Source organism: Sturnus vulgaris, chromosome 16, assembly GCF_052056855.1.
Source record: "Sturnus vulgaris isolate bStuVul1 chromosome 16, bStuVul1.hap1, whole genome shotgun sequence".
NCBI lineage: Eukaryota > Metazoa > Chordata > Aves > Passeriformes > Sturnidae > Sturnus > Sturnus vulgaris.
In genome coordinates this window covers 3,201,134-3,342,921 of record NC_142258.1, presented here as the reverse complement: position 1 = coordinate 3,342,921, position 141,788 = coordinate 3,201,134, and the positions used below count along the sequence as shown (strand labels likewise).

Here is a 141,788-nt window from a genome sequence, read left to right as displayed (position 1 = left end):
TGCACCTGCATGAAGTGATTGTACAGCATCCAGTGAGGTGGCCAGGAGCCGAGGATGGGAAATCCAGGCCAACAAGAAGCTGCTCCATGGGTTCACACCGACTTGTCCCTTCCATGCTGTGACAGTCACCACCACAAATTGGGAGGTTCCTCAGCCACTCTGCTTTTAAACAAGGTAATTTCATCCAAGTGCCGCATGGGGACATCTCTGATGACCTCTGTCAAGTCCTCGTGAAGCAGAGGGAAAATGACGACGTTTAATGCAGGGCGTTCTGCCTGGAAACTAAATCAGACACAGGTTATTAGCCAAGGAAAAATACCAATTCTCCAGTGCAAGGGAAGGGGATGGCCTGGGTATCGATCATGCAGGATGGGGGCAAGGAAGGGTTGCTCAGAGGAGGCAGGAGGGGCAGCTGGAACTCCCACTCTTCCCTCTCTGTGTCAGCAGGGAGTTCAGGCTGAGTTTGCACCCCTTTGCAGTGAGTCTGCTAAGCTGGCACAAGCCCAAATTGCACCTAAAATCGGGAGGGAGGAAGAAGTTTAAAAAAAAAATTAATAAAAAATAAATCAAGACACGTAGGTATTCTTAGAGGATCTTAGAGATGCCAAGAGCTCTGCCCAAGCTGGGCAAGGTGCTCAGCGATAACAATTTAAACCACCTGCAAACCAGAGGCAAGTTGCAGAGCCATTAGGAAAATCAGGCCAGAGCAATGTCAGGCATTCCCTCGGGGCTGAGCCTGGGATTATCACTTCAGGCTGGGTTGTTCTGCATGCAGAGTCTACACTCTGCAATTAGAGCATAGGCAAGTTTAGAAAGCTCAGATGTGCGGATAAGCATTTAAGTGTGCTCACACTCACACACTGCAGCCTTCTTTTTAATCCAGGCTGTAGAGCAAAGGAAGAGATTTGCAAAAGTTAAAGCCATTAAACAATGTAGAAAGAACCGTACAGAAAAAGCCCAAGTGCCCAGCAGCAAGTACTTTACATGACAGCAACCTGTGAGGAAGAGAAATGGTATTACTCAGTGCAGTGTAACAAGAGTTCACTCTTTTAAAGCTGGGGGGGAGGAGGGGTAAAACTGTAGCATAAGTACCCTTAAGAGCTGCACCTTAAGATGAAAAAGATTTGTGACTCTCAGTCCTGTGCCACCAAGATGTTTCCTCTGAAGGGTGTGACAAGGACCTGTTCATTATCACTCACAAGGAGGCAGAGTCACACCGGCAGCACCAGTCTCTGGAGGCTGAACCAAGCTGTGCTGGGTCCAAAGAGAAGCTCTCAGCTCAACAAACTTAGACAGGTGTGTCTGGAAGGTTTCCAGCTCATCTCTAGCTCTGAAATGGCCAGATTTCTGTCAAACAGTGAGGAAAGGCTGGAGATCCAGCTGCTGGAAACAGACACGAAAATCCCAGGTAGCCATACAGCCAGCTGAAGGAAACAACACGAGAGACTGGCATTTCCTGGGAGACAGAAAGGACATTCCCATCCACAAACCATTTGGAGTAGAGCTGCCAAAAACACAGCAGAGAAACTTCCATTCCCAGGCTAGCTGCTCAGCGTTGGTGGGTTGAATTAATTTGCCTGAACCAAAGTAGCTGCAGGAATAAGAATTTCCAGCAACAGAACTACCTGGGGCAATTTTATATCTCTCTGCATCACAGACCTGCCCTTCATGCCTCATGCCTAAGGGCTGGCAGAAAAGGACACGGCTCCCCCAGCAGATCTGGGGACTTGTGTCAGAGATGTGCAGCTTCTTACTTCCACAGCACTGCTCTCGAGAAATCAACCAGCAAATAACTGCTGATCTGGGAGGCAGCTGGTAAAGTCTGCAGTGAAATCACATAAAATACAGCCAAATGTATCTTTGATAGTCCCTGCTCTGCCTCAGCTCTTCGTGTTTCTTATCCAACACCACAGTCCTGCAGAGAAAATCATGTTAATAGACCAAGTTTACTCAAGTTCAGCAAAGGAAGAAACTGCTATCTCCCAAGGGAAAGAAACTGCTTCCTTCTTTGTATATAGACTCTCCCAAATTGGACCTGAGTGCTGCCTTCTTACCAAGTACAAAATTGTAGTTTATAAGCAGCCTTTACATGTAGCTATAAAAACAAGAACCCAGACAAGTTTACATGATGAACTGCCACCGAGACAAGTGAAAAACCCCAAAGCAGTAAGTGTCCCTCCTAAAGAGGCTGGGCTTATACCAGGGGTTTGTACTTGTCTTAAAATAAGAGGAAAAAAAAGAAAGCTTTGTGATTTTCTCCCCCCCCCCTTCAACAGGAAACTGTATGTTACTGCAAACCTTGTAAATTCCATACCCCAGCAAGTTGACGCCGGAGAATTCTTTCCATGTACAATTTGCGTGATTTAAGGAAAAAAAAAAAATCAAATGCACATGGTTCACTATTATTCTCAGTTAAATGTGCGTGCAAAGCCTCTCCTTTAACTGCCTGTTAAAAAACACCCTGATTTTAACGAGCAGCTGTCATAATGTTAAACTGGGATTAGCAGTTCCCAAAAGCAGCCTCCCTCTGCAATCCATGCTCCTTTAGTCCTTCCCCGGAAGGCAATTCCTTTCTTCATACACCTGTCCAGGTGGGCTAGATTAAGTGAGAGGCACTTAGAGCACTACTTTGAAAGGCCCCAGGCACGGGGAGGAGATAACAAGAAGGGGAAGAGAGTGAGTTAATGAGTTGCAGAACAGCTCCTGTAATCTTCTTGAGGGTTCTTTCCTCATTCCACACCTGGATGGACTTCAAACTCCATCCACCTCTGCAAACGCATGGCTTGTAAAATTAAAACCCGAAGGACAGAGAAGGATGTTGACCTGAGGAGACAAAAGAGCTGCAGTTTCAGACATGAAGCCCTGCTTTTTTTAGGTTTTTTTTTTTTCCAAGGGAAAAAAGCCAAGGATATGCTTGCCTGCTCTCCCCTACAAAACCTCCAGACTAAACTCATCATGATTAATTAAATGAAAGCAAGTTTTCTAGGCAACTGACTAGCAGTCCCTTCAAAATAGATCCTTTAATCAGAAACAACTACTGGGATAACAAAGAAAACACCTCCCTCCTCTCACCACATATATTTTCCAGCATAACCAACACCAAACCAACAACCACCCAGCAGCAATTTCCACAAGGAGGTTTCTGAAGTGTCCTCATGTGGATGTGGACACAGAGCAGACCTGGCTTCAGCAGCCGGTTGGAATCATCCACAGAGCTGGGAAAGAAATGGTGAAGCACACCTCGTGTCACAAATTCCTGCTGGCATCAGCAGAGGTACAGCATCTCTCTACTCTTAGATCTCGATCTGGTTGTAAGTGGATGAAAGGGTTAATGATGCTTTGCTATTTGTCTCCAGAATTCTCCCAGAGCAGGTGTGGACTGGACTCAGTAAGGTTATTTTCAAGTGAACAGCTTGGTAAATAGCCTAACACTACGTTCTCAATTACTTCCAACCACTGTGGCAGGATCCAATATGTAGGTCAGGGACAAAGTCAAAAAGAAAGAGAAAAAGTCTAAAGCAAGGCTGCACTTTGATCAGATTTCCTCGATTTTAGCAAGACAAAAGAGTCCCTCCCTGGAATGCAGTTATCTCCTGGCAAACATTGACATGCCTCTCCAGGGAGGACAGTGAGTCCCCAGGAGATTCCACCTGCTGATAGATCCAAAGGGTAGCCCAAAGCCATGGGGAATCTCACCAGCCAGCCTGGAAAAATGGATTATACCCCCCTGCAACCCTGGAAGGTGACAGCTCTCTGCATTAGCTGCTGCTCAAACCTTCTTTACTTGTAACGAAAGGATAAGGCAGTATTTGGGGCTGAAGAATGTTCTTGCCCTTGAGATTTCCACAGAAACCCAAGGAAAGTCCTAAGCCAAATCAGACATTTCAGCACATCCCACTTCCCAGAGGCTGGCAAGCAAGGCCCAGGGCTCTCAATGTGGGATAATTAAACACTGCCAACAAAAGCAGCACAAAGCAGATGAAGTGAGGAAATGCAGTGTATCACGAATGGACCAAGGGCAGATCTCTGACCTCCACAAACCAAGCTGAGCTTATGGACAAAGAAGCTCTAGAGAAGGAGAGGAAGGAAGGAAATGAGGAGAAGTTTGATTTGGGGGAACAGAGCACCGTGGAGACAGAGCAGATGTGGACTCTGGTTGGCACAACTCTAATGCAAACCAGTCTCTGCTGCAGTCACACACCTTCTCCCCTCTCTGTTTTGACCTTCCCCACAGGCTGATGAGCTGGTTTTGGAGAGGCAAAAGTTTCTCAAGAGCAGAGGTTTCAAACCAACTCACTTTCTGCCCTGTATGCAGCTCTCTCACCTACATGCACAAAGCCCTGTTAATCCTCTGCAAGGCGCAGCCTGTTTTTACTGGAAGACTTGCTCACACCTCGAAGTTCAAGTGTGGCATCTGTCCTGAAAGCTTCAGCCAGCATACCTGAGCCAGCCTGGAAACTCCCTTCCTGAAGCATGGCACGGTGGAATGGAGGAGGTGCCAGGACAAGCTGGAGCAGCTGGCAGCAGCATGACCCAACATACACACACACTTTTCTCATCTTCTCAGGGAATGCCAGGCAAACACTTAAGATTTGTTCCACTGGCCATGCCCTGACCTCAGTACCAGGGAGCTGCAAATCTTTCCTTGCTTACAGTGACTGCCAAAGAAGCTTCTGCAGAGCATCTTCCAAAGAAGATTTGGCCTCACCAAAGAAACTGTAGGTGGGATTCTCCCAGGCCCCTTCCCCTGGGAGCAGGGAGAACCTTTGCCTCCCACTCATCCCCCAGAAACCTCTCATTGGAGTGCAAACCCTCCCCACACTGACTCCAAAGCAGGTCCATTCTCTAATGCCATTCTCCCTTCCAGCCCTGCCAGAGTGCCAGTGCTAAGCAGACTTTATTTCCAAACCTCAGAAATGGACTTGAAAAGTTTCCAAGGAAAGGCATTCAGATTCCTCTGGTTGCTCTTAACTCCACACAATGAGATATTTTTGCTATAAAGTGTTTTCCTTCAGGGGTATCTTCCATCCCTTCATGTCTACGTAGACAAACCAACATTCTCCCAAAGCTGCTGATTTTTCCACACTATGTCACTGCAGTCTCCAACCTGAGACCAAGGGGTGTAGATGGGACTCTGGAAATCACTCACACACATCACTGCCAACTCTCCCATTATCCTCAACGCAGCTTCTTCCTTTGCCACTGTGCTGAGCCACAGGGAATGAGCAATAACACATCAGACTCATCCCGAGCCGAGGCAAATTACATCTCTCTGCTGTGGTTTCCCTGTAAGGCATGAATGGCACTCTGCTACTTCTCCTGTGAACTGAGGCTTGTATCAAACACGCCTGCAGACTGAGGTTCCTACGTTATTTTGCCAGCTGAACTCTGCATCACTCAAATGTGACCGGACAATTAGAGGGGGAGGGAATAAGAACCCAAAGAGCGATGCCAGAGCGCCCAGGACACGTCCTAGGGGAGTGCTCTGCCAGAGCAAGCTGAAAGTTATTTCCTAATCTCTTCCACAAATTAAAAAGCTACTGCAATAACTGCTCAATTAGATTTATTTTACTATGGAAATGCTTTAAAGCTGCAGTTAATGCTTCCGTTCAGCCTTTTACACCCTCATGAAGAGAAAGCACGACAGTGCTATTCCAATATTATTTCTCAGCCAAGAGAGAGAGGACAATCCTTGAAAGTTATTTCATGCACAAACCAATCTGCCCGCTGAGGAAGGTTTCAGAACTGAATTCCTTTCAAAACACACGAGCTGGCAGTTAAAACGAGGCATTTGGGTCAGCCACAGGAATGCATTTAAAGAAGGGGTTTTGTGAGTACCCCCAAAAGAAGATAAATTAATATGGCAAACTGGGGATGGTCCACAAGCCCTGCTGGCTTGTAAAGTATTTAAACCCACCAATAAACAATATTCCTGGTAAAAGCAAAGGTGTCTGTGCCACACCTCGTGCATTCAACCTTTGCCAAGCCCGCCAAGGAATCCTTGGGCAACGCAAACCGACAAGGATGCAGTTTGTTATTCAGTGTGTGACAGAATGATTCAGGGGTTTCCAAGAGCAGGAAACGAAACAGACAATGAAAGCTTGAGCAGGATGCTAATGACTCACTACACCAGCCTGGTGATATATTAAGTCCTCTGCAATCCCACTTGTGCAGGGCTGGAGCCCTCACACACTGGGGCTGGCAGGGTGGGACCAGCAGCTCTGGGACCAGAAAAGCCAACAGTGTACAGACAGGGAATTCTTCAAGGTCAGAAGGAAGAGAACGTGCTGAAGGGATGCAAAACCAGCTTGAAAATCTTGAAAAAGCCCGAGGTGTTCACAGCAGCTTTTTGCAGTGTCAGTAGGACTGCAGCAGTTGGGTGGGCAGCACTGCAGGACCCGGCTGAATTCAAAGATGATCTCACAATCACTTACTGCCCCTAGAGCCCCTTCCAACCCCTCTAAGAGTAAAAGGGATCCCCAAGAGGGATTTTCTGAGGCTGAGACCACAATGAGAATCCAGGCAAGCAGAATTTTGCAGGGATATCTAGGGCAAGGGGGAATACTTAGCCCTGAGGTGAGCAAAAATTCATCTGTGATAACTCAGTCCTGTGCTAAACGCCAGGAGAGGGACCGGCTCACTCAGCACTTTCCAGTACTCAATTTCAGCCCTGTGCTCCCACCTGGAAGCCCTGTTTCTGCAGCTGAATCCCAGGAGGCTGCTTCATCCCTTCAGCAAGATCACAGCTCTCACAGCCACACAGGGCCACTGGAATCAGCAGTTTAAAAAAAAGGGAAGATCCAGCCAAGAGTTTCACATTAAAAAAGGACAAAAACAAGTAAGGGGAAATTTAGGTAATACTACAGAAGACTGAACAAGAAGATGTAACTTAGGCTGAAAGCTCTTCCTAGAAAGTGGCAGGAATCTTATCAGGAAAGTCACTTCAAACCAAGCAGTGCTCATACCTGACACAGGCACAAGGCAGGGTAAGTTTGTGTTTCTCTTCCTCTGAGTTTGAATCCCCAGAAGAGTGAGATTGTCCTAAATGAAAAAAAAAAAATTCTCTGCACTTTCCAGCACTGGTTAGCCCAAGAGTGACCTGAGTCACAGAATCACAGAATTGTTTAGGGTGGAAAAGCCCCCTAAGACCAAAGCCAAGCATTCCCCAGCACTACCATGGTCACCATTGAACCATGTCCCCAGGTGCCACATCCTCACAGCTTTTAAATCCCTCCAGGGACGGAGACTCCACCACTGCCCTGGGCAGCTTCTGCCAGTGCTTGAGCACCCTTTTGGTGAAGAAATTGTTCCTAATATCCAACCTAAACCTTACCTGGCACACCTTGAGGTCATTTCCTCTTGTCCTGTCCCTTGTTCCCTGAAGCAGAGCCTGACATCCCCCTGGCTGCACCCTCCTGTCAGGGAGTTATGGAAAAACAGAAGGGTCCCCTTGAGCCTCCTTTTCTCCAGGCTGAGCACCTTCAACTCCCTCAACTTCTCCCCGTGGACTTGTGCTCCAGACCCTTCCCCAGCTCTGTTCTCTTCTCCTGACACACTCCAGCCCCTCAATACCTTTCCTGAAGTGGTGGGCCCAGAACTGAACCCAGGACTCAAGGTGTGGCCTCACCAGTGCTGAGTTGCTCAGGTGCTTTCCAAAGCCATTTGCTGGAGAGAGGTACCAGTGTGGCTGGGGAACAGGGGCAGAGAGCTCAGAAGAGAACTGCCACGTCCCCACTCCAACCCCACAGCTCTGGGGGGATGCTGCTCCACAACCCCACACTGACCCAGCCCTCTGCACCATCTCCCAGCAGCTCTCAGACTCTAGGAATTTACAACAGCACTTTTGGGAGACGTGAACAGCTGAGCCCAGCTGCCCATCCAGCACCCCAAAACACTCCAGCTGCACCATGGTTATTTCCCTTATATTCCATTTCTATAAATCACAGCTCATCTCTATGCCTTGACACTTTCCCTCTTCTTGATGAAGAATCCCTAATGATGCTGTGTTCTCAGAGGTCTTTTGTTTTGCTTTGGGGTTTTAAAAATTTGTTTGTTTGTTTTTATTTTACTGTAGCTTTCTTGATCTTTTTCCAAGGTGTTTTTCCAAGGACTTCTCACTGGCTTGTATTGTCTGGTGTTGTAGAGTCCTTGAAACCACTAGAATGATAGGAGCTATCTAAACACTTCAGCTAAAACCGACAAAATTCTAAAGGCACACAGTGGAAAATAAAAATCTGTCCTTGAAGCCAAGGGGATATTTGTCAAAGCATTTCCCATCCCCTCTTCCAGCCTGTTTTCTGATGGCAAGGAAAGCACCAGGAAAGCAACTTCTCCTGCACATTTTTGAAGTGCCCTCTAACCACACCATGTAGCTGTGTAAGGCTGAAGTCATCCAAATTCCTTGCCCGCAGGATTTTTGGGGCAGAGACATACCAGCATATAAATACGATTCTTTAGCATGCAGCCCTCGGTAAACGGTGGGACCTTCCATGGGTCACAGCTCCATCTACTGACTCTTCCACAAAATAACACTGTGCAAAAGATGGGGAAAGCTCCTGGAAGGCTCGTCCCCTTGGATCAGCCTTTGGACACACGGGTCTGTGCAGGAATTTAGAAACAATCCCAGCACAGCAGCTCAGCCCTAAATGGCAAAGCAAATTTACCTTCTCTGCAAAGAAGCGTTGGCACAGCAGCAGGTCTGGGCTCGTGCCTGAACCTCCAACCACAAGGGCCTCAAATTGTGGTGTTTTAGTGTTTGTGGAATTAATGCTGCAGCGGTTTGAACAGAAGAGTTATTTAAACAGGGACAACATGTGCTTGGAGCTGAGCACTCCAGCAAAGTGGGGTCCAAGCATAAAATGGAAAACATTGTGTTCATTGGATCTGCTGCTATCTGAAGTGTGGCAGCAGCTGAGCACCATGTGATGGGGAAAAAAATATCAATTTACACAGAAACTGAGACTAGACCAACGTCACATGTGAAACCTGAGGAAGATCAGGGAAGTGGATATGGATCACTCAAGCCACATCTCCCACCCTAACCACTACGCCCTTCTTATGTGCAGAGAATCTCCCTGAACCATAAAGGAGCTCCCCCCTCCCATTCACACTGAAGGAAAAAGAATAAAGAAAAACACTGCAATGATTTATCTGCCCAGAGGGAAACAATCTTTACAGTCTTTTCTACAGCTCAGAGGAGACCTTGCCCTTGCAAGCCTCCTGTTTGCTGATGAGGCTCCAGATGAGCCCTGTTCTGCTTATTTTGTTTCATTGCAAAAGAGCCAGAACTGAATCAGAGGTTTTAATGACTCAAATACACGAACTAGTTTGTCCCAAATAGCAGCAAACTTCAACCAGAAACTGCTCACCAGAAAGCTGGACACCACAGGATCTGTTTCAAAGCTGTCACAAGACTAAGAGACACGAGAACAACCTCTCTCCAGGCCAGTGGAACAGAAATACATAATACTAACCTCCTTTTACAGTAAAAAGGGAAAGTTTGAGAAGCAGTTCAGGCTTTAAGCCATTGCTGTGATGCAGCAGATTTCATTCCCAAGCTCCTATCACCACACCCTGTATATTCACCATCTCCCAGTACAATTCCACAGCTGAAACCAGTCTGTTCTCCCCAAATAGGTTCTGGCCTCTTCTGTTACCCAAACTCTCCTGTGCACCCACACTCGTAAAAAGGACTGCCTTGCACTATATTGCATTTTCAAGTCCTCTCAGCTCTACCTTCTGCAGCAAACTCCTGATACATGCCCAGCCCTGGGTCCTTCCCATTCCCACTCACGTTTCTTCTCTTTTTGGAGGCACTGGGAGAATGTGAATCACTTTGGCTCCATCTTGCTGTTCAAAACTATCTCTCTCAGCCTAAACAACACCATCATCACAGCCCTAAAACAGGAACTCTGACCCTCAGTGGGGCCTGAGGAATATGGATCAATTGCCCCAGCTCAAGGAAGGGAGCAAACAAAGGTTCAAGGTCCAGCCTCTCACCTCCTCCTTCCCACCCACTCCCCATGTTTCACATGCAGCATCCACACACATTCCAAACAAATAGAAAAAAATAAGAATAAATCACCTCATTTCATTCTGGCAACAAGGATAGCTAACTTCCAACTTGCTGCCTGGTGAAAAACTTGGATTAAAGAGACACCAGCTGCACACTCTTAGAGGAAGCCATGCTGTGTGAACTGCAGCCTTACCCACAGGTTTAAGCTCACACACGGATTTCACTGCACATCTCTCTGCCTTGGAGAAGCAGACAAAATGCAGTCAAGAGCAAGTCAATTCCTGACCCCATCCCAAGGCACATTTGTGCAAGGATGAGAATGGAATCGCTGGAGAAGTCACGTGGTTAAAGACTCGCTGATGGCTCGTGGAAGACTCCAGGCTTTGCTTACACATCATTTTCTGTATTTTGTTTCTTCTATTTTATTACTAGAGACAGTTGCATGAGAACATGATCTTTGTTGCTTAAGAGAGCATCTGCTCCCACTGCTTATCCTCCTCCTGAAGTCATAATCTTATGTGACATCAAAATCGTTTCCAGAGCCACCAATTATAATGTCACAGAGGATTATGACTTCAGGTGTATAATTTGCAGTGGGAGCAGATGCTCTCTTCAGCAAAAAAACCCACAAAACCCAACCTTCAAAAACCCCTGTTTTCATACATGTGTCTCTATCAATAAAATACAAAGCAAGAAAATAAGTTTGACAGCCAGAACTGTAGCTAAATATAAAAATAGTTTTTAACATTTCCACAAGGCATCAGCTGCTCTTTGGAAAGTTCTCAGGGTTTAGGTTATAAAGAGGTAGAGAATGTAGTGAGAATCAGTCCACGACAGAGAAAGAGGGAGAAAAGACTGCAGAATGATGTATTTCTGCTCAGTAAGTGGACATTAAAATTTTGGGCAGCGCTGCAACGACACCTCAGAAGGGAGGGAAAATAAAAAACAGGAACTGGTTCTTTCTTTCTGGTTCTTTCTAAGGATCCCCAAAGCACAACTGAAATCAACCCAGTAATGTTTTTACAGATACGAAGCCCTGTGTAAAAACTCAGAGAATCCTTGTTGCATCACAAGGTATTTACTCAGATATTTCCAACAATCCCTATCCCAGAAGGACACAGAGGCTTTCAGAGGCAGCAACAATCTCAGGAGCAGTTTGGTAGGGAGCTAATATAGTCACAGCCTTCCCTGGATTTGATCCACGGAAACAAGCCAAGTGTAATAAGTTAGTTTGAAGCTGGAGGAAGGCTGGGGGGGAGGAGCACCCTTTAGGATACACTAATAACGCCGTGTGATTTGAAATTTTTATTAGAGCTTAACAGGGCACAGCAACAGTAGGTGACAAAGAAAACAGACTGAAGGCGGGGAAATAGCCTCATAGAAAAAAAAGATAATAATGGAAAGTCTGCTGCATGGGAAATATTTTGTAAGATGACTGCCATTATTAGAAGATTTCCAAATGCCAAGCGTAATTAAAAGCTCTCTTTTCAAATGCAGTTCACGGCTCACACACAAACGTTTCCCACCACGTGAGCCTCAGAACGCTGCAAGGGGCCAAGCAAAATGCCTTTAAGAACTGCCAAACGTGCAAAGGCAGTTTGTACCAATTCTCCCCCCTCACGAGCCCACCGAAGAAAAAAACCCTTCACAACAACCCTTTAAAGGCTTTGAATTGCACTGCCAGGGGATTATCAGTAAGTGACATTTACAAGTGATTAGAGGACAGAGAATTATCTTAGTCACTTGTGGGAAAGGAGGAAAGCTTCAAGGTCAAATCTCTCAGTACTTAAAATGTCGGCAGATGTTTTGTTTACACAAAAAGTGTCGTTTGATTTATGATGGAGCTTTGCATCCAGAACTTCAACTCGGCCAGCGGAACTGAAGAGAACACGGGTGGGAATGGAATCAAATATTCATAAAATACCTTCAAGTATTTCACTGATTCACTCTTATTAAAGTAAGAGGCTGGCTGATGTGCCAAACAGTTACATATTACCTATTAGCTCCTTGGAACAAGAGCTCCAAGCCATATAAACCTTGGCAAGCCAGCGGATGGAGATAAATCTCCACCAGCTCCAGAAATCCCACATCCACCCCTTTCCGCACTCACCTCCGGACAATGGACTGCTGGAGATTTTTGCAAACGGTAAGAGATTCTCCCATAAACATGTGGCACATGATGACCTCAAGGCAGCTGGCCATGAATGACATCACTGCGTCAGACTGCAGAGTCCCGCTCCGGGAGACGATGCAAAGGCGCTGGAGAGAGGAGCAGTGACTCAGTGCCTGGAAGAACTGGGCGCCCGCACAGAAGTACGGCTGTTCCAGCCTGCAGGAATCAACAAAAACAACTCAATGGGCGATTCACGCCTGGGATGCTCTCAGACAAGAGGGAAAGACACAGCACATTCATGAGCGGCTGGCAAATGGATCGAGCAGTGCCTCTGAGCCTGAAGGACAAGGGTACAAATAGGCAGAAAGGGCCTAAACTGCAGAATTCTGGCGCCCACAGGGAGTAACCCTGGTTTTGCAAGTTTCCCACAAAGTATGGTGGTAAAACGAGCCTTGGGTCTAAGCAGCAGATCCACTCTGGTCTTAAAAGCACAGCCTGGCTTCTTCTGTATCACCAAGCAGGTGGTGTGGATTTAGGGACCTTCTGCTCCAGTGTACAAACACTGCCCAAACCGGTCATATCTTCAGCTTACTGCCTGGGGAGAAGCAGGCATGAAAAATACACAGTGCACACAGGCTGATGCAGAACTGGGGCCAGCACAGTGACCACGACCAGCCCTGGCAAAGGATCAGAGCTACTGCTCTCCCACAGGAAGAACAACCATCATCAACCCAACCTTTACCTTAAACATCTGGCTCAGGGAAGGGAGACAGGATCCTCTATCACAGTGATCCAGGAGGGAAATGAAATGACACAGTGAAGCCATACCTGGCCAACAAGGGGTCTGTGGTTTAACCAGCAGTATAAATGGGTGATTCCCTCACAGAAACCAGCCTGCAGGGAGCTGAACCTGCTTGAGGCCCGTGCCACCAGGAGAGTTCATCTGCTTAGTGCAGATTTACTACCAGGCTTCAGAGCACTTTGGAATTTCAGTCATTGGGTCAGGAAAGCCAGGAGCTCCAAGAAGGTTAATCCATTAGGTGATAACAAGATGTCGGGCCCAACTTGATCTGGGTAATCTCTGCATAGGCTTTGTAGTATGCAGGGGTATCTCAGCAACTTAATCCTGTTAATTGATAAATTCTGTTTCAGCCTCAGCCTGTGACTGCTGTTGAGTGGCATTGCCTGAAGAGATCCTGAGAGTATATCTGCACTTTGGGTAATAAGTTAAAATTCATATTAAGAGAATGGGAAGCCTTTTCGATTCTTCAACATCATAATTGGGGCACTGTAAATTTAGGACAAAAAGCACGGAATCTCCAGGATCGAGGTTTCCAGGTGAATCTCCGGGACACACCAGGCACACCTGCAATGCAGCCCTGCACTCGCTAGATGGCAATGTTGCTTTGGAATAGCCCCTTAAACTAACGTTCCTCAGCCTGGAAAACTGGGAAGGGAAAAAAGGGTGGAAACAGCAGGGAATTAGTCAAATCCAAAGGAAACTACTTTATCAGGAGGAAGTGCTAATTTCTAAAACCAGTTTAAGCCAATATAAAACTTTAGGCTTTACTCAGAGAGGAAGAGTGACAGCTTCCACCCAAATGTAATATAAGGGGACAGCCTTGTTGCAGCCTTTATTCCAGGCTCTGCTCCCATCTCTGTCACTCTTGGCCTCCATTTCAAAGCCACAGGAAGCTACAGGGCCTAGGATGAGCAAAGCAACACTGCACACCCAAACCTCCTTCCCCAGCCCTCAGTTCCTCCATGGCTATTTACTCTCCTCAAGGTTAAAGACACATCCACATAACCCAAGACCTTGAGCAACCGAATTCCCAACAGCTGCCACCCCCTGGATGAGAGACCAGCACACTCCTCCCCCGTTATAAATGAGAAGTGGTGGGAAATGAAAACCCTCCTGAGGTGTTTTAGCCCCACTGGCTCCCCTCACTATTGCAGTGGATCAAGGACATGCACACAAGCACCAGTCTCAAGTGATGAGCAGTAATTTCAGCCACAGTAACAGAACTGTGACCTTGCTGTCTCAACTGCACTTTGGAGCTTTGTGAACAAAGGGGGACAATGGGACTCACAGGTTCTGCAGTTTCACTGGAAGAGGCTAATTTTGAAAAAAAAAAAAAGAAGAAAAAACTCATCTCTCTAAAATGGTAACATTTGTGTTCATATGGATTAGTGCAAGGAAACCATCAGTTTCCTTTCATAAGCACATTGTGGCTACCATGAAGCTCCTTTGTGCTCTCTTTAAGATCAGACCCTTGGTAGGATCCTTTAAATCCTACCAGGAGGAACACCAACGGGACAAACTCTAAATCTGGAATGTTTCCAGTACATTTCAAATAAAAGAAATAAAAAAATAAAGAGGAGAGATTTTCATACAAACCCAAGGCAGACAAATATCTCACAGGAAAACTCAAAGAAAACTCTACATTATCTAGACAGTGTAGGAGTCTCTTCCTTCCTGGAAATTTAAGAGGTGTGCATGTACACAAAGCCAAAAAGTCAGCAAAGGCATGTAGTATTTAACCAGCTCTGACCAGCTGCTAGCTCCCAAATAAGCAGCATGCACTCTTCCTTATCTAAAAGGAAGGCAGTCACAGCACTTTTTGCTCCTAAAACACTGGTTAAAGGGCATATCCTGAGTCCTCAAGGACAACATGCAATGCCTTCCTATTCTCCATAAGTCAGGAAGGAAAATATCCAGTTTTCAAGACATTGCAGCTACTCTGGACTGGAATACTTTTAATAGCAGCCACAATAAACCACACATCACATATCTGGAGATTCACAAACAAAATGGAAGATGTTCAAGGGCAGCCCCTCACCTGAGATCTCTCAAACACCTGCAGTGTTTCAGCATGTCCATGAGAGCAGACATATAGACCACCTTGCCCATCATGCCCAGGTTGGCCAAGGAAAGAGTCCGCAGGTGCTGGCACTGCAGCCCGATGTTGACAAGCCCAGAGCCCGTGAGAATATTTGGCAGCTGTGCTAAGGTGAGGCTCTGCAGGTAAGTCAATTGGCTAATGGCAGCCACCTCTGAATCCCCCACGCTCTGTGCCCGGACACAGGGAGGCAACGAGTTCCGAATTGCTGGCTCGTTGCGGGGCATGGCAGAGGAGAAACTGGACCCAATTATCTCCAAGGTTTCCAAAAATCGGAGGCTTCCCATCAGAGCCCAAAACACTGAGGACTCGATCTTCTGATTTGCCTGGTCCCCTAAGTTCCTTGGATATGTCGGTATCCCAATCCGAACTTTCTTTCCAAATGTTTGGGGCACCAAATTAGGTGTGGTGGGAGGCTTCTCCACGCTTGCAGCAACATCTGTGATGGAGCAAACTGGTAGTGCCAATGAGAGCAGGTGCTTTAGCCTGGACAGGAGCTGGCACAGGTGGTTCCCTATGCTTTCAGAGCTGTGATGGTGAGCTGCAGAGAGGTTCAGGTGTCTCAGGTTGCAGCAAGACACGACCAGGCTTTCCAAAATGCTGCTGTCAATGTCATCTTCAGCTTTCCGAAACAAGGACTCTGGGGCCAGGCAGTGAACGCAGCCACTGAGATTCAAACTGGTCAGGCTTTTAAGATCCTTCCCACCATTAATGACCCTCTGGATCAGGTGCCCACCAGATAAGGTGCATCGGCTAAAGCTGAAGTAGAAAGGGTTGTTGAACTTCAAGTGTTGCAGGAGCCCAGAGCCATTAATCCAGGCTTTGGGCAGTTGTAAAGCATCCAGACGTACATTTCGGGCCATGGAGTCCAGGAGGTTTTTGGTGGCTCCCGTCTCTGCAAAGCTGCCGGGGGCAGAGATGAGGAAGGCGTGGAGGTTCTCTGGTGTCCGATCACTCAGCACTGCCAAGTACAGCCTCACCACCTCCTGATTGACATAGCCAGGAGCCAGCCTGGCGTAGAAGATGCGGAGGTTCTGGTAATGGGGCACGTTGCTCTCACCCACCATCAGCTGCCCAGACAGCATAAACCCCTCCCGCGAGCGATCGAGGATCTCAAAGTAAAGCAGCAGTTTCTCAAGGCTGGTGCAGCACGGGACGACGCCGTAGGAGGGCGTGTAAAGGGTTTGCTTCAGCTCCGACACACGGCTGAGGGTGGCTTTGCACTCACTGCTCAGCTGGCTGGCATCAAAGCCTGGGTTCACGTCGATGGCCAGGGAGCGCAGGTGCTGCAGCGTGGACAGCATCTTGGAGAGCCGCAGAGAGGTGACGTGGCACCCCGACAGGTTCAGCTTCACCAGGTTCTTGCACCGTGTTACGTGGTCGATGGTGGAGCTGGGCAGCCAGTAGCAGCCAGCCATGTTCAGCTGGTAAATCTCCTTTCCAATGTCCCTCATCAGCTGCTTCACTTTGTCTTTGTTTACCTGCACCCAAACAAAACCACATTCAGTGAGAGATACAGCAATGGTGGGCACTGACTCCGTTTTCCAGCTGGAGATGGGGATAACAGTGGTTGGTACTTGGATTATGTGGGGAATTATCACACTGCTGGCAGCTCAGTCTGCCATATTTTGGACTCTAAAGATTACACTTCCTTTTGCTTCTGCAGTTCTGTTCAGCAGCGAGAGTGGAAGTGAAAATCACCTCCATTTCCTACCAGCAAAGCTATTTCGGCAGAACTGACTATGCGCTGAAACTCAAATTGAAAGAATGTTTCCATTCTTCTTCATTCTGTTTCCTCTTTTGGAAATAAGCATAGTTGCCTGCTCTGGCTGATACAGTTCTCATTGAATATATCACCCTTCCTTCCCAAGCTTTATTTTTGTTAGAACACGCACACAATTTCTGGCTTTGACGACTGCATGCCTGACAGCAACATGCACAAGATTTTTTTGCACAACACCACGGAAAACATATTTTGAGAAAATGGTAACTTTACACAATCACAGTTACAAATGGAAGGTCATGTTTACTTTCATTTTAGCTTCCAGAAACATGGAGAAATTAAGTTTTCACTGACAGTATTTTATATAACTAAGGGAGCACAGAGCTGTTCTAACAAAGCATTCTGGAAAATAACTGCTTTTATAAAACAGCTTATTGTGTATTTGATTTCAGGAGTTCAGGAGCAGTCTATTTCTGCATATACACATTGGAAAGCTCTACTTCTTTGTAGGCATTGTTTTTCAGAAGCCAGATTTGTCTTCATAGCTAACAGAAGAAGCAAGCTACTCTCCCCACCTTATAGTCCTTCTGAAGCAGAACTGTATGTGTTAGACTCTTGTCAAGGCAAAGTGTTGCGAGTTTCCTGCAGGTTCTTCTGACATTCAGGACCAAGTCTGTGCAAGGGACGTAGCTGAGGATGTGCAGAAGGATCTCATCTGAGAATTCCATCAAGTTGACTCCATTGCTTTCCTCCTCACTCTCCTCACTTACGACCTCCTGGTGGGGAAAAAAAAAGAGGAAAAAGAAAAGGAGAATACAGAGGTACTTCCACTTAGTCTTTCACTGTTGGCTAACATTTCCATTCATTCTACTTACTTCGCAACTGGAAAAGTGACTGTCCATGATCCTTTCCTAAATATATCACAGCAATCTCCTTCTACATCCTTCTTCCAAGCACCACCCGTTTCAATAACCTTAAGAGTTACATAACCATGCATATATATACATACATATACGGCTATATCTATCTGTTTACACATACAGGCACACACCAACACTGCAGCCCAACATCACCCACAGCTCTTGTGCAACTTTCACACCTTAACGGCGAAACCACAGCCCAAACCGGCACTAACGCCACGGCAGCTCCTGAGGGCCAGCGGGGCTGCTCGGCCTCACGGCCCCCGTGAGCGCCCCGGACACACCCGGCGAGGGCGATTCCAGCGCCCTGGCCTTGCTACCGAGCGCCCTCCCTGCCCCCCGAGCCCGGCTCCCCCCAGCCCCACAGCAGCCCCGGTTACCGGCGCCCCGAGGGGCCGGTGCGGAGGAGAAGGGGAGGGCGAGCTGAGCCCCATAAGCCCCGGCTCACCTCTCCGCAGCGGAACATGGCGGCGGCCGCGCGGTCCCGCCGCAGCCGCCACCGCCCCGCCGGGCCCCGCTCGCAGCGGCCGCGTCCCGGGCTCGCTCCCGCCGGCCCGGCCGCCCCACGGCTCTTCCGGCGCGGCCATGACCCGGTTCCGCGGCAGTGCCCGCCCCGCGCCGCCATCTTGAGCGCGGCGCGGCCCCGGCGCGACGCCATCTTGAGGGCGGCGCCGCCATGGTGGGAGTGGCGGGTCCGTGGAGTCAGACGACACCGGGATCGTCCCCGTTGGAAAAGAGCCCTGAGCTCATCGAGTCTAATCTTTGACCGGACATCACCGTGTCAACCAGAATAGAGCACTGAGTGCCATGTCCAGGCTTTCCTTAAGCACCTCCAGGGACACTGACTCCACCACCAGCCCGGGCATTCCCTTCCAATACCTGACAACCCTTTCTGAGAAGAAATGCTTCCCGATGTCCAACCTGACCCTCCCCTGGCACAGCTTAACACCATCACCTCTCATCCTGCTCGTTTCTCCCTGGGAGCACAGCCTGGACCCCCATCTCACAGTCAGGGAGTTGTGGAGAACAAGAAGGTCCCTCCTCATCCTCCTTTTCTCCAGCTGAGCCCCCACAGCTTCCTCAGCTGCTCCTGGTGCTCCAGACCCTTCCTCAGCCCCATTCCCTTCTCTGGACACGCTCCAGTGCCTCAACGGCCTTCTTGGATTGAGGGACTGTGGTTACTGCGCTGCAAAGAGAGAGAAAGGACAGCAGCACACACGGAGCTCTTTGGGGGAAAAAGGCCAACTTTATTGTACAGACAGCCCGTATTTAAAGTGTGTTACGTGCAGCTAGGACAGGACAGTAGTTCATTGGACAATTGGGAAAAACATCCTTGGGATAGCACCTCAGGATGTATCCCACGGGAAAGACACTAATCTTTATTATGAATTTCACTCTGTGTTTCACCATGTTGTCACGCTGGGAGACTTCTTCCCTAACTGAAGCTGTAGTCAGCTTGTCAGCCTGGGAATGGAGCTGAGAGTCAGGAGAAATCCAGGCCTGAAAAGAATTTCCAAGTTGTAATTCCCTAGCTCTCTAAATGTGTGTGTCCACAAGGGACCTGAAACTGGACACAGCACTCGAGGTGTGTGTGGCCTCTCCAGTCGTGAGTACAGGGACAGAGCCACCGCCCTGGTCCTGCTGGTCACACTATAGAATACGAGAATGGTTTGGGTTGGAACTGTCAGGAAAATTAATTCACAAACACCAGAGATTTATGTCCAAAAAGAAGATAGAGGAGTCCTTTTACTTTATTCAAATAAAGGGAGAGGCCATGAGGCATTCCCCTCAGATCTCTCAGATTTTTGGAGGACACAGCCTCCTTTTATCCCAATTTCCCAGCCGCATTTCCCTCTCTGTTTCCCCCTTGGCTGAGGTACTTGAGAAGTACAGACTTCCCAGAACCCCTGATACCTAAGGTTCCCCTCTAATGTATAACGCTCCCTTTTAATTTTTAATTCTTACAGAATTCATGATTTTTCCTCATTGCTTCTTTCATCTTTCCATATCCAATTTCATTCATCAGCAAACCTACAGTTTGTTTGTAAAGGCAAATATCTTTTATCCATTCATCAATCAGTGGAATCCTTCCCATTGTTTCTTTTATCTCTCAGTGCTAGTCTTATCTACCAGCAGACCCACAGCTTGTTTTTAAAGACAAATCCATCATTCCTCTCAGAACTTATATGATCATCTCATTCCAACCCCCTGGCACAGGCAGGGCCACTTTCCACGTTCACAGGTTGCTCCAAGCCCTGTCCAACATGACCTTGGACACTTCCAGGGATGGGAATGCTCAGGGCAACCAGTGCCAGGGCCTCCCCACCCTCACAGGGAATGATTTCTTCCCAATATCACCATCCTACCCTTCACTGATGTGCTGAGGGCCATGCAGAATCAACCAGAGCTGCTGTGACAGCTGCTGTGACCACAGCCATCACGCACAGCCGTGTCCAAGGGGAGCAGCTGGCTCCAGCAGTGCAGCTCCACATAGTTCCTATCCCAAATCTCAAGTACAGACAGGACCAGAGCGCTGGAATTTCCAGTTACGTGTATGCTTCAGGAATTTTGTTCATAGAAAATGTGTTTTAAAGATGACCCATAAAGGAAGATTAGTAAGTTGCTATTTTCTTCCTGCTTGATTGTTGCCATTTAAGGCCATGAATTATATTAAGGGTAAATTGGGGGTTTCACTTAGAAATAGCAAGTGCCTCAAGTCTTGATTATGCATTTTGCTTCTAGGCTTGTGAGAGAGCTCTAGAGTCAAAGAGGAAAACCATTTTTAGCTCTTAGATGAGGGAGAACCTCTGTAGAGGATCTGTACCTGCTTTGTTTGTCATGTGTTTCACTTAAATAAAAGGTAATCACAAATTAAATCCGGAGGCTTTTCAGTCAGGACCGACTCGTTTGACATCTGGGAAAAATACCAACCTACCATATTTGCAGTCACCAGGGAAAGCAGAGACCAGGGTGGAGGAGACCTGCATTTCCAATGCAAATTATAAATAAAACCATCAGTGAGTCCCAAAGGCAGAAGGAAAGCCCTGCCCAGAGAGCCAGGGCGGCTGGAGCAGCCGGCATTTAGAGTAGCCATGGGTTCCCTGCAGCCCTGGGGCGTACAGGGACCAGAGAGCAGCTGACAGCCCCGAATAAGTACTGGGAACAGAGAGTGGTGTAAGGGGTTCCTGAGGAGAAATGAGGCTTTGTAAGAGGAGCTGCATTTGGTCTTGTGATCCACCAACTAAACAAGTAGTGTGTTGGTGCAGATCAGACATGGAGGTTGAATGTGAGGCTGAAGCAGACAGTAAAGGAGGGAGGAATTGAACATTACACTGAACTCTGGCATGTCTTTTCACGGCCCTGGGAGGTGGCCAGACAGCGATAGGGGAAACCCTCCTTGCTGTGCCTGACTTCAGGAATGCTTTTCATGTGGGTAGACTTTGGTCATCTTACAACCAATGCACATTTTCCTAGCCCAAACAAGGCAGGCACATATCATGCTGTCCCAGCCCAGACGGGCAAACAAACTAATACCACTGTCAAGATATTTTGCTCTGTATAAAAGAAAATATCTTAATGTTCAAGGCCAGTCTGCCCTGGGGATTTTATGTTTTTTCCTCTGGGAAGTCTTGCCTCAATTCTCTCCTCTGATTCTTCTTAAGACTGATACAGACCGAACACCTTTTTGTCAGCTTGACTAAAGCCCAGCTGGGCTGCAGCAGCCACAGCACTTGTTATGCTTGGGTGGATTGCTTGCTCCACTGCTGGAAGTGATTCTCAATCCCTGATATGGTTTAATACTGTAAGGCCTGCTAAAGTGGATTACAGGTGGGTATAATGCAAGTCAGGGCAGGCTCCAGGTCAGCAGTCCTGCAAAGAATGACTTCAGAGACCAAGACTGCCCCTGCCCCAAGGGCAGCCAATCCCATCCCTGAACAGGTACCTTGGAATGGCCATTTTCTAAAGCTGATGCTTTGTATCCTCCAAGGGTACTTCTGCAAGGAGGCCAGCTTAATTTGAATGCTGTGAGATTCCCTGGGATTTTTGCACACAGCCAGCTGGCACCTCTCCTGGAGAAGCACATGCTCACTAACGAGAGAACAGGACCCTCCCATCCAGGGACCGTTTCTGGTCAACTGTCCCTGACACAGCTGAGAGACAATGAGGCCCTTCAGGGCTAAATCCTGAGAGCTGCAACCATCTCCTTTGCCAAGGACATCACTAATTCCCGGCGGTGGCTTGATTCCATAAGCTGCTCAGGGAGGTGACTTTCCAGGTCATCAACTAATAGCAGGTGAAGCGCCAGAGACTGTCTCCAGCAGGAGAGAAAGTTGGGAACTCTAAGGGAACAAATGGCGTAAAACAGGTTTGCTCAGCTCCCTTGAGCTGAGCCATCTCTCCCGAGGCAGCTACAGGGAGGTAGGAAAGAGCTGAGTGACTTGGGAGGATCTAGAGCTGAGTCCTGCTGTGTCTGCAGCCTGAGGAATCCTGGAACATCACCCTGGCTGAGCCAGACAGGGGGACACGCTCAGCCTGGTCTGTGGGTCGATATATTAAAGCTTCTGGTCTCCCTATAACACCTGGCTATTTGTGTGCTGGAGAAGAGGAGGAAATAGCCAGAGCACTGATTATTCCCTACACAACTTCTCCTCTGAGTCCAACAAGACCAGAACATGGCTCCTCTACTGCCTTCCCTGACAGGTCTCTCAGCATTTCCCCACTCTGTGAAACAGTGAGGAGTGAATTGAGCCCTCTGAAACTCCAGGCAGAGAAACTGTGATTTAAAAATCCCATCTCTTCCAGCACTTGACATTCCTGAGAGGAAACCTCTCTGGGCTCCCCCATGCTTCGTGCTTGCTGGAGTTAGGAGCAGTGAGTAATGCTTGCAGTTGTCCCTGCCCGGCACCACATTCTTTTCTCCAGCATGTAATGGCCCAGAGGAGGGATAAATGGAGCCTGCAGAGTGGCTGTGCACGCTATGGCCTCACGCTGGAGAGGCATCAAGAAGGGCTGTGGAAGGCTCACCCTCATTTTGCTAAGGGCAAAAACAGCAAATGAAATGGGAAGAAAGGAGAAAAAGCCCCTGCAAAGTGTTAACAGCATACCTCAGTTGGCTCTGGAGCATGAAAATCATCCTGACTGCCCTGTGTCCAGCAGCTCTACACCAGTCTCCCTGTGCTCACACCTCTGCCTACCTGAGCTGCTCTCAGCCCTCAGCATTTTGCTGCTCACTGGTTTCTCACCATCACCAGTTTCTTCTGTTCTTTGTGTCTCAGCACATTTTCCCCCAGCAATCAGTGACCATTTCAGAAAAGTCTGAAGAAAGGCACCCCATTTCCCTATTGCTGTCATCTCTCCTTGGCTGCTGGCCTTTTTCCTACCCCACTCCCACCATCTCCCTCTCCAGGAGCTGCCATTGCTTCCTCCTCACCCCGTTTCCCCAAGACCTCAGGTTATAAACCCAGATTAGGCCTTGCTCCAACCTGTTTCACCTCCTCTCTTGCAAAGTGGTGCTTCCAGTACTCATCAGCTCAGCCCAGAGTCTGCACCTCCAGCCCTGCCAGGATCTCACTGCACCCAGGAGGGAGCCTGGGGAGATGAAGGGCAGAAACCGGCAGGTCCACCCTGAGTACAGTACCATGCCAGAGCAGGAGCAGGCCAGGAAGAGGATTAAAGAGGAACTAGAGCCTGTTCCCTGCCTTTCATCTGCTTCGAGCATGACACAATCACAGCCATTAGCTCTTCAAAGGCAGGCAAGACTGGCAGAGCCTTGGGAAGCTTCCCTCCTGAAAACGCTCCCAAGGTCTGGTCTCCCTGGGCTGGCAACAGTGTTACCTGGCTCAGCTTTTCCTGGTTCCTGACCCAGTAGCCTCAATCCTCTATTTCCTTTCCACAGATGCGACTCCAGCTCTGGGGAACTTGTGGACATTGCTGTAGCCCAGTATCTCAGCTTTGTGAGGGTCACCCCTGTTCTTCTCCACAAAACCAGGAAAGTTGGTCTAACAAGGGTGAAGCTTCACAGGTTTGGAAGCTCAAAGGATGGGTACAGAGTCAGTAAACCCAAAACCGTCCTGGCAAAGGCTGGGCTGGAGGCAGGTACCTACACTGGAGCTGTGTCACCCTGCCAAAGCTTCCTCCTTGCACCTTTTTCCCAGCCCCACCCATGTAGCACTCCAGGTAGCCCTGCTCTCTGAAGTCAATTTTTTCCACTTCACAGGAGCTTCTCTTGCTTTCACCCGAAAGCTGCTCCACCCAGCCAGCACACTGCCAGGGCATGAATCTCCCTACCTGAACCCTGGCCTCCCTCCTAAGGCAAACTGGGAGCAGGACAGGCAAGCTCTGAGACCTAGAACAGGGAGGAGGGACACTGCCCCATGCAGAGCTGCAGACTAGTCAAAGGAGCCTTGGTGGAGGGAAAAAGCAGCTGCTGTGGCTTGGTTTTAGCATCAGTCCAGCATGAGACATGAAACTGAGGGAGACAGAGCAACATTTGGGAAGGGGCAGCTGAATTCCCCCCATTAAACCCAGCTCCTGTAGTACACACTGGCAGTATCTGGAGAACTCCAGCCCAAGGGAAGCTCGCAGACCCACAGGTTTGGCAGGCTCAGTTCTACCCCTCCCCGTATCACCCAGAGCCATCTGCCTTGTGCCCTGCAGCACCAGCATCCCCCCAGCCTGATAGCAGAGCTGTGCAGCCTGGCAGGTCGAGATCAGAGCAAGGAGCAACTGTCAAAAAAGGGCATGAAAAGGAAGAAAATGAACAACCAACACCAGTCAAGCCTCTATGGTGTGCACTTTTATTTCAACTGGTCTTAAGTCAGTGTACAGGTAGCCCCTCCCTCCCCCACATACTGGCACCACTTCTCCTAGACCCTGCGGGGGACTGTAAAGCCTTCATTCACATCTATTCACTGGGGAACACAGGCTGCTTGCTTGACAAATCGAAGAGAAAAAGGATCAAGTGTGTTTTGTTTTTAAGGCGGAAAGATACAAAAAGACACTTGTCGGGTTACATAATTTACAGACAAGCAATTATAACCTAACACCAGCTGTAACTGGTGGACTCCCTCCGAGCTGGGCTTTGCCTTCACAGAGGCGAGTAACTTCCTGTAACAATGCCTTATAATATTTGGAATGACTATTAAAAAAACCAAAAAAATGTACAATCAAAGTCCTCAGATGCATTGTAGAACTTTGGGGGCATTCGCTCCGACATGTTTCATTTTAAGACTGCTGCTGACACCTTCACCGTTCCAGTTTTTTAATCCTGAGTCAAGCGCCAAAAAAAAAACAAATAAAGCCATGCCAATCTCGTCTTGTTTTATGCGCATTTATGGGTTTCGTTTCATCACAAGGGTGTGGGTGTTGGTAACAGTCCGGTTTAGAAGCATTTGCGGTGGACAATGGAGGGTCCGGATTCATCGTACTCCTGCTTGCTGATCCACATCTGCTGGAAGGTGGACAGGGAGGCCAGGATGGAGCCTCCGATCCAGACAGAGTATTTGCGCTCAGGTGGGGCAATGATCTGCAGGGAAGAGGAGGAACCAGTCAGACACAGCATCACGCTATGCTCACACAGCCCACGCATGGCCCTGCAAGATGGAGCTCCTAATTCCCTTATCTAACCTTGGCCAAGATACCATGAAGTCCAAACAGGATCAAGACACAACCCCACACACACACCTCCCTCCTCTGCAGCCAGTCTTTACTCTAATCCCATTATTCATGCAGTTGGGTGGGTGCCATCCTGTCCAGCCCAAGGCCATTAAGGCTGTACCAGACAGACATGGTTTCTATCTTTTTGCAGCAGGACTCCAGCATACCACTCTCCACACATGCTGTGTATTTCAGTGCAACAGGGGTGCCGAGATGTTCCCCTAACTCCATCTTACCTTGATTTTCATTGTGCTGGGTGCCAGGGCTGTGATCTCCTTCTGCATCCTGTCAGCAATGCCAGGGTACATTGTGGTACCACCAGACAGCACTGTGTTGGCATACAGGTCCTTACGGATATCCACATCACACTTCATGATGGAGTTGAAGGTAGTTTCATGGATACCACAGGACTCCATACCTGCGAAGAAGCAGAAGTTTCAAGTCAACAAGGGCTCAGAGTCAAGGGAGCCTAAGAACATACTACAGGCAACCAAGAGACCAGCAGTCCTTTCAGCAGGAAGGCACTACAGAGCCTTGGCTGGGACAGACTCAACACCTCTGCCTATACTGACCCAACTCCCTCAAACAGCTTTAAGCTGGGTAGGAAGTGAGGTTGGCTGGTGGGCAGCACAACCCCTGCTACAGACCAGCAGTAAAATATGGTACCTCACTGCCATGGTCTCCAGGTCACCCTCCACAGAAGGAACATTAAGAGACAACAGAGTGAAAAGTTGGACTTACCCAGGAAAGATGGCTGGAACAGGGCCTCGGGGCACCTGAACCTCTCATTGCCAATGGTGATGACCTGGCCATCAGGGAGTTCGTAGCTCTTCTCCAGGGAAGAGCTAGAGGCAGCTGTGGCCATCTCCTGCTCGAAATCCAGGGCGACATAGCACAGCTTCTCCTTGATGTCACGCACGATTTCCCTCTCAGCTGTGGTGGTGAAGCTGTAGCCTCTCTCTGTCAGGATCTTCATGAGGTAGTCCGTCAGGTCACGGCCAGCCAGATCCAGACGGAGGATGGCATGGGGGAGGGCATAGCCTTCGTAGATGGGCACAGTGTGGGTAACACCATCACCAGAGTCCATCACGATACCAGTGGTACGACCAGAGGCATACAGGGACAGCACAGCCTGGATGGCTACATACATGGCTGGGGTGTTGAAGGTCTCAAACATGATCTAAGGAGAGAAAAAGGAGGGGTTGAGTCAACAGCAAAATACAGGGCTCTTGCTACACGTCTATACCAAGTCCATGCAAGTGGTCTTACTTCTGCCCCTAGGTAATATGCATCTCTAAACTCCCCCTCAAAGTCCATGCTTATCTCACCTGGTCTCCACCCATGCCTGCCAGGTCAGAGCCTGAGCAGGGACACCACTGCTACAGACCCATCCTCATATCACAGCAAGGAAGAAAACAAATGCCAAGTAAACTACAGTACAGTCACTCAAGGGTTGTAAATGGATTAGCGTGCCTAGTTAGAAACAGCGGTTAGACAAGTTGCTAGTTCAGTCTCAGAGAAAGCCAGCTTAAAAGAGCAAACAAAACCTGTCAAGGTCCAGCAAAGAGGAGACTCAGGTCAGGAAAGGAAAACCCTGTAAAGATGGCAAAAAGGGAGAATAGTGGTGAAGAAAGAGAGAGGACAACATGGAAGAGAGCTGGCCTGCAGCAATTATCTACTGTAGTTCCAAGCTGCAGAGTTCTACACACCTGTGTCATCTTCTCTCTGTTGGCTTTGGGGTTCAGGGGAGCCTCTGTGAGCAGCACAGGGTGCTCCTCAGGGGCTACTCTCAGCTCGTTGTAGAAAGTGTGATGCCAGATCTTCTCCATGTCATCCCAGTTGGTGACAATACCGTGTTCAATGGGGTACTTCAGGGTCAGGATACCTCTTTTGCTCTGGGCTTCATCACCAACATAGCTGTCTTTCTGACCCATACCAACCATCACACCCTGCAGAACAAAGACCATGTGGTAAGTACAGTTGAAAAGTGGGTAACTCCCTTTTCCCAAAGCTAAATCTGCAGTTATTGTCCCTCTGCTGTCACATCTCTATCAGGAAAGACATCCAGTCAGCTGCTCCAACACACGCTGCACAAATGCTCTGCAGGAGGCTGCATTCCCCACCAGCTGTGCTGCAGCACAGAGGCCTCTAAGGGTACAAAGCCAAATAAAAGGGCTTCGTGCCTCTAGGGGAACCACTTCCACCTAAAACTCTTTTGTTAGACAACAAGCACAACCGGCCACCTACCTGATGTCTGGGGCGACCCACGATGGATGGGAAGACAGCACGGGGGGCATCATCCCCGGCAAAACCGGCCTTGCACATACCGGAACCATTGTCAACAACGAGCGCGGCAATATCGTCATCCATGGCTGGCTGCGGGAGGAGAGGAGAGAAGGAGCCATGAGCATCCCCGCTCACACGTCCCGCGGCGGCAGGCGGCAAGGGAAGGCGATGGCGGGAAGCGCAGGCGATGCCGCCAAGGCCTTCCCCACCCATTTCCTTCCTGCCGGCGCCGCTCCGCTTCGCCCGGCGCCCGCTAGAGGGGGCGACACCTCCCAGATTTCGGCACTGCGCGGATTTGGGACAAAGGAAGTCCCTGCGCCCTCTCGCATTATTACCATAAAAGGCAATGGATGGAGCGCGCCGCGCCTCGCCCGCCACCGGCTGCCGGGGGGACGGCGGCGGCCACTCCCCGGAGCGGGCGGGCGTGGCGGCCACACCCCAGCGCCCCGCCGTGTGCCGGCCAGCGGGGCTCGACGCCTCCGCACGGCCCCGCCGGACACGCCCGGTGCCCCACCTTGAGCCGGCCGGCGGGGCTCGACACCTCCGCACGGCCCCGCCGGACACGCCCGGTGCTCTCCTCAGAGCCCCGCCATGTGCCGCTCAGCGGGGCTGGATGTGCCCACCCAGCCTAAGGGGTCACGCCCGGTGCCCGCCGTGTGCAAGGCACAGCCGGCAGCATCCGAACCCTCTGCACAGCCCCTAAAGCCTCAGTCGGCTCTACAAAGAACCGCAGCAAGACAAGCGCTGGCCACCACGCCCAGCCCACTAGTCAAGCGTGACCGGGGCTCTGCCCCATCGACCGACGGCACCACGGGCGGGATTAGAGCCAGCGTCTTATGCAATTGCCGCCCGCCCAGGCTCAGCGCCGGCGGCTCTGGCCGCGCCGGTGTAATCCGGTGGCGGGGGGGTGGCGGCAGCTGCCGCACATGTGCCGCCCCGCACAGGCAGCTTGGGAAGTGTAGTCGGAGCCGGAGCGGGCAACCCGCCTGCACCTGCGCTCCGGGCACACGGGGAGCCCTCCCTGCGCCCCGCAACCCCGCATTGTTCCGATCCAAAGCCTCGCCCCGTGTACGGGGTGCCGCCCCCTCCCCACAAACAACAGCCACCGGGACTATTCGTATGTGCAGGGAGGGGGGGGCCGCGCCCCTCCTCAAGGGGGACAACGCCCCCGGGCCCCGACCCCAGCACGGGCGGCTCCGCGGAGCAGACAAAGCCCCGCGCCCCCCATTCACGCCGCCGCTCCCGGGACACAGCAGCCGAGCCGCCCGCTCCCCCCGTCCCCACCAGCAATCCTCTTACAGGGCGGATTAGCCCCACGGGTGGCAGCAGCGCGACCCCCCCTTTGCAAGCATCACCCCCAAAACCGGCCCTAAACCGCGGGCTGCGTCTCTATCCCTTAAAGCGCGGCAGCGCGCTACGGGGCCGCCACCCCGCCAGTGCACAAAGGGCGCGCCGCGTCCCAACAACCCCGGTCACACCGATATTTGTTACAACACCGGCTTATTACTATTCTCATTAACACCATTACTATGCTATCCCCCGTTGATCGCGGTGCCGCTCTCACCTTTGGGGAGTTGGCGCGGTCGGAGCCGGGGCAGGCGCGAGGCGGCGGCGGGAGCGGGGCGCGCGCGCGGTGAGGGCAGGCAGAGCTCGCGGCGGCTCCCGCCCGCCGCCCGCGCGCGCTTTATATCGGGCCGCCGCCGCCGCCGCCTCGCCATAAAAGGAAACTTTCGGAGTGCGCCGCTCCGATTGGCTACGTCTGGACACGCCCCCCAGGCCTCGCCCCGCCCCGCCGCCCCGACAAGGGGGAAGATATTGAGGTGGGGGGGGAACCGTGTGGGGCTGGGGCGGGGGCGCGGCCCCCGGTGTCACTGGGCTGCTGTGGGGACGGGGTTCTGCCTCCTGCCCGCCGCACTCCGGTGCCTCTGTGCAGCCACCCCTCACCCCCTCCCCATGTCAACCCTTACACAAAGCCCCGCGGGTGGGGGTCCCGGCCCGTTCGCCCCCTGTCTCTGTGGGGGCCGGGAGGATGCAGCGCTCCTGAGGGAAGGGGGTACGCGGGGGCAGCGCCGTGCGGGATCCCGGGGGTGCTGCTCGCCCTGCCCGCGGCGCTGCCCGGCGTGGGGCACGTGGAGCGCCCGTCACCTGCACCCCTGGGCCGGGCGGGCACCGGTGACCCCGGCCGGGAGCGGGGCGAGCGGGACGCGGGGCCAAGTTCAGTGCTGATGTCAGCAAGCGGCCGCGACAGGCTCCTGCCAGTCTCCACCAGGCCCTCGGCCCTTGGACCCGCCCGGGCAACCGGGAACGCCGCCGGCGCCACCGGGCACTATTAAAGACCGTGTGCCCACGGTGGCTGCGAGACATGGGAGAAGGGAACGCTCCCCTGGCTCTGGCTCAGGCATCGAGTCATGCAGGGGACCCTGATTCCCGCTCTCCATCCTGCCCCGTGCTGGCAGGGGACAACACGGGAGCAGTGGTTTGGTCAGATTAGAACAATATTTGTTTCTGTCCTCTGATCCAAACCTTGCTGGAGTAGGAGACGTGGCTGCTTCAGCCCAGGCTGCCTTTCTGCAATTCCTTTCTTGCCATGACCATCCCACCCTGGTCGGGAATAAAGGCGAGGGCAGCGGCCGCAGAGCAGCAGGCAGCAGCAACCAGAGGGCTTTTCGTCTCCAGAGTGTTGTGCGAACACGGACTGATTAATCGAGTTAATTAAGCAGTCCTGTAAGTAAAGTAGCAGCAGCCACTCGCAATCTGTTGCCGGCTGGAAGCACACAGACTTTAGCGTGGGGACCTTGGATGTGTAATCTCAACCGTTTGAAAACAGTAGTGACAGGTGAAAAAAAAAATTCTCTGGAAAAACAAAAAGGCTCAAAATGCGTGTTCTCCATGGGATATCTCTTGTCCATCATCATAGAGACAGGAGTCAGGCCTGCAGTCAAGGTCTTGCAGGCCACACCAGCAAGCTCTTTGTCATCAGGGAGCTGCAGAAATCATGGTGAGCTCGAGGATGGGGCTCCCTCCTCAAACTGCCTGTGTGGGTCTTGCTGAAGAGGACCCAGGCTTTAATTCCCCCCCACTTCATTACTCCTGCTGTGGGGTGAACAAAGGAGAAGAGCAGCAGAAGGAACCTGCAAAAGCTTATTGATGGAGATTTACAATTTCCTGGGGGGGATGGGAGGCAATGGGACACCAGGCATGGATGGGAATACAAGAGAAACCCTTTTCCTTTGGATGGCACCCCCTTCCCTATCAGTGCCCTATCCTGGTGAAGGTGCCCCAAGATTCAGCACCATGGCTGCACCCAGGAGAAGGTAGTACAGAGGGAGAGGAGACCTGTGGACTCTTCTGGGCCACCCCAGGGCCATGCCTTATCCCACAGGGCAGAGATGGCCGTGGTGATGGATGTGTCCTGCCAGGCCACTTTGGAATTATGCCATCCCCTCCTCACTGCAGATGGCCACAGTAATAAAGAAGAGATAGCCCAGAAGAGTCCCCACAGGAAGCCCTCAGTGGAAGGAGTCCCAGCCTAGGGCTCCTGCAGGGCCATGCTGGAGCAGAGCTCCCTTTGCCTGGTCATTCCTCTGTCACCTTGATGTGGATCGTGCAAGATCTCTCTATCGCAACCTCCCTCGCAGTAAAATGGGAGTCATTGCTGTTAATTACCTGCCTCACGGGGAATTAATTAATGTTTGCATTCCACTCTGAAAAGGCCGATTATTAATTAGAAGATTATACGTCAAATAAGGGGAGCCACAAGGCATGGGTAGAGCTGATGGCCCTCGCAGCTGGGAAGTGTGGTCCACGAATGTGCTGATAAAGCAGGAAAAAGTCCAACAGTACCACCGGGGTGATGGGTTTGGGATGGGGAACATCAGGTCAAGGCCAGGTGGAGAGGCCACCAGGGCTCATGGGGGTCTTGGGTAGATCGATGGGGCATTCATGAGAGGGGTGGGATGCTGTGCTGTGCTTCAGTGAGCAGGTTGGGTGGAGCCAGGCTGGGGAGCCACGATGTGAGACAGCGCATTAGGCAGGGAGGGAACTGCCAGGCAATTACTCTTGATTATTGGACTGAATCAGAAGGCAATCAATCTGCCAGCATCCGGAGGGCAGCAGTGCCGGCCTCGCGTCTCCTGGCTTTAGGGGCAGTGAGGTCTGGCCTTGGTGGGACAGCAGGATGTGGCCTCCAGCACATGGCTGGGTGCCACCGCTTCCTCCCAGGCTGAAGACACCTTGAGAGCAAAGCCACCAGCCAGTCACCATGGTCACCACTGTGTGATGGGCCAGGCCAACTCCCTGGCCGTGGCTGGGGCTCTCTTCCCATCTCTTCTGGGATGTTGCAAGAGCTGAGAGGAAAGAAAGGGGAACCAAGCAAAAAGTTTCCCAGCTGTCGTGTTACCTTTGGGTAGACATCACAAGCTCCCAAATTCCCATGTTTTGCTTCATCTCTCCCTGCTTGTCCTTGGTGCTTGGCTCACACCGACTCTGGACAAAACTATCTGAGGGAGGATCCTCCTGCCCTTCACCAGCTGATATGGCTGGGCTTGAATCGCTGCACTTGTGGGACAACATGTGAGCTCTGCTTTCCCCTCCCTTCTCCCAGCCCTTCCCCTAGAGCAGAAGCCCTTTGCCCATGCAAGGATGGCATCTGCCACACTTTTGGGGAGAGGAGGGTCAAGGGGGGGGAAATATTCCTGGGAGTATTTGGAGTTCAAGCTTTGGCTTGGATTTCTGCACATCCCCTTCAGTGCCAGCTCTTCCATCTCTCACCCTGTCATGTGCTCAGGCCTCCCTTCTCTCCCTCCTGCTGTTGTGACAATGAGAAGAGAGGTAGAAACTTCTAAAACCACCACAGTGTCTTTGAATCACCCTCACACAAAAATCATGGAGGTTTTTTGAAGCACTGCCTTTCCCTTCCCACTCCCCAAGGGGAAGAAGGAAAGGTGCTGACCACATCCCCTGTTTCACAGGCACAGGGACCATCTCAGCACCTTCCTCTTTCAATTTTCTCCTTGCAGCATCAGCTGTAACGGGAATTTGCAGGAGGTAAAATCTAAGCAGGAACCCCAGGCCCTTCACTCCCTTTGGAGATGTTCGGGGGCCTCACTGCAGCCCCCACCTCTCCCTTTATGGGAATATATTCAGCATTAAACCTGAAGCAAAACAGCCCCTGACATTTTCCTGGCTCGCCGCGTTGCATCCCTGATGCCAGCTCATCCCTGACAAGCTGCAGACTCGACTCTCCCCATTTAAGCATCATTCTCCATTCTCATACTCCCCTCCCCGAGGTTTCTGCTCCTTTGTATTGATCTTTGAGCTCTCTCTGATCTATCAGTCCTTTTGCAGAGAAGACAGCTTTTCCCTTCACAGACCTCCATGCACAAGGGTGTTCTTCCCTGATCTGCTGCAACCGCCTGGATGGGCTAACAGCATCTCTCCCATTCACAAGGAATGAAAATCATTACATTGTATCGTGCTGGAAAACTGTAAATTCACCATTTTCCATTTCCAAGGCACAGATAAACAACCTGTGCCACATTTTGCCAAGGCTGTTTTAAAGGGCCCAGCCCTGCCCAGGTAGCCAAGGTGGTGGCAGGGCACACGTACCTGGTTTACAGCCTGCTGACCCTGGTAAGTGGACTTTGCTGGAGGGGTTGAAGATTTTTCTCCACCTATTCCTCCAGCCCTGCCTGTCCTTGCTGCTTCCAGCCTTGTCTCTCCATGCCCCTGTGCCTTTCATTGCATATCCCTGAGCTGATCCCTGTGCCAGCATTTCCAGATCCTGATGCTGGCCCTGAGGTCCCCCAGCTCACACAGGCAGCAGGAAGCCAAAGCTTCATTCCCAGCCTTGTAGGCAGCCAGGTGAGCCAGTGCCCAGGCTGGCACCCTCTGTCCAGCTCCATCCTGGTGTCCCACAGCCCTGCCACCCTCTCACCCACCCTGGGCTGCACTGGCCTGGCCAGAGCAGAGAAAAGCCCTCCCTTCCCCCACGGCTTAAACGTGCTGCCAGGGCTGTTTTGGTTGACCTTGATAGCAACAGCCTGTGAGGCCCAAGCGTGGAATTGTTTTCAGCCCAAGGTCATTCCACAGCACAGCACGATTACACCGGCACAGCCAGACCCTGAGGCGATGCCGGCCGAGCTCCCATCCCCAGCCCTGCACCCTGGGCATCTCTGGAGTCCACTTCTTCCACAGCAACGGGACAGGTGTAAGCTAAATCCTATGCTGGAACTTCCCTGCAGGGACAGAGAGTGGTGGAGCAGCCCTCCCCTCCAGCCAGGCTTGGCATCAGTTTCAGGGGATATTTCCTCTAGCTAAAAACAGAAGGGGAAGAGAAAAAGCTGATTCTCCCTGGGTTTTTTCTGCATGTCTCAGCCCTCTGGCCCTGCTCTCACCACCCCCATCGCAACCCAAATGCCACTGAATGACCCCTCAGCTGTGATGCACCTCCAAGGGCGTCTTTCCCTCAAGGATGCTCCCTGGGGTTTGGTCACCTGTCCTGGCAAAAGGCTCCCACAGGTGTTACATGGCACTGTGCCGAGCCATACGGTGCATTTTCAACTGCTTCTTAATTACTTTGAGAATTGATTTTTCTTGGTCTCTGATGATAAAGGCAGGGAAGCAGCTGGATGGAGTTTTCTGCTCCTACCGTACCTAGGAAATGAAACAGATCCTGGGCTACCAAAGCATGCCGGGAAATTCACTTTGATCTTTGCTGGGCTAATGGCACTTTCCATCTAGGGGCTTCAAGCCTTTGACAGAGGTGACCTCTCCTACCTTGGGGAGAGTGGGAATAATGCTGCCTTTGTTTTCTGTGTGAGAAGCAGAGGCAGGGAGAGCAGAGATGGCCATTGCCCTCCCTCAGGGTGACTCTCCCACCCGTGCCAGGTGATGTAAAGCACTTGTGACTCTGCAGATAATTCTGGTTTGGGGCATAAACCCCTTTTACCTCCAGCAGCAAGTCACAGGAGTCTGACCACTGTGCTGGTGCTGCTGTGGGTGCACCCAAAGGTGGGGATCCCCACCCCTCCAATGACCCGACACCTGCACAAGCTCCTGTCCCTGCAGGCACAGGGATGCTCAGGGAATGAATGGGCGAGGCAGGGTTTGCCCATTCCTAGAAGGAGGGATGCAGAGGAAGCCAGGAACTGCTCTGGGCCCCGTCCCAGCCCCATCCCTGCCCGGGCTGGCCCCCGGCTCTGTTTGCACAGCCGGTGCCGAGCCGTGACGCAAGCGGCTCTCCCCAGGCGGGGACAGTGACGGAGGAGTGGGACCTGCTCTAGTCAATGCCCCATCCACTCCTTCAAGTTTAAATAAACCTTCAGGGGTGAATCAGCACTTACACAGCACTCAGCCCTTTCACAGAGCCACCAGAATTGAAATTCAGTGACTGTCCCTCTCCCCCCATCTTGGAGAGCAGGTGCATGGGAGGAGAGCCAGGTGGTTTCTGTCTGGTGCCCAGCTTGTTTGGAGTAACAGTGGGGTGATGCCACTCACGATGGGCTGGCAGTGGGGAAGGAGGGAGCACAGGCTTTCTGCAGGGTGGTGCTGCTCCCAAATAGCCCCTCTGGTCCAGCTCACATCAATATCTGCAGCAAACCTGGGAACAAGCCAGCAAGTTTGCAAATATATCATCCCTCTGATACCATCCTGAGTCCACTCACACTCAGACTGGGCACGGGAGGAAAGCACCACCACAAAGCCCATTTCTTTTCCCTCCCAGCTCATTGTCCCCAAAGTTTCTCCCTCACTCAGACCATATTTCCATATGTGCTTTGTTTGGCTCATTTCACACATTCCTGCTGGCAGGTGATAAGATCTCAGGAGAAAGGCAAACCAAAGCCCTGGGTGCCAGGCACTGGCTGTCACTCCCCTGGCTGCCCTGCTCCCTCCTCACCTGCTCTGATCTGGGACTAACAAGATCAGATCCATCTTTATTCCACCACAGGTGGGCTGTGGAGTGAAGGTCTGGAAATAGAAATTATGGTGGGACTCAGGTGGCTGAGTGAGTTGTCAGGTTTCCTCCTGCTCTTGAGGAGGACTGCAGGGACTCTCTGGTCTCTGTGCCACCCCGGGGTGCCCACTCTGCTGTCCCATGTGGGTGATGCGTGCCTGGGTAGGCACTGAGCCCCTCTGGAGCTGCAGAGGCGTCATCAGCTCTGAGAATATTTGAAAAATGCACTGGAGTGCCTTTAGAACCTCGAGTACCTGCAGGTGGCACTTACTGGAGCAATGGCACAGCCCTCGGGACTCCCTGGTCCAGGTGTCCCCAAGACACCCTTTGCTGGCATGAGCAGGGTGGGGTATGAACAAACCTGTCCCTCCTCCAGCATTTAATAATAAATGAGGTTGAGTCTTCCACATTCCTGCTCTCTTCCCTTCCCCGTGCCGGAGCCAGAGCAGTGTGGAGTTGCAGAGGTGGCTTCCAGATCTCCTCCACTGCTGGAGCACAGAACAGCAGAGGAAGCCAAATGGGTACAGAGGCCACCAGGGCCCTGGTCCCGTCACAGAAGGACACAGAGTGGCCACTGTCTTTACAGTTTGGTTTCTCAGCCCAAAGAAGAGGCAAGTCAGCATGCAGAAAAAACATGGACTGATTTTCCTATGGGGCTTTGCAGGAACCCTTTTGGTTCCCAGATCACCGCCCAAGGCTGTGAGAGGGCTGCACAGCACATCTCATTCTCTGGGAACCCTTGTTTTGCAAGAACTTGGGGCAGATGGGGACAAGCAAGAGGAAGAAAAAAAGTGGTGGCAGTGGTGACAGGAATGAGGAAGCCCAGAGTATGGGGCAGCTCTAGCCCCAGCACAGCCTGGGCTCAGTCCTGGCAACAGCCTGGCAGGGCAAAGGGTGTCCCAGCTCCACCCTGGCACTGCTCAGCTTGGGTCCCTCACTCAGAGCTGGATCAATGGGACCAGAGCCTTCTGCTTGGAACCTGCTGCCTCCGGGACCACGAGAGGTTTTGTTCTGCCCATTCAAGACCAGGCACATCACTCCACAGATGAGCCCAGACCCCCTCCCTTGGCTCTTTCCTCTGCCGTGGAGATCAGTGAAAGAAGACATGGACAAAGGGATGGTGAGATGTGAGGGTTCTCCCTCCTCCCCCAGAGGACCCACATCTCTGTGGCGACACATTTTAATTAACACTGAATGGCCGAGGGACCGTCCCAGGCAGCTCTGAGCACAGCCCAGCCTGGGGAAATCAGCCTTAAATGGCAAAACCTGGCCCTGTCTGCGGTAACCAGCTGGAGCAAGAAACAGCAGAAACCGGAAACCAGAGAGCAGCTGAGGCCCCCTGCCCCCCTCCATCACTTTGCAAACTTAAATTCACCAGGAATATACCTTAGAAATGATCTTCTCCCTCCTCTGCCCTGTACAAGTGCTGGGGGTGCCCTCCTGTGGGATGGGTGCCCTGGATCATCCTGCATTCCTGCTCTTGGGGCAGGCACAGGAAGAGAAAAGGTCTCTGTATTTCCCCTCCCTTGTGCATCAGCTCAAGGAACAATGAGGGACAGGAGCCCCCTCCCCAGCCTCCCGTTGTTACTTTTGTGTGTTGACTCCCAGCAGATTCCAGGGCATAAATTGCTTCCAAGAGAACTCTCCGTGCTCAGCAGTAAAAACGTTTCTGAGCTCCCCCAGTCTCCATGTACTGGGATAAAGGGAGCTTGGATGCTCACTCATCAGGGGGATTTTGAGGTGCCTCTCAGGCCCAGCTGCTGTAAAGGAAAGCCTCAGATCTGTTGGCAGCCTGATGTTCTTTTTTGGGTTGTGGACAAGGAGAGTCTCACAGTGCAGGATGAGCCCACCAGTAGCATCAATTTCTTCCCATAAATCACCAGTCCCACTTAAGGAACTCTGCACCGGTGCCTGGTGTAATGGGAGCTCCCAATACTTGCTTTGGCTGTGTTGTTGGCCAACCCATATTTTTGGGATGAATTTATTCTTTTCACTTGGCCCAATCACATCCTGATAGGAAGCAGGCAGTGGCCTGCCAGCAACCTGCTCCTGGCTAATGCTGGGGTGAAGCACAAGGTCCTTCACCCATGGATTCCCATCTCTGGGATGGGACAGAGCTTGGAAAGCTGTGCCATCCCAACGCTGAGATTTGCTGTGTTACCTTTTCCCAGCACGTTTCTCCATGAGCACTCTGCCAGCAGACTCATTAGCTGTGACATCTCATTAAAGCAACCATCCTTGGGGGAATTGGCTCACACACAGGAGCTTTGGGATTGGTGTGGCCTTTTTCCTCCCCACCTTCAGACAGGAGAGAGGACAGAGCAGCAGGAGAAGCCCCATCCTTTGGGATACACACAGCAACTCCCCTTGCTGTGAGGGAAAACTGCAAAGGGAAAGTCAGAAGGAGGAGTCTGCACACATCAAAAAGGAATCAGCTCAGCAAAGTCACGACTATTTAAAAACCCCACAGACAGTCCCAGCTCCCATTGAGCCTGAGGAGGAGGTGGCTTTCTCCTGTGCCAGGACCGGTTTCCCAGCTCACCGGCCCAGTGGGAATGAAGCTTTGCCTGCCAGCCCCGCTCTGTCACAAGGTCCCCACCCTGGCTGGCCAGGGGACAAGGGAGTTGCAGCACCTACAGCCCCTTGACTGGGAGAAGCATGGAAATGGCCTGGAAACTGGCTCTGGGTGGATTTAATCCCATCTGATTTCCCCTTCTGTGAGCTTTTTCCAAGTCTTCTGACATTGTTTCCACTCTTAAATAAATATGTTTCCAGCCTGGGGTAAGCTCTTCTTCATCAAACAGGGAAGGACCAGCTTCATCTCCCTCTGCTTCAAAAGTCCTGAGCCTTACAGCAAATACAACACAACCATCCTTGGGTGGAGATGTAAATCCCACAATTCAAAGACCAGTTTTAAACAACAAAATGAGGCTGTGGGACACCAACAGAGCTGTTAATTCCTGCAGCCATCCAGGATGATTGTCACCATTAAAGGTCATGCTACCACCACCACTTGGCATCACTTCCGAGCTGCTTCTCACTGCTCAGTCTTCCATAAAAAACACATAAAATCAGGGTCCAGGGATGAAAACACCACAGTCTGCATGGAAAGAGTTTCCTTACCTCTATCCCACTTCTCTGCCACTGACAGTCCAGCCCAAGATTTCTGCCATTGGTCACTGTGGCCACGGAGGACAAGTGGTCCCTTCCTCCACACCTTGCCCCATTGTGCCTCCTGTAACTTTTCTCCATCCAGATAAAGAGAAGTAGAGATTTCCTACAGCCCAAGTACTACAGATGCCCAGTATTTTCTAGGGCAGTGGAGGCTTTCCCCAGCCCATCCCAGCTGGCTCTGCAGCTCAGGTCTCCCAGCCCACCTTCACCCTACCTTATTTATAATATTTCACACCTGAGAGGGCTGAGCATGTGCAGCTGAGTGAGGAGAAGAAAAACAAAGATGAAAAAGGGCTTTAAACCCCTTCAGCCTAATTTTTTCAAGACTCAGAGAAGCTCAACCCCTCTCAGCATGAGCCCTTGGTCCTAGCAGGATGTCATTGTCCCTCCAATGCAGACAGCAGAACCAAGCCACAAAAAAAAAAAAAGAAAAAAAAAAGACTCCAAGCCCCTACTCCATGGTTTTATTTTTCTGCCAGCAGCTGCCAGGAGGAGTCATGCTGCTCAAGGAGGTCGGAGGGTATTTTTTCCCCATGGATTGCCTTGACCCAGGGTTACATGAGCCCTGCCCTCCAGCCAAACCCAGCTGCCAGCAGCCGCAGCCGGGCCGGGTGCCCGCGGGGCTGTGGGGACCTTCCCCTGTCACTGCGTTCCCACAGTCCCAGCCTTCGAAGGTTTCACCTTCTCCCAGGCAGAGCAGTGCTAATGACAAGTGAAGGATGGTGCCACACCTGCACAGAACCATTTTTGGAAGGACACCTGGGGAAGAAATGTTTCCCATGTTGCTGCTCTGTAATTAGCATTAATTACCAGGGCTTGTGAAACCTCTTCCCCATTTACTCCGGGCAGCATCTGACGGAAACTGTGGGAATCCCACATGGCTGAGTCAGCCAGGAGCTGGGGAGGGGTCGATGAGCCCCCACAGGGTGCAGGGATGAGTCCCCAGGGTCCTTCCTTCGGCCCCCGAACCCATGGGGACAGAATTTTGGCCAGGGGGATGCAGGCCTGGTTAAAACACCAGAAAACAGCTGATATTCATTTCATCTCACCCTTCCCCACAAGACGCCACTGTCCTTCCTCTGCTGGGGGACAACCTGGGACATCCCAGGGCTCAGGGGGGCCTTCATGTACTGCCCTTTAAAGCATGGCAGAGTGGGAGATCCCCAGCAGCACATTTCCTCGGGTGTTTGCCTCTTCCTCAGCTCATTGCTGTCAGCAACACCCCAATGTGTTATTACAGACCGGGGGAAAATCCACCCCAAAAACCTAACCCCAAGCAGCCACTTTGTCACCACCCAATGGCTGAGTACTGCTGCCTGAGTCATTTCTTATTTATTTATTTATTTTTTAATAATATTAATGATTAGAATGAGTCAGGACGTTTTGTCATCTGGAGTGGCTTTGGAGTCATCTCACCCTGCCCCAGTGACTCCTCAGTGGCCTGGGGCAGGGGACACATCCAGCCTTCCCCCCCAGTGTGGGGTGCTATAGCCTCACCCCCAAACTGGCAGATTATAGCTTAAAAAAAAAAAAAAAAAAAAAAAAAAAAAAAAGATAAAACAAGAGGAAAAAAGCCCTCCCCACTTGCAGAACCTGTTTTCTCCCCATCTGCTTGCAGCAGCTCAGGGTGCTCCAGCATCCTGGGGGGACGGGTGACCCCATCCACCACCCTGGGTGGGGGTCCCAGTGGCACTGGGCATCACGATGGGGATCTCATCCATCTCAGCTTTCCACACAGCATCGTTGCTGTGACCTCCAGGGGTGGTCACAGCTCCCAGCACCACGTGGGACCCCTGTCCCTCCCCAGGGACCCGGGCGTCCCCTCAGCCTCCCATTTGACCTAACCTCCTGTCCATAAATGGAGAGGTTTGAGAGCTGTCCCCGGGGTGGAGGAGGAGGAGAAAAAAGGAGAATAATGCTAAGAATGCAGGACACAGCTGAGGAGCCCAGTCCCAGCCCCTCGACACGGGCTGGGGGCTATGGGACAGCCAGCCCGGCCAAAGCCCGGTCCTGTCCCTGCAAGCCACCCCACTACAGTCGCTGGAAAGGTGCTATTTTTGCTTCTCTTTCTCTGCTTTTCTCACCATCTGGGGACTTTCCGAGGCTGGGCTGCCCCGTTTCCATCTTAGCACCATGGAGCAGCTCTGGGGTGCAGAGCTGTGCCCCCACACCCGCGGAGTGTCCCTTTGCAGCAATGTGTCCCCTGGATTGCTGTCACCATGCATGTCCCTGTGCAGATGATGCCTCCACCCCGGCAGCAGTGTCCCCTTCCAGGGAGGTGTCCCCCTGCAGAGACACAGCCCCTTTGACCCTCTCTCTTCACCCCATCACCTGTGGGAAAGCTGCACTGGGATGGATGTGGGATGCAGGGTGGCCTCAGAGGCGGGTGGCACGGAGGGTGCCAGCAGCCACGCGCCCCAGCTGGCACCGCGGGCCAAGCCTCCGCTCGGGGCCAGAGTCCAGCGCCTTAAAATAGAAAGTGAAACATTCGGGTGCCCCGTCCGGATGGGCGAGGGGGGCCCATCCCCGCCTCTACCAGCGGAGCGCCGCCCCAATATCTCACCGACCCACCCTGCTCGCCAGCCACCCTTTCCCCAACCAGGCAGTGCCCATCCCCAAGGTCAGGGTGGATCCCTTTGGGTTCTCTCGGAGAATTGCTCCAGCGGCTCGCTCAAATCCTCCATAAAAGGAAAAACAGCCAGCAGGTAGCACTGCCAAACTTAGTCATCCCCAGTCCGGCAGCGCTCGCAGCTCCGTCAGCAGCAATTTCCTCTCCGCGCTCCCCTCTGCGCGGGGGGGGACAGGGAGGAGCGGCTCTGCCTCGGCCAAAGCCGTGCCCAAAGCTCCGGGCTTGGCCGGGGGTGCTGCCGGACACGCTGCGCTGGGGAGATGTTGCCACGCTCGCAATCGAGATCCAGGGGGGAAATGCACACCCTCGGGAAAACAAAATTTGGCGCCTGGTGCAGTGGTAGTGCTGTTGGTCAGGCGGCAAAATCTCACTTTTTGAAAGAGTTTGTTCCTGAGCACAGATGTGTGGATGTATCTGGCAGCACCTTGAAGCACCTGGAATTTGGTGGGCAAAGCCTGTTTGCTGCCCGTGGGACAGGTATCACAGAGCCCAGCACTGATACGAGAGACCTCCAGCCCCTCCAGAACGCAGGGACTGGATGCTGGTCCCATCCTGGTGGCAGGATGGCTCCAAGGGTGACCCCCGAGCTGGCCCAGAGCAGGACATGGGGTATCCCTGAGTCCCACCTTCTCCAGCCCCGGTCTGCCTCGATTTCCCCGCGGAGGAAGCAGGGCTGACTGCCTGCTCTGCCCTCGGGTACTTTATTGAGCCTGAGAGGAGTGACCAGGGCCCAGCACAGCTCCTCATCCCTGCAGGATTGCCCACAGCATGGCACAGTCACCCGGGATTGCGTCACAGGCAGCAAACGTCCTGGGGTGTGAGGAAGTGACATCTTCTCCTATCGCCCCAGGAGACAGCCTGGGTGTTGGTCCAGGTGACTGTGTCACCTACACATCCCTGCCACTTCACCATGGAGACACAGCATCTCTACAAGGTTTGAAGCCTTCTCCCGACCGAGTAAGGCAATCAGACTGGTGGCATCCCCACTGCACGAAGGGGTAAACACCTCAAAACCTCTCGGGCAGGCTGTGCTCAGCTGGCACCAGCTGTCACAGGGTTTTGTCACTGGGTTTTGCAGACAGGCTGGCTGCCCCGTAAATGATTCACCCCAGCAATAAAAGATTGGAAAGGATCTGTTGACGTCTCACAGCACCAAAGGCGCATGAGGGGCTGAGGGGTGTGCAGCGTCCCTGGGGCTGAAGGGAGAGAGAGGTCTGTGTGGGGGCCAGGTGCTCTCCAAGTGACAAAAAATGGTTGAGATGCTGAGAGTGTCATGTGGGGTCTCTCATCCCTGTGCTGGGTACCACGATGTGGATCAGGCTGTGATGGAGTGACTGGTTACACCAGCGCTTTGTCAGCTCAGTACAAGGTGAACCAGCCTGAGAGTGCACAAGCTGGAGTCTGCTGTGAGCAGCACCGAGCCTGTGGCTTCACCAGCAGGGATCTGGTGCCCCCAGTTCCCCGTGCTGTGACACCCCCTCCCACCCTGAGCTCAAATCCTGCAGCACCCTCTGCCAGACAGAGCTCTGCTTCGCCTTCCCAAGCCATGCCCAAAAGGAAGCGACCTGCCCGCGGGCAGCACCCCAGGAAGGGATCAGCCACGCTCGGGTGAGGCCGGAGCAGGCGCAGATCCCCACCCTCGCTCCCTCAGCGCTTTGTTCGTCTCCACGGTGTCCGTCCTTGCCGGGATCGCCGGGAGCCGCCCGCCGGTGCCGCTGCAGCGCGCGGCCGCGCGGCTGGGTGGTGCTGTTGGGATGCGCACTGCGCGCGGCGCGCCGGGAGCGCGCACCGGGACCGGGAGCGCCAGGAGCGCGCACAACGAGGTGAACGGAGCACACGGGATCGCGCACGCCGGGACGCAACAAGGGCAGCAAGGGTTCGTGCACGCTGCACACAGGATGGCGAACACCGAGATGAGTGTTGCACGTGGAGTCGTGTATGCCAAGATTCGCAGAGCGCGTGGGATCGCGAATGCCAAGATGCACCTTGCACATGGGATCATGCACACTGGGATGGACTCTGCACGTGGGATCCATCATGCACACCAAAGTGGACCCTGCACACAGGATCCTGCACACCAAGATGGACTCTGCACATGGGATTGTGCACACCGATGCGTGTGCTGCACACAGGATCCTGCACACTGCCCGTGAGAACACGCACATCGAGGTGCACATTCATGCATGTGGGGTCACCGTGCCAAGATGCACACGCTGCACATGGGATCGTGCTTGTGGCACACAGAGCCATGCACGGTGAGGTGCACAGGCTGCGTGTGGGGCCACAGGTGAGCCACGCACTGGGATCACACACACTGCATGCAGGATCCGTGCTGGATGTGGGATCACGTGTGCTGAGATGCATGTTTCACATGTGATCACACACGTGAGGCCACACACACACCGAGGGTGCAGACTGCACACAGGCACTCCAGGGTGATCCCAACACACGTGGAATCACAGCCCAACACACACACACTGTGCATGGGATTGCACACACCGGCACGCCTGGTGCACAGGGGATTGCAGGCATGTGGGGTTGCACACACATCGTGCACATTGCAGTGCACACAACCTGCACACGGACTGCTCCTGCCAACACACACAAGGAGCCACAGGCTGCAGTGGATTGTACACTGACCCCCAGTGCCAAATGTGCTCCCCACCAAAGGCCTTCCCTCATGCTGCAGGGCCACACCCCTGTCACCTGCAGGGACCCTCAGGGTGGCTCTGCACCGTGCCTGCCCCAGGATGCCCAGACAGTCTCCTGCCCACTTTCGGTGTACACACCCAGGTCTAGGGGCTCCACAGAACTCCAACATCAATCACCCATCACCAGGGTGTTCACCCTCCATTTCCAGCTGGGAATGGCTGTGCTTTACTCCATTTGGGGGATGGCAGGGGGGCTACCAGCACCTTCACTGCAGGGAGGACTGGAGAGCCCCCCAACCCCGGACCAGCTGCTCACAGCCCTGGGCCTCCCCTGCAGCCGCCGGCTGGATGCCCAGAGCAGGGCCCCTGTGCCGAGGTTTTGGGTTTCAGGGCAGCCCCCCTGCCTGCATTCCTGCCTTCCCAGGGGCCTCTCACAGCCAGCCTGGCCAGAGCCCCCCAGCCCTGATCCCTCCTTGTGGCCATTTGCCCACGGACAAAGCCAGCCTGTCAGCAGTGGGGAGGGAAAGGAGATGTGGGACAGTGGGAATGGGGAGTCAAAAGCTCACCCAAATCTCACTGCCACTGCTTTCACACCAGCAGTCCCCAGGTTTCCTGAGCTGGAGGTCAGATCCAGCCTCTCCTTGCAGAGGACACAGAGAATCTTGGAATTCATGCCCAATGGAATTACTGTCAACTCATCAAGGGGCTTCAGATTTTGGGACTTCCCCCCACCTCAGCCACCTCTCCTTGCAGATGCCACAGGAAGAACATCTTCAACTTTTAGCCCAGATGTGGTTTCCCACAGACCAGATGGCAAGCACAGCTGGACTCCCACTGCCTCAGTTTCTCTGTGTGCAGAAGTCCCTCCAGCCTCCTACAAGGATGTACAGGAGGCCCAGACACTGAAGGGAGATGGGCATGGGTGAACATAAGGGATAAATGCAGGGCTGTGAGGACTCCTGGTCTGGGACAACACTCCCTTCCCTCCTGCCTTACAGCAGGTGAGTTTGTGTCGCTGGGACAAGCAGGGCTGGGGGCTGCAGATCCCCCCATCCAAGGGGTTCTGCTGCTGGGAGAGTCTGCAATTCCATGACAAAATGCAATGGGGAGCAGGATATGAAGTCATCTGGGGGCTCAGATCAATTCCTTTCACCACTTCCCACATTTCTCAGCCTGGGGGTTCAGTTAGAGTCCCATTCCCTTCTGCATTCAAAAAAACCAAAGGGACTACAGTGCCACTGGACCAGTACCCGCAGGAATCAAGGAGGGCCAGGTGGGAGGTGCAGGGCTAATCCCCAAAGGCCCCGTTCCTAATCCTGACTAATGGACTCTTTTCACCACTGACAATGGAGTTATCCATCTGGAAGGGGATCTCTGGGCCCAGGAAGGCACAGCTGGTGGGGCCAGGGAGGTTTGGTCCCTCCCTCCAGCCTTAAAACGCTGCTTCCAGCCCCTTTCCTGGCCAAAATCCCACCTCCTCCCTGCAGGTAAAGGTGCAGCTCTGCTGCCCTGCATCCCATCCCACCCCACCCTGCCGCAATACTGCCACCAAGGAGTCAAACAACCCCCCCACCCCCTCTCCGAGTCACAGGCTGTAAAAGCTCTCCTATCCATCTCAGCCCTTTATAGGGATCCCCCGGGGTATCCCAGCTGGCTCCTATTACTGCTCCTATTACCAATCCCTCATCCTTGAAGAGATGGCCCCTCTGCTCTGGGGGTCTCAGGGGGGAATCCCCTGGTCCTGCTGGGGCTTGTCCTCGGTTTCTCTCTTTCTTCAGGCTGAGTTTCCCCAGACCCCCTGGCCCCACCAGGGGGGATTCGTGCACCTGTGGGTGCAGCCCCTGAGGGGGTCTTGGCATCAGTCCCCTGCAGTTCTGCCATGTCCATGTCCCCCCTGAGTGCTGTGAGAAGCTGGGGAGGTGGCAAACACAAAAACACGAGCTGTCACCTCCTCCTCACCCGCCATCCACAGTGGCTTCATCAGTCCTGTCCCCATTCCTGACATCCCTCCTGCTGTGCTCTGACTCATTTCCAAGGCTTTCCATCCCTCTTATGTTCTCTTTGGGATGTGCTGTGCTCCATCTCAAGGTGAGGATGGAACAACTGTGTGGTGGTGGGTCCTGCCAAAGGTGGGGATTACCATCCAAGATATGCCCAGACCAGCTTTTTTGGGATGCTGCACATCCAGAGAGCAGCTGTGCCTTGGGAATTCAGGCAGCAAATGCCTGAACCTTCCCTGGCATCCCTTCCTCTGCCCACCAAATCCTTCAGCAGCCCTGGATGAGGCCCTGAGCAGAGGCAGAATCAGACACAGGGCATGGACTGCAGTGGGAAATGTGGATCCGGGCATGACCGAGTGAGGAAATCAGAGCAGAAAGGAGCTGCTGTGGCTCTCTGAGTCACCTGCTCCGCCAGGCGCTGCCGAGCCTGGCCCGGGTTATTTTGGAGCTGCGTGGGAGACGCTGAAACACACTTTCCTCTTCCTGCAAACCCCTCTGTGCTGACTCTGCGCTGCAGCACGGAATTAAAAGTGGGCACAGGCAACAGGGCTGGCACCGGAATCTTCCTCTGGGCCTCCTGCTTGGGGTCTCAGGGCTACAAAAGCCCCCAGGGCTCTCCCTTGCTCTGCTTGCAAACTGGGCAAATTTTGTTTTTTCCTGTTTCCCCCCTCCTTTTTTTTTTTTTTTTTTTTTTTTTTTTTTTTTTTTTTTAAGGCTAGAAAGCATCCCCTCGTAATCGATTATTTTGTCCCACAGAATGCCCTGTGTCTCTCTGCTCCTGGGCACTTACATAGGATTACAAGAGCCTCGTGTCCCAGCGGAGCCCCCGGGGACCAGGCAGGGCACTGGGTCCAGGACAAAGAGCATCGTCCCCACCACAGAGGTTAATCACTGCTACACAAAAGGTCTTTTAAGCTGTCCTAATAAAATTCCTTCTCCTGCTGGATGAACCAGCCTCCATCCCACCTCCACAAGGTCCTTGGGGGAGACAGAGGAAGGAGCAGGTTTTCGCTTTAGCTTCTGATGATGTAAAAACCACACCACACACAAGAAAATGAGCTGGGACGGGAAGAGAGAGGTGAATTCCCAGTGCAGAGTGTCCATGTGCACTCATCCACTTCCTTCCTTCATTTGCTGGTGTCCGACTTCCAAACTGCCTGAAACAAGGCGCTTCAAGCATTTCCATCCCTTTTTGCTCTCTGGATGCAAATAAATTAAGCTAAGGGGATAAATCCAGCTAAAAGAGCCGAGCAAGCCACATGACCAGTGCCATGACTGATCCTGATGTCCAGGAAACAGAGGAACACGGCTGAGCCCCCATCATACTCCACCACTGTCCCTGGCTTCCTGAGCAAACCCCCTTGGGGCAGCATCCCAGAGGAAAACATCCCCTGAGCACGATCTGCCTCTCTGAGCCCCTCTCTGAGGGCTGCTCTTTGTTTCCCTGGTGCTGCTGCTTTTTTTTTTAAACACAGCCTAATACAATTTTAATGAGGCCGGGGCGCCTGCCAACTGTCGGGAGGGCCATCAGAGAACCTCTGCTGAGCTGGCTGGTGGCATATGGCAATGAGGCCAGGGCAGCCAGGCACCCTGGGGTGTCCCCATGGCCCCCAGCAGCAGCAAGGGACAATCAGGGACCTGGGGAAATGCAGCATCCAGCCAGGATTTTGTCTGCACCTGGGATTTGTTCCCAGCCTGGTCCAGTGGTCTCTGATCTCAGGGTGGTTTTGGCAGAGCCTTTTATCCCCCTGGAGGACCCGATGGCTGCACAAGGTCACCTCATCCTGCACAAGAGCTCCCATTGTCACCAACTCTGTCCCACGTGGGGCAGGGGTGGCTGGAGAGATGGTGACCACCAGCACTGCATCCCCAACCTCTGCTGAGCCCCTCCGTGGGCTGAGTGGGCATCTGCATTGTGGGGGGGCTTCCCAGGCCAGCCTTGGCCATCTCACTGCCACTGCCACCACCCAGTGGGACATCAGCACCCCCAGCATGGGCCTGTGTGTGCCATGGACACTGATCAGTGCCTGGGTGTCCCAGGGAAAGCACGTGGGTGTCCACTGTGCTGGGGTGAAAACCAACGAGCAGCCCCCTCACAGGGAGCCCCCAAATCTGCTCCATCAAAGAAGAACAAGGAGGACTCAGGCCAGGCTGGGATCCTTGAATCCAGAGGACAGATGTGCTCCAAAGGAGGGAGCAGGTGACAGCTTTGGACACCCTGTGACACAGCTGTGCCTGAGGGTCTGTGTGCTCTGGAGGGCAGGATGGGGCTGGACACGCAGCCCAAAGCATCCCTGGGGCTGGAGCTGCTGCCTCCACACTGCCCCTTTGCCCAGGGACATCCCCCTCTGCCCTGGCACGTCTCCACTGCCCCCCACATCGGGGACACAGGGCTGAGCAACCCATTGCACCTCAGACTCTTCACCAGACACTGCTGGACACTGCATTTGCTGTCCCTGTCCCCTCTGAGCCCCATGCACCACACCCTTCCTGCAGTGTCCGGCTCTGCCTTCCCAGTATCACAAGCTGGAATGAAAATCCCGGGATTGCTCGCAAATTTTGTAGCTGGACTGCTACAAAAAGTGTCCAGGCAAGCATGGAAATCCCAGGGTGTTTCTGTGCCTGAGGCAGGCAAGACAGCGGTCACTCCATGGCCAGGGCTCCTTTTCTCCCGGCTTTTCTCTTTTGGAGCCGGGATCTCTTTGAAGTCCCAGCGTGAGTGTCACAGCCCCTCCAAGGGGACGTGGCGGCACTCCCTCACTCCGGAGAGCCCTTGTGATGGATGCCGTGTGCCAGGATTGGGTGTCCTGCAGGAGCGGCGGTGGGAGGGCTGGGGGATGACCTCAGAAGCGTTTAGTCACGGTGGCTTGCAAAGATGACGGGAAATGCAATGTACAGAGGGAAACCCAGCGCCTTCCGTACCGCTCCAGCGCACCGGCACGCACGGATGCACTCGGGAGATGAGCTGCGGCTGCTGCCCCCCAAGTCAGGGGCGCACTGGGCACCCTTTGCCACCACAGTGACATGTGGGAAGGTTTCAGACTGTCTTTAGGGCTCTCCCATCCCCCAGGAGCAGAGGGTGCAGGCAGGGTGGGTGCAGGCAGGATGGGTGCCTGCTCTGGAGGAACAGGATCTGTTGAGCCAGGCAGTGCCACCCATTCACACAGTGCCACCATCCACCAGTGTCACAGTGTCACCCATCCATGCCACAGTGCTGAGCAGTGGGGAGAAAACAGGGTGGGTTTTTCTTTCTCTGCATAATTGCTTTTTTTTTTTTGAGGAGAAAAGCTGTTTCTTTCCTGGCCTCATCACCATCTGCCCGTGGCGGCCGGGGAAGGCAGAGCCCAGCAGCTGTGGGTCCGGGCAGCTGCTCAGCCTCATGGCCAGGTCTTAATGCAGGGGGGCTTTGCGCCAGAGCAGCAAAAAGGATTTGCTGGACAAACATGGATCTGCCTCACTGGAGCCTGGGGGATACCTGTTTCCAGCCCAGACAAGAGGCTGTGGGGGTGGCTCTGGTTGGCAATGGTCTGTCTGGACTTGCAGGGCTGGGCAGCAAGGATGAGCACAGAGCAGGTGTGGCCAAGACTTCCAGGAAAACAAACCCCATCCCAACCTGGCAGCTTTGCCCTGGAGCTGTTGTACCAGTGACCCCTGGGCAAGGGGTGGAGCAGTGGCTCTAACCAGTACAGCCAGTGCAGAACCAGTGCACCCTGAAGGGCCTCGGGAGGTGAGGTAGGATGCCATCCTGCCCGGGTTGGATGAGCCTGGGGGAGTTCTTTGTGCCAGCCCTGAGCTCACACTGTTGTGCTCACACACCCATGCCCACACTTAGCTCTTCACTTGTCCTGCTTCATCTGGGACAGGGAGTTGAGCTCCCTGATCCAGCTGAAAACCACCCCATCTGTCCTTCCCATCATCCTTCTTCCTCCCGTTTTCTGGTTCTGCACATCCCTCCAGCCAGCTTTCCCCATAAGTGCAGGGCTGTGCCTGAGCCAGCTCCAAATCGACCCCTGGAGCTGTGCTTCTACTTACTGGTTTGTGTCCCTGTTATAGACACAAGAAATGTCCCTGTCCCCAAGGTGCAGTGGGCAGCACCCTTGGGCAACACAGACAACCCTCTCCAGGATGAATTCTTCCCAAATCCAGGTCAGCCCTGCTATAAGTGCCACCACTGTATGCACAGCAACACTGCCCACCCACCCCCTGAGAAATAGCCCAAAAATGCTACCCTGTGCAGGGGTGCCACTGTTTTTCTTCTGGATTTGCTGTGGGAATTCAGTTCCCCAGGACCAGGGTGCTCCAGCCCCACTGGTGCCTGGTACAGGGCGCTGGGATGGCTCAGAGATGGCAGGAGGCCACAGCATCCGTCACCCTGCTCCTCATCTGCCCCACAGCTTTGTGGGACAGCTCAGCAGGGACGGAGGGGTGCGGAGGGGGTCTCACAATGTCCTGGAGTGGGATGGGGATGTGCAATCAAAGAGATTCTTGCAGTGCAGGAGAGAGACTTGCAGTTCAAATTGGTGTTGTGCAGTGCAAGGGATGGTCTCATACTGGGGAGGGTCCTGCAATGCTTAGGGGGTCTTGCAATGTGTAGGACCCTGCAATTCAAGGAGGGGTCTTGTTTTACAGTGGGGAGGTCTTACTATGTGTGTTTGGGAGTCCTTCAATTCAAGGGGCCCCTTCCTGGAGGGGTCTTTCCATGCTGAACTAGTGCTGGAGGAGGAAATCCTGCAATTCATGGATGCTCCTGAAATGCAGAGAAAGGTCTTGGGATCTTCCAGTTTATGGGAAGGTCTTACGTTGCAAGGGGGCTCTTGCTGTGCCTGGGAGTGGTCTTGCCATGAAGTGAAGCTTGCATTGTGTGGGGCTCCTGAAATGCAGGGAGGGGTCTTGCCATGCAGTGGGGTCTCTCAGGGAGGGTATCCCACAATTCAAGGAGGCTCCTGAAATGCATGGAAAGATCCCGTTATACACTGGAGGGGGGGTCTTACAACGTGGGAGGATCCCGCAATTCACAGGGGCTTTGTCATGTAGGGAAGGGTCCGTGCATGCGGGGGAGTCCCGCAGGAAGGAGGCGGGGATGATGCCCTGAGACTCGGGGGGGTCCTGCCCTGCCGAGGGCCCCGCGGGGGTGCGGGGGGCGGGCGGGGGTCGCGGCGGGGCCCGTCCCCGGCGGGCGGGGGGTGCGGGGGGTGCGGGGGGCGGTGCCGCGGTCCCTGCGCTATAAAGGCGGCGGCGGCGGGGCGGGCGCGGCGGCGGCGCTCGGTGTCGTTCGCTCGGTGTCGTTCGCTCGGTGTCGGTCGGCGGCGGGGCAGGATGACGGCAAACGGGACGGCGGAGCCGGTGCAGATCCAGTTCGGGCTGATCAATTGCAGCAACCGGTACCTGACGGCGGAGGCGTTCGGGTTCAAGGTGAACGCCTCTGCGGCCAGCATGAAGAAGAAGCAGATCTGGACGCTGGAGCAGGACGGGGAGGACTCCAGCGCCGTCCTGCTCAAGAGCCACCTGGGCCGGTACCTGGCGGCCGACAAGGACGGGCGGGTGAGCTGCGACAGCGAGGAGCCGGGCCCCGACTGCCGGTTCCTGGTGCTGGCCCACGGCGACGGGCGGTGGTCGCTGCAGTCCGAGCCCCACCGCCGCTTCTTCGGCGGCACCGAGGACCGCCTCTCCTGCTTCGCCCCCGCCGTCTCTGCCGCCGAGAAATGGAGCGTTCACCTGGCCATGCACCCCCAGGCCAACCTCTACAGCCTGGCCCGCAAGCGCTACGCGCACCTGGGGCCCCGCCGCGACGAGCTGGCCGTGGACCGCGACGTGCCGTGGGGCGTGGATGCGCTCATCACCCTCCTGTTCGTGGACCAGCGGTACAGCCTGCAGAGCTGCGACCACCGCCTGCTCCGCAGCGACGGCCGCCTGGTCCCCGCCGCCGAGCCCGGCACCGCCTTCACGCTGGAATTCCGCTGCGGAAAGGTGGCCTTTCGCGACGGGGAGGGCCGCTACCTGGCCCCCTCGGGGCCCAGCGGCACCCTCAAGGCGGGCAAGAGCGCCAAGGTGGGCAAGGACGAGCTGTTCGCGCTGGAGCAGAGCTGCCCGCAGGTCGTGCTGCGAGCTGGCAACGATAGGAATGTCTCCACCCGGCAAGGTACGAGGGGATGGGGGCTGCGGGTGGGGGGAACGGGAGACCTCGGCAGCCCCAGAGTCGCAGGGCTGTAGCCGCCTCGGGGTATCCTGCATCCCTCGGGTATCAGTTTCCCTCGGGAATCGCCTGCCCCGAGCAGCCGCCTGGATCCCTCCGGCATCGGCGTCCATCGGGCATCGCCCGCCCCGAGCAATCCTTGCATCCCTCCGGCATCACTTCCACTCCATCACCTCAGAATCGCCACCTCGGCGTGGCCCCCCCGCAGCACTGCCCCCAGCCCCCAACATCCGCTGCCTTCCTGCAGCAGCCACCCACAGGGTGCCCCCCTGCATCCCTCTGCCATCGCCTCCCCTGCTCAAACCCCTTCTCACACCCCTCCTCTGAAACCACCATCTCCCCCGGGCACCCCCTGCACCCCTCAGCATGGCTGCCCGCGGTCCCTCCCCCAAACCCCCATCACGATCCCCCCGCATCCCTCCCACATCCCTTCCCCTTCCCCCCTCCCGCATCCCTTCAGCATCGCCTGCCTGGGGGCCCCCATCCCTCCCGCACCCCCATCCCCGCTCCATCGCCTCTGCAGGGCGCCCGGGGGGGCAGGGATGGCGAGGGGCCTGCCTTGGGGTGCAGGGATGGACAGGGAGGGGGGCTGGGAGGGGGTGGATGGAGTCTTCCGTCGCCGTGAAGGAGGCAGGGCTGTACCCCTCGCCTTCCTTCCTTTGGAGCTCATTGTTCGCCCAACAAAGCCTCCACCAATCTCCCCCTCGCCCGAACACGGCTGAGCCATTTGCCCAGCGCAGCTGGGAGGCTGCGGCTCCCCCCGGGGGGCTCTGGTTCCCCCCAGGGGGCTGAAGTTCCCGTGGGTGGGGGGCTGGGAGGCAGCGTTACATAAAGGGCTTTGCCGAAACTCCCGCATCCTGCGCCCACCCGCACAAAGGCAGCCGTCCCTCGCAACCCGCTGCACCGTCCCTGTCCCCTCCGCTCGCCAGAGGGGCCGCGGTGCCACCCGCGGTGCCACCCCCTCGGGGATCCGGTCACATTCAGAGCTCCCCGGACACGTGGAGCCCGCGAGTGCCCACCGAGCATCCCAGCCCCGCAGCCAGGGCTCCCAGCTGGATGCCGGGGGCTCCCTGCTCTGCAGTGCTGGGGATCCCTGCTCTGCTACGCCCGGGGGTCCCCGGTGTGGCCCGGGGGTCCCCGGTGTGGTCCGGGGGTGCCCCGGGGCTCATCGCCGGCGCGCCAGGTCAGGCCGGCGCACGCCGGGTGTGGGATGGGTGCGAGCATGTAGCAAAGCCTGGAGGAACAGTGGGGAATTTTTTTGTGTGTATATGTTGTATTTCAAGGTTGCTGCTTAGCCTCGATCCGTGCCTGGGCAGCTCCGAGCGGGAAGCTCCGTGCTGTTCTCCTGTCCGAGGGCAAATCCCGCAAAGAAGCCCATTAAAAAATAAATAAATAAATCTGCCAAGATGGGCAGTGGGGATGGTTTTCCCAGGCATGGGGATTTGGGGAAGAGGAGGAGAGGATGGCGGTGGCGGGAGGATGGCGGGAGGCTGTCGCAGCGCCGTGGGGGAAGGGCTGCTGCAGCCCTTTGTCACCAGAGATGGGGAAACCAGATGTGGGGAGAGATGTGAGGGACGGAGCAGTGGCGGTGGGGGACCCGTGGTGGCGGGAGACCCCATGGAGCGGGTGGGAATGCTGCTGGCTGACCCTCCGGCTTTGTCTAATTCGGAAAGGATGGGGGAGCAGGAAGGGGGGGAACAAATCTCCCCAGCAACAGAGGGCTCTGGGCTGTGCCCGGCCCCTTTCCAAGCAAAATACAGCGGGAAGGGCCGCGCTGGGGCTGCACATCCTCGCTCGAGTCCGTTTTGGCTGGAGAAGCCGTTTCCACCCGGTTTATCCTTCCCGATGGCAGTGGAAGGCTGGGAGCCGCCGCTTTCTGGGGCTCATCCTCCTCCCATTGTGAAAGCGCCGTGTCCCAGCGTTACCAAGAAGGCAGCAGAAAGAGCCGTCGGAGGAAGCGGCTCCAGACAGCCTTTCCCCCGCCGAGCTGATAAGCGCCGTGCTGCTGGCAGATGCTCCCATGGCCCCTGGGGATGGGGGATCTGGGATGCGGGCAGGGGGCGGCTGCAGCTCGGCATAGCCTCGTGGGAAAAGGCAGCTTGGTCCTGTGTGGAGTCAAGGAGGGAGCAGGGATGTCAGTGGCTGTGCCCCCTCTGCCCCATGGGAGGAGCAGGGATGGGTCCATGGGGTTCTTCTGTGGTTCCCTTGGCTGGGACCGAGCTTTGGAACAGTGTTGTCCCACCAGTGCCAAGTCAGCTCCTGGCTTGGCGTCTCCTCCCTGTCCCGGGGATGGCCGGTGCCAGCAGCCCCTGCACACCGGGGACCACGACACAAACACCCCCGGGCCAGCAAGGGATGGGTTCCAGCCCTTCCCCTGCTCCGGCACAGGGGCTGGGGCTATCCCTGGCACCTCTCCCCTGCCCCAGCAGGACAGGATTCCCGCGTTCCCCGAGAGTTCCCATCTCCCGTTTGCACCTCAAAGCGAGCGGAGCCGGGCGCTGCCAGCGGCGAGCAGCCTCCTCCCCGCTCAATGGCTCCTTTCTAGCCCGGCTGCGGCAACAAAGAGCCCTTTGTGGGCGCGGGGGTCCCGGGGGCAGAGCTCTGGCGTCCTCCCCGCTGGTCCCCTGCCAGCCCCCCGCCCGGCCGAGGTGTGCCCCTGCCCCCCACCCGCCTGGGGGAGAGGGTGGGCTGGCTCGGGAGGGAGGAATTCCAGGAAATGGGATCTGGGGAGGAGGGCGAGCGAGCGCAGCGGTGAAGGGAGCGCGCCTGGACGTGCCGTGTTGGCAGTGGGGAGCTGTGCCTTGGGGCCAGGACCCCTCCCGGCATGGGCTGAGCCGGATTTCAAACCCCCAGCTCATCTCGGTGCCACGGCAAAGGCAGGAAAATGCGGCTCCAGGGCAGGGGGCACGAAGGCTTGGATGTAGATTTTCGTCTGGAGATGCCAAGTGGCCTGTTGACACTCGGGGGATACCACAAAGCCACAGGAAATCCACAGGGAAGGAGGGGTGGGTTTTTCAGGAAATTCATGTTTCACCCCTGCCCGTGACCCCTTTGCAGAGCTGCACCCTCAGCAGAGAAGCTGCTGGCTCCTCGTGCTCCAGGCTGTTGGATTTACACAAAAGCCAGTTTGGATTTCTGCAGGGGTGCAGTGTAAGCCCAGCTGAAGGGCAGGGAGGGGGCAGGAGGAGTCTCTGAGCACGTGTGGGTGCAGCACTGGGTGGAGGTGCCAGAGCCCACAGGGAGCCCAGACCCGACCTGTGCTGGCAGCACTGGGAGCAGCATCCCAGTCCCATCCTGAAATCCTGCCCTGCTGCCCTGGGGGCTCTGCTGGGCGCTGCCTGCTCTCCTTCCGTGGGGCAATCCAGGCAATCCGGGCTCGGCTGTTTCCAGCTGGAACCGTGCGGTTTTTGAAAGGAGAGTTGGAAGGTGGGAAAGGTGCTCCTTCCTCTCCATGGAGCTCATCCTGCTGGCTCTCACCAGCATCCCAGGACGGCTCATGGGAGAGATTCTGTGTGAGCTGAGCATAGAAGGGAAACTTTTCTACATATCCTGAATGCCCTCACTGGGTCTGCAATCCCCCATGTGTGGAGGTCAACAGAGCTACAACAAACTCTGCTCCTTCAGAGGGAGAAGCCCGGCTCTGGGGGAGGTACAGGAAGGCGTGTGCCTGCTCTGGGATGGCCACAGCCCTCCTGGTACATCCACAGCCATGGCTGGAGAGCAGCGAGGGCTCCAGCATCACTCCTGCAAACCCACCAGCCTGGAAACCTTGGCAGCCAAGGACTTGGGGAGCCTTTCCAGCTCTCTGAGCACCTCAAGCCCAGGGACTCGGCACTAAGAAACCCTGGGGTGACAACCTCAGCATTGTCCCCAAGATCCCTGTGGCAGAGTTGGAGGATATCTCATGCCAGGAATTTTGGGGCGTGCAGGCGTAACTCCACCTCCCCCCACAAAAAGAGCCGCTGTTTTCTCGGCCCCCTCCCCCTCCAGCTGTAATTAGCAGCTTCGTCAAGGTCAGGATGAGCAGTGCCCGCTCCAGACTGTGAATTTACCAAGAGCGTTAATTAATCCGTGATTGCAGTGGGAGCGGTCGGGCCGGGCGCTGCGGCTCCACAGCAGGGGATGGCTGTGGGGACAGCCTGTCCTCCCCCGCGGGGACACGGGGACATCTCCGAGGGACCCACCATGTCCTGCAGCCCGTGCTTCCTGCAGTTTCCCCCATCCCGCCCGGCTGCAGCCCCCACTCTCCCGCTCCAGCGCAGTTCCAGCCCTTTGAAGGCTCCTCCTGCCCCAGCCGGGGCCGCATTCCTTTGTGCTGAGTCGCTGTAACCCAACCCCAGGCTGCTTTTGGGGAGGGGGCGTGGGAGACCCTCCTGCTGCCGGGTCCTTCCAGGCAGAGGGGAAAGCCAAAGCTCCGTGCAGGGAGAGTGTGGAAAATGGGCTGGCAGGGAGGTGTGTGCCCTGTGCTCCATGCCAGGGGGCTCTGGGGAGAGGGAGCAGTGTTTGGAGGCTCCTGGCACTCCCTGTCCTGTCTCCAGCCCGTCCTGTGACACACAGCATCCCCCTGGCTCTGCCCAGCCTGGTCCCTGCAGGTCACTGAGTTCTTCCCAGAAAAGTCAGTGAAGGGAAGCACCAACCCCACTCCTCCCCCACAAACCACAGGGACCCACAAGTTTGGGGAGCCCAGGGGTGCTGCCAGCCTTGAGGGATGGGCTGTGTCCCCCAGGGTCACCTCCCCACAGCCCAGCCTCTCCGTGAGCCCCTGCAGAGCCCCTCTCTCTCCGTTTTACAGTCCTGGATTGGGGCTGGAGCTGCCTGGCGCCGGGATGCAAAATCAAAACCAAATGTTCCCACAACCACCAGCTCAGCCTCTGGCAGTGCTGGGAGGCGGTGACTGAGAGCCGAGGACGTGGCCAGTGGGGCTGGGCTGGTGGCCATCAGCACCCAGTGCCCCCTGTGCTGCCCAAATACCCTGGGGAGAGGAGCACCAGGGTGGCTGCGTGTCCATCAGGAGAGTCATGGGATCCCAGAATGGTTGGGTTGGGAGGGGTCATGGGCAGGGACACCTTCCACCAGACTGGGCTGTTCAAAGCCCCATCCAACCTCACCCTGAACACTTCCAGGGATGGGAGCTGCAGGAGCTGCTGGAGGGTGCCTGGTGAGAGGGGGGATGCTGTGAACAGGTGGAAGCCACAGGCCAGTGGGGATGTGGGGGATAAGATTATGGTCAACAAAATGAAACCTTCAAAACCTGATCCCTTTGGGAGCAAAGCCTGATCCCTTTGGGAAAGGTGGGTGATGGATATGCAAAGCAGAGGCTGCTCCTGTGTGTTGGGATGGGGCCTGACTGGAGACAGGGCTGGGTGATGTGGAGCTGCAGGACAGCTGGGTGCAGCTGCTGGGACGTCCTGGTGGCTTCCCAGAGCAGCAGGGCCACCAAGACTGCAGTCCCTGAAGCCCTTCCAGTGACTGTGTACAGCACTGCTTGAAATCCCAGCAGCCCAGAAACTGGGATACATCGTGGGGGTGTGAGGGGCTGAACATGTGGCCAGCCCCCACCTCCCTCAGCTGCTCCTCATCAGATTTGTGCTCCAGACCCTTCCCCAGCTCTGTTTCCCTTCTCTGGACACGCTCCAGCATCTCCATGTCTTTACTTTATTGGAAGGAGCAGACCTAGACAGAATGTGGACTTGGAGCCTTTGCACCCCTGCAGCAGGGAGGGATGCAGGTGTGTTTGGCTCTGGAGAGTTCATCCAGTCCCACTAAACTCCCATTTCACTGAGCTCAGTATTGGGGCTGAGCTCTGCACCTCAGCTCCCTCCCCAAAACCCAGCACAGAGCTCGGCCATTGCCTTTGGCTACAGCTCGTGGCTTGCATCCCCAAAGTGTTTTTAGGCTGAAATCCACCAAGCTGGAGAGCTCTGGAGCAGTTTTGGCCCTGCTAGCCCTGACTAAGCAGGTTTGCTCGGGCTCAGGGCCTGAGGTGGATGCACACGTGGCTGGCAGTGGCCCAGGGCTGTGGCTGGTGGCCACAGGACCAGCTGCATCCACCTCTGCATGGAAATGCTGTCTCTGGCCCCTTGGGTGCAGGGATGGGCCATCCTGGCTGGCAGAGCTGGGGGACAGGCTGGTGCTGAAGATTTTGGAGAGTCAGGGAAAGGCTTGGCTGCCCTGAGGCTTTGCTGAGCCTCCTGTCCCTGCACACCTCACTGCCCCAGCAGGATGTGAAAATTGTGGATGAAAAACGTTATCATGGTCTTTAAACATGCCATGAGCTGGGATTCATGGTGCTGCAGTGGCCTCTGCTAATGGGCTGAGTAACCTGGCTGCCACCTTTGGGAAAAACTGCAGCCCTTTTCCTTATAAAATATCTGTGTTGGTCTTTGCTCCATTGTGATGGAGCTGCTGAGGCAGGAGTGGAAGCTCATGGCTGCCCATCCCTTGTTCAGGACCTTAACACCAAATAACCAAATGAAAACCTGGATTTGAACCCCAAATGCCAGAGGGGAGATCCATGTGAGGGATTTAGGAGCCACCAAAGCTCACCCAGGAAACAGGAGCCCCTCTCAGTTGGGTTTCCTGCACCCGGACCTGCTGGGGGTGGGTTGTGGTCCCACCCCCCCATCTCCATCTGTCTCTGGTCTGTAGGGATGGACCTTTCAGCCAACCAGGACGAGGAGGGTGACCAGGAGACCTACCAGCTGGAGATCAACAAGGACACCAAGAAATGCGCCTTCCGCACCTACACCGGGAAGTACTGGACCCTCACCTCCAACGGGGGCATCCAGTCCACTGCCTCCACAAAGTGAGTCCCCTGTCCCAGGCGGTGCCTGGGCTTCAGAGCAGCCTCTGCGTCTCTCAGGGGAATTCTAGGGGGTTTTCCAGCTTGGGTGCTCATCCCAAACGCTTCCCAGCAGAGGCAGTGCATTTTCGGAGAGGCAGGGATGGGTCAGGGCTTGCCGCCCACGATGCTCTGCAAGTCCCTGGGGCCACATAATCCTTCCCGGCCGGCTGGGGCTGTCGAAATGCTTTGCCCTGCAGTTCAACCCTGAGAGCCAGGCGGAAACCCCAAAAGTGCCTTTGGCTGCCTGCCTGCCTCCTGCCCGCGGGGTGAGGGCTTCCCAGCGGGATGGCCACCACAACACAGTTCATCCTGCAAAAACAGATCGAATCAGGCTCTGCTGATCCAGCCAGGGCCCTTCCCAAGCCAGCAGGGTGGCAGTGGCAGGGTCCCCCTCCATCACAGCCCGCTGACTGTCCTCTCTGCCCCACAGGAACGCCAGCTGCTACTTTGACATCGAGTGGTGCGACAAACGCATCACCCTGAAAGCTGCCAATGGCAAATACGTGACAGCAAAGAAGAACGGGCAGCTGGCAGCCTCCATGGAGACAGCAGGTAAGGGACCCTTGGGGACCCCACACCGGGGCAGCAGGGGATGAAAAAAGTCCCCCTAGAGAAGAGAAGCCTGCTCTTCTTCCAAGTGATGCTCAGGCAATAAGTTCACTAAGTGATTGTTTGAGATGGGGTGGGTGAGAAAACGGTGAGGGGCACGGCCCCTGCTCCTCACTGCTGCCTGCCAGCTTTGGGGTCTGGCTCTGTGCCCCCCTGGCTGCTCTGACAGCCCCTTCCCCTCGGTGCAGGCGAGACGGAGCATTTCGTGATGAAGCTGATCAACAGGCCCATCATCGTCCTGCGTGGCGAGCACGGCTTCATCGGCTGCCGCAAGGTCACCGGCACCCTGGACTCCAACCGCTCCTCCTACGACGTCTTCCAGCTGGAGTTCAACGATGGGGCCTACAACATCAAGGGTGAGTCCCCAGGGTGGCTGTGAGCTGGGGGGTGGTGGCCTTTGGGGTCCCCAGGGTGGCTCATGAGGCCACTGTGTCCCTTGTCCTGCAGATACCACTGGGAAGTACTGGATGGTGGGGAACGAGTCATCCGTCACCAGCAGCAGCGACACCCCCGTGGACTTCTTTTTTGAGTTCTGCGACTATAACAAAGTGGCCATCAAAATCAATGGCAAATACCTGAAGGGCGACCACGCCGGGGTGCTCAAGGCATCGGCCGACACCATCGACGCCTCCACCCTCTGGGAATATTAATGCACTTTAGGGTACCTCCCGTTGCCAACTTCTCTTTCCCTTCCTGTCCTCTTTTCCTTTGGGTTCTGTTTCTCCTCTCTGTAACAGGATTTTCAGACTGGCTTGCCCTTCCCTCCTGCCATACAGTTGGTGCGTTATGTGGGAGGTGGATCTCCATAAATCCCTGTAAGAACTGGAAAAGTGGTGGGGCTGCCTGCCTATAGCTTTGTAGAGGGGTCTGTCTCTATCCTCCCATCCCTCCAGGTTTGCTGGGCTTGGAAATGGCTGTATCTCCCTCCTGGCCCTGAGCATCACCTTAGGTAGTTTATTTTCTTCTCCTCGATTAAAAAAAGGGAATAAGATCACCTCTGTGCTCGCTTCTGCCATATCAGCACTGGCACAGCCTCAGACTGTGCTGCCAGTGTCCCCTGGAGCATCCATCCTGTCCTGCCCTGCTGCAGTCAGGGGTGCAGTGATGGTGCTGGGCTCAGCTGGCTCAGCTGGCTGGTCCCAGCAGCTTCTCTCCCCTCCTAGACTGTGGGGCAGGTTTATCCCCAGCAGAGCTGTAAGAGGTGACCTTACATATCACAGCATCCCTGGGGATGGGGCTGGCGTGTGCTAGCACATCCCTGTGGAAGGGTCAGCAAGCTGCCCCTCCCCAAACACCTGGAAATGATTCTTTAGGGTGATCCTGTCTGGAAAGCCTCAGCCTTTCATCTCATGGAGCCCCACGCTCCTCCTGTCCCTCCACCCCTCCTTGTGCTTTTGGCTCTGGAGGAGCATCCCAGACCCTGATGGTGGGTCCAGCCTGCCCCGAGGCTGGTCCTGCTGCTGTGCCTGGAGGGGAGGGCGTGGGGGGACACAGAGCCAGCCTGTGACAGGGTGGGGGCTTCATCCAGCCCATCTCTGGTGGGCTTTGGGCTTTTGGTTGGCTGACGGGATCTCCCTGGGGCAGTGGCTGGAAGCATAAACTGCAGATTTTGGTTTACAGAATAGAAAAGTTCCTTAGCAAACTTTGCACAGTGATATTTGCTCAGTACCTTTGATGTTGTTTTTTTCTCTCTCGTAAAATACTGGAACAGTGAAGCGAATCACTGAACACCTAATGCTGAATTAGGAAGCGCCCGCTCCCGCGGGCACCCCGAGGGGGCAGCTCCTGGTCCCGCCACCCCCAGGGCACCTGGGCTGGGCTCTCATGAATTGTAACCCTTCTGGAAAAGGAAAAAAAGAAAAAAAAAGACCAAAACAGTATTTTTGTTAGTCTCTATTTATATATGCTCTCCATGGCACTGTGTGACCAGCTGTTGTCTGTACTAGGTCTGCATTAGAGTTTTAATGCCGTCTGTAATGGGTGATGCTGCGTGTTCCTTAGGGTGTTGAAAGGCACTTTATCCTTTGGGGCCTTCCCAGGGCCGGTATCTGCTCCCCACAAACACACCAAGGAGCCTTTTCCTGCGTGGGCCCCCTCTGCAGAGGGGGAGCGCTGGTCCCACCCCACGCCAAGGGTGCTCTCGGCATCGCTGCCGTGCCAAACCAGGGCCGGTCCCTTCTGCCGGAGGCCAGGCAGGGGCTCGTCAGCCTTAAAGCCATGAGGAGGGACCCCCCTCCACAGGAGCTCGGTGCTAAATTCAGCTGGGAGAACGAGCAGCTGTCCCCAGGCAAGGGGACAACTCTGGGCTGGGGTCCCTGGCGGGTGCAGGGGATCCTGGCTGGGACTCTACCTCGGCTCTGCGCTCACATCCCGGGGCTGCCCGCGCCCCCCGGCACCACCTGGGACCACGCTGCCCCTCCAAGGAGCGAGTGTCTCGCAGCCCTGTGTGACCCTGTGACTTGACACACACTCTCGCTGGCCTTCACCCCCTCCCCGTGTCACCTCCTCCCCATCCCCGTCACGGTCCCAACCATGTAATTCCTGCTCTGGCTTCTCCCGTGTGACACTAGGTCAAACATCTCTCCTGTTTCCTCTTATCGGGTGTCGTGACTCTCTGAAAACATCTCACTCTGAAAATTTAAGTTTTGGGTTTGTTTGTTTTTTTTTTATTATTATTATTTTTTTGTAAGTGCCATTTGTATAACTTAAAAAGAAAAATAGCTTCAAATGGAGAAAGATGAATTAAAAAATAAAACCTGCATTCGGATTCAACCTGGTGCGTGGTCTGCTTGGGCTGCAACAGCCTTTTAATGAGGAAAGAGCCTGAGTGTGGAGATTTGGGGTGGTGGAGCCTTTGTCTGACAAAAGTTGAGCTGGTTCTAGGGAGTTGAGGAGATGGGGGGAAGGGAATGGTGACTAAGAGGCTCCAAAGAGGGGCAAAGCCAAAGCCAGCTGGAGGCTGGGTCACCTCTGAAGATGCTCAGAACAGCCTGAAGCCACTGAGCCCAGGGACATTGGGATGGGTGACCCATGGCTGAGTCAGGACCATCTCATCTGCAAACCAGCTCTGCTGCCCTCGCAGCCAGGAGCAAAGCTGGGCCCCCACAGAGCCTTTTCTCTGCATTCAGGTGTTTCACCCCCATAGGATGGCCCAGATGGGAAGGAAGAGCCCTGGGATGGGGGGTTTGGGTGGAGGGGTGGTTGGGGGTCAGCAATCAGTGTCCTTTATTCAGGGATGTGGAAAAGGGCAAGGTAAAGGACTAAAAGAGGGAAGGGAAGCCCAGCACAACCCAGGTCTTGTCAAAGGGGTCAAGATGTGCCCCCAGCCCTCCCAAAGCAACTGAAACCAGCCCTGAAACTCAACCAACAGCACCTGCACCAAGAGCAGCCAGAGCTTCCCTGCCCATCACCACCACAGCCTAGCTGGGCACTGACAGGCTCCTGTTTCCTGGGGAAATGTAAAACTGGTTGGAAAAAGCCAAGTTTGGGACAGGGGGGCTGCCCAGCTCACCCCAGGCACACAACGCAGGGGGACAGGGGGATGGCATTGCCCAGAGGGACCTTCACCATCAGATGGGGGGGATGAGCCCTGCAAGGGCCAAAGGAAGGAAGGAAGGAAGGATGTGCAGTCCTGACTATAAACAGGGAGAAATCAGGGCAGTGCAGGAAATGCTGAGCAGCTCATCTGTGTGTGCAAACCTGGCTGTGACACCAGACTGTGACACAGCTCTGCCAGGGGCTGCCCAGCCAGGGCAGGGGCTCTGGAGCTGCAGGAAGGACTCTCCCCCTTCCCCTCTCCCCAGCTGCCACCACATTCCCTTTTTTCCCCTCCAGGCTGGATTCTGCATTTACCATCATTCACCACCACGCCAGCAAGAGGGGAAATCCCCTCAGTCTTTCTCCCACCCCAGTTTCCATTTAAAGGAGTGACTGGAAACCATTTTCTATCCCATCCAGTGTTTTCTCTGGAGCACATGCACCAGGTTAAGCTGTTCCAGGAGGGTCAAATGAGTTTTTGCCTTCTAACCTGGGGGGTTTCCACTGGCACAGGCTGGGATCTGGCCCCACTCCCTGGCATTGTCCCAGCACCAGGCTGGCACAGGCAGGATGGGAGGACAAGGTCATGGCTATATGAAAAGTACACAAGTGAAAGCCAGAGTGCACAAATTTATTTACAAAAATTCAAATTACAATATAATACAGGAACTTTTTACACACAGAATATTAGAACTGTTTACTACCAGAAGGTAAAGAAAAATATTTTTTGGTTTTTTTCTCCTTTTTTTTTTTAATAAACCACCTATTTATTTTCAGCTATTGTTATACAAAGTTGCAGAACATGCACATCTTTACAGGTCTTTCTTTTTTGTTTTAATACAACGTTTTGCTAAGTGCAAATACTAAGTTTCTCTCTCCACCTTTAAGGCAAGTAAATGGGACACTGCAATTAGCTGTAAGAAGTACCTGTTATGGGATCAGCCTGGGCACAGCAACCTCTTCATCGCCTTCAAAATCTTTAAACAAGTGGTTCCAAAGACTGTGGGGCAGGAGGGAAAGTGGGATGCAAGAGTTAGAGACCAAGTCAAGGCTGGATTGGGTGGCTCAGAAAATTTTGGGCTTTTCCTCTTTTTTTAAATAAATTGACACAGATTCAGAAACAACTTGAGATCTCCTGGGTTAGAGGGGGGAAGCAGCCACGTGCTTGGGCTGCAAGTTTTGGGTGCCATGGGTGTTTCCCTGGGGAGAGGAGCAGTGCTGGGCATGGTGTACCTGCACATCACAGACCAGGCACTGATTTATCCTCTCCTGGACATAGATAAGCCCTTGGCTTTGGGAGGGGACATCGGGAACTCTCTCTTCCCTCTGTATCCTCCAGGCTCCTCCAGGACCATGACAGCTGTGCCAGGGCAGCAGTGACCCCAATGGATCACAGTCCCCAACCTCCCCTTGCCACCTCTGCTGACATTTCTCCAGCCCCTCTGCTCCACATCCACACTTCCCTCTGCCAAGGCTCTGCTCTCCATGCCCACACATCCCTGGACATGCACCAAAAGATGGGACTGGACCACTACTTTTTGCTGGATGACCATCCTAGTTCCTTCATGGCTTGGGCCACTGGCTGAGCAGCTGAGCTGTGCCTCCCCTCCACTGCCTGATCCTTCCTGCACTCACCAGGCAGGGCAGATGCCTTGGAGAGTCTGGAGGGCTCATCCAAACCAGCCCTTGAGCTCAGAAAACCTCAGCTATTAAACAAACAGGATTCCCTTTCCATAAGGAAGCCACCACAGCTTCTTCTGACCTGGGTCTGTTCTCTCAGCAGCTGCTGTGACAAAGCCCTCACTGTCCAAATCCAACAGGATTCCTGCTCCTGCCTGCTGCAGGAATCAGTCAGTGCAAGGCAGGACTGAAACTTGGTCAAAGCCCAGCTGAGCAGCAAGTGATAAAGCTCCTGCAGCCCCTAGACTGCTGCCAGGAATAAATTCATTCAAAATAAAAAATTCCAGCAGCAAGGGAACAGCAGTTGGTTATTAATGCCAGAGAGGCCACGGCACAGAGGAGCGCTCCACAGGGAATGTTCGACCCACAGGCAAGGGGAAGAACACTCAGCTCCAAAAAGGATGGAAGTCCCCCTGTCTGGGAGACTCTCCTGGGGAGGACAGTCCCCAGATGCTGTCCCAGGCCCCTGTGCAGGAGCATCCCTCTGACACCCCGTGCCCAGTGCTCCCTGCACACCCGAGGGGATCGGGGTCCCGGGATGCTGCACGTGGGGCTTTGGCAGAAGCTGTGAGGTGGAGACAGGGAATTTTACCTGAAAAAACAAATAAACTCACAAAACACCTGGATGCTGAAATACAGGGGGGAATGACAAGAGGGGAAATGCACCCAGAGAGTTCCCAGCAGGACAGAACAGGATGAAGGCCAGAACAAAACATTTGGAGAACAACAGCACAACTGGGCTGCTAAAAGCCAGCCCAACATTCCTAGGAAAAGGGTTTTTTTCCACTCCAACCATTTTCTTTTCTAGATGGGGCCTGTACCAGACAGCACAGCCAAGGGCTGTGGAGAAAGGGCTTCGTGCCACCCTCCTCCCACAGCCCAGCACTGCACCCCCCACTTCTCACAAGGAAGTTTTGCTTTTCCCTCACTTTCTAAGCCTAGCAATACTCGGGTTTAACTTTTAACACGCTTCTCCAAAGCCAATTGAGCTGACACACACATTTTCATGAGTTATTTGGTGCTGTGGAAGCAGCCAGCTTCCTGCAGCATGGGGCTCCAGCTGCCCATTGGGTTGGGAGCCCCCATACCCAATCTCTCACAAATGGCTGCAGCTACGGGGAACATTCCCAATTTTCCTACTACGGGACACATCACTGCCTACACATCTATCTGGGTGTTTCCCAGGCAGTTTTTGCAATAAAGGGCACAGCTTTGGCTCCAGGTGGTTCCAGCAGCTGCCTGAGCACTGCTGCCAGGAGCTGGGGGAGGTTTGGGACACCAGATGAGAACAGCAAAGCAAAGGCCACATTTCAGAAGCTGAGGGGCACACACCTTTGGGGAAAAAACTGAGCCCTTCAAAGGGGGCAAGTTCAGTCCAGCCAAAGATTTGGGTGCCCAAATCTCCTGCCAGTTCCTAACACCCCCAAACAGAACATGGCTCTGGGTTTCCTACCAAGACCTCAGCAATGGGACGGCTGCTGCAGCCCCTCGCTCTGCCTGGAGAATGAGGAACACTAAAAATGCTACATTGACTTGCTTTTGAGCAATTAGTTTCTGCTGAGAGGTGCCAGCAGGATGCAAGGATGCTGGAGAACACACAGGAACCCCAGCCCTGAGCCTCACCACAGGCAGGAGGCTGGGGCAGCTGCCTGCTGTTACCTCACTCCTGAAGGTCTTATACTTACTCAGATGCCAAATGTCTCCTCCCATCCCCCGGGACTCACTTTGCTGCTCTGGCCAGCAGGAAGACAGGAGTTTTGGAAATTCCCCAAGGAACTGTTGTCTCCCTGTGTTCCACAAAGTCTCACTTTTCCTCCCAACAGCTGCCTGAACAGGTTTTGTCAAAACAAAACATCTGGATGCCCAGCTCAGGGGGGAAACTCCACCCCTGGGAAATGTAGCACCAAACCCTGTTGCAGCACAGGTTGAAAAAGTTGGATTGGTTTGGAGAAGCCCTAGAGAGGGTGCAGTGCAGGGACACAGAGTCCCCTGGCTGCTGGCTAAACCCCAGAGGGGCTGGAGCGGGGAGGGGGTGACATTATGGGGTGGCTTTGCCCTGTGGTGACTCTGCCAAGCGCTGTGGGGGGGCAGGTCAGAACCGGTGCCGGGGCTGAGGGCCAAAGTGCATAGGCAGGTTGTGCTCCAGCTGCACGTTGATCTGGGGAAAGTCAAAGTTCACCCTCATGTTGGGCAGGGGGGGCACGTAGGGAGCGGGGATGGGGCCGATGTTGAGGGGGATGTTGTTGTACATGGGGCGCACGGGGGGCAGAGGGAACGGGGGGTGCACGAAGGGGTACGGGGCCATCCGGGGCTGGTGGAAGTTCTGAGGAACCGGCCTGGGGATGACTTCGATCCTCTGCATCTTCTCCATGGGCTTTTCCACGGGAGGGCCGATGCGCTTGAAGCTGTTCTCTGCACGGGGAGGAGAGCACAGAGCAGTCACCCCACAAACACAGAGCCCTGAGCTGGCCTGTGCCCTCCCCAGCACATTGCACAGCATCACTGCTGGCCTTTGCTCCAGGAGCTCTCCAGCCTGGCTCCTTTCACCATCACCACCCCACAAAGGGGGAACATTTCCTTCTGTGGGACCTGTACCCCCCATGGCACAGCTCAGAGGTGCTGCTGCCCCTCAGCAGCTTTGCCAAGCAGAGACATCCCCAACGCTGGTGCCACACGAGAACTGGACACAAATCTTGTGCTTGCTCACAATCCCAGCAACAGCACTTTAAAAACAGACCAGCTCCCAGGAGGAACAGGATCCAGTGAAGGTCCAGAGACCCATCAGTAGCTGGGAACCCTGGGCTGTCCCATCATCCATCCTCTGTCTGATCCTGACAGTGAACTTACCCCCATTCTTCTTCCTTTGCTCCTCTTCAGCCTCCTTCTGAATCTCATGAATTATCTTCTCATCATCTTCCTAGAAATCAAGGAATACCAAGAATCAGTAGGAAAATTCCTGCTGCAACAGCTTTCTGTTCTCTCAATGCTGCTTTTCTTTTCAGCACATTTTCACAGGGAGAAACCAAAAAAGACTAATTTGGCTGAATTGTCCTCTTTTGGGGCTGGCCTAGATTTACCCAAAAGCAAAGCTGTGATGGGAGAACTGCAGCAGCACAAATAACCTAACACTCTATGGAGTATGACCAAGATGCTTGGATCAGCTTTCCAGGGAGATCAGCACTAAAATTCATTGACTTGATGGAAACCAGAGAACTGCGACCCAGCTCCACCCCTCTGAAGAGCTGTTAATCTTTTTAATGGCAATAGTCTATTAAATATTTACATTATCCTAGCACTTGTAGAGTTTTTGGCCCAACAGCTGGAATTAACACAACCTAAATCCTGGCTCTAGTAGCTAAATGGTGCCATTTAGATCTTATCTGTAACTCTGAGAAGGGCATAAATCGAAATATGTTTCTTTAATGTCTGTCTAGAGGTTATAGCAAGAATATTCAGGGCTGCTGCTCACTGAGAACATAAGGACAAGCCAGAAGTTGAAATTGTCCTTCTGCCTCTCATCACCTTCAGTTCTCTTAACTCAAAGGAGTATCAGTAAGATCCAACGATGCCATGAAGCCTCAGGTGAGTTTCTGCATGTCTGTGGGGATGAAACCAAACCTGGAGATTTCAGGGAGAGCAGCCAAAACCTCCAGGACAGTGTTTGGAACCCTGAGCCCCAAGTACTTCACAAAGCACAAGACTCTGCTTGTTTTAGTCACCCTAATTTCAGTACTGCCAAAACACAGAAATTTCTTCCTGAACACTCTTAACGTGAAAAATATCCTTTATTTTGAAGAGTGCTCTGGAACTAAATCCAAAATATGCTACATGCATGCAGCTACACTGAAATGATTTTAAGCTTCTCAGTCCCCAGCTGACAGTCCTGCACATGTACAGCCTGGAAAGCTTATGGAGAATCCCCTCCTCCACCACCAGATAAGGTTTCCCTGGGAGACTGAAGTTATCTTAATGTGCAGAAAGCCAAAAACTCAATACTTCCCTCCCTTTTATTATTCTGTGAGTCAATGGTTAAAATTAAGACTTTCCAGGAGATGCTTTTTTTTTTTTTCCCCCCAAGCAGGCTGCTTGCATGGGCTGTTAATTTCAGCCTATCTATCTCCATAAAAGCTGCTGAAGAATGGCTCTTCTGAGCCTCTATGGAATGCCTAACTACCCCCCAGGTATCAGTTTTCCTCCCTGGAAAACCACCTGGGCATGCTCCACAGGCAACCAAACAACCCCTGCTCTTTTGCTGCCCCAGCAGTGGTCTCAAAACTCGTTTTTAAGCTTTAAGACTTCTTTTTTTTCTTTTTCCTTCTCAGACTATATTTTGCAATGCTGTTGAAAATGGACACAGCCACCACTCCCATTTTGTTGCCGCTTACTAGAGAAGATGCACCTGAAGGTTTTTGTGACAAGAAATGTATTTTAAGCTCAGCTGAACAAGATCACCCAGTATCTCCTTTCCTCACACAAAGGATAAACCTCACCTTAAAGCCTAGAAATGTGTCCTTTAACTTAACGAAATGCTTTTACTCTGTGATTACAGAGTAAACTCTTCCCTGGCATGGATTCCCAGAGAAGCTGTGGCTGCCCCTGGATCCCTGGAAGTGCCCAAGGCCAGGCTGGACAGGGCTTGGAGCAGCCTGGGACAGTGGAAAGTGCCCCTGCCATGGCAGGAGGTAGAACAAGATGAGCTTTAAAGTCCTTTCCAAACAAAAAAAATCTATGATTCATCTTGTGAAGTGGTGCTTCCCCTTCCTGTCACCACCCCAATGCAGCTCTGCTCAGTCCTGCCCAGAACTGGACACATCAAAGACAACTTTACCAGACCCTCCATCCTTCCAGTTTAAACTGCAGCTGACCTCCCTCTAATGGGGCTGGACACATCCATCTGCCCTGGGGCTGGAGCCAGCTGCACTCACCCAAGGTGATGCTGGATTCGATTACTGCAGCTCCCAGAGCACCAGGGGAAACAGGGAACAGCAAACCCCATCTGCCAGACCTCCAAACTGACCCCTAGAGCTCCCTAGGACAAAATAAAACACATCCCCCCGAAGTGCAGCAGCCACAGACCCCCACTCAGCTCCAGCCCCTCGGGGGTCCAAGAGGGGCAGAGCTCACAGCACACCCTGCATTGAAAACCTGCCAGGAACAGACCTGCATCAGGATGATGAGTTCCTGACTGGCTCTGAAACCACAAATCACAGCAGAGCCACAACAAAGCACATCTCCAAGAACAGAACTTATCAGCCCTGTTGCTTCTCTGCTGATAAAAGTGTATTTTCCCATTGGAAAGTTAAGAAGTGCTTACACTTAATCCCACATACCAAGACTTGGAATTTTTTTTTTTTTTGCACCAGTATTTCTGAAAGACTGGTATCCATTAATATAAAAAGGACTAAAAAAATACACTGCACAATAAGCACCTTCCTACTTAAGAGGCTGACATTAAATTTGGCAAATGATGAATACCTGCAGTATTTAGGAAAGATCCACGTCCCAGATGGAACAAAGGAATTGACGATATGTAAACAGCAAGATAATTTTAGGATGTTCTGAAAAAAAGCTGATGCCACAAGTTCTGCCTAATACATATTGTGTATTAGGTCAGAATTAAAAAAAAAAAACAACAAACAAGTCCTGGTGCTATTTTAGTGAATCTTGCAAAACACTTCTAATTCTTTGGAAGCAAAGGCTGTTTTTTAATACCACAGTAATTAGAAAGATGACAGATTCATCGAGGGGTAAAGCACCCACACCAAAAATTAAGATTTCATTAGCACACTTATGGCTGGTTTTGTGGTGAGAAACCTTTTAACATCACATGGGGTGGAGGCTGCAGAAGGATTTCAAAAGCTCCTTGTGTCCATTTCCCTGAGTGGGTTCAAGTCCCTTATTAAAGGATTAGATTATAATTTTAATGGCCTGTTCACAGGCTGTGTGGATTGAAGGCATTTATCTTGTCAAGTTAACAGTCATCTTCCTGTCAGCTGCCTTGCCTACAGCAAGACAAAAAAAAAAAAAAGCAGAAAAAGAAATAAAGAAGAAAACAAGAAAAAAGCCAACCTCCCAAGCCTGGGGGGGATGGTCTCAGCACTGGGCAGTTTTTTTGAGCAAAGATGTAATTTGGATTTTCTGCCGAAGAGGAAATGCAGGGCAATGCTACAACGCGGCCCTTCCCCACACTCTGCTGCATCACGGGAGAAGGGAGGTGTCAAGAGAAAAATGCAAAGGATCTCTGAGATGCATTCACCCTTTTTATCTGCAGAAAGCAGACGTGGTCATTAGCAGCTGCTGTGTTTTCAAGCGACAAAACGGGACCAAGCTTTGCCCCAGACTCGGCAGTGGGATGCTCTTTGCAGCCCATCCCGTAGCCAAGGAAAACAAAAGCTCATCCCTGGCCAGTGTGGGAGCCTGGCCTTGCCATCCCCCACCTGGGAAAGGCTCTGGCATGGAGGAAGCTTTTCCTTTCAGCCCTCTCCCATTGAATCCAGGGAATGCGGCGAGCACGGAGCCAATCGCAGCGGCACGGATGGCTCGGTCTGTGGCTGGATTAGCCGGGGAGCAGGGCTGGGTTGCTATGAGAGGCACCTTTTCATGGCAGGGAGGCCCGGTACAACAATGCTGCTGCAGAGGAGCCTCACCCAGCATCCACACAGGGCCCTGCCACAAGCGGGAAGAGCTGCTGGAGAAACAAACTGCCCTTGGGAATGAGAAAACACAGCAGCAAAGGAGATAAAAGCTCAGCAAGTCACATAGAGACAACCTCCCCCCAAATAAAACCTCCTCTGCCCAGAACAAAAGTGCCATCCAGGGAGCTTTTGAAAGCTCTGTTTTTATCTCCTGCGCTTCTCGTTATCTTTAATTATTAAGTGTCACCGGGAAGCGGCTGCCGCCTCCTGAAAAGAGGGAAAACAAGAGTCCTGGTGCCTATTTCTGGGCTCTTAACCCCTCCTCTACTTTAGAAAGTGCTTCAGCACCGCTGCCTCCCCCTTTCTGCCTCTTTACTGCTTTTTTTCTTTCCACGTACGTGTGGCCGCAGCCGTTCCTAATAAACTTGAAATGATTTTTCACGACGGAGGCTTCCAAAGGACTAAGGGGTTTTGTTTCAAATCATTCCCAGATCAGCTGCGGAGAGCCTGAGCAAGAACAGGCATGGGCTGTCTCCAGCGTGCTCCTCCATGCAGCAGGAAGCAGGGATAAAAGCAGGCTGTGTTGTAACTGGAACAGGGCATCCGCAGTGCTGCAGGAAAAGGGGGGCCGCGATGGGGACGAAGCGCTCGCTCGCCGGCGTTCAAGAAATGCAGAGTTATTTTAGCAACAGGCATTCCCTATCGATGGCTTTCTGTGAATTCCCTGCATTCACCATATGCTTATGATTGAGGCATTTTATAGCAGTTAAAAAAAACCCCAAACCCACCACAAACCCCACATCCTAAATTCAGGGGAGCTTCCTCCCCCCGCTTCCAAATCCTAAAGGCAGCATTGTGCACTTCATGCATTTCCTCGATGCATTTGAAGTTTTACACAGTCTTCTCTCAACATCATCTTTTTATAACACCAGAAGGAGGGATAATTGCAAACACCTCATGATGATTAGTCTTCTGCTTTGAACTTTAATGATGGGCCTTTGGGAGGGTTTTAAGAGTTTACTGAAAACATCTTAAAACTTTAAAGGCAAAAAAAAGCCTCTGTGCAATATTACTGATAGGCCAAAGATGAGTATTAAATTCAAAACAATACATTTGAGAGCAGAACCTGGTTTACCAAAACAGCCAGAATGCATTAATCATATTGCATCCCAGGATTTGCAAAAACTGGATGAAATGCACAAAGCAGCCTTAGGTTTGCTACAGATATTTAGAAATCAGGACAAACACAGCCCCTGCAACCCAGAGCCAATTAGTAGAACCATAAAATATCCTGAGCTGGGATCATCAAATCCAATCCCTGGCTCTGCACAGGACACCCAACAATCCCACCCTATGCCTGGTGCTGTCCAAATGCTCCTGGAGCTCTGAATGGTCACAGTGGGGCTGTGCCCATTCCCTGGGGAGTCTCTTCAGTGCTCCAGCATCCTCTGGGAGAAGAACCTTTCCCTGGAATCCAACCTGAACGGCCCTGACACAGCTCCAGCCATTCCCTGGGTCCTGCTCCTGCTCACAAGGAGCTGAGACTGGAGCTGCCCCTAAGGAGGAGCTGCAGCCCACCATGAGTCTCCCCTCAGTCTTCTCCAGCTGAACAAACCAAAGAGCCTCAACCACTCCTCACACAGCTTCCCCTCAAGGCCCTCCACCATCTCTCCTCTGGATGCTTTCTAACAGCTTTATTCCCACTGCTCCCTCCCGAGCTTTGTCTCTGGCAATGTTGCATCAGCCCCTCCTGCAGCTCCCGCAGAGCAGAGCCCGCATGGACTGGGGGACACGAGGACATTTTTTGGCCGAGCAGCTGCCTAGGAAGGGCTCCTGGCACCTCCTACAGGGGTGCAGGGCACCAGTTAGCTCCAGAAGAAATGCAGGGATTCAACAGTTCCTGCCTGGCCCCCCTGGAAGCTGCTTACCACAGCATGGCTGCAGCTTGTTTCAGAGCCAGCAAATATTGCACCAATACTTTTAAATCAGACTCCAGCCTGATTACAGCTTAGGGACAAGATTTTAACTAACCTTTAATTATGGGAAATTTTGAAGCCTCTGCTTTACTCTCTCAAGATCATTTGAGACAAAGACTAACAGATGCTGCCATTCCTAGAGGACTGTCTTTAATTTGTTTTTGACCCAAGCTAATGAATAGGTTTACTTATACTTTCACGAGAATTGTTTCAGACTGGGAAAACATTAAACATTTGCAAAAGAACAAAGGTTCCTTATTTTAAAGAAAACTGAATTATGCTGTAAATAATAGGGATTTAGACTCAAACCAGATCCTTCTAAGTTCATGCCTTGGATGGACGTTATCCCTGGTAAAGGACAGAACTCTACTGATGTAATGATCTTTAACTCTTTTAAATCTCCATGTCAAGACTCAAATTCTGTTTCCCTAAAGAGGCTAACTCCTGTTTCCATATGAGAGCACAGATCACCCTGGAGGGGTTGGGTTGGTGTCCCTACGTCCCTTATGAGGGAAGACCATGCACACAGGTACCCACCATCATTGCAGCTTCAAGCCAACACTTGAGTTTTGTGTTACTCTTTGCACTGCAGCAAGGACAGTCACCCAGCCTCACCTCCCTAGCCCACCAGCACTCCATCATCCAAAAAATTATTAAATAATAAAAGAGCAGGCAGTGCCAGCTCTGTGCTGACAGCGGGAAATTTTTCTTTGCCACAACATTGGTTAATTAGAGAGGTGGAAAGGGCCTGGTGACAGTGGCCTCTTTGTGCTGCTTATTTATTTATTTATTTGAAAGTACAGTATGAGCTTTTTTGAGAGGCCTCATGTTTTCTCTGGCTCTGAACAAATGCCATCCCCCAGCACAATCAGCAGCCTGACAGGAACAACGGATGCCAGCACTGCCGAACCCTGAATCGCATCCTGCTGGAAAAGGAGGAGGAGTGGGACAGGAATCCAAGAAACTCAGAACCAGGTGTCAGAAACGCTACAGGGGTGCCTGCAAGGAGGTGTCTGTGTGTAGTTTAACAGCTCACATTGACAGGATAATTCAGGGAATAAAAGCAGGCAAGCAGAAGATTTGGAAGCTTATGCTGGTTGTGACATTGCTGGGAGATCCCCAAGAGCCTGGAGGTAGAAGGGAGAGATTTAGAGTGGCTTTTCCCTGGCTCTGTGCAGAGGCAGGATTGTGCACATTCCCTGCAGACAGAGGGCTGGGAACAGCCTGGAAAGCTGCAGAGACCCAAGACAAAGAACCACTAGGAAAAAGGAAGTTCAGGCAAACCCTGGGAAGGCAGATCCACATTCATGTTGCTCTACGGCTTTGCTACAATCAGGAAATTCAACTCCTGCTCCTTCCAACATTCCTGGATTTACAGTATTGAAGACCTCTATTTACAGAGACTTACTTGCTGCAGCAAGTTTTCCCAAGGCTGTCACAGATACGAGCTGTATTAAATTACTACAGCTTTTCTCACAGCTCACTCCACACTTCAGCTCTCCCTCTGCAGCTGTTGACAACAGCCCTGAGAATGGACCCAACTACAACTCTGGGCTTGCAGACAGTTTTCTGATGGGTCAATCTCTCTGACAGCCTCATTGAGAATTCACAGCCAGCAGTCAGATCATCTGGGCACCAAAACCACAACTCCCCTTGCCTCCAGATGTCAAGTCATGCCAAGACCATCTCAGCTGCAAAAGCAGGAATGGGTCCCAATAAACCCAATGCTGGCTACTGTGTCTGCTGCCAGCATTTGCTCCCCACCAGCTCCTTCCACAAGCCTTGCTCTCCAGAAGAGCACTCAGAGCACTGCCAGCCAAAGCCCTCATCTGACAGGAGCTGATTTTCCCTAAAGCAACGCCAGCTCCTTCCAAGCTGTGGTGAGATGCGAGTCTGTGCTGTTGCAGGATCCCAGTGTGGTTTTTTAGCTGCCTTGGGAAAGGTAAAAATTGTCCTGGCTAACACATTTTCCCCCATTGGAACGTGTGTATTTCAACGCGCCGGTGTGGATGCTGATTGAAACTGGGGTGAGAATCATTCACAAAAACCCTTTGTTACTTACTGTGGGGTCTGTCCAGAGGGAGCACTTGGCACAGTCCTGGCAGGGTGCCCCAGGAGAGCGGGGGTGCTGGCAGAAGTGGTCGTAGCCGTTGATGGCAGCCCTGCAGAGGTAGCACATCTGGGCACCACAGCGGCACGACATGCGGTTACAGCCCTCCGACTTGATCAGCCCCGTCCCACACTTGTGGCATTTCCTAATCCGGGCAGCTGTCATCTTCTCCTCTCTGCAAGACGAGGGAGAATTAGCAAGGGGGTGTTTGCACTCACCAGACTGTGATAAAATTACTGTTACACTACCCCAGTGAGGCTTTAACCCCCTCCTCTTTCCTCCGATCCCATCCACAAGCCCATTGCTGTTCCAAGGAAGTCTGGGCTCAGCTCCACTTGGAGCCAGCCCACGACAACTCCAGAACAAAATAAGTGAGAAAAAGTCAATCACTGGCTGCATGCTGCAGCCCTGATCCTGGTTTCCATGAGAGCCAAAGCACCAGGCTCTGGCTTGAGAGGAATTTGAGATGCAAGTTCAAGGGCCAAAGGGCAATGGATGCTTGAGCTGGCTGAAGGAAAACACAGCCAAGGAGATAAAGTTCAGGAAAAGCAAACATTTGGCTGTCACCTCAAGCTTTTATGTTTGCCTGTTGCTCTGGCTACATAGTTGCCATGACCATATTGTTCTTTTCCAAGCCTGGCTGCTATGCTCCAGATTTACTTAGTGTTTGTTAAATTTAAATCAGTAACTGAAAAATAATCACATGTTTCCCCACAGAGGCCTTCTCTTTTCTCCAAGATTCCCTACACACATTTTGCAGAGGTTATTGCTTTAGGTCTAAGGGATGGGTTTTCGTCTAACAGAGCACAAGTGGGAATCCAGGACAAAGCTCAGTCCTTGTTCCCAAAGGACACCCTGGCAGGGACACACGCTCCAGCACAGGCTCAGCTCACAGCAAGACTATTTTGGCACAGAAATGAAGAAAGGCTCAGCCATTTAATTAAAAGACTTGAGAATATAAATTATCATCCTGAGGGCCAATTTTCTGACCACTGGAGATCACGTTACACTTTAATTCACAACCTAGAAGTGAAATTTGATGACAGTAGAGCAAAGCCAGCGTGTTTTGATGGAGGGAAGCACAATTCTTCTGACACTGAGGAAGGATCATCCTTAGCCAGGCATCTCCACCCAGCTGCTTCAGTGCATCTGCAAAGTTAACAAATGTTTGGGAGATGGCAGGGAGGTATTTTTGAGGACCACAGCAGCGAACCAGGCTACAGCACAGCCCCACAAACTGCTCCATCGGCACAACGAGGGAGCAGGGAATGGTGAGGTGGGAACTTCCCAGCCTTGCAGACACCCAGGGTTCCCACACAGCTATACCCAGCACGACCTGCACCCAGGCATGTGGAGATGTGCTAAAAATAGACACAAAAACCCAACTTGAGAGTGACTTTCCTTGGAGCTGCAGCTGCTCTTCCCTCCGCCACTCAACAGGATGCTGTCGATGCAGATTTTTTTTTTGGAAACTTTGTGCAAGGCAGGAAGTTTAGCCTGAACTCCAGCTGGGTTTCCCTTTCCTTATGCAAGGCTTCAAAAGGAAGTTTTTATTGTATTGAGGCAGCTAGACTCATCTATCCACAGACACAATCTGCTGAAGGTTCTGAAACTGTTGCTTTTTTTTTCCTTATTAGGGACATGACAACTCATTCCTCCTCCCTCTCATCCCTCTTTCCTACAGCGAAAGGATCAGCAGAGAAAAAAAGTCATATCAAATCTGTAAAGATTTTGTTCTGAACTAGGGACTGTGAGACGAGCAAGCAGCAGTCATTGAAATCCCAGTGGTGGAGCTTTCCAACCTCTACTCATGCCAGACAGACTCTAAATCAGAGAGGAAGGCATTGGGCAACGTGGGCAAGTCCCACTTGGCTGCCCCAGACATTTAGCTCCATGGATGAAAATCCCCTTGTTTCCTAAAGGCAGAGGATTTTGTCATTTACTGTAGATAAGAGAGAAATCAAACTGTAAAATATCTTAGGGTAACAGGAAAGATTTACATCTGCATATTTTAAAATGTGACTGGACTTCATAACAGTTCCTACAAACTGGTTAGAAACAGGCAAAAGCTTCTGGAGGAAAACACATCCTCTCCCACAAAGCAGCAGCTGAGCAAACAGTGCAGGTCTCCACTCCAGATTTTCAAAGGGTAGTAACGACTGACTGTGACTCAATCCACTCCTCTGCCTCCCTCCCTTCTCCCCCCAGCAATGCTAATGGGGGTTTCTCACCTTGGAGAAGGACCAGGTGCCAGCCTGCAGACACTGGGCCAGCCAGAGGAGCAGGCTGGGCTGGTGACAACTTTCCCACGTTCTCAAATTGCCAGCTGGATCTGCTGCCAAGTATCTTTCACAGACAGAAATCCCATCCTGGGAGCCGTCTGACCCCTGAGCTCTGCCATCCCTGAGACCTTCCTGGGGAAGGCAGTGACAGCCAGCAGAAACTGAGGGACAAGGTGCTGTGATTCCCAGCTCATCCTCCTCCCTGTTTTCCCCTGGTTGTGCAGTTTCACTTACATGGATGTCCTGTATTTGATGTCATCCTTCTCAGCCAGCTGCTCACAGGTGAGATTCATGTGCTCCTTCCACAGCCCCTGGCACTTCCGACACGTTTCCTGAGGGGATAACAAACATTAAAAGAAGAAGAAAAGAAAAAAGACCCAGCACACCACTAACAGTTTTAAGAATTGTAAAAACTCCCCCATCAAGCTGCAGGTTCTCAGGTGAGGGTGGGGCTGGCAGGATGGTACAGTGGTCTGCAGGCTTGTCCTCCGTTGGAGACCAAAGGCCACAGATAATGGGAGCCAAAGGTCTTTGAAGGCACAAGAAAATAGATACAAAATGAATCCATAAATCCTAATCACCTAAAACTCATGGGACAGCGACCAGATCCACCAGTCACCACCCAGAGGAGACTGCAGAGGCAAAAATGTGGTGCCAAAGGACATCAAGTTCATCTGTTTCCTGACCAAAACTCTTCACCTTCATATAAAGAGTTCTAATTCCACCATTAATGGAAACCCTGTAGGTTACATCAAAACCTCAGCTTCACCAGGCACACAAGCAAATATAGATATATATTGTTTTGCAAAATCTCATAAAATAAATTATTAAACAGCTGAAAAACACAGAATGTGGACAAACATCAATAAAACTGAGGTGGAGTATAAATAAATATTTACAAACTTAACCAGAATAGCTGGACTAAACTTAGAGCAAGTGGCTGAACTCTCTTGTTCTTCAAATTATTTAGCAACAAGGCTCTAATCCAAGACTGCATGGAGCAGGATTGCTGTGGAGGCACAACTGAGAAGGGAGCTTGGACCAACTCTAGGGACAGAGCTGATTTTTTTCAGTTGGCTGGCCAAAGAAAACAATTCTGTTTTGGGTCAAACAAGAGATTTTCCTTTAATTTGAGGAAGATTAAAAAACATCTAGACCAGACTTGAAAAAAGTACATGTTTTACGATCCAACTGTTTAATCTTCAGGATGGCTGGACTCTTAGCTCCAACCTTCCCCCTGGCAGGAAAACCCATCGGGCTATGCAGCATCCTTTTCCCCTGCACACCAGAAAAGGTCCCAAAAGAGCTTTGCCCAGCCCTGGTCTCACTATCAGCAAAATATGACCACTGTAGAGACAAATTTTACTTGATTGCATTACCTTCATTTTATTTTAATGAAGAAATTGGACGTTTATGTGATATATGAAAGAAGAAAATGCTTCAAGACACACGTAGGCAGCAACACTCTTTTGATCGTGAATCAGACAAACAGGATGAAGGCCAAAGCTTCCAAGGAAGCCACCCTAGGAGGGGGGATGCAAAATGGGGCCTTGTTTGTATCTGTGCTCGCTGGGAGATGCCCAACTGCTCGTGCTTTCATCTGGAGAATGAAAGGCTCCTGGGCCTGGCTGGGGAGCCGGACGTGTTTGCAGACAGCAGGGTAAGGGCTGGAGCAAACGGGGAGCCAAGCCTGTGACTGCATCCCAAACTCAACAGAGGATTTTGTGATCGCTCACCTTGCAAATGCACCCCTTGGCAGGCAGGCACTGGTTTTAAGGGGCAGTAAATGCCTCGGGTTCTATTGATTCTCATGAATCATTCATCACACCCTGCGTTTTCCTGCTAAAGCTGTTAAAACAGGCACCATTTTGTGTGCATTTTTGGCAGGCCACATCTGGCTGCTGGCGGCACAGGAGGATCTGACTTGGAGCTGTTCACACACCTCCATGAGGACCCACCTTCCCCTTTATTCCCAACACCTGGCCACATGCCATTCTGAGATCAAAAGTGCCTTAGGTTGTTTTTTTTTTTTTTACGTACACCAAGGGTTAAAAAGAGCCCTGTTACAACAGAACCGCTTCCACACGCCAGCAACAGAGATTTAACAGCTTTTTGCCAGGAGGGCTGGCACATTTTCCAGCCAGGAGCCTGCTATTCCCAATTACTTAACTCCAGGAGCCTCCTCTGCTGCCCAAACGATGTCCTGCTGAAGCAGATGGTGCCACTTAGACCCTGATCCCAAGTCATTCCCTTTCGCTCCTGCCTCCAGCCTGGTGGCTACTGGAAACAATGCTCTCCCTGGAGCCCAGGCTGCTGTTATTTGCCAAACAGTTGTCTCCTGCACTCAGGAGAAGGGATTTCTGTGCAGGCAAGGAGAAAGGGAAGAGGCATGGCCGTGTGGATTCCTGGGATGGCACGACAGGAGGTATCTGGCTCCCCGTGTGACTGCGGCACAGCTGTGCACATTTCTGGGATCCTTCCCAAGTTGTGCTGTCCTCAAGGAGCTGCAAAAACCCACAGGCAGCTGTGCCTGTGCCAATGCACCCCATGAAGGGGACAGTCCTGTGGTTTCCTGACTCCCGAGTGTCACCTGGTGCTGCCTCTGGCTGAGCCACGTCCTCTCCATGGCAGCCCTGGGAATATGCACCACACACGTGTCATTAGCAGATTCTGTTGTGATTTTTCCCCTTATTCTACCCAAAACAATAGCACATTGTTGGATCCCTTCACACAGAACTGGGAAGGAAGCCCATGGTTCAGACAACAGCTACTGCTCTGGTACCACAACTGAGATCACAGCCCTTGCCCAGGAAAAGTGACCTTTTTAAATTTCTACTGAGTCAAACCCAACCCAATTGGCCAATGAGAGTTTTGAACATCTCACACAACGACGATTCTGAACTCTACAATTTCCACAAAGGATTCCTTTACTTCAGAACCAGCCCTTTGTTTGATAATGGAAGATACTCTCCCATTACCATATGAATTAACCTAAACACACAGTGGAATAGATGATTTTTTGCAACCAACCTAGATTATTTTCATGGGAAGAGCAGCATTTGCACCAAGACTGGCTACAGCAATATAAGGCACCACCTAAACCCACAAAGAGGGAACAAGCTCTTCCCAGTCCTGAAATCACCTACTCCACGTGTAGTGGCCAAAAAGCTACTCAGTCCACCAAAACAAAGATCCTTCCCAACTTCTTCAGCACTTGGTCCCTTAGCAAATCCTGTTGTGCTCAGGTAGGGCCACTTGTGTTTTAGCTTTAACAGCACTTCAGCTCTAAATGCATTATTTCTGGATGCTGAGAAATCCACGTGCTCTCCTGCCTTCTCCCAGCCCACTCCTCTTCAAAGGCAGGTACAGCTAAGGCAGCTCACGCTTTAGGTGCTGAAGAAGTCCTGGCATTAGCAAACGGCTCCAAACCAGGCATGAAGACAGGAGATTAAGAATCTGCTGCCTGTTACATCTGCCCCAGCTTGGCAGGCAGCCTGGGACAGTCCATGACTGCTGCCCAGGGCCAGGGAGGATGTGATGGAGAGGGTGTTTAATGGCACCCTGTAATCTCCTCACTGTACATCTGTTAGAGGCAGTGGCTCTGCTTCCTCTCACTGCCTGCCAGGAAGCAGCCGGGATTAACACAAACATGTTTGGGTTCAGGAGGATCCTTTGTTCCCAGGGTCAGTGGTGGATGTGCAGCTTTCTGTGCTCAGGGCCAGCCTGGCCAAGGGTGGACACTCTGCTTTTAGTGTGGGCAGCACAATCCTTCGACACCCTTGTTAATTGTCCCAGCACTAAATGAAGGTGGCAGGAAGTGTTTTATATGAATTTACCACCTTCCTCAGCACTTCTGCTGGTACTTCCAATGGATGCTACGGTTTTAAACACAACCCAGACTTTTTCTCCACTCTACCATCAACTAAAAATAACTCTCCAAAATCCATCCCACTCAGCAGGGGGGTAAAAAAATCCCAAGTAGTCAACTTTTCCTTGCCAGTCTCCACATTCTCTTGGCCACAGTAACAGAAATCACTTTTCCCAATTGCAATCTAAACAAATGCCACATGGACAAAAACATCAGATGATCCTCACAGATCCCAGCCCGACTGCCCACGGCATTCCCGCTTGTGCCGTAGGAGTTTACACAGAGCCATTTACTGACTGAGCAAAATGCAGGCAGGGTGGGGGAAAACTCGACTTAAACAACAACAGGCGATGGCCCCGGCTGTCGTCACCGCCCTCTGCTCCCAGTGGTGGCTCCGAGCTCCTCTCAGCTCTCCATATGCTGGGTAATTAAATCCTCGTGCTGCCACGATTCCCTGCATCCCCCAGGAAGGGCGAGGTGCACGCTCCAGCGGTCTCTGCGCCCATGGCACACGTGGGGATGTTGGCCGAGAGGGAGGTGAGGCAGCCTGGGACAGAGCCACAGTGATTGATTCGCTGCTTCCTGCTGCTCTTGGACATGCAATAGCACAGGCTGACCCCAAAACGGGCCAAGCTTTACCCAGAAGCAGATGTGAATGCAAGTGCCTCAGAACAGCACCTCAGGGCCAGGCTGTACTGTGCTGCTTTAATTAAAGAGCTGCAATTCCCAACCAGATGAGTTAATGGGAAAACAAAGAACCACAGAGTCTTCCTCCCCACAAAGTCTCACTGTCCATAAAGCTGCACTGACCTTCACTAAAAATTGATGCAGAAGTGGCTAAATGAATACAACCTTTAAGCATGGATAAGCTCTCATGAACACACGCCTTCAGGGCTGTTTCTGGGATTTCCTATCTGTTAAGCTGGGATAAAGAGGTTATAATCCAGCCCAAGACAATCCATTTGGGTAAGAGACCCCTCTTTAGAGATGTACAAACACCCAGCACCACAGATCCCTGACTGCCTAGTGCAGGGAAAGCTCCTCCCAGCGTGAATTGCTGTGACAACATTCTGGTCCTGGAGCCGCACACAACGGGCATGACGGGCAGCAGGTACCAACCCCAAACACTAAATCCAGGCAGGGTGGATAAAGGAATGCCGTGCCTTGGGTGGGTGATGGAGCAAGGACTTTGCTGGGAGGACACCCGTGGGTTTGTGGGTTCGGAGCTCCCCCGGGAGCACGGCTGTTCCCCAGGCAGCGCTGCCGCTCAGCGGCCGCTGCTCACACAGCAGGGACCCAGAGCAGGAAAGGGAAACTGCGGAAAAACGGAGGTTTCCTCTCCTGAGCACGGCCCCGAGTCCTTCTGCAAGGGGAGAGGTCACAGGGAGAAATAAAGCAAAGGCACAAGCTTGGATTAGGCTGTAAGAATGTGCCAAGGCATGCAAATAGAGATCTAGGAGTGACTGGGATTAAAAGCTGGATGAGGAAAACGTGCATTTATATCCAAAACCCACCAAGAATCATAGAACAGAATCATAATTATTAAGATTGGAAAAGATCTCCATCGAGTCCAATCTTTAAGAAGAGTGATTTAAGCATTTTTATAGCCATATATTAAACTCCATTACAAAAAAATAATGGCCCAAACCCATATCTTCTGTTTTGCCTGTTCTTGTTGAGTATAATATTTTAGTCCCACCCCATCTCTAAGATACTGGAGATACTCAATACCCTTTTCCTTCCAGTCTCCTTCCAGGTTCCCATGAAGGTTTGTGTCATCTGTGTCAAAATCTCAGAACCAGAAATGTGTGGTAATTCCCACCTCTTGCCTAAGTCACTAGGATTATCTCATATCTGTAATTCAGAAGTTTCTGAAACACACAGACCAAACGAAAACAAACTTTTCCCTCCCCAGAGTTTGACTTTAAAAGGCCAGAACAGCTGCTGGTGTGGGTGAAGTGGTTAGAGACCTATGAAGCAAAAATATCTGCAGCTTCACACAAGAAGTGCTGCTCAGCATCACAGACTCTGTGGCTGACCAGAGGTGGAAACAGCAGTAGCTCAAGAAATTGCTCCTTGATCTCACACTCAGGGTAACCTGAGTATGAGAAACAGCTCTTTCATGGAGAAAGGTCATGTTTAATTTGAACTTGAACAAAACTATGTTTTTTTTCATTCTCTGGAATGTTTATAAAGAAATATGTTTGTTTCAAAGCTACTTTCTCTCAAGTTCCAGGGCTGTGAGAAATACATCAAAAGGAGCAGGCAGCAGGTTGGCTGCAAAAAAGAACATTGGAGTATTTGCATCACACATCCATCACACCAGGATGCCCTTCCCCTGAGCTGAGGAACAAGTGTTTCTCACAAGGATAAGCTCTCCTCACCAAAATGATGGTTTTGGGTTTTTTTTCCAAAAGCTAGTCCTCAGCCCTGAGCAGATTGGTGTCACACAGAGCATCTCTCCAGATCAGCACGCCTGGAAGTCTGGGTACAGGGGGGACTGTGACATACCCAGACCAACCCAAGTCCACCTGCAGTGCAGGTAGAGGAAAACGCTGCTTGGCCACTTTAGAAAGGCAGGTTAAAGATATCCTGGGACCTCACACCGACTGTGTTGGCTGAATCACTATACCTGAGGTCATATCCCTCCTTCCCAGGGAAGAAGTTAAGAGGAACCCAGTACATGCTACTGGAAACACATCTGTAGCTGTCAAGCACAGCTTCGAGATCTGTTGCACTGATTGCAGATAACAGCTACTGCCTTCCCAGCCAAGGTAAATAATTAAATACTGGCAGAGGAGTTCAAAGCCTCAGCAGCTGCCCCTCCTGCCCTCCCCCAGTGCACATTCCCGTACTCAATTCAGCAGAGCAGATCCAGGAGGTTATCCATGTAATCCCCTGCACAATCTCACAGAAAAAGGGATGCTGCTTCCAATAGCTGCAACACCAAGTGATGAAATCTGACTGTGGAAGTGGTGGAAACAATAGAGATCTCGGGAGAGGCACAGATTCAGAGTTCAAGACAAGCAACTTGATTTTTTAAAGGATAACTCCGGAAGGTCACCCACGGGTTGCACCCAAGGATGCCAAGAAGGCAAAGGCTAACAAAAGCAAGGTATCTCATTTGCAGAGCTACCTGCTAACGATGCATTGTGAGACTGAGAGGAGGAACAATTACTGAAGTTAATTTTGAAACTTCCCTCTTACACCACCACACGACAAACAAATTCCTCCATCACCCCACCCCAGACACAAACCCCTACCCTTTGGGTGGCAGAACCTGGAGAGAGCCTCCTCCAGACTGGTCCTATTTTTTCTGTGTTTTTTTTCTCCCCTTACAGTTTCCCAGATTTTATTATAACACAAAAAGATCAGCAAGAGGAACTCTGTTAGAGATGTCCTTTCCTCCATCAAAAATTGCATGGAGACCCAGGTTTATGTAACACACCTACAACCCTTTTTAAGGAGTCTCTGCAATATAGCAATTTTGATGGTAATTTAGCAGCATTAACACATCTTGTTTTCAATTTAGAGCCTTTTAAATTGCAATCTCTACCTACAACAGAAGTTCACACTCCAGATCATCACAACCCCAGCAAGGGATGGGGGAAGGTGAACTGATGCTGGTAAACAGCTTTGGTCTGGGTACAAATCCACCCTCAGATACTGGGCAAGCACAGCTTGTGTTGCCTGGGAAATGAAACCCAAATGAGAGAAAACCCCCAAAGTAAGGCATTTCTAGCTTTAAACAGGCCAGAGTAAACAAAAAATAAACAAAAAAAATGTTGGGGAATGAGCAAGGATCGAGAATATAGATAGCAAAGGGATAACTGGCCTTCTTGAAAACTCAGAAATTCAGATGATTTACTGCTTTAATGCCTGTGTGCTTCATTTATTTCTTACCCACTGCTCCCCACATGAGCACTGTGCAGACAAGACACGTTTACACCCCTGAACTGAAGCACAGGGCAGCCAGCCCTGTAATATTTATAGAAACAATATTTACCACAGAGGTATGAAAATGGCTCTGTGAACTGCTAACCTTCATCCTGCACCTTCACCAAGGTGACACTGAGTCACCTGTGGCTCATTTGCTGTGTTTAAAAAAGGTAGTGGAGAAACCAGCACCTATGTCCCTGCAGCAGCCTGCTGAGACCTCTGAAAAAACCAAAATAACTGAGCAGTGCCACGTAGTGAAAGAGTTCACACCTGAGCTCCAGTGCAGAAATGCATTGAATTTCCTCCTGCAGCATAAAACCTGTTATTTTGTACAGGTATTTGAATAACAATGATTAAATACATCAAGCAGACAAGTATACAACAAAACAAGTCAGAAGACTGATCAGGGAAATAGATGTGCTGGCAACTTGCTGATTCCTCTTCCAGAGCCCCAGAGTAACATTCCCATTCCCTCCTGTACTTAAAGCACCCACCAGCTGAGCCTGGCTTTCTGTTTGGTGCAAAAATGGTGAAAAAAACCCTCAAATCCACAATCTGTGGGTGTTTTTTAAAGTTCTCCTAAGGTTGTTTGGTCCTGCACGATGCAAAGTGCCTTCCCAAGGCTGCAGGGAGCAGAGGGACACTGGGAAGGACCCTCCCACAAGGAGCCAGGCAGAAAGGACAGAGCCACCTAAGGCCACCGAGCCAAGGGGCTACTGACCCCAGAGCAGCCTAATCTTGACCAAAGCTGCCTTAACTCCTGTGGGGGGTCGGGCAGGTTAATGGAGCAGTGCTGCAATGTCCTGCCAAACGAGGGTAATTCAGGACACATTCTGTCTTCTAAGTAGAAAAAACTGTTTAACCTGTAATTTAATTTTCAGCTAAGTCATATAATCCCTTTCAATTCGCTTTTTTATTAGTCGTGGAAAAAATGTGGGGCTTGGAAACCCTTTGGAGCAAGAGAAAAAAAATCACCTCAGATCTGCAGACATTGAAGCTGAGCTGAGTTAGCAACTCCAAAGGGAGCCTCTGCACCTGCAGCAGCTCTGAACAACAGCTGCTAATGCAGCAAGACAAGCTGAGCTCTGCACAGCCACGTGAGACCAGGCAGGAGGCCGGGAAAAAGAGGCCAGGAACAACTCCTGGAAGCCCTGGCAAGGTTTGTGGGCTCCCAGAGCTGTGCAGGACACAGCCCTACACAACAGGAGTGAGACTGGAATAGCACCCTGCAACCTCGGCATTGTGAAATGCCCAGTGAAAAGTTCCCTTTCTGCTACGCTCACAAACACCCATCGGCCAGACCGGTTCCCCTCTTCCCCTGCATGAGAACGGGGTTAATTAAGCATGCTGCTCAACGATTTGCATGGCATGACTTGTCTACAAAGCAGAGATGTTGCAAGCCTGTTATCTGTAAAAGCAGAAAAAAACCCCTCAAAACCCCTCAAAAGCACAAGTCACCTCAGATCTCCAGAGATCTGTTTGAGACACAGCTCATTCCCAAGCAGCAACAGTAATTTCTGCCATGACCCAATGACAACAGCAAAACAAATTGGAATATTTCATGCTGTACTGCTGATAACAATTCAATTTTGAGGGGAGAATCCTTGATTCAGGAGAAAGCCATCCTAACACCCCAGGTCACAGAGGAATGATGCTCCTGGTGCAGGATGAGGGTCCACTGGTCACTTTTACCACACACAAATCATCACTCTGCTCCTACACCCATACAGAAGGAAAAAATACAAGAACTGCAAGTACACAGAGCTTTGGCATGGCTGGACATAAAGTTAGGATCAAAACTGCTGTTGTGGGGTTACATTATCCAAAGGGTGGATTATTAAACTATGCTGTACATGCAGTCCCTCTGAAAGGATTAAGTCCAACACCCTTACAGGGGTATGAGCCAGACAAGAACGCAGAGAGTGGGATACCCTGAGATTAAATCAACCATTTTGGCAGCACAAGTGAGGTATTTAGACACAGACCGGTTTCAGCCATTTCCCCAGCCCCACAGCAACTTCCAGATCCTGTTCTCATTTTCCCAGGATGTCTATTGTAAAGACAAGGATAGGAAGGAAAAAAGAAAAAAGCATGATCACAAACACACCACCATTAAAACAGAGTTGAAGAATATGCGGATGCTACTGAAAACCACTTCCAAAGTGGTTCCCCAGCATGTGGGGAAACATTTAGCTCCTGCTGACCAGTTTGTGACCCTGGGGAAGAGGCTTTCCATGGCAGCAAACCCTACTGTCAATCAGCAAGAATGGAAACATCTTTCTCCAAGACAGAAGTCCCAACTGCAACCCCTGCAACCGGACACTGTGATCTAGTGAGGGGTGGCTGGAATGAAACAATCCCAGGATCATCACAAAAGACTCTCCTAACCAGTTACTGGGGTTTTTTTTGTCTCTCAAGTGCCATATAAGAACCAAAAATAAAGTGTCAGCCAATAGGTTTTGCATGGAAGAAACATGAGCTGTACCACTTAAAAAAGGAGCAGTTTAACCGATGCCAAATGAGCCATTTGCAATAACCTCGTGAAACAGGATATGAAGCACTTTTAGCAAGAAACAGGAGATTGACTTTATTAGAAAAATTCTTTTAAGGTTCAAATTCATCAAACCATTTGTAGCCAGGGATGATTTGTAAAAGACATTATTGGCTGACAAAGCTGGCTTTTGGCTGTCTGAGCCATCAGCAATTACCACCTAGAGGGACATTACCTGTTCTCAGCTAATGACTGACACCAGTGCCAAACATCAGGCACAGACATTAACTGGGGTACAGAATGGCTCTTCAGGGTTCAGGAAGAAAACTATTCTGAGACATCCATAAGAAGCCAAGACATTTCACTTGGTGTAAAGGAGATTGTAGAGAAGAAGTGTGTATTGTTCTCCTATGCTTATCTAGACTCAATCAGAGTTATCTAAACTCAATCAGACACTGAAAACCATTTTGGGTTTGGACCAGATAAACCTCTCCCCATGAAATTAAGGAGAGTCACAATTCCTAATTGCTGTCTTAAGCAACAAGACTGAAAATCTAAAACAAACCCATCACCTCAGGGTGGATGTTGTAACTCGGTTTATTTTAGCCTAGAATTTGCTATGTTGCAAATGCCATCCCCACCCAATGGGCTCTGGTAAGACCAGCCCCTTCCTCCTGCCCGACTTCTCTCTTCCCACTTCTGACCCAGGATTTTATTGCAAAGGGAAACCAGGCTTATTGGCCATAAAAGGAAAAGACCCATTTGTCACATTTCTGTGGAGGGGAGTCAGCTAAGAGGAACTTCAGTGACTTCCTTAAAACTCCGGAAACACCAGAGGCCACTGCCGTCCCCCTTATAAGGATTAAAGGGCTTTTCTCCCGCTTCCCTCAGGGATGCACGTGGGCACCAGCACAGTGGAGGAGCACAGATGGCTCATTCTGAAGAAGGACAAAAGGGAAGGGAAGGCAAAGAAAAAAAAAGCAGCAGCAAACAGGCATTTAAGGAGTTCTGCTCCCCTGCTCTCCCAGGGCACTGCTGATGCACCCTTTTCCTTGATGACCCAATGTTCCCTTCCATGCAATCCTACTGATGCATCAGCTGGAATTAACAAGCTGAAAATTTCATTTACATCAAGAATGCATTTGGCCTTTTAGTTGTGGCATGTTTGTGTTTGCTTAACAAACCTCTAGGTTTCTTCCATCAGATATTATTATATACTCCCCTTATTTTTTGATTGAGCATACCCTTAGGTTGAATTCCTGACCTCAACTATGGGTATGCTCAATCAAAAAATAAGGGGAATTGGAAGTGATTTCATTCAGGAACATTAACTTTGCTTTTTTTAAATGAAAAAGCATTATTTTATATTTACATCACTAACCACAGCCACACTTAAACTCACTTAACACACAGATGAAGGTGAGATGTCCCTGCACTGAAAATCACTTGCCAGCAGCACACTGGACTTCATATTTCAGATATATCAACAAGAAAAGCTGACAGGACCATTTTATTTTCGTTTCACTTTCAGAATCACATGAAACAATGCAGCAGTATTGGGTGGAAACCACAAAACATTTTGAGCCCAAAAGTAAAAGTTAACCTGAGATTGCCAGGTCTTAACAGCACAATGGTGCTTGGGGAGAAAAGTCAGTGCAATGCTCACAGGGCATCTTAAAATCCCAAAACATCACTTATTGTAGTTTTGTAGGTTTTTGGGGGGAGGAGCTTTTTATTTCTGAGGAAACTACATGGCTGGAGCTTCAAAATTTTAGGGTAAGCCAAGGAATCACTGCTTTGTAGTTACAGTGGCTCCACATGCATGAATGGTGCCTCCTCCCTTCCCAGCATCAGCCTCTTAAACCAAAAGAGTTCCAGTCAGAAGGGAAAACCAAACAACACAAGATGTCCTCTTCCCCTTAACATCAAAGAAAATACTGCTCTGTTCCACACCAGACCTTAGAACAATCTGCTTCACTCAGCAAGTCCCACTAGTGGAGCATATTCCAGTATTTATCTCCAAATTCATCTATCCATGTTCAGGTACATCAGCTGAATCTTTGGTAACACATTCTACAACCCAGGATCTTTGTGCAAGGGTTTGGTGTGGTGCCTTAGATGCTGCCCCAGCAGCCAGACTAAGACCCTCAACCCTCTCCCCTTTTTTTAATACACAAACACTATTGCTTGATTTCCCAGGAACACAAAGAGGATATATTATAACAGGAAACACAAAAACTTCACTTTCTGGTTTTGACCACGAACCTAGAATCTCTCCCTTGGAAGAGCAGCTTTTCAGGAGTAGCTTGAAAAACAGCCTGGCTTACAGCAGTCTTGTTACAGAACAGGAGAAAATTCCCCCTCCACAAGTCACACTAAACCACCAAAATAAATACAGGTCAGGGAGGCATCACCCAGCTCCAGGCTGCAAGCTTTCTTTGGGTGTATTGTTTAAAACACTCATACCAAATCTCTAAATCTGATCTTCACTACCTACAGTTGGGCCACTTGGGTCCCACTGCTAAACCTGAGGCTGATGCTCCCTTGCCAGCAAGCCAGTGGCCTGTGTTACTTATCCCAACAACTTCCACTGCCAATTTATTTTACAAAGCAAGACCCTCAGCAGAGATCTTACTCAGGAAAAAAGAGAAAAAAAAAAACCTAAGCAGGTATAACATCTGAGTTTACTGCTCTCGAATGCAAAACCCCACAAGCCCCATTTGACACGAGGCTCCCAAAAATAACTCATCCTTAAAAAAGTCTGGTTATTTTTATACAGTCACAAGAATCACTGGATTGCTTCTAATTATCCCATCCTTCCTTGGAATGTCTATTTGTGCTCAACACAACTGGCTGTGACATCAGTGGAATCATAACACATCCTGAATTACAGGCAACTGGGTAAGTTTAGTTTCACCTTGTGAACAGTTTTGAGAGAGTGACAGTTTAAAAAGGTCCACTTTACTGTGATCTTTGGAGTCTGTGTTAAAAAGGTACCAGTTCAAAGTAGAAACAGATTTTACACTGGTCATGACTGAAAACAAAACCTGTCTGTAACAAGGATTCACAGCAGGATTAGAAATGTTCCACCTAAACAGGATCAGCAGGCAGATTCCTAAAAAACCCCTAGAGCAGGACTAATATATTGGACTTCTCTTCTTTCCTGTAAATACATCCTTGCAGCCCCTGGCTCCCAGGGAAACAGTGACTTTGCTCCAGAGAGTGGTAACAGGAATGTATTGGAGGTACAACAGAAACATGGATATTGTCCATCTGCACCATGCCCACCATTCCAGCTGGACCCTCATGGGACCCAGGCTGTCACTGCACGCTCCCTGAGCCTCCTGTGGTGCAGTCAGCACTCAGCTGTTACTGGAATTCATTGCTGCACTTCCAAATATTTGCAAGGAAAACTTTCTAGACGCTTATTCATAGGAGGCCTGGCTCCTGCCTCATTTTCTTAATGCTCCTCCACACCCTGAGGGGAAGAACATTTCCAGAATTAGTATCTACAGCCCCATCTTCTCTTCCCAAGCTGTACCTCAAAGCTAGAACTCACACCATATCTTTCTGCTATTATTTAACACTACTTTTTCCCCCCCACACCATCTTTCTGCTATTGTTTCACACTATTTTTTTCCTCCTTTAAAAACGTGATGCTTTTATCTGAAGAGTCATCCATTGCAATTTGTATTGTCATGGCAACAGGACTCCCTCCCCTGCCCAAAGCCCATCCCCAGGCTCACTGTGCTCATTACCAGACTGGCAGGCAGCAGCACCCTGCATACAGATGAACCTCTCAACATGGGCTGCTCTCCCTGCAGCTGGACTGACACAGCTCCTGCTATGGGGTTATGGTTGCACCAGAACAAGGGCAAGAGTCTTCCTAAGTCAAATTTCCTCTATTCAAAGAAATAAGCTTCACTCAAGGCATTTTTGTTGTACACATATTTTGGTTGTGCTGGTTCAAATGAAGAGAAGGTTTATAACCTGTGAGCAGTGTAATAAAAAAATAGTATTTAGGGCAGGTGTAAGAAGGTTTTGTTAAGGCAGCTTGGACATACTGGTAAAGAGAAAAGGGAAGGTTGTTCCACAAAGGAACACAGCCAAGAACAGGGCTCTGGAGCCCTCTTATGGCAGCTCGTTCAGAGCAGAATTCCCCGTTTGCCTCGCAGTGTCTGTAAGGACAAGGATGCAGTGCCACTAAGGGTGGGAAACATCACCTTCAGGCTTTGATCACACAAATGTTAAAAGCCCACACTTCCAGCTCCTTCAGTGGTCCTGCTGGGTGTGCAAAGACTGGACAAGCCCCACTTTTACAGTGGGACAGAAGACACTGAGACCAATCTCCTCCACAGCTGAAGTGCTGCTTCAGCAACAGAAACACATTAAAAAAAAAAAACAAACAACATATTCACTGCTCAGTGCTAACAACTGCTCCATGGGGATGTCAGGCTGACCAATGCCATGCAGGAAGGCCAAATTGGTTTCATACCAACACTTTTTTGACTTCTCCAAGCCAATGAGTTCTGACAGAGCCACAGAGCTCAGTTCCAAAATCCCTGCCCAGCAGCCACTCAGGGAGCACATTGTGAGGAGGGGGCTCACCTAAAGCTGGAAGAGCACAGCTGCTGAGCTCTGAAGGGGTTACAGAGATTCAACAGCAGGGAAATATTTATGGAGAAAAGATGCTGAGCTGTGCATGTTTTCCGGGCTGGAGATGGTTTTAATTTACCTCTTGCAAAGGCTGTGATTATTTGCTGCTGGTTTTTGTTGAAAGCAGCTATTCGAGGCTCACCTACTCCCTCTGGTGTCACAGCTCTGCAGCAGAGCCAGAACAAAACACCCCCTAAACTCACACAAACTACAAGGAATCCTGCTTTTTTTTTTTTCCCCCTCTGGAAAAGAGGAAGCCATATTTATAAGCATTAGTGATTATCTTTTCCAGGCACAAAGCAGTCTTTGACTACAGCACGCTAAGGACAGTACAGACATCTCCTAGAGCTTAGAGCTACAGCCAGGAGTAGATTTCTTTTCCAGCTCTTCCTTCAGAAACTGGTCTCTGCCTGACTTGAGCTCAACTGCAGCATCCACACTCCTCACTAGATTTTTCTATAGTTCTGGTCAGCATTGACATGCCTGTGTTAAAGTATTAGTTTAGATATTTTTATGAGATGTTTTAAAACTGAGGAAGTATCCTCAGCATTACAAGACTGGAGTCAGGCACTCAATCCTCCTGGGACTAGCTATACACTGTGGGAGGAAGTTGCATCTCACCAGCTCTCTCATATCACTCCATCAACTCCAAGAATCTGCACAGCCCCATAGACAAAAGGGAACCAATTTTCACCATGGTTAAAAACTGCCACCTCCCAACCAGTGCTGCTTCCCCAGGCATTTCCCAGATGTCACCCTGCTGCATGGCTCTTCTGCTTCCTTCTTCTCAGCCTGCTCCTCCTCTTCTTTGTCCTTATGTTTCTTGTGTTTTCTTTCACTACTGAGCTGCCATAGCGCTGAGGAGAACAAACACAGCTCCTTATTCCCCCCCCCCCCTTTTTCATTTGTAGCTGCTTCTCTCCCCATTCCACTTGGGAATCTTGCATCCTCTCCTGCATTATCTGCCCCATGCCTCTTCCCTAAGCTTGCAGCAACTTACCCAGCCTGGCAGAATCCTTCCTCAGCCCACGTGAACAAGGTTTCCAAGCTCTCCTCATAAAGCATCTACTCCACATTCTCTGATTAATACATACCTTGAAGGGAACCATAAATATTTGCCTGGATTTTCTGTTAATCTTGCTCTGACACAGCTATTAGGATTACTGGAGTGTGGGTTGATAAGCAATGGGGTGAGTGCTGGAGTGTTTCAGGAGATGACAGCAACATCTTGCTGTATTTCACTGATGTGGATGCCTTGGTGACCTGCACTAATCCACTTGGAAAATTACTATGAGAGAACAAAGAGTCTTAAAATATGAAGCTGAGGGAGGTGGAGTGCTGCAAAGAGAAGTTTATTTCCAGACCATATATTTTCTAAATATATGCATAAACATCTGTATCCAGCTCTAAGTGGAGAATCACAAAAAGAAATGAGCAGAGAATAACCCAGAGCAGGACCTCCCCTCACACCCACATCCACATACACTGGTCCAGGAGAAATCCAGGAGCCCTAATTTATAGCATAACCTTTCTCTCAGTACACACACAAGAACAACTCCCCTCAGCCTGAACAACAGCCATTTAACAAAGCACCATACAAAAAACAAAGGCTGTTTTGCAGAGTACAGGTCAAAAATCAGAGTTTTGGATGCAGTGATGCCCTACAGCCCTTTTCAACCAGATCTTCTACACCGGAATATTAAAATGCTGCTTAGCTCCTTCACCAGCATAATTAGCATGACCCAGGGTCAGCAGAGTCCATCTAGACCTGTGCTGTTTGGAGGGCAAGGAGGAAGCTCCTTATGGACAGGGCAGGAATGCTGCTCCTCACACTGCTCCCCATGGGCCAGGGACTTTATCTAATAGCTCTCTCTAAATTCTTCTTTGAATTTGCACTGTGGCCTTTGAATCACACGTGTTCTGAGGTTGTCTCTCCCCTGGCAGCACCAATTAACACACCACAGGATTCCCAGGGGAGTGTTACCTACTGAATCCAGGCTCCCATTCCCTGCAGTCCCTCAGCTCCATGGCTCTCAGTCAGCCACATGTTCACACCTAGGCTGGCTCAGCCTGGCCAATCTAGCTGAATCACAGCTGGAAATGTTTGGGCTGCAGACTAATGATGTTACAGCAATAGATTTCAACTCAGAATGAGCCAAAAGTGACCATTAAACAGGGTGTCCTATAAAAGCATCTATTCTTTTTATTCCATTTACAACTAAGTCTAAAGTCTTCCCCTTCCCCCTTCTCCATCAGGATCTCCAACTTGATCCAAAAGCTCCAAGATGACTCAAAGCACGAGTTTTCAGCCAGCTCTGCCTTTTAGACTTTTAATACTATCTTCTCATTATCTGTTACATTTAAAATGTTACACACATCTCTGGAGGTGTACCCTGACAGACTCATCAAGTGATCTCAACATTTCTCCTCAGAGACTTAGCTTTAACATCTTACTGTCTGTAAGGCAGCTTTCTAGACTGCAGAGAATAACTTTAAACTTCTTCTAAGGGTCTTCTACCTTCCTGTCATTCTTGACTAAGAACCAGAACAAAACACTTGGTGTCACTAATGTCATAATATAAAGAAAATGTGATCTAACTCCATATGCCCAACATGTGAGTGCAAGGACTACAACAGCTTTCCTGGTAATTGGCACTGCTTGCTTTCACTTCTCCATAGTGATGAGGTACTTCAGAAAAATGATCCAGTCCAAATTTTTGGGATTGCATGTCATCAAACCCACAGAGAATGGCAAGAAGGTTTACTGATACTGCAAAGGCACTCTGAGCAGAAAGCAATCTGGAGTAACACATGCAAGCAGATCACGGGAATTTTGCATATTCCTGACAAGCAGCTGTAATGATTCCATGTGGGAGACAAGTCAGAGGACTGTCAGAGCATCTCAGTCTGCTTTGGTATGGCTGTAGAGTTGCACAATTCATTACACATAAGAGCAGTCCACCCAATGCACTGAGTAAATGTTTTACATAACCAAATCAGCCAGGCCAGCCTTTCCCCCACACCCTGGAGCTCCCCAGTGCCTCTGGGCTGTTTATCCAATCTCCCAGGCAAGGGAAAAATTAGAGAAGGGGTGTCCAGGAACAGCAGGAGAGCGTGTATGTGCAGGCACCCAGACTAATACCAACACTCACTTTTGCAGATACTTCCTGGGCACTAGAGATGGCAGATATCCCATTTCTCTAGGAAAAAAAAAAGCTGAAGAATAACCCCTGATTTCAGAGTAACAATTGATCAGTGTCTTAGCCATGGCAACTTGCCACCTATAAACGGATGCAGGCAAGGGATAACATGTCTCTTATTCAGCAGCTACTTCATTCCCATTTAACTTTCAGAGCTCACAGGAGGGAACAGAAAAACCAACAGCTACAGCTAATGCACAGCAGCTCTTGCCTCATCAGGAGTCTCATTCCTGCTCACAGCTGGACCTTGAGGCTGCCCCTCACAGTGACAGAGATTGGAGCCAACTGCAGTGTGAGAGCACTGCTACACACATGGCTGCTCCCAAGCATTTCCCCCTGGTAGGAGCCACCCTTGCTGGCATCAAGATATCTCATTTATACAACGTGTTTGAATTTATCTCCATATGGAGGTAAGGCACAGGGAAAGTAATTGCAAGTGTCACAGCAATATGTGAGATCCAATGTAAGACAAGGGACCTGATCTGTGTTTGGTGAGGACTCAGGGCTTCTACCTGGTCCTCAGGGGATTCCCTGCATTTTTCCATTGTTTTTACTGATTTGCACACCTCGAGTTCACTGAAGTGCTTGGACCAGGAAAGGAAATATATCCCAGAATGGTGAGGGTTGAAAAGGACCTTAAAGTTCATCCAATTCCAGCCCCTGCCATGGGCAGGGACACCTTCCACTATCCCAGGCTGCTCCAAGCCCCATCCAGTCTGGCCATGGACACTTCCAGGGATGAGGAATCCACAACTTCTCTGGGCAAATATATTTATATCCAGGATATTGCAGTGCTTGTTTTTTTTATATCAGGGGTTAGCCTGGACTAGGTAAAGGGTGCTTTGCTTTCAGAGACCAGCTCAAACCAGCTGTGTTAAGTCTCCTGTGCAGAACACGGTTTAGTCTGGCAGATGGAGATGCTAAGTGAGACTCATTAATCTGTTAGCACTTTCACCCACCCACCAAAATCCCAGTGGTCTGAAGTCATGGTTTTCTGACATATCCAGAAATCTATAGCTTATACAACAGCTGCAACCAGAATGAAATTCCAGGAAGAAAAAAAATGTTTCATTTAACTACATGGGTAGGTAGGTCAAAATTATTTCAAGGATCTCAGAGTATAAGAAGTTTGTGTCTGAAAGTATCTGCATGCTAGTTTGTGGCACAAAACTGAAAAAGGCAACTAATAGCTCCTGCAAAGCACCTGTTCTTCACTCTGCACACCTGAAACACCACAAAGAGTTAAATCTACAGGACAACAAAACCCTCCAAAAGAAAAGCTTTTCTTAAAAAACAATCCCAGTTGTTAGCTGCAGAGAGAACAGCTACAAAACCAACTCTTGTTCACATAACCTCATCTCATTATCCTCTACCCCAGACACAGAACAGTGAAGACCAAGGCTCTAAACAACAAATAAAGCTCAGAAGTTGGCAAGCCGTGTTCAGGGTTGGCTGGTGCTGTGCCTATCTCCATATCTAGAAAGGTTCAATGTGCTCATTCTGGGAGGCCAAGAAAAACTAAATATAGTAGCAGGCTACCATGCAAACACCCAACCTGGCACAGCTTCCAGCTACCTGAAAAATCCATCCCTCTCCCTGCAGGCCACTCCGATAGCTGCGATCCTTTCCCTTCTTTGGGGAGAACGTGCTGTAAGGAGGCACTTTCAGGTTTTACTTACACGGATAATTGCACAAACAAACTAAAAGGATGGAGGTAATGCAATAACAGCACTGATACTTCTCACTCAGGGGGATCATGTAGCTCTTTCAGATTGGGGTTTTTTATTAAGCCTGACATCCGCTCGCAAATAGGAGGGAGCATCCTCCCCTCACGTGTCAGGAGCCAAGTCCTCGAACAGTAACAGCCCTAAGAGCAGAGGCACCATCCAAGAGCATCTGCTTTGTTTTAACCTCTGCCCTTAAAGGAGGACCCAGAAAGGAAAAAAAAACCCAAACCTTTAAGCTGCAGACTGGCTTTGTTGGTGCATATGAGGTTTTCAATCAGAAAAAGCCTCGGGGAGAGCTGCTCACCTCTCGGCTTCTGAATGGCATCAGGGATGTTGTGTTTCAAGCTGCAACCCTGAAGACAGACCCCAATTTTGACCAGGCTTTGAGATTTAGCTTAAAGGCATGCATGCCCCCTACACAAAAAAAATGAGGTCAAAGAAGCTTCTTTTGAAAAAATAAATAGAGCAATAAAGCATTCTTTCAGATTGGCTTCACAGGGGATAAATCACTGAACAAATACAGCCATCTTATCTTGTTGGCAAATGGCACATTACAGCATCCAGCTTCACGGAAATGCTCTGCTTGGTCGAAGAGCAAACTGATTTCTCATTGTCTTGGAAAACGCTGCTCTTTACTTTTTACAAGACTTGTTTGTTTTTAAAAAAAACACATGATCTCTAAGCAGTGCCAAGCCTGCTTTGCCTCCTGCCCCTCTACGCTTTCCTGGATGCCTCAGGACTTCCTAGCAACCTCAGAGCAGAAACACGATCCATCTCCTCTGACCAGGAAGACAACTTGTTTAAAATGGCATCCCAACAATCTCCTGGCTGCCCTCCTGGCATTCCCCACGTGGATGGGATGCAGCAACCACGGGATTCCATGAACAACAGAGTGAAGAAGGTGAGGCAGGCAGGGCTCTCACAGTACCTCGAGGTAAAGCTTTCCCCAGACCTTCCATTTTTAGCCTCTTTGTCCCGTCTAAAAATCAAACACAGACACTAAGGACACCCAGTGCAGAACAAGAGCTCATGGGTGGTTAAAGAACCATCCCTGGCTGTGGCATCCAGCAGCAGTGATGCCTGTCCAGCATTTTGGCACTGATTTATGACAAGTGTACTTGCCTTTCCATTAGGCACAGCTCTCTCAGTTGACCCCTGGGCTCTGAGAGGCTGCCTCGATATTAAACTCCCATCGGCTTTCAGTCCCGCTGACCTCATCCCCAAAACTCGCTGCCATGTTTTACATCAGCCAGGGCCGAGGCATTCCATTAATGCTCCCCTGGCTCAGGGAAACATCTGCTCTGTTTACAGTGGGAGCAGCACAGAGACCACTTAAAGCATCACCTTTGCTCCCCCAGCCCACAGCAGGAGGAGCAGCCATGCACGGGGCGGGCCCTGGAGCTCCCGACCCCCGGCACTCCAACCTGGCCATTAGTTATTCAACAGGGCAGAGGGCACTCACAACATCAAGGCACAGGAGAGGTGTTGGGTAGCAGCAAAGAAGGTGGGTTCTTCCAGGCCAGAAGTGCAATTTTGAGAGAGGAATTCATGCTGAGCCTAGCTGAAGATGAGCTGGCTGACTGGAAATGAGGATGGGTGAAAGAATGTCAGAAAATGATGAAGTTTTTTAAATCCAAGTAGTTTTACAGGCTGAGGCAGAGATTGAATGGATGTGGATGGTTAATGGTCCATTTTAATAAAGTGTGCACCTCCAGGCTGCTGCTGGGTGCTAAAGCCACCCTCACATCCCCCCAGCTCCATGACCAGGGCAGAGGTCCCTGCAGGGTGGTTTATCCAACAGGGAGGGACAGGATATCTTCCTGAAAGCAAAGCACAGTTCATCCAAAACAATCCCCCCAAAAGCACTGCAGGAACCACCACAGACACCACAGCTTAGCTGCAGCCACCTGGGAGCTCTGAAATACCTGTTCAGGCAGGGGATGCTTATCTATCACTACTGCTGCTGGAGGCCTAGGGCAAGTCTCCACCAGATCAAGGGGATGTTACTACATATTTTCCCAAGAATTTCTGACAGCTAAGACCTCCAAAAGGCAAACCCCAAACACTCATTGCTGCTGCTGTTCCAGTGTTAGGTGTGCATTAAATTAACCCCCAATGCCTTCTGCTGCTGCTGGAAGCTTCCTTTACTGTTAAGCACCCAGTCAGGGCTATAGCTGCTAATGAGCCCATTAGGACACAGAATCATAGAGCAGCCTTGGAATATCCAACAGCCACTGCCACAATAGAGGCCTAGCACACCACACACAGGGCATTCAGCAAAGGGACATCAGCTTTTGTCACAATGAAGTCAGAAACAGGTTTTTCCCATCACTGGTCATCTCAACAGTCCATGAATTTGCTGCATTTTAGATTTTTGCCTTGCCCTTTGACAGAGCTTGGATTATGAACTCATACAAAAAGACCCTGACATTCACAGAGAGCTTAGACCACTATTCCAACGCCCCTATAAAAAAAAGCAACAAACCCTCAAACTACCCTTTTAAAATTTTTTAATTTGAAACTGCATATTAATGAAGCCTGGTTTGGTTGGGGTTGTGCCATGCAATTTGTTGACTTAACCCTACCAATCCTGAATGTGATGACAGGTATTGAAGAGGGAAAAAGAATAAAAATTGTATTTGCTTGTGATCTTCTACAATACATTAGGGAAGACTAACAATCTGCACAAATACTCCCTGTTTTTCAGCCCAATCCCAGTGTCCAAAGTATCAGCAGGTCACAGCTTTGCCAATTCTACTACAAAGCTGAATCACTGACTTAAGGGTTTTTATCTAGTCCCCTTTCAACCAAAAAGATGAAAAATCAGTCAAAGGGGAAGAAGCTGGCACTGAATGAGACAAATCAAATTGTCCCTTTCTGGCTCCTTAATTCACATGTTAGGGGACAACCACAGCTGGGAATTTCAATCTCTGGAGCAATTAAAGAAAATTAAATTCAGGGAATGAGGCCTTATGCACTCAAAGCTTCATTAACCCTCTTGCCTTTTAATTAAATACGTGCACATGAAATTTTGGACAGAATACTTGCCTCACTGACAATGCTCAATTTCAGTGGCAAATCAGTACTTACCTTTTTTTTAAGAAAAAAAAAAAGTACACTGGGATTGTAAACTCTAGACCTCTCCAGCTTCAGAATGGCTTTATTAAATACAGTAGAAATTATTGCCTATCACCAGCTCCCACTTCATGGCAACGTCTGCTCTCCCTCAAATGCACCAGCAAAGCTCTGCTTTGGGCTTGCTTTAAGATAACAGACAGCCTCACCAACACCACGGATAAAACATGAGCCAGGATTTAAGAGCCCTACACTTATGATCAGTAAGAGAAATAAAGTTGGTGAGCTACAGCAGGATGGGTTTTACAGCCCAGGAGCAGAGATTAGAGCAGCCAGCCTCTCTTTTAAATACTGCTCATCCTTACAAAAGGCTCAGGCAGGCGCCGAAGGCGGAGTGTGACTAGGACAGTTTAAGGGATAATCTTTGAAAGGGGATATTGTCAAGTCTGCCCAGCCTAAATATCGAGCTGGCTTTGTGTGAGTTACCATCTGACTCGTGAGGGAGTCACGCTGCTCCTGCACCGGCCTCCCGCCTTCCTGGGAATGGCAATGAAGAAGATTTGAGCTCGTGGGGATGTGAGACCGCCTGGCAGGGACCGAGCTCCGACTGCTTTGATGCTTCCCTGCATCCATCCAGAGCAGGGGCTCCCAGCTGACACAGGGGCAGCCACACATTCTGGGACCAGCAGCAGGGACAGGGAAGACACACATGGTCCCTTCGTTGTCTCCAAGAGACTTGTCGGGAATCTGCCACCTCGAGCCAGACATTTCACCCAGAGATGTGCTCTCATCACTGGCAACCAAAGTTATGCCTCTGGGAGGGATCAGCCTTCAGTTTGTCTATTTTCTTTGTAAGCATGTTTTTGGGAGAGGGATTTGTCTTTAGCAGCACACACTGATCAGTTCTGGGTTTGTAGCTTACTGCTGACCTCGGCATTTTTGCTGTTTTGACTATTTCAAAGACGATGGCGTGCGTTTCGGGATGACCTTCTCCGCCTGTCACTTACCATAAGAGTCGAAACATTTTACAGCCAATGACACTCCCATCTTCACACGTGCCCCCCCTCAAGGGGAAAGCTAACACAACAGACAACTGTTCACACAAGGCCTCCAAGGGATGCCAGATTCCCAAGCGGATGCTTTGCCCAATTGAGTGAAGAGGCACAGCTCCATTAACCAGAAGCAGGCAATTCCTCATGCCCAATATTCACAGGTTAATTGCTGCATCCCTAAAATAATGTTCTGGTTTAATAGCAGCCGTATTCTCTCACATGGAGCAGAGTGAGCTGTTTGCTGCTGTAGGATGCCCTTGGTGCTACCAAGGACAATCTGAACGCACCGAGCATGACAGGCTCTCACTGAATGCAAAAATAAATGCAGCCACTTTGCTTCCTCAGCCTTTGACACCAACAGGGGAAGGGGCTTCCTGCTACAGCAATGAGGAGCACGTGAATTTTGTGATGCTTGAAGTGCTGCCAGGCAGAACACAACCCATCACTCCATTTCTCTGCTGCTGGAAATTACAGCTCCATTAACCCTTCTCCGTGTGTGAGATGCTTTTCCCATCTGCACACGGCAAACAAGCAAAGAGGATGTGCATGGTAAGTGTGCACAGGTGTGCTCCGGGGTGAAGGAGGCATTTCCAATGCAAATCTGCCTATACAAACAGTTCTGATGCTATCATTTTATGATGATAACATTTCCTGACCCAGTTTCTATCTTGTTCCCCATTCCTCTGCTACAAGTAGTAATTAGTAATGTCAGTGTTCTGGCTGAATTGCTACAGTCCATTAATAATGCAAGAGTAGTAACAGAGAGAGAGCAGAAGAAAAGAGGCTTGAAGGTTAAAAGCAATAAGAGAATGCATTTTGGGGGACATTGGAAGGGGAGAGGAGAAGAGGAGGAGAATTGCTGGCCTACTGAGATTATAAACCATACACTTCAAAACATATCATTCCTTTCAGGTGGAAGTGGTGGGTGAGTCAGTCATGGCTAATTAGAGGATAATATGCAAATAGGAATGACACACAGAGGTGATTTTTACTATATTGGAAGTAAACTTGTGTTTCACCTTCCCTTTGCCCCTCCAAACCTGCTGCCTCACCACCTGGTGTTCCCATTTCTCCGTTACTCATGTTCCAGAGGCCAGCAGTAACCTGGGATCACACACATGACACACACTGAAGTTTCCTCTCTGCAGAGACCAGCCTGTACCTGCCCATCTACAGCCAAACCTTTAATGCCACTAATCCATCTGCTCCAGGCACACCTTAACCCCAGGATCTGCTGAAGCTGTTTAGGACATGTATTATGAACCTAAAATAGAGCTGGATATGAATATGTAACCCAGCATTTCCCTGGGCTTCCAAGGCTTGGGAATCTTCTCCAACTGACAGCAGCTCCCTCAAGAGCACAGCTTCACCCCCACCTAAGGCACACAATCCTCCTCCTGACACTGAAAAAATGCTGGAATTGCATCCTCAACTGCATCACTTGGAAACTTGGTTTTTTCCTTTTATTTTCTCCTTTTCCTGCTAAGCTCAGCATAGAACCAAAAGCAATAAGGGAGCCTATAGGTTTGGTGATGATTCCTTGGCTGATCCAATTGCTGAATGAAAACTCACATGAAGAGTGGAAGGGCTGAAGTGTCTCTGCATGCCAGGAAAGTGGCTGGTTTGGGGATGATTCTGGTCCAACACTGAAAAGCACAGATCTTCAACAGGAAGATTTGTAAAACAATTGAACTCTACTCTGAAAGGTCTTCTCTCCTGTTTGGCATTTACAGCTTCCTGTATGGTACCAGGCCTCTTGTGAATGATGTGCAAAGCAACACATGCTCTTTCCATTACCTGAAATCACACACGTCACTCCCTCTTGAAACACATATTTCAATAAATCAATCTTATCAATGTTATAATTTAAGTGCAGCACAGATCATTCTGATACCTAAGAGAACTATTCCAAAGTCCTCCAGCACAAAGGGCTTGGATGACTACCCAGAAACATAAAAACCCAGCAGGCTCATTGAGATAAACTCATGGAAGAATGGAAAAGGAAGAAAAAAAAATAAAAAGGAAAGACCAGCTTCAGAACTGCATGGTGTTTGGGACCTTTCAAGTATCACTTCCTCTGTGGAGAGGAAGTGAGAGGAGCTGGAGGTTCTCAGATACAAACAGCTTCCCCTCCATGACAATGAGAGAAAAGGATGGGTGTTTTTAAAAAGGAAAAAAAAAAAAGAAAAAAAGAAAAAAGAAAAAAGGAAAGCAGGCCAGCCCTGAACACACTGTGACCAAATTAGGAAACAAACTCCACTGACAGCCTCCAGAATGGCCATCGTCTGCAGCAGCCTTGTGTTAGCTCAGGAAGTCTGATGACTGTGTCATCTGCTGCAATCTGTTTATGTGCAAACAGAAAGGAGAAGCAAAACACCTCCCCACACTCTCTGGGCAAGGCTAGGCCACCTCAGGCTCTGGCCCGAGGAGTCATCAGTGCCCTGACTCGATGCTATTCCAAACCTCTGCTGCTGACTCACGGCCCTCCAAAGAGAACTCTGCCCTGGAAGCACTAAGGTACAGCAAAATGAGGTGTAGGGGGTTTTTTAAGTGCATTTTTTAAGTGGTTAGCTGTGGCAGATGAAGTTGAGGTTAGAGATCAGTGATTACTACGACAGGAATGTGAGGGGGAGGAAAGAGAAGGAAGATACAACTTCTTGAGTAAGGTCAGAATAATGTTTTTAATTTGCCTTGGGAACAGCCTTTTTCCATCCCCTCCAACATCCATTTCCACTGCAGCAGCAAAATGATAACCCTGCTCCAACACTCTGCAAATACACTAGGCAGGGTTTTAACCTTAAATTGCTGTGGAAAGGACCTGAACCGAGCTCACAGCATTTCCAGGAACTCTCAGTGGCACTGCTATCCTGTTGTGGGAACAGACAAGTGACTGAGCAAAGTTGCTTCACTGTTTTAAAATCAAACAAATGAAGGAATCTGAACACGCTGGTCCATACAGAGATTGAAGATTTCTCCCTGATGTTAGGGTGACCATGGTACATTACTCCCACTCTTGTCCGCATGAGATGGAAGAAAACCCTCTTGTCCTTTTAATTTTCAAAGGGATTGAGGAAGAAAAGGCAAAAGCTGCCAGCAGGTCTCAGCCACAGCACAACCACAGCTTTCAGGGTCCTTTCAGCCCCAGGAGTTTGGCTATGAGGCCACTCCACCAATTCTCCACATTCAAAGCAGCCAACAGTCTTTCATAACCCACTCAGGGTGCTCTTATCCAATTCCTCATGGAATCCATCACTTATCTCCAAATCCAGTTATCATAAACGAGAACTGACCACCATAGGTGTGCTGCTTCTCTCACTGTTCCCTTTGCCTAAATAGTTGTAAGTTCCCTGTGCCCAGGGACAAAAGGCTAAACAAGATGCTGAAGCTTAAATTTCCATCTCCACATGAAGTTGTACTCAGCTTATTACTTCTGAACCTTTCCCCAGCAAAGGACAAAGCTATGAAAGGAAGGCAGCACTGCTGCCTCATATGGACCTGACACAGAGGCACTCACTGGTCAGTGAACAGCCTTTTCAATTGGCTTTTCACTGACTGCATATTGCTGTACAAGGCAGAAAGCAAGCACAGGAGTAAGCTTTGTTACTCAAAATTGCACTGACTTACACAGTCCATTTTTAAAGGGACTAGTTTAAGTTCCTGCTTTCAGCAGCTTTTTTTTTTTTTCCCCTGCAAGAGACAGATACCCCATTTAATCTGACCTCTTTCCTCAGGTCCATTTCCAGGCTGGGCCTCACCCTCTCCTCCTCTGTCAGACTCATTTATCAAGTGAAGCATTTCCACATACCACTGCATAAATAGACTTGACCTTGTTAAAGCAGCAGCAGCACCTGAGCTCCCACTGATGGAGTCTCTCCACCCCACGACAGCAATTAACCCAGCCCACTCCTACCCTCTTTCCAGGTGGGGTATTCTCAGAGCTTTTACAGTCCTTTCCTATGTGTCTCAAAGGGTGACAAGATGGCAAGCAGTGATTTGAGGCTGATTATTGTATCTCCTTCTTAGGAAAGGGGCATTTAGGACCAACTTACTGCTGGCATCACTCAGGTCTTGCAACTGCTCCTGCCCAATCCAACCACACAGCAAAAACCAAGGTGTAAGAGAGTACCCCTGGCATATGGCTATCCCTTGTTCCCCGTGCAGTTTCCTCCCAGGATAAGCAGCTTTCCCAGCCTAAATCTGGGGATGAGATCTCCCAACTCTCAGCACTCTCCAGGCAACTCTAACCCTCCCTGCCTCGACAGGACGGCCCACGTGGCTCAGCACACAGGCTCGTCCTGCACGGGACTGTACTTTAAAGGTCTGTTCTACCACGAGCTCTCTGCTGTTATCTATCTCCCTTTAGAACCTGGCAATAAAACCTGCTGGGGCGTTATCTGCTGCCTACAATCACCTCAACCCCACCTTCGACCTTGGTCCCTCCCTCTGGCCCATCCCTTTGCGGAGATAGGGAATGAGGCGCGCTCCGATAGCATCGCGCTCGCCCTGCCTGCGGCTCGGCACCGGCACCGCCGCTGCAGCGCAGCTGCCGTGTCCTTTTATGGAAGAAAAATGAAAATCGCCTGCCCAGCCGTGGAGAGCCTGAGCCGGGCTGAGCCGAGCTGACAGACGGAAACTCGCCATTTGTTGTGGTTTTGGCACCGAGAGCACCCAGAGAGTTCCCATGTGTGCTGCAAGTTGAAAAAGGGCGCAGCCGAGAGCTCCGGAACAGGAGGTGTCAGGGATGCAGCGCTCAGGAGGAAGATGGCAGAGCCATGGAAAGATGGCTTAGAGAATTCTGCTGACATGGACACGTGGGAGACAGGTCTGCACATCTGAGTGGACACAGGCACGAGTGCTCCATTCCAAAACCCTATCTCTGGAAGTGTTCAAGGCCAGGCTGGATAGAGCCCTAAGCAACCTGGTCTAGTGGAAGATGTCCCTGCCCATGGTGGAGGGGTGAAAATGAATGGTCTGTAAGGGTCCTTTCAACCCAAACCATTCTGTAGTTCTATGAATGACACATAACAATGTCATCCACGCCACATTTCCTTCTCTTCCTTGTCCCAACAAATTTTCTTAAGAGACACGGGAAGATGGGAATTTAAACACAGGAACTGGGACTTGAGGTCATTGCCACCAAGAAGAAATTAGATAGGGGTCTGCCACGGCAAATGCCACCTTCCACTCTGCTCTGTACTAAAGCTGTGGGGCTAAGATCCAAGTAACAAACAAATCCAAATAAACAGGCTCAAGGAAAAACAAACGGATAATAGCAATAAGAATGTCTGAACAGAGAATGAGATGGGGCCACGGGACTTTCAAAATGTTTGCGCTGCTGTCAGGAAGCTGAATGAGACAGCAGACTTCAACAGCTGGGAAAACATGTTGCAAAACAAGGAGAATTAAGTAATTCTCCATATGTATATCCTACTCTGAGGCATTCTGGACAAGCTCAGTTTCTCCAACCAGGACAATCTTTTTTTCCATGTTGCACACGCACCCTGCCAACTACAAATCCTGATAGAGTATAAACCTAAACCCACAGCACATCTGGAGTTGGGCAGGGCAGCTCTGGGCAGCATGGCCCAGCCTTTAGCACAGAAGTAATGGGCCTTGTGGTATGTGTTGGATGACATCCTTGGACAGCTGTGTCATCCTGAACACATCCCCTGCTGCTGGGTGCTGGATTACACAAACACTTCCCCCTGCACTCTATAAAACACTCCTAACCGGATCATGGCCCTGTTACCCACCTCTGAACCACAAGCAGCTGCATGTGCCTTGCTGCACCAGGTACAGAGATCACGGGTATCATAGCATCCCCCTCACCTCCTTCTGCAACTTCAGGTCTTGTTGATCAAACAGTAATTTATTTCAGCAAGACCACTCCTCTCAGAGCCATGCAAACTGCAATTCATACTCGTTACCAGTGGTGCTGGTGCCCTGCTAAGAGTGACCGTGTTCAGGCACAGCTCGGTGCAAGTTTAAACCTGTCTCACTTCCAGCAGAAAATTAAGGCTAAAACCAGCTGGGTGCATCTGTTCCCAGCCAGCACCTCCAAATCAATCCTGAGACACAGAGCAGCTTAAAAAGGCGTGCCCTGAAACACCAAGTTTCAGTGCTGCTAATTAAAACATGTGAGGACTGCTGGTGGCCTGAGAGCCTAAGCTGAAGATGAAAAGCAAAAGAGCAGAGATTTTATCCATCTGAGAAGGGCACATCAATGCTCAAGGCAGTCCCCAAACCCACCGTGGATGCACAAGAATGGCAGCTACCCAGGCCAAGGGCAATGCCATCCTACACCATGCAGCCACATGCCATCACCTCTTACATCCAGCCAGCACTCAGCTAGACAACTAGGTACCATAAAGCAATAAAAATTCCATGCTGTGAAAAGGAGTTTTAAGGAAAAGTGTTGGAAATGCAAGTCCCTGCAATGTGGCCTGGCTATGAAACGAGTGCTGGGGGTTTCAAACTCTCACTGCTCTGTGCATGCATTATTTCCATGGCAACAGCAGCTTTCAGCTCCCCATCTCTTGCTGGCTGAAAGCCCTGCAGTGCTTTGTGCTGAGACTGCAAAGAAGGGAAACCATCTCCCTCTCCCACAACACAGCGCCAGGGACGGCAGCAGCAGCTGGGAACAAAAGCCTTGTCTTCAACATTGTGGGGTCTTGGGAGGAGGGAGGCTGAGCAGAGAGGATGGACTTCCTTTTCTGCTGGAGAACAGCACTTCCCCCACCATGCAGAAGTGCACTCACACTCACCAGCACTACAGAACAACCCAAAACTGGCAACCGTGGTAAAACAAGGAAAGGCACATGTTGCTGGTTGAGTTGTGCAGTGCTGGGAGGAGAAATGTGCATCCTTTAGAGATGAGAAATTTGAGCACTGCTTTCATGCAGGGATCTCTCCAAGATGGAGGCTGAACAAGCAGCCTGGAAAACCCTCCTGTCACCAGGAAGCCTGGCTCCATGTGCAGTCAGCAGCTTATTCTGAGTGAAAGCTGCCTCTGCCCCAGCACCAGCTCGGACTGCACACCCTCAGAATGCATCCACAGGGTCGCTCAGACAACGCTTTTCCTTGGCTAAGTTTTTCCTCCACCCTGCTGTTTGTTATATTAAGATTCAAGCCCTGGTCACCTAACCAGGAGCCAAACTTGATGCCACACAGCTGGAGCCACAGTGGCTCTGGCAGATGGTGCCAGCTCATCTGCATGCTCCCGGTGCAGCCGGGCACTCACAGGAGGCAGGGCAGCTCCCTCCGCCTGCTGCTCAGGTTACAATTAACCACGTTTTGGTCCCTGCAAGGTGCAAATAACTGGAACTACAGGTGAGATGCACAAGCAGTGACCTGGGTACGTGTAGAGCTCTTATTGTTGAGCCCAGCATACAGACACACAGCCAAAGTGAAGGCTTCCAGCTGGTTCACATCACTTGTTCCACAAGGTATCCATAGCTGGCTCAAATATGAATGAACCTCCCTGCAAGATTTAATGGAAACCCTGAGGGTATCAGCACAAACTCCCAAAGCCACACAAAGGATCCAGGTGATGGAGCACAGGGTTACAAGTCCACCATCTGGTCCTCCTCTCCCCACCCTCAAAGAGCTCTGAGATTTTGGGAGAGACACGTTTTGACCTTCCCCTTTCCACACTTCCCCTTGCTTTAGGTTCAGCTGTGTGAGTGCAGTCCTTCCAAGCAGAGAGGGACTCCTTCCAGGATCAGTCATCACCACCACCAAGTCTGCCAGAGGTACTGCTAGCAAAGCCAATGCATCCTCTCCAACCTCTGTGGAGTTCCCTAGATTAGCCCTTTCCTCCCTTAAGGCAACCATTTCCTGCAAGCAAGAGCATTAACTGAAATCCTTCATTCTGGAGAGAGAGGAGATAGCAGGAATATGAAGAACCACTGCAGCTGATGCTGTGAGACACCACATCCTGCTATCCAAATTCCTCACCCTCGACTTCAAATCCTAAAGTCGTTAAAGACTTCTAAGAAGAGCACAAAGCTACTCAGCAGATTTTCAGCTAATGAATCAACACAAGCTGTCCAGGAAACTAGAAATCCAGCCCACTGGAATGTTGTAACCCCAGGAAGGGGGGGAACAGGCAGTATACTAGGAAGGAAACGAAACAGCAAAGTAGTAGGAAAGGAACATCTCAGCACTGATCCCTCTTATCACAGCTACTCTGCAGCATTACACATTTTAGAGAAAAAGCAACTTCAATTCAATTTGCCCATTGAAGGGTTCATGCTTTTCAAGCCCAAATTCTGTTCTGTAGTGCTGACATATGTACATTTTGAAAACAACTCGGCTTTTGCAAAAACAGTTAGAAAAAACCTGAGATTTAAGCGTGAATCAACATTGCCACCTAGTGCCTAGCAAGTCTCCTTGCTCCAGTACTGGGACAATCCATCGACACTACATTCCCTTCCCCATTGGGAAGGGTAGATGTTAACAAAACCTATGTGGAGATCAGGATCTAAAATGGAATTGTGCATAATTCATCAACAGCTTTCTGCCTCGAAATAAGTTCAATTTTCACACTGCAGAGTTCAGTGCTGGCAGCTTCAACTTCTCCAGACAACCAAATTTAACCTTCTATTAACTTCTCAATACAGGCAAAAGGTGATACCACATCAATGAGAGAACCCAAAGCTCTGGCAGCTACAAGTGTAAGGTTAATGCCCTCAGGAGGAATTTCAGTGATTAGCAGGAATCTCAGATCTCATGAGAATTCACTGTTGTGGCTACAGTGATTCAAGAGGCCTTGTAGCTTCCTACCAAGCACTGATCCTGCCCTGCCTTGCTGGCACCAGATGGAAGCAGGATCCTGCATGTGTTCACAAGACTGGGAAATATTTCTGTGCTTCTGTTTCTCCCCAGAACTGATGGTGCAGAAGCAGCAAGTTTTCCCCATTCCATCCCCCTCCTTGGCCTGATGATTCTCCTGTTATGACCATTAGCAACTGGGGAGAGCACAAAGATCTGCCTCGAGTGGCTGACATTTCAGCCAGCTCTTCCAACATGTTTTTTTGTCACTTTCAACTGAATCTGTATTCCAGCTATCCCATAAAAAAATGCAGATACCAATTCACTCAAACATAGCATATAAGGCTGTTCCAGCTCATTCTCCAAAAGTTTTATTAGATAAAAGATTAGAATTTGGTTTTGACTTAAAAAACACCCAGTTCCATGTTCAACCAGAACATTTCAGTATATGCAAGACAGCAACCTCTGACACCTGTAGGCTTTTGTAGCCAACATCTCCCACGAGAAGACAGAACTCCTGCTCTCTTTTATCAACAGTGCCCTGAAATTCACCTGTCCAGGCACCCAATTTCAAAGAAGATCAGCAGGATCCAGCAAACCCTTGGCCTGCTGCCCTATGCAGTCACATGAGATGCTGCTACTAGGAAGGGTGAGGTGTCCTCCCAAGCTCTCCTGCCCAACACTCCAGAAGAGACCAAATGTGAAGTAATCCCCAATTACCTTTCTGCAGCGGGGATTGGGGCAGCTGAACCTCTTCACATCACTGTCCAGGAGAGCTGGGAAGTTACAGAAGGGACACCTGAAGCCCAAAACAAGATACCATTAATGCAGAGTGCCAAACATAGCTTTGCAGAAAGCTGATTTAGTCAAATAGCTGCATGGAAGTTGCTAAGGCTGCCAACCCAATGCCTGTTGCCAGGATGTGCTGACTGTTGCCTTTTTTGCTCATATTTCTTCAATCACTTCCCCGTTTGCAATCAAAATATTATATGCTCAGCACTGCTTTTGACCATGTAATTTAGTGGATCAGCACAGAGCTGGCAAGCAAGTCTTGGGGGAGACAAATCTATTGAATTTTAATCTGCTCCTAGTCAAAAGCAGAATAAAAACAGACCTGGGAAGGCAGAAGTCTGAATTTATAATCCAGCTCTTTAAAAGCTACCTATCTCAGAGTCAGCACAAACGTGGGGTTTCAGGGAACAATTTTCCACAGCAGTAAGTGCAGCATTCTCTGTGGGACACTCACCTGACGAGCTCATCTGCACAGGCAGCAGCCACCTCCTCCTCAGCCTTCCGCTCGTAGTATTTGCAGAGGATGTTCTCTGGAAGCACTTTCTCCAGCTCACTGGTGGGGAAGGAACACGTGCAACTGCCTTCCATGCAGCTGAGCTCTGACTGGGGTTGGGAAAAAAACCTCAGGTTCAGTACGACATTAACAAAAAGCAACTTAGGATGGAGAACATTTCCAAGCAAGTCAGTGCAGAGCCTTGCTCAGCCAGAGTAAGAGCTAAAGTCAGCAGATCTCAGAATCCCTTGGATTTTGAGACTTCAAAAATCATCCAGTTCTAAACCCCTGCCATGGGCAGGGACAGCTTCCACTATCCCAGCTTGGAGCAAGCCCTACCCAACTTAGCCTTGAACACTTCTAGGGATGGGGCATCTGCAACTTCTCTGGGCAACCTGTGCCAGTGCCCCATAACAATTTTTTTCCCCCAATACCTCATCTAAATCTACCTAAGACGACTGCCAGATAATGGGTTTACTATGGAAAGAACAAGCCTAATTAAACAAATCAGGCCTCAAAAAACACTGGGCAGCTAGGATCACAATTCACTCCAAGTCCACTGTGACAATATATCAGGCCATTATTATTGTTCAGTCTCTGCTGAGAACCAGCACTTATATGCTTGTTCTTATCAATAAAGTCACATAAAATACAGCTGCCAGTTTATACATTAACATGAAATAGATCCCAGAGTACAACAGCAACCCACAGTTTGAGCATCATATCTTGAGGCAAAAGAGCAGACACACTTCAGATCAGGTTAATGACTTGTTTATAGCTCAGCTAAGTACCAGGATAATTATTAGCTAAATCAGAGACTAAGAAGGTTAGTAGTATAGAGGAACCAACCCCCCCAATTAAGTTGGGATGACAGTGATATTATGAAGGTCAAACACTCTTAGGTAGGAGACAGACCAAGTCAAACCTAAGTGTTCTCTGTGCAGAAACCACTGGTTTATTTAGTAGAAAATAAAAGCCAAACAAGTTGTTGTTTTACTATAAACATTGTAGACAGTTTTCTTAATAATCAAATTGCTAAGCATAGAGGGAAAAAAAAAAAAAAAAGAGTTAGTAACCCTGAAATCCTGTGCAAAGATCACATTGTGAAGTTGTTGGCTTCACTTGATGGCGAGACTGACTTGGATTTCCCAGGAAGTGCAGTTACATCTGTTTTAAGCAACAACACTACACAAACAGCAATGTCATCTCCCAACAGCAATGACCCATTTCCCCCTCTGTCCACTTGTGAAATTCTTACCTTCCCAGAGCCAAAAACTGCCTCCTGAGCATATTTAATTAGGCACTCCTTGCAGAACAAGTGACCATCTGCACACTGAGTCAACTCTTCAAAGGCAAACTCCCCATAGCAGCAGCGGCACTCGATCATCTGCCCATCCTGCAGCCACCAGAGGAATCCACATCAAAACATCAACAACCATAGCAACACACACACACACAACTGCAAGCCAGAAAAAACTGCCAGCATTAATCCTAAAAAACAGCTACAGATATACACCATTCCATTAGACATCCTATTTGGTGGTCCAGATTCCCTAAGTGCAACCAGAAACTCAGTTTTAAGCCACTGTGTATCTACATGTTCTGCTTGACAGGTTCCAAAAAGCTACAGAACATGCGGAGATTATTAATTTTTAGCTCACAGGGAGAGAAGCATCTTGGGTTTGGGAGGCTGCAGTCACAAGGAAGCAGCTTGAGGGTACACACCACTCTTATGGGGAAAACCAAGATTCAGATCTGTTACTCTCTAAAGGAACATTTACCATCTGCCTGGGCAGATCCTGTCTTGGCCTCTTAACTGCAGGGGTGGAGAAGTTTGCCACTGCTAAAATGTAAGTATAGCCCACTTTTCCAAAGTTTGAAAAGGAAATGAGCATTGAAACCAAAATGTAATGCACAGCTGCTAAACTGTTCTCTACATTTTCTCTGAAGCAGAAGGGCTGATTTTCAGGTTTTTAAAGAATTATTTTTGCAAACAAGGAAGGCCTTCCCACTGGCCAAGCTCCAACCACAGTGGATCTATTTTATATAGCTGTAATGGCAAGAACAAGAGCAAACCTGATGCTGTTCTGTTGCACTGTTTGTTCTGAGCAGTGAAGATACAAGCTGAATTACTACAGATCATTACATGCATCAATACTGTTTGCTGGCCTCAGCTCCTGTCTACCTTTCCTAAAAGGCAGCCAACACACATTACACAGGTTTTGCCAGCTCAGCAAAGGCAGCACAGGGAAATTCAGCTTCACAAAAGCTCCATTCCAGAGCTAAAAGAATCTGTGATGGAGGAAGTGCAAAACAGTGTCTGCGTGTAAGCTGAACTCAACTTATACCATTATAGATACTGACCTTCTGATACTGCTCCTCATTCATCTGCAGAGCCAGGAGGAAGTCTGCATGCTGCAAAGGACACGTGCATTTGTATTTACAGAATAGATAAAGCAATTTTCCAAACTCACCACTCATTTACATTATCTCAGGACTCACAAACCACCATAAAAGGCTCACTGTCTGCTTGTAACATCACTCAGCCCATCCCTCCAATCCATTAAGCTATTTATGATTCAGCTAAAACAGATGGGAGAAGCAAAGGCAGCAAGAACAAAGAAGCAAATTCTGTGTTGTGGAGGGCTGCTGGTTCAGGTTTCCATGGGCAGAGATGATCTCACCCAATGGGCCCCTCCAGAGAACATGAGCTTTTTGTTTCAAAGGAGACCTTATCCATCTGCCTAAGAGACAAGGATCTTTAAGGAGCTACTTTAGAAAGAACTGTGGGTGCAGAGCTGTGAGTTCAGTCTTTCCTCAGCCTAGGAGAGGAAGACAACACAGCAGTGGCTGTTGTAGGTTCTGCTCCAAAAACACCCAGTTCTCAGCACAGGACAAACTGCTCTGGAGCCACAGGACTGGCAGCCTGGAGATGGCAGAGTGAGTGGACACACTGCCTTGGGCCTGGCCATTACTCACCACCAACACCCAGCTGCAATTACAAGCCCTAAAGCAGCAGAGAAGCCTGCTAACAATTAGAGGAAAGAGTTAATTAGTGAAGTTTTCACTACTTCATAGCAAAAAAGCCCCTGCAGAACGGTGTTTGCACAAGCAGCAGCTGCATATTTAAGTAAATATTAAATTCTGTGCTTGGCTTCTTTCCTTTAAAATTGAGTTACTTGGGAAGAGACATATGTGCTAACAGGTAGGGAAGGGGAAAACATAGTTATTCAATATTTGGTTCAGTGTTTGAATTTTTGCAAGAGACAGATTTTTCATGTTTAGGGCCAAAACTCTGACAGTTGTTGAAGATTTGTACATGATCAAAGCAGCTCCTATCACTCACCTCTGCCATCTCTTTCACTTTCTGCTCATAGAATTCCTGCTCCAGTAGCACTGGTGGGAGCAGGGAGAGCTTGTCATAGGTCCTCCAGTGCCGTCTCTTGTTCTCCAGGAAGAACATGCGCTTCTCAATTTTCACATCCCCTGAAGCAGAGTTAAAAGCTCAATAAAAAAGGGATGGAGCAGACAGAACAAAGCTTAAATCCTTCTTCCTCCATACACCACCAGCTGCAGACGTTCAGCAGCTCACACAGCACTTTACCAAGCAGAGGTGCTAATGAAGAGCATCTCCAAAACAGACACCAGTGACAGAAACTCAGCTCTTTTGGGACCACATCCCCTTTCAAGAGTTGCTTTCTGCTGCAAGCCAGTTCTGCTTACAATAATGATGCAGAGAGCACAATACACAGAGCTTGGCATTTACCTTGCTCAAATTTGAAGTCTATATATGAATATTGATTCATTTCTTTCCTCCTTTTTCGTTTCCCACTGGTTTCGGGAGACAGCTCCTGCCACTTTTTGATAGCATCTGAAAAGGCCTAGAAAACAACAACAAAAAAATCTTAAATCCTGTGCCTGGAAGAAAGCAGGAGCACTTAATTCAAGCTGAAACACAGTACAAACATGGGCATAGGACTGATCCAAAACTGGAAAGCCAAACACTCCAAAGAGAGGCAAATAGACATCTTTCCCCTGCTCACCTTGTTGCTTTATGCACTCAAAGTAATTATTCCATAAAAACAAAGCAGGCGAATGATACTTCGTAACAGCTCAGCTGCTAATATCAGAGTGGGAACCAGACGTATTGAACAGAGCTGGTTTGGCTTCTTTTTTTATTACTGGGTTTGGCTCACTGTTTAAAAAGGTGAAGTTCAAATACTCAGTGCTCAAACAGTCAAGCAAACAGACAAGAAGTTTTGTTCTAGTTAAATCCTGGAACACTAGAGAAAGAAGCTCAAGCAAGGGCATACCAGAGGAGCAGACCTAAGTCAAAAACTTGAACCCACACTGATATTCAGTTTGCTGAGACCTCAAACAAGTGTCTTTGCAGGTCCATGACAGTGAAACTCTTTCATAAGGAATACAGGACTCATGCCACGAGTCATAATAAGACAAAACAGGACAGTGATACTCAGGCTGCTTCTTAATTCCATGCAGCCAGTTAACCAGCAGCAGCAGTTAAATGTTTTAAGATTTAACTAAATGTCAGGGTTTTATTGGCAATTACACTGCACTTCAGTGGCGACATACAGGAACACTTCCCAGTTTAATGCATCACCCACCATGAGCCAGCTCATGTTTCCCAGCTCTCCTATTAGGGAAAGTAAAAACTTCCTGCAGCATTTTTGTCTGGCCAATAAATTTTGAAAATCTCTACTAAATGGATTAAAACTTCTTTAAAGGAAAGGAAGATTATTATAAAACCCATAACCACACAGCAGCTGGTACAGTAAGGCCAAAGCTATCACAGTGCTCTCTGCAGACATGGGAGATGAGCCCAGTAAAGAAAACAGATTTGAACTGGAGCACCTTTCGTGTGATTGCATAGTGTCCCTTGAGCTCGTGCAGTGCCCACTTGATGTCCTGGCTGCTCAGCATTTTGAAGTCTGCCATGAGGAGATCAGCTGCCTGAATAAAGCACCGCTGGTCAAGGGGGGCAAGTTTGGAAAAGTCAAAGTAGTCCACTTTAGGCACCTAAGGAAAAATGAAAAAGATTAAAAGGCTGCTATAAATACACACAGATGGCTCTCTCAGTGATCAGGACATTCTGCAAGACCACCCAAAATTCAGAGTATGTGGCACTCAACTCTGAGCACCTTAGCACAGTGTGGGTGCAAAGCCTACTGGCCTAGGCCCCTCTGCAGGTGACCTGCACAAGGTAAAATGTAGTTTAAAACCGTGGTGTGTGGCTGCCTGAGACAGCAAGGAGAAGAAATATTTAGGTTACTATGAAGAGTGAACAACTTCATTAGCTCAGGTAGAGAAATGCTTCCAAGGGTAGAAAAAGGTATTCAACACCTCTCTCAGGCCACAAAGCTATTTCAATATCCTCAAAGCAGCTCAGAGATTTTTTTTTAATGGATGTTGTTTTAAAACAAAATCAAGCATCTGCAGGGAGATTTGCAGTTAGGAGGCTGCAAGGCAATGCCTAAAGGCCTCACAAGAGAGGCCCGAGGGCCAAGGCTACTTCAAGTGACAGAATGATTGTGGAATTCTTGTCTCAGTTATCAAAATGAACACTTGAGATGGGGCAGTGACAGGCAGGCAGGGCAGAGGGCCTCGCTGGAGGCAAAGGAGCAGACACTGTGCAGCTCTGGCACAGCCAAACAGGAAAGGCTTGGAAGTCATCTTGCAAGCAACTAATTATTGCTATTTAACACAGCCTTACACATACCCAGAGGCCTCCTGTGAAAGGCAGGCTCAGTCAAGCACTCTGCAAACACACACTAATCAAAGCAGACATGCCAAGGTCCACTCAGGCTGAACAGACTGCCCAGAGGCAGCAGGAGATGTGGATACTCTCACTTGCCTTTGTCTCATCTTGGCTGGCGAGCAGGCTGCTGCTGGGGTTTAAAACCACTCTGCCTTCCTTCTTTGGGTAATCTGGATTTTCCAGAAGAAAGTTACAAAGTCTGCAAAAATAAATATAGTTACTTCGGGGTTGGGGAGGTCAGGTTCATTCCTCATTTGTTCAATTTTTAGTATCTTATAATTACGAGGTCACAGTCAAAGCCTGCCCTGTAAGGACCAAGGGTGGTCCTGGACTAGAGCAAACTGCAAGTAAATGACTGAGAATTAAATGAAAAATAATCAGCTGTGTGGCTGCAGAAGGAAAAGCACATAGGTTTGTCTTTCAACAATTAGGTTTACATACATGAAGCTTGTATGGATGAGCTACTAGTCATCCATGGAAAAAACCAGCACAGAAATTCCTACAAAACCCATGAAAGGGTCACGTCTTCCTCAAACTATAACAGATTCAAACTTGAATCAAAGCCTCGATTCTCAGTCTACCTTCACATTAGAGCAGCCAGAGCAACCTGGTTTAGTGGAAGGTGTCCCTGACCACGGCAGAGAGGCTGGAACTAGATTTTTAACGCCTTTTCCAAACCAAATTATTCTGTGATTCCACGATTAAAGAAGAGACAAAAATCACGTTTAAGATGTGTGTCTCCGTGGAATACAAACTCTGATTACAGGTTTCATTATAACAAAGCTTGCAATCACACTAGCATTACCCAAATTCCACTAGAAACTGGTCTGGTGAGAACAGCACTTAGAAAATAACCACTAAAATTGCTGAAAATTTGCCTAACAGCCTGTAAATGCAGCATATCTGACGTCCTACCACAAACAATTGTAACTGTCAGGTAAATGTAGTTTAACTGAGTATTTTAGCCTAGAAAAGGCTCAGCAAGGGGTTTTCAAATGCCCCACTGGTGGAGAGGCACAAACACTCCGGAAACCCTTCTGAAAGGGCAGCCTGAATCAGGCTCCCACAGCTTTTTCTCAATCCTCACCGAGCAGCTGTGCTGGCTGGGGCAAGTAACACAACCTGTTCCTCAGTTTCCCCAGCTGCAGAATAAGATCCTTCTGAAAAGAGCCAGGACAAGCAATTAACATTTGTAAAACTATTGGAATGAGAAGGTGCTAGGCTGCAGCAAAGACATAATTGCAGCTAATTTACATTCCTGATGTCAGAAATCAGTCCCTAATTAAGAAATCTGAACTGGCTTGAAGCATTAACCCACTATCAAGGCACGATTACTTTAGCTCTGCTTTCACATTCAAAGCAGGGGCATTTCTTTTTGTTTAATCAGGTATTGACATATTGAGCCAGAAGCTTTTGACTGACTGTGAATGCTCCTGCACACAAAAGCTGAATAGATGATACCCTGCTAAGAGGGGCTCCCACATCTTATCTTTCACATCAGTTGAAAGTTTTAAGAAGATCATTTCAGGGGAAAACAACAAATATCTTGGCACTGAGCATTTAATGGCTTCCAGCTCCCACCTCCTGCCATCCCTTTGGTAAAAGATAACTGTTTTAATCCAACAAAACAGAAACTTCAAGGAGCTCAGATCGTGGCTCTAAGGAGAGGGTTTCAGCTGGGGAACGGCCAGGGTACATTTGAACTATCCTGCATGTTGCCGTTTCAACGCTGAGGATTTTGGGGGACGTTGACCTCCAGGGTGTGACAATTAGTTAAGTGGGTCCTGGCGCTCAGCACACCCACACTCACGGCACTGTTCATTAATATCTGCACCACAGGACACAGAGCTGGTTAAAAGCCTCACCCCTGCCCAAAACCACTCACCCTTGGTTATTATATTTCAAGCCTGATTCAGCTTGACACACCATGGAGATCAAAAAGACCCTGCCAGCGAGGCTGACCAGTGCTTTGACCCATTTGTTCTCAAACAAAAGCTGCAGTGACAACTCAAAAGATGGTTTGGTTAAAGGAATAAAAATATGGAGAAGAAATCTTTATCATCCAGTAAGTGGGTAATGCACCGCTGAGCAGACACTGTAGCTGGCCTACAGGGAAGCCTGGAAGCACCTTTTCATCTCACTGGCTCTGTGGCACACAATGGGAGAGAAGAGATTTCGGGAGCAAAAAGGGAAGGAGCACATTAAGACCGACAGAAGCCAATAGTGGGATTTAATTCCATCAGGCTTCGCTAAATCCCCCCCCAGGACACAAACCTGAGTTTTTTCACACAATCTGGAAGGGTCCTGTAGCCAGATGCACAACTTCAAGAGCCCGAGTGCCCCAAGGAATGGCTCTGCTTGTCTTCTGTATTCCCACCACAACCATCCACCCTGAGGTGCACCCAGTCCATTGTGTGGGCACCCCAAAGCTGCTCCACCACTGCAGGGAAAGTACTTCTGAAAGACCAGAAAAGTTCTAGTCTGCTGACCTCCTAACCAAGAAGCCCTGCTTGGGACACACAGCTCCACAGCTCAGGCAATGCAGAATAGGAAATCTATGCCCAATGGATGGATCATCCTTAGTTTCTCACCAGTTAATTTATTTGTGGCCCAATGACTAACTCTAAGCCTCACGCACTTAAATGCTGCTTAATTAGTGTCTTAGTTAGCTGGAAAGGGCATTTGATTTATACAAATGAATACTCTGGAAACCAACACCTATTCCTCATTCTTGGATCACACAGCAACCAGTTTGGACATGCTGGAGATAACAGACAGTTGCAGAGAGACAAAGAGAGGCCACCAAGCATCAGACACCAGTCACAAACGATTTACTTCAAACCATGTCCCCTCGGTGCTGCTGGTGCCAGCACACACAATCCTTCTCTCCTCAGCTCTACCCACAAGGGCAGGGAGATGATGCAACTCAGCACCAAGGTTAATCACTTTTTCCAAAAAACTTTTGATTCTGACATGACTGACTCCCAGAAATCTCCAGCATGATGAACATAAAGACATTCCTGAGCTGTTAATGCAACTTGGAAAGCAAGTCCTCGCATTCGTTTTCCTCTCCTTTTATTCCACATTTTCTTGCTCATGTTTCTGCTCAGTTTGACCAAAATCAGTCCCTCATCAGATCTCTAGAACCAATCCTACCAGCCCTTAAATGTGTTTGCTCTATTCTGCCCCTAAAAAGTGATGAGATAATTCAAACAGCACCACTGCTACTTGAGCAAGTAAACAGGATAAAAGCCAACACCATGACACTAAATAATGGACTCCAAGCCAGGGTCAGCTTTACCTGGGAAAGTGCAAAAACAAGTGAAATGAAGGAGGGAACAATTTCCTCCAACTAAAAACTCACCAACCCTTCTCCATACTATGTTTTATAGCAGTCACCTTAATACCTTGATCCTGACACTCACCCTTTTTAAGAGCCCTAGTAATAGGCAAGACAAAATTATATGTAGTATCTTTAAATAAGTAAATGATCTTAAAAGCAGAGAAGCTACAGCACAACAGAACTAGAAAGGACTTAAAACCAGCTCTATTAGAAGTACAAAAAAAAAGAATCTGTGCTCTTTGGCACTATCAAAGCAGTGCTGAAGCCCCAGCCTGGATGTGCTCTAAAGCAGCATCCCTGGCAGGTGGGGACATGGGAAAGTGCTGCAGTTGTATGACACACAGTGGTTGTTACACTTACACATTTAAGTCATAGCAGTTCTTGAGGATGATTAATTCTTCTATATATTCCTTCTTCACATCTGGGAATCTTGCTTCCTATAGTAGGAAAAGCTAAAGGTTATGTAGGTATTAGAGAATAATAACAGACGTAGCACCTAGGACAGGGATTTACATGTAATTAACCAACAACCCTGAGACTCAGGGCAACATGGTCAAGAGATCATATATAGCCATCCAGCCTTGCTCCACAGGATGGCTGCTAACAGCTCTTTATCAATGAACAGTGAGGGCAGGGATGTGAAAAGCCAATGGCCTAATGAGAGCTTCAGGCTCAGTAGGAATGAACTACAACGCAAGGAAAGGGAATATTTACCTTCAGCATGAGCATTGAGGAGCTCCAGATTATGTGCTGAAATACAACATTCCAAAGCAAAAGGAAATAAAGCAACAACGTGTACACCCTCCCAATGAACCCAGACACACGAGCAGTGAGAGCAGAACAGACAACAAACCTTTAGTGGCATTTCTGTGAAGGCTCTCCCAGTGTTCGCTGCTCTCTTTGGGGTTTCTGTACAGGTATTGCAACCATGTGGCATTTTGCTTTACAAGACTGGACTGGTCAGGGTTGTCAAGTAACCCTGACAATGCAAGAGCCTCTTACCCATCTCAAAGGCACTGATCAACCAGGTCTCACTTGAAAAGAACTGAATTTTTTTTGACTGCTACTTAAAATATTTTTCTCAACTCCAGTTTTCCCAAGTAGAATTAGATATGGGATTGGAGTGGAAAATACAGACACGTAAGAATATGTCTGTTTGCAAGGAAAAAAAACTCAATAAGCCATTAAGAGAGAGCCTTCCTCCCTAGCAATCAAGGGGAGGGGTGTGCAAACATTACACACATGAATCACCACATTTTTATTTGGCTTTGTTTATCATATACCCACCATGCTGGCTAAACTGCTGAATGTACCAAAGGATAAGGAGTGTCCTTGGTGGTTGTTGTCCCTCATGCTAAGCTTCACACATGGAGCATGTGGAGTTTACATACACAAGTCCTCACGGTGCTTATCCAGCTACTCCTTGGTGGTGCTGCTGTGTGGAAATCCTCCCTGCAAGGGCAACTCTTACCTCTGGCCACCACGGTAACATTTGCATGGGCATGGGCCAAACTCCTGCAGGAGAGGCAGCTGAAAGCTGTCCTGACTCTCGGCCATGTATCTCTAAAACTTTTCTACTGCATCCTGTATCCCTCTGCCATTGTTTAGTATCCCAGATTTGCTCACCTAGCTTTATATCTAATCCTAAACCAGTGTTGGGTTAGGAATCAACCAGACAAAACCACACCAGCAGATCCAAGAGGGCCTTCCAGTGAACAGACAGATTATTTCACGTTAAATGAAAATTTTCCAAGACAGTTCATGACATGCTCCTCACCTGGTGCACAGCTGAGTCTCAGCCAAAGCAAAGACCATTTTTTGCAGCTGTGTGTTCCGAGCATGTGAGACGCTACACACCTTGAAAAACCTGTCTGAAAACATCATGCACACAGGAGGCAGAGGAGCCCTGGGAATACTTACTGTCTCTCTGATGAGCAGCGCAGTGAGGTCCTGCTCCTGCCCAGCAGCTCCCTGCTCTGGCACATCCCCCGAGCCAAGTTCGTGCGAGCCCTGTGCGGGGAAGGCGGGCCCTGGCTGCTCGTTGTCCCTCCCTGCCGGCTGAACCGATTCCTCGGGGGGATGCGCCGGCTGCGGGGAGGCAGGGCCTGGAATCCCGTCCTGCTGTGGCTCTGGCCGGGGGAAGGCTGGTCCAGGAGCCTTCTCTCCATACGCCCTCAAAGATCCCGGGTCTGCCTCTGGCTGCCCTTGCTGAGGAGCAAAACCATTCACTACAGCCCGTGGCTCATCCTCTGGCGGTGGGAAGTGCCAGGGTTCCAGCTGCCTGTTCTCCTGAATCTTCCCCTGCTCTGTGGTAGTTTTAGCAGCTATTCCTTCAAGTTTCTGCTCTGGCTCCAAGCTCTTTCCTTGCCGTTCCCGAGCTTCCATCCTTTCCTCCTGTTGTGGAAGGTCTGCATTCTCCAGACTAATGGTTTCTGTGTTATCAGCAGGCTGTGGACTCCTCTTGATCAGTGGCAGCAAACTTGGGCCAGGCTCCTGGTTACCTGTGAGTTCAGAGCTGGGGCCATTCAGCTCAGATGGTCCAGGCTGCTGCAGTGCAATGTCCACACTCTCATCCCTGCTTGGTCCAGCACTGCTCTCCACCATGAGGTTACTCCCATTTCCCTGACAGAGCACAGCTGAATGCTTCTCTTCCTGCAGGTCTGTGCTCAAAGGCCCCACAGCACTTCTAGATCCTCCTTCTCCCACAGTGTCTGCACCCTGCCATGGAGCAGCAGGTCTGATGACATTGGGACGCTGCTGATGCTTTGGGGTCTGAAAAGGACACCAACAAGAGAAAGTGGGAATTCTTGTCTGCATGTCAGAATCCTTGCTCCAGATACTTCTGCATCTAAGAAAACTTCTGATGGGAAACTGATAAACAGTCTGTTCAGCAAGATGCTTAATAAAGCACAGAACTGCAACCCACATATCTGTCTCATCAGCCTGTCCCTAGGTGCTACGAGAACCTTTGGCACAACTGGGGATGCACAGGACTTTCAAAATGGAATAATTGCCTAAGCTCACCTCAGTACCCACTTCCCTTCCAGTAAAACAGTCTGAGAGGGAAGAACTAACTGATGACATATTTATGTTCTCACCAATTTATTTAAACAGGCAGGAACCAAAGCTCCAAACATTAATCTCTGGCCTTGTTCTTGCCTCTAGCAGACAGACTGCTGTATGCCAACAGAGCCTGAGTGTTCTCTGCTGCTGTTTTCAACTAAGAAGCAGAAAGGTTAGCTTTGCAACCCATTTTCTCAGAGCTTCTGGTTAATTTAACAGGAAAGTGGAATATATTCTTAATATAAGATAGATATGAAATGGTGCCTGAAACAGCCCAACATGAATGCAAATAGCATAGAGGAATATAAAGCATACAAAGTACATAGATAAACAAGGCATGGTTTGAAAACACCTTCAATGGAAGATCAAGTCCACTTGCAAAGCATTCCACCTTGCTGGGTTCATACAGACAACTTTATGGGAGCTACAACCATCATGAAGTAGAACTTAAACTACACAATGCAGTTCCACAGTCTGGTTCTCTCCTCCTGTGCCCAAAATATGACTAAATTAAACTGGCAAAATGCCATCATTTCACTGTTATTTCTGACATCCTAAGCAGATTGCTATAACCAGGCAGGACTCAGAGAAATGCATCAGGTATTTGCACAATACAGGCCATGAATACAGCACAGCAGCTACAGCAATGAAATATTACCTCTGCTAAGATGACTATATCATCATCATCATCTTCCTCAGTCTGCTGCTTTTCTGGCATTTCCAGCAACAAAGGCAATTCTTCATCTGAGGAATCTGATATCGTGATAAGACTTTCATCTCTGTGGTTTATCCAGTCTGCAGAACAGTAAGTAAAGTTAAAGTTAGCTGTTGGCTCAAGGTAAATAACTGGAATTACAGGGCACCTGTAGCCCTGAAACATCTGAGAAAGCAATTTTCCCATTTGCACCGCAGGAAGAAGTATTCAGAGGTCACCAATTCCTCTGCAAGGCATTGTAACAGCCACTCCTGCATCCCTCAGCCTCCAGCAAAACACCTGCACAGCTTCAGCTCATCACAACAGCACTGCAGGGACAGCCACTGACACTCACCAAGAACCTCCTACCCCAAACTCCAGCACAAGTCAAGTTGCTGCAAAAGTTATTACAAACAAGATATGTAGGGAATACTTCTGCAGAGAAATCTTGAACTTTCAGTATCTCAGGGACATTGCATTTTCTTTGTTAAAGTGCAGTGCATTCTAGCAGAGAGATAAGGGTCTTTGTGCAATTTAGCCTCCTCTGAAAGAGTGAGACTTTGCAGGAGTACCTTCTGCAGGGCTGAGATAAGGCCTGTGGCTGTGGGTACAGAAGATATCCTGCTATTAGATGACAGCCTTGTGCCTCAAGGTTTGTCAAGAATGGAATATAGATGCTACTCAACACAGCTACTGGAACACGAGAGAGATTCAAGGCAGAAATAGAGGGTTTCTGTACTGAACAGAGAACATACAACTATGCTTTCCCTAAAATCTGACATGGTTTGGCTTATTTTTTAGCATGAGTGTTCATTTATCACCTTTCAGGCATACAGAGAAAGCCTCATTTTGAATTCCACTCTTGAGGGAATGGGTGCCAATGCATACAGCCCTATGAGGGCATGAATTTAGGGTCAGCCTGTCTCCTATGGGGTTCTCAGAAGGATGAATCCTCCTTGGATCTGCTGAAACACCTCTACACAGTGTTCCCAAGGAGTCAGCAATCTCCCTTCAGGCAGTACAACATGAGAAAGACAAGAGCCAAATATTTTGCATGCCTGCATAACATGAAAGAGTTTCTGTAGGTGGCTAAGTCAGTGTAACAGAGAAGTGTGTGATATGACAGAACAGACCTCCAGCAGTTCCCTGGAAGTTCAGTGTCTGTGAATCCTGCTGCTCAGCAGGAATTTCACAAGAGTGTTTTGGAAACAGGCACACATCAGTACTCACCTTTCCCTCTGTGATTGCCGAAGCTGTTCAAGTTAATCACTTCTTCATTCCCACCTCTCTCTGCCATTTTAAACAGCTGCACCCCAGAGTGTCAATGCCCCAACATGGCAGTCAGGCTCACATGAGGAACTGGAAGGTAAAATAAAACCACAAGAGAGTCAGCCAAACTCAGATTCACCTTAAGGGGTTTTTTCCAAGATTTAGCTGCTGGGGGTTTTCCTGGCTCTCCTAGCAGTGTCTCTACATGAGTATTTTTCTGTACCCCCATCCCAGGACCTGAAATGAGATATGTTTGTTATCTTGTGTTCCAACAGTTAAGACAGTCGACTGCAGAGTGCAATTAGGCCTGAGAAGCCTCTCTAGAGGAGCTATGCAATTACAGAAAAGGAGGAGAGATGCAGTTCTACCAAACAGGACTCAAACCCTCCCAATATGTGGATTTTCTCTTGTTTCCAACCAAAATCCATTGCACCAGCCCACACAGTGGTGCTTCTGCCACCATCAGCTGGTGAGAGGGGCAAAATCCCCTTGCCTGAGCTGTCCCAGGGCATCCCCACATCCCCCATACAACGTCACTACAACCATCCCTGTCACACTTAAAGGCCAGGGAAGTCACACACAGCCCCGAGGGGAACAGCCAACAGGGACACCACCATCCCAGCCTGAATTCCCTGAGTGCTGCCAAGCTGAGGCACAACTTCAGAGCCACCAGAGATGCTCCAAGCTCACTTCCACAGCCCCCACATTATTGGTGTGTCAGAAGGAAGCTGCACCCCAGGCAGAGCAGTGTCAATGTGTGGTTTGTGCCTGCACTGTGAACCAGCACAGGAACATTCCAGAGAACACTTCCTTATCACCATCTGCTCTTTTAAAGAAGAGATTTCCTTGATTTACAGCAAGGATTTGGTACAAATTCCAGGAAACACCATCTGCTCTCACACCAAAAGGAGAGCATGACAGGAATCAGGTTCCTTCACGGGACGGGGCTTTTTGGAACTAAACTTTGCAATCCCCACCTGTTCTCAGAGAGGCACAATGAACTGGCCAGAGGCTCCCAAACAGGATTAGGGGGCCAGAGGAATCACTGCAAACTAAACAGGAGGTTTCCATTTTATGCTCTGTCAGCTTATAGCTCTCCATTCTCACTATCACAGAAAGGCTGAACACATACAGGAACTCCAGGCACAGTTTGATCACTGGAAGGAGAAAAGAGTTTTTTTTTATTGGAAAATATTCAATTCCTTATTGCAGCACAGAGGAATCTGTACTATTAAATATTTCCTGACATATAAGCTGGAAGAAAATGGTGGGTCTGCTATAAAATCCTGTTTGCTAGTACACAAGAGCAGTATAAATTCCCCTTCAGTAATTCTACTTAACTTCCTCTGCAGGGAACAGGATTTGCAGCTAGGACAGTAAAATGAAGAAATGAATTCAGATGCACAAGAGACAATAATAAAAATTTAAATGTATAATTTAGCACTCAGAAAAGCCCAGCAGCATGGACTTAGTGCCTGAGGGAACCTTCTTGAGAGGGAACCTCCAGCATAAAAATTTCAAGGCTTGCTTACAAACAGCCACATTCACCTGATCCCTCATCTGGTCACGGTCCAATTTTGAGTGGGAAATTGGATGAGGGAACAGCAAGAGGCCTCTTCTAACCAACATTACCACAAATATGCAACTACCCCTGTATTTGAGCCCTGATACCTCAGCAGCACATCCTAATTCCAGTAAGCAGCTCTGAGATTATCATGAGCATACTGGTGTTTGAAAACACCTGAAAAACAAGATTTTGGGGGTGTTTCCTTTAGAGTCTTCATCTTCTGCCTTATAAGGAGAAATAAATACTTGCCAGAATGGCATGAAAGGGCTGTTCCACCATCACAGGCAGGTGCTGGAGTTGCAGCTCAGGAGCTGGGTCACTGTAAGTGCATTTGGTGCAAATCCTGGCCTTTTAGAAAGGTCACATCCACATTATTACAGCTGTATTCTCCCTGGTACTTGTGAAGAGCAATCACCTAGCCCTGCAGAGCACTTTGCCATCCTTAGCTGTCTGACTCCTTTAGCAAATAGAATCAATTCACTTCTTGCCATTTAAAAGGTGGAGAAACAGAAGCAGGGATAGGCTCAGTGTGGCCAAGGTTGCCAAGCAAACACAGCAAAGGTTCACTCAGACTGGCTGGGGAGGAACAAGGACATTTGGGAAAGCCACACATCAGCCCTTGCAGCATCAACTGGTGCAGACAGGGGCTGGACAGGTGTCTGCTCAGATCTGCTCCAAGCAAAGCTGAGTGGTTGGACATTTCTCCCCTCCAGGGACTCATGGTGCATTAGCAGGGCTCACTACTTCATGGTGGGGTGACACTGCAAATGCTCAGCACAGCCACAAAAAAAAAAAGTCCTCCCAAATAGTTCAAATAGTACTTTGTCCAGTGCTGGCTAAACCCCAGCTGCTCAGATCCAAGAATGATGGATAAACCAGAAGACTAAGGTTATATTTTCTACAGGCCACTCTGGTTCCTGTAGAGAGGAACTTCAGCAGAGAGAAAGAGGGACAGGGAATAATCTGAAATTAAATTTAGGATAAAAAACTATCTGCACTTCCATACAAGAAAGTGTGCACACATCATCAAAAGACTCAGTGGTTTAAAAGCAGGAATATAATAAATAGCATTAACTCAAATACACAGTCAAGGCAACAACAAAAAAAGCCAAGGCCGGAAAGAACTGGCAATTCTTCCTACTTCAAAATAGATTGAATAAAACCCCAAGTAGCTTAATAAAGCCCTGCTTTGAGGGTAAAAGCCAAGCTTCCACCAAGAGCTAGCAATTCATTTTGTCAATACTCAATACAGAGCTGAAGTTTAAACAAATATCCATAAGCATGGGCCAGTTCCATCTAGTGGCATGAATAAGAAGTTTATTCATGTTTATAGCACCAGGCCGCCAAGAATGTGAAGTAACAAGATCAAAGCCACCCTGGGGTCTTGCCCTACATAAACAATAATAAAAAAGCAAGGAAGACAGATGGATAGAAGCTATTCCACACCACCTCAGTGATTTCAGTGCCTATTTATAGGCAAAGAATAAGGCTACCTATAAGCAGGCTCCAACATGCCCATCAGCTTTTCTGTAATACAGTCAAGAACAGGAAACTAGAGCTGCTTTAACAGCAAAGCAGTCAGATAAACACTTTGCAAGCTTTTCTTCTTTTCTGAAAAGGTTCCCACCTGCACCACAGCACATCAAGCTGGATTTTGGACTTGAATCCCTCCAGCAGTATCTAAGTAACACAAAATTCTTACCATGACTTCTAAGACATCTCACTTGTGCAGTGAGGACCCACCACACTGAAGGCTTGGTCCCACCCAGTTTCACCTCTGTGCTACTCCATGTACTCATAACTCAGTCACAGAATATCTTGAGTTGGAAGGGACCCACGAGGATCAGAATCCAACTCCTGGCCCTGCACAGGACATCCCAACAATCCCAACCCATGCCCGAGAGCAGTGACCAAACACTCCTGGAGCTCTGGGAGCCTTGGGGCTGTGCCCATTCCTTGGAGAGCCTGTTCAGTGCCTCACCACCCTCTGACACTGCACACCCAAGTTGTTTCACCGTGCAGACAATAAAATCCTCCCCGTTATGGTTTTTCCTGCAGTGAATTGAGAGAAGAATGCATTAATAGAACAGCTACCAGGAAAACTAGAGCCCACCAGGGACTTGGGGCTAACAGTTCTCTGAACTGACAAGGCCTCAGACTGACAGCTCAGGTCACAGTGACTTCCCAGACAAGCTCCTCAGACATGCAAAAATATCATCCACAAAACCACTGCTTCCAACCACTACTGTGAGGCAAGGGATCAGCTGCTACGAGGTGAGGCAGGTCTCAGGAGCACAGAGAATGCTTACACAAGAATTTCCAAAACCCATTCAAAATCCTTTTAAACACTACATGACATATTTTTAGCTTAACCTAAAAATAGCCACCATCGGTGCTGGGCATATATTTAATCTCCTGGTTTATGAAGGCGTTTCTGGACTGCAGTAACTGGAGCAGAACTCAAATCTGCTCCCTCCACCCCACATTTGTGCTGTGATGAGCTTCTTCAGATGGTGCTGGAATTCAAACTGACAGTCAAGGGGAGACTCCCCCTTCTCACCACAGTGTAATGTATTTTCCCCCCTACTTACAGCATTTGAAATCTTGAACTCCCACATACCCAAGATGGGACCAAACTCAAAGTGCTCTTGTCTGGCTCCAGCTCAAGGCAACAGGACTAGACAGAAAGCAGGGGAGGTAAGAACTGAGATCCCAAATGAACAGGGGGGAGGGAAAAAAAAAAAAAAAAAAAAAAAGAGCAACTTGAAAGGATGTCAGCAACATCAAATCACTGTGTTCTAGCCTCTCCCCCACACAGAACACCACTGTTGCTCACCTACACTGACAGAAGAGCATCAACTCCTACTTTGTGCCTGCGGGCAGCAAACGTGCCTGCTGGTAGCCTGCGAGCAAGGTGAATTTCTGGCTCATTTCAAGCTGCTAAAACAAGCTACTTAAATAATGCAGGGCTTGTGACAGCCACCAAAATGAAAAGCTAAAAATTCAGTCCTTAAAAAAATAAAAAAAGCACAACAGAAGGGAAATATATACGAGCCTGACTTACTGTCAAGCATTTCACTGAAACATTTCAAAGGGTTCACCATTTGCTGGGGGCTGCTTCTTGTAACAGGCACTGAGCAAAAGCAGGGTGAGTTTAATAGTGGCTGATCGTGTTAAGCAGCATCATCCCAACTGAAAATTAGAAATCTCCTGATCATAAGCCCAACAAGAACTGCTGGGCACAAACAAATCCTATTTGCTATGCACAAGGCAGTTACTGCCACTGCCTCACACCCTGCAAAGGGACAGAGCCAGAGGTCAACACGTGGGGCTGCAGCAGGGCTCCGGCCAGGTTTGCTCAGTTCCAAGCCTGGGAAAACTGGAAAAAGCATTGATTCCAGCCCTAAAGCCTTACCCTGGCCTCTGAAGGCAGGAGTGTGTGGGCAGTGGCTCACAGCAAAGACCACCTGGTTGCCAGCAGCACAATCTGCTACAGGTATTGGCCAAAAGCTCCTCTCAGGGGCAGACTTAGGACAAGAGCCCTGCCAATTTTGGACCCATAGCATGTGCTGAAGAGAAACAACAAACCTGAAGATCATTTAATAACAGAACTGGCTGCTGAGCTATAAATTATTCCCAAAGTGTTTCCCACATTAGCAGCTAGCTTGGTTTACCACAGGATTTTAAACACATACACTCTCTGAGAAGGGGAAGACAGGATTCCTGAGATGTGAGACAAATCAAGGAACAGAAACTGAAACAAACAATAAAGAGCCAGGTAACAATTTCTAGGGCAGAAAGCCACAGAACTGGTTTCACCACACCAAAACATAAGACAATACAAGAAGTGTTTTGTGGCAAGTAAATCCAACCTGAATTTTCACCTGTCAGACAAGACACCCAACACACATTTCAGAAAGTATCCCAGCAGAGCAGCCACTATTTCTAAAACCACACCACCCTGCAACTGGGTCAAGCAGCTCCAGGGCAGGTCCTGAATGAAGATGGAAAGGAGGAATGAATCTGGCAGCAATCACAGCTTCCAGTTGCTTCCCTAAAGCTCCTCACCCTCTCTTACCCAAGGAGAAAAGCCCTGAAGGGACTGACGCCCTTTCCTCCCACTGGTAACTGCAGAGTCACGAGTGTGACAAGAGCACATCAGGAGATGCTCCAAAAAGGGAGGCTACAGATTAACACAGGACAGGCTACATCTCCCTGTCACTGCTCCAGACTAATGAAAATTGCTTACTCAGGAGCAATCAAGAGCAGATATTTAGAGATTACTTGGCTTCAAATCCCCAACTAGATTTTTCCCCATTTTCTAAGCCCGCTCAGGGCTTACAGGAAACATCTTGGCTGTCTGTACATCACAAGACTTCTCATCAACCTTACTTGCAGTTCATTTCATCAAGGTCACAGTATAATAATTATTAAATATAATTGTTTGAGGTATCCAATCACTATTTTTATCTGAAACACAAAGTACAAGAGGAAAGAAAGGTGCCCAGTTTTACCTAATTCACCTAACAGCTCCCACATACATTGGCACCAGTCTTCCTTCCTAAACCTGCCAAATATTTGTATTTCCCAAGCAAAATATCTGCTCTGTGAGCTACTCTCTAAAACGTAAGACTGTTTTAAAACAGCTGCATTCATTTTCTAAAACTGGGCAACTCAAATGAAAGTTTCCCATTCCTTTGAGCTATTCCCAGTAATTGGCATCAAGGTCAACTTCTGGACATTTCAGTGTCTTCCCATGACCCCCATTAGTCCCTCTGCCAAATAACAGGGCTCCAAATCATCCCATCTCCCTGACCAGCATAAGATCCTCGTTTTGATGCCTGCAAAAAAAAACACTCTCTGCACAAGAGGTGGAAACCTTGGGATTTGCCATTCCCCCTCCTGCCATCCAATTGAGTCCTGGAATAAAAGTTAAATCTACAAATTCTAGTTGGAAAGGAGAGCTAATACCATTACCTTGTGCAGCTCCTTTTAAGAGTGAAGTGAAAAGTCAAGGTTTTGAGGAAGTAAGAGGTGGCCCTGGAGGTAGTTCCTCTAAAAGGGAAGCACTCTGCCTACCACAGACTTCTGGCATGTGCAAGATCATCCAGTAGAATCCCCTAAATCCAAAAGCTCCCTCCCACATCACAAACACAGGTGTCAGGTTGGCATTTCATGTTTATACAACAGTTCAGATACCAGCAGCTCAGCACCTGGCTACAGACCTACATACAAAGCCAGCCTATCTCCCAAGCCATCATTTAGAAGAACTGATTTATTCTGATTTTGTACTATGAGGGTGGGGATGAAGGGAAGAACATGTGAAACCACGTGATTTTCAGCTCTGCTGCTTCCAGAGTGAGTTTTACTTCCAGTTTCTTTTCTCTGAACTCATATGCCCTTTCCCTTCCAGGGAAGGGCCAGGGGCTGCTTTGATCAGCTCCAAGATTCAGACACCAGTGGGTTTAAAGACTCTAAAAGTGGGTTTGGACTCCACAAACCCCCAGGTGCTGCACATACCTGCCATAGCTCCACACAGCATTGATTGCAGCTGCCTTCTCTTCTCCATAAACCCAGCAGCCACATGGAAAAGAGCAGGAGAAATGCCCTGTGAGCCCCAGGATATATAGCAGAGTGCTCCTCTGTTACTTCTGTTTCATAGATCTCTCCAGGAAAACGGAAAGAGCATTTCCTCTCCAAATCCTCAGTAGTTTTCCTACTTTTTTCTTTTCTTTTTTAAGGGATCCTGAATGCCACTTTAAAGAGCTTAACAGAACAAAGAAATCCAAGTGCAATCTTTTAAGTAGTTATTTAACAAGTTGGATGAATGTCTTCAGGAGCATTCAGGTTCCCATCTCAGCACTGTTTTCACTGGAGAGGAAACAGAAATAAGGGATTTAAGGCTGCTGGGACAGGCAGTGGCACTGACATTCACACTGATGAGCAACCAGCAGCCTGCTCAGCTCACAGCCCTGTGTGCAGGGACACTGAGAGCAGGGAGAACCAGGCTGCACACAAGCAGCAAACTGCTGTGAAAAGCAGCAGTGAGGGATAAGTAGACCAAAACCAAGAGGGCCAGAAAGCAGAGTCAAGTTTAGTTCCAGTGACAGCCAGAGGACTTGAAGGAACTGATAGGCTCTGATGGCATCCTGGATGTTGAGCAGCTGCCCATCACACAGACTCAGGAAACCACCTAAGCTGCACTCCAGAAAAAATTAACAAGCATAATACACCACCAGGAAAAAAAATGTGGAAGGAAAGGGAATATTTTTGTATTTTATTTTAAATGTGACCTGAACTTATCACAAAAAAACTTTGCTTTCAAGCAGAGCACACCTCACCTCATTCACAAAGCTGCTGACAACACAAAAGCTGAGACTTGACCTTGAGGTGCACACAGGGAAAAAATTTGACTTACTGCCGCAGCCCACCTTGGCAAAGAGAAGGTCTCTGAGAGTGCTGTGCAGATTGTCAGAACTACAGACTTAAAAGCCTGTCACCAACCCTTCCAGGTGTCAAACATCCCAGAGTGAGGGACTTCCAAAAAGAATGACTCCACAGGTCACATCTCCTGGTTACAACAGCCATGCCTTTTTTTAGGGCCACATTAAGCATCTGCACTTGCCACAATTCCAACGGTCAGTGGTCAGAAGCTGTGGCTTCATGCTCAGAAGGGTTTCACTTCAATACCTGTTAAGGATAGTCATGGTCCCATGCCACAGCTTGTTTCCTCCTCTCACACTGAGCTCCTCCAGCATTTCTTAGAGCTCTGAAAGGAAATGCCCTGGAAAATGTTTTTGTAGGATTCAGATCAGATACCCTCCACATATCCAGCGTGGTACAATTGGGAGAACCGAATTAAGGTGGAAAAATAAACTGCAAGAAGGGGGAAGATCTTAAACTGCAGTTTAAGCTGATACAGCCAGAGTCTATCCCTAGCACTCAAACTACACGTGCTCCTACTGCAAGGTCAGGCACTTTGAAAGGTGCTTTTACACAATCAATTAAGGACTTAAATATATACAAGAGCCAGTTTAGAGCCAGACTGGGCCAACAGGCCAAGCTAACAGTGATAAGTCTTAAATGGCCTTAACAACTGAGAGTAAAATACTGACAGAAACCTTGTAAGACAGGTGCCAACACCTGAGCAACAAATCCATGTTCTACACCAATTTCTGCTGGAAAGAGTAAAAAATAAGCTGCCTCTTGCACCCAACAACTGCTGCAGGAGGAGCACTGCCACAGAAGAACTGCATCTACCTCCTTACTGCTCCAGCACCACAGATGACCACTTGACATTTTCCAAGATTTTCCAGACAGCCAGCAACAGCCTTTGGAAAACTGGGTTTAGTTTTGTTTACAGCCACGTGTAGCCTTGTGGCCAAGTCCAGCCCAGCAAACTCTCAGCAGTGAAAACCCAGGGCAGCCTTCCAGGCTCATGACAGTTGTCCAGCCTGAGTTCATCCATGTCACGTGGCAGTGGCCACTGTGGAGTTTGAGCATGTTAAAATAGCAGAAAAGCAAAGAGGCTGCATTTGAGGTAAGTACCACTATATCAGAACAGAAAACAGTGACATTAGATGGTGGCTGGATTTAGAGATGCTCCACATCCAGCATGAATCCCTTCTGAGACTACTGAAGTTCACAAATGAATGAATTATGTAAAGAAGAGCTGCACATTAATTCTCCACATCCATAGTCATGAAGATTAACAAAACCGTACAGTACCCACCAATCCCAAGGCAAACAAACATTTCACAGACACAGGACTACAAAAACCACCACAGGCCACAGCCAGGAGGTTACACAGGCTGCACTCAGAGCAGTTGCTAAGCACAGACTGTTTCAGGCAGTGAATCCTGTGCCCACCCTTGGTCAACACACTCATGTCCAACACCGGGTGAGTCCTCACAGTGGAACAGAAATTCTCTTCCTGGGTGTTGCAATATCAGACAGTTTATTTAACCACCTGGGCTGGTGGGTCGGTAAAAGCAGCCACAAACTGCTAAATAAACACAAACACTGAGCTGAGCACTCTCCAGACACCGTGTGCTCCAGCCATTGGGAGCTGGGCTGTGCTAGTCCTGGCAGATCCAAGGGCACCTCCCAGTTGATACACAATGAAGCCTGCTCCACTACAAAAGGATTCTGCTTTAACAATCTACAGAGAACTATTTACATTAGCCAAGCTACTGCTCCCAGGTCTTGCTCATCCGTAGCTGGAAATCCCAGCAGCACGGGAGGCATTAAAAGCCCTACCCTGCTGGTTTCCTGAAAGAAAAAAAGAGCTGCTTTTCCTGCCTCTCCATTATGCTACTGCTGTCATCTCCCTCAAATTGCATTTCAGCACATGACAGCAGAGCAGGGAGAGGAGGAAAGTCCTCAGCAGCATCGTGGCTGTGCTGCAGGGAGCTGTCAGCACTGCTGTCCCTTCCCTCTGCCAACCCCCTGAAATGTGTTTGCCCAATAGAGCTTGTACTAGCCAGGGGTACATGGGCCACTGCTCCTTCCAAGACTGGCCTTCAAGCAAAAATCATCTGCAAGAAGCATCAGGGAGAGGTTTTTCTTCCCCCTCCATCACACAGAAATGCATCACGTCCTTGGGATGGGATTTGGAAGAAGTGTAAATCTGTTCCTCACTCTGGTTTTGCAAGGGCTGCAAAAAGCCAAACCCTGCCTGCTTTCCTGCAAGGAATAATGGGACCAGTGCCCACAGCTTGGTAAGAACACGTCAGTCTGGATAAAACAGTACAGGAGCCGTGTGCAAGGAGTGCTTGGGATAAAACGTATTACCTGAGGCCATTTTTCATTCTTATATTCACCCAAACAGAGATTCCAGCTAGGGCAGACCCCAACCACCTCATACTGCAGAGCAGCATCACGTGATGCCTGAACAGATCCCATCCAAATGTTTCTCTGAATGATGCCAACAGGAGCTTGGCCTCCCTGCAGGGGACAGCAGGCTGAGGGTGAGCAACACCACGCTTGGCCTCCGAGGACTGAAAATATTTCAGGTCACCCTGACACCCACAAACACTCCCAGTTTTATTTCAGCTCATCAACTTGGCTTCTCTTTACAAGGGGCAACCACAGCCTCCAAAACTCACCCTGAGAGCAGCTGGGCACCACCAGCATCAGCACAGGAGTGGGGCTCCCTAAAGCCAGAGAAGAAGGCACACATTTAATTTAAATTCCCGCTGACCTGGGTCAGGAACACTGCGAGGTGACACCGTGACTCGGGGTAGCAGCTGTCCCGCAGTGAAATCTTTCCCTAAAGCCCAATGCTTTTTCCACTTAATCAGGCACTGACAGTTCCCCTCATGAACACAGGGAGGGAACCACAGCAGGGTTGGTAATTAGGAGAGAGGTGTCATTCAGAAGAAATCTCATTTCCCATGATATTATTCCCATGAATTAAGCTTTCTCAAGGATCGTTACAAATTTAAAACCTGCAAGCCCTTAAGCACCAACCCAGAGGAAAAACATCACTCCCGAGATAGTCCAAAATAAACCTGAAATTCTATAAAAGTGACATGAAGGCTGCTGAGAATGAGATTATCCCAGCTCAGTGAGACACTCCTTATTATCTCTCATCTTTGGCAAGGATAACTTATTCAAGCCACCAGGACACTAAGTGGTTTTTCCCCCCACCTCTTTTTCCGTTTGCTCTGCCTATCCCTCCCCGATTTCCCACTTCCAGTAACCTGCTTAAAAACAAAACTACTCTGGAGTATTGTTGAGCAGCCCGTTATTCAGCTCCATTTCAAACAGAGGAACTCCCAGCCTGTACACAAATGACCTTTTCTCCTGGGCTGCTACTGGGAGACAGTTGCTGTCCCCAGGCAGCTGTGTGTTTCACACCTTCTGCTGTATTTAAAAAGGCACCTACCCCACTGGGATAGATCCTACTGAGAGTAATCCCAGTTACATGAAGCAGCTTGAAACTCCACCATCACTTCAGTGCACACACAGGCTTTGGAGGCTATCAATGCCTCATCTTTAAGTAGTTACAATAATATCCAAATTCAGTAATTTAAAGGGAGTCTTAAAATATCCCCAGATCTAATCCATCTGCAAAAAAAAACCCAAAAAAAACCAACCTCAAAGTTCCAATGAGAGGAATTAGTGGTGCAGTTCTGACTGTCCCAGAAAGAATGCAGCCAGTGGCAAGCCCCAACACCCAGCACCGCCGGTGCTCAGACACAGTAAACCACTCACAATGGCTTTAGAAAGATATAAACAAAAATAAGACACCCATTCCAAATTAATGAATGGGAGCTTCTTCCAACAGGCACTAAACAACACCCGAAGGGCTCCACGTCTCTTGCACTTGTGTTTGTGCTACTCAGCTCCTGGCCCCGGGAATGCTTCCCGTCTCTCTCCAGCTGCGCCAGAACTGCGTGTTTGCCCCACCTATTCTTGCCACCGGACTTTTCAGTGATTTGTCCTTTGAAATTGGACACAAGTCTCGCCAGAGGCAGGAACGCCCACTGCATTCTCAGGCAGACAAAGCACTGGTCTACCCCGGAATTTGGACTTCCGAGGCAGCTCCTGAACTCCAGCCCAGGAACAGGCTGCCAGCACCCAGCTGGAATCCAGACTGTACCTTATCACCACTAACACCTGCTCCAAGTGTTCTTCTAGGAACTGCTGTTCATACCCTGACTGCCTGCAGCCAGGCCAACCAGAAGGAAAACATCCTAGGAAGCAAGAAAAAGAGATGGAAGAAAGCCTGTTACCACCATCAGCACCTCTAAGCAGGCTGAATGTCTACAGATCTTCAGGAAATCTGTCTCAGTTCCTTCCCAAGTCTTGCTGTTCCAGGCACAAACTCCTGTCAAGATGATTGTTTATTAACATCCAGTCACACCACAAAGACACCCAGCACATGAAATCTATTAACGTGTTTACAATTGCAGAAGGCCTGATGTAAGGCAGTGGAATTTTTTGCACAGCATTCATCTTAGAAATTAAAAGCACATATTAAAGCTGTATATCCCACAGTTTTGGAATTAAAAGCTGTCCCTGGAATCCTACTAGTCCCAAATGAAATGGGTTCTACCACACAGTTTGAGCTACACATTCCTATGACCCTGCACCTGTTCAGGGATGTACCAGAACCTGCTCGAGATTTGGCTCTGCAGAATAATGGGTCTCAGATTTCCTGCCTCACTTTCCAAACAGCTTGCTGGAGGAAAAGCCCTCATGCCATCCTCTGAAAGCAAGAGAGGCCACCCTAGCTGAGCACGCATAGGCCAGTCTAAATGCCTGATGGGGGACACTTGCCTTTCCCTTCACTGCTACCATTGGAAACCTGCAACAGCTCCAAAGTGCATCAGGTGGGAGAGCAGAGATTGTTAAGAAAGAGGAATCAACCTCCACAGAGACAGAACAGAGAAACAGACATCTGCCCATAGGTCTTAGGACCAGGACTGGCTCTGCCTCTCAGCCACCAAAGCACAGAGATTCCCTCTAGAACTGCTGCCTGAAGCAAAGCAAGAGCCTGCTGCTCCATAGGGAAAGAAACACAAGAGGGAATGCTCTGAAAAGCACATGGACATCAAGCTTCAGTCCCTCAGCATCATGCCTGGACTATGGAAATGAAAGTGCACAGCAGCAACATCAGCTTTTCTCTTTCAAAGCATCAGAGGTCTCAGGACAGTAACCAAACCATAAGAATCTGAAGAGAAACATCAATGACTGAACTTATTTGGATGAAAACTATTCTAAGCATCTGTCAGTAAGATTCTAAAGTAAGGTATTGAAGGACACTCAAAGACAACACTCCAGGTGATCACGCACAGGTGAGATGAAAGGAAAAACCCCCTGGGCTGGGCCCACAGGTGAAAGCAGCCGTGATCCACTCAGGGCTCCAGCCAGCACAGCTGTCAAGCCGGGGACACACGAGATGACTCTTTAAGCCAATCTACATTTTGCCCGCCCCAAAGCACTGCCCCGGGTGAGCTCACACTCCTCTCTTCACACACTGGAGTTCCCCACAGCTCTTCGGCCTCAGAAGACTTCGGTGGGATCCCCACCTGCCTCCAGCCACCTGGGGGAACAAAGTCAGCTCCAGCGGCAGAAAAACTCATTACATAAACGCAGTGTACATTAACACTTCCAGGCTGTGCTCTGTCTACCATGCCAGGCCGGCACTCGGATCAATAGAGAAGGGAAAGAAGAGGAGTATCTCTTACACTGATCCCTCAGCTCCGAGGACAGCTGTGTTTAGGGTTTCTTGCCTGCAGCGGCTCCCACAGCAGATGCCTGAAATGTCGAGATGTCCCAACGGCACCGAGTGCTCCCACACTGAACAGGGGTCAGAAGAGAACAATCTTTTACCCTCCTCTCCCACGAGCTCCGGCGCCAGGTTATCCCCGACCACAAACACCCGGCCCGGGCTACCCGGGACAGCCGTGAGGAGCCCCCGGAGAGCAGCGCCTGCCCCCGCGTGTCCCTCGGGCCTGCGGGGGGACACAGAGGCGGTGCACGGAGGTGAAGGAACCCCCGGGAAGGGGGAGAAGGGACTGGCCCTGAGGAGATAGAGGGCGAAAAGAAAGGACCCAGTCCTAAGGGGAGCTGGAGGGGGAGGGGGCGTCCCCGATCCTGAGGCAAAGCGAGGAGGAAGGACTCGGCCCTAAATTAAAGCGGAGGAGTACAGGAGAACGGAGACGACGACGCGGGGGACCCGACCCTGAAGGGAAGCGCTGGAGGGGGAACGACCTGTCCCTGAGGGGAAGAGAGGGGAAGGACCGGCCCTGAAGGGACGCGGGGGAAGAGGAACGGACACCGGGCCCTGAGGGGACGCGGGGAGAGGGGGGTGAACGACCCATCCCTGAGGACAGGCCCCAGCCGGGAGCGGGGTCCGGCGAGGCCCAGAGACGCCCCGGGGCGGCCCCTGTGTCCGTCGGGCCGCAGGGCTGTCCCGGCACTCACCGGCTCCACGGGACGGAGGGATCACCCCGGCACTCACCGGCCCCGCCGCCCCTCCGGCCCCGCTTCATTTAACCGCCGCTTCCGCCCGGCCCGCGCCACGTGACCGCGCCGCCCCGCACCATAGAGACACAGCGAGGGAGGGACAGAGCGGCGCGGGGGCACGAGCGGCGCGGACGGGCCCGGCCCGGCGAACCTACCATAGAGAGAGAGGGGGCGGTGAGCCAGCGCCGCGCCACGCCCCCTGCCGGGCGGGCGGTGTTCCCGTGGGGAGGAGGCGTGGTCAGGGCTGCACGTGTGTGCGGGGCGGGGCCCGGAGGGGACTGAACTTTTTGGGGTGCTCGGCAGTGGGGGGGTCCGAGACCCCTGCGCGGGACACACCCTGTCCCCCGCAATTCTGGGTGCTCGGGGAGGTCAACAGAGTGACAGGGACACCGCCTTTGCAGCGGGGGATGTCCTGCAGGAAGAGCCGAAAATTGAACTTGAGGGATTTAAGTGACTTAAGCCAAGCTGCCAGAAAAGGAGACAGCCGATCCATTGAGCTCCGCAAGATTTCCTAAGAGAAATGGGAAAGTTTTAATTGTGTTTTCAAGAGGTTCGCGTCATAGAGAAGTCCTGGAGCGGCCCCACTACAGCACAGCCCACCCACTGGAGCAGGCTACAGGGATCCTCCTCTCTCTTAGCACCAAAAGGAAAGCAGAAATCAGGAAAACTTCACAAAAAGTAGCTATGAAAGAAAACAGCAGTGGCAGTGTTTGACACAGCACTGAAGGACTGACATGATTTCCTGATCCAGGTAATAAAATTGCTCAGTCCTCCTGACACGAGTGGACAACAGCAGCTCCCTGGTCATTTGGTCATATTGTGAAATTACTCAGAGAATAAAGAGCATTTTATTTCTGCTCCCTCCTCTTTTATTTATTTATTAAACCAAATTATGGCCAGAAGAAACCCCAGCTTTCAGCATCAGGGAGGGAAGGCACTGCTGTAGCACACACCAACACTGAGCACCATCCTCAGACTTGCTCCTGTCCTTCTCCCCTGGCAAAGCAGCAGTAATTAGGAAAAAAAAACCAACCAAACAAACAAAAAAACAAACAGGAAAGCAAGGATTCATCAACATTAGTGAATCTTTCTCCAGCTTTCATTAAGGGGAAGATTTTAATTTCTTTCTCCAAACTGAGGTTTTGG

At 50.1% G+C, this 141,788-nt stretch overlaps 4 protein-coding genes across 11 annotated transcripts in view; 1 reads left to right on the top strand and 3 right to left on the bottom strand.

Moving 5' to 3' along the window:
- The window catches only part of FBXL18 (F-box and leucine rich repeat protein 18), a 23,678-nt gene extending 5,428 nt beyond the window's left edge, over positions 1 to 18,250 (bottom strand). Inside the window, exons 1-6 of one of the 4 annotated variants that reach the window (XM_088174296.1) lie at positions 18,120 to 18,250; positions 17,327 to 17,527; positions 14,969 to 16,509; positions 12,126 to 12,344; positions 6,966 to 7,041; positions 1 to 282 (exon numbers count right to left, since the gene is read on the bottom strand). The exon at positions 1 to 282 is cut by the window's left edge and continues 5,428 nt beyond it. In XM_088174296.1, the coding sequence (XP_088030422.1) occupies positions 181 to 282; positions 6,966 to 7,041; positions 12,126 to 12,344; positions 14,969 to 16,509; positions 17,327 to 17,527; positions 18,120 to 18,137 (2,157 nt within the window). In that variant the 5' untranslated portion in view covers positions 18,138 to 18,250 and the 3' untranslated portion in view covers positions 1 to 180. Of the gene's footprint in view, positions 283 to 6,965; positions 7,042 to 12,125; positions 12,345 to 14,968; positions 16,510 to 17,326; positions 17,528 to 17,626; positions 17,834 to 18,119 lie in introns of those variants that run through there. The other 3 variants (XM_088174295.1, XM_014870653.2, XM_014870644.2) reach the window with 3 other exon arrangements.
- Positions 18,251 to 24,445: 6,195 nt separating this feature from the next.
- Positions 24,446 to 29,275, bottom strand: ACTB (actin beta). The gene is made up of 6 exons (XM_014870664.2): positions 29,178 to 29,275; positions 27,575 to 27,703; positions 27,037 to 27,276; positions 26,069 to 26,507; positions 25,564 to 25,745; positions 24,446 to 25,196 (listed from the first exon to the last, which is right to left on the bottom strand). Exons 2-6 carry the CDS (start codon positions 27,695 to 27,697, stop codon positions 25,053 to 25,055), a joined length of 1,128 nt encoding a protein of 375 aa, XP_014726150.1. The 5' UTR covers positions 27,698 to 27,703; positions 29,178 to 29,275; the 3' UTR covers positions 24,446 to 25,052.
- Positions 29,276 to 51,276: 22,001 nt separating this feature from the next.
- On the top strand, positions 51,277 to 62,439 carry FSCN1 (fascin actin-bundling protein 1). The gene is made up of 5 exons (XM_014870676.2): positions 51,277 to 52,160; positions 58,863 to 59,019; positions 59,489 to 59,610; positions 59,856 to 60,023; positions 60,115 to 62,439. Exons 1-5 carry the CDS (start codon positions 51,338 to 51,340, stop codon positions 60,315 to 60,317), a joined length of 1,473 nt encoding a protein of 490 aa, XP_014726162.1. The 5' UTR covers positions 51,277 to 51,337; the 3' UTR covers positions 60,318 to 62,439.
- A 1,375-nt stretch (positions 62,440 to 63,814) lies between these two features.
- Positions 63,815 to 140,733, bottom strand: RNF216 (ring finger protein 216). Of its 5 annotated transcripts, none has more exons than XM_088174282.1 (18): positions 140,638 to 140,733; positions 139,862 to 139,973; positions 126,059 to 126,187; positions 124,793 to 124,929; positions 122,992 to 123,843; positions 121,432 to 121,508; positions 117,825 to 117,927; positions 116,825 to 116,989; positions 115,719 to 115,833; positions 115,299 to 115,438; positions 114,317 to 114,367; positions 113,211 to 113,348; positions 111,914 to 112,062; positions 111,388 to 111,466; positions 78,122 to 78,219; positions 75,558 to 75,780; positions 67,732 to 67,801; positions 63,815 to 67,296 (listed from the first exon to the last, which is right to left on the bottom strand). In XM_088174282.1, exons 3-18 carry the CDS (start codon positions 126,123 to 126,125, stop codon positions 66,977 to 66,979), a joined length of 2,784 nt encoding a protein of 927 aa, XP_088030408.1. In that variant the 5' UTR covers positions 126,126 to 126,187; positions 139,862 to 139,973; positions 140,638 to 140,733; the 3' UTR covers positions 63,815 to 66,976. The 5 variants fall into 5 exon arrangements, with proteins under 5 accessions (XP_088030408.1, XP_014726173.2, XP_088030410.1 ...); XM_014870687.2 differs by having other exon boundaries at positions 140,601 to 140,726; XM_088174284.1 differs by lacking the exon at positions 139,862 to 139,973 and having other exon boundaries at positions 140,638 to 140,729.
- Between the last annotated feature and the right edge of the window lie 1,055 nt (positions 140,734 to 141,788).

Coding starts and splice junctions, on each gene's coding strand:
- RNF216 (XM_088174282.1), bottom strand. CDS start 126,125: ATGGCAGAGAGAGGTGGGAATGAAGAAGTGATTAACTTGAACAGCTTC. Junction 123,844..124,792: donor ATATAGTCATCTTAGCAGAG/GTAATATTTCAT, acceptor TGTCCTTTTCAG/ACCCCAAAGCATCAGCAGCG. Junction 115,439..115,718: donor AGACTTCAAATTTGAGCAAG/GTAAATGCCAAG, acceptor ACTCTGCTTCAG/GGGATGTGAAAATTGAGAAG.
- FSCN1 (XM_014870676.2), top strand. CDS start 51,338: ATGACGGCAAACGGGACGGCGGAGCCGGTGCAGATCCAGTTCGGGCTG. Junction 59,611..59,855: donor AGCCTCCATGGAGACAGCAG/GTAAGGGACCCT, acceptor CCCTCGGTGCAG/GCGAGACGGAGCATTTCGTG. Junction 60,024..60,114: donor TGGGGCCTACAACATCAAGG/GTGAGTCCCCAG, acceptor CTTGTCCTGCAG/ATACCACTGGGAAGTACTGG.
- ACTB (XM_014870664.2), bottom strand. CDS start 27,697: ATGGATGACGATATTGCCGCGCTCGTTGTTGACAATGGTTCCGGTATG. Junction 26,508..27,036: donor ACAGAGAGAAGATGACACAG/GTGTGTAGAACT, acceptor TTCTCTCCTTAG/ATCATGTTTGAGACCTTCAA. Junction 25,746..26,068: donor GTTCCAGCCATCTTTCCTGG/GTAAGTCCAACT, acceptor GCTTCTTCGCAG/GTATGGAGTCCTGTGGTATC.